Here is a 144,179-nt window from a genome sequence, read left to right on the forward strand (position 1 = left end):
AATTACCAAACAATGGCACATCTTAACTGAAAAAAGATTTTTTCTTGCTCGCTTGACAATTAATCATACGGCGATATATAAGAAACTGAAACTGTGCAATTTTTTAATTTTTTTTTAATAGCGATTCTAGTAGGTTCTTTGAGTCATTGAAGGATTTGAATAGCGCATGTTTAAACTATTCAAATGGTATCGAATATGTTAACAAGTTTTCAAATACTTATCAAATAATTATTACGATGCTCGGGAAACAGACACCGTAGTTTTCTTCGGCGAATGTTCCTAAAACGCGGCCCACTCTCATGCCGCACAGCATGTCGGTGCTAATATCGGAATACCTGAGTGGTCAGCGTAATTTTTTGTTTAACCCAATTTTGTGGCTTATCAGAATTTTTTTCCGGTAAAAGTGGCATTTGCTGTAACACGACGTTTAACTCCTAATGTGGCTTGATTAAGCAATCCACTCTAGTGTGAGGGTAAATTTTAACTGAAAGATAGAAATGATGTTCTAAGCTCACCATATATTTCCCATAGCCTCAGCACCATATCTGAAATAGTACTTCTTTAAGCACAATTTCGCATTCACATAATATTTAACTATTTCAGATGTAAATGGAGTTACCACTGCAAGCGCCAGCGAAGTTGTTCTATCGTTTTATTTCAATATTAAAACCTTATAAGCAATCTCAAAGGATTAGTTTTGTCCTGTTTCTGTAATGAGCGATAGCTGAAAGGCTCACACAGGTGGAATGGCAGACGTCGGTCCCTTAACACAAAACCGAAGCGCCTCACAGTGGTCGCAGAATGCAATTATTAGGAAAAAGATATGTGCTCGCAGCCGTGGGCGGAATTATTTTGAAAAGATACAGAAACTTCTTTTTAAGAAATTTATCCAGAAATGGCATAACCGTTATTTGTTTTCGTTGAATCACTGGTAAATTCGCTCCACCAATTCTGTATAACCCCAGTACTCCACCTGGCAACAATGTGTTTATCTGGAGGCGAACTTTGACAGGACTGTAAATCCTCTTGCACTTAGAAATTGACCGCAACTTGCGTGTTTTTTTTTTCAAAAGAACATGAAAACGAATGCGCTGACTAACGAAAGTACAGAAAATTGCCTGATGTTTCGCGTTGAAAGCAAGGGCTCTAAAGCATTCTTTCACAGGGCATCATATAGTACAACATCCCGTGACACCGGTAAACACGCCAAAATTCCTCAAAATTCTGATCTCCTGGACGAACCTGCTTTGCACGCTCATAGAGTTTGCGGAGTGGCCTCCAGATGTGGGTAGAAAATTCAGTGCGCAGTCGCGAACTCCCAGCGCACCATTTTTCTATTCTGCCGAAACAAATTGTACTCACTCTATGCTGCAGCATTTACAATGCCAGCAGTGAAAAGCTTGCAAACCATTCTGCCATGTCTCTCCTAGAATGAATGCCCATTGTATAGCTAACGAGAAGAAAATACATTTTGAAACCTCTCTCAGCAAGTGATTCACCTTTATCGAGCTCAGCAATAACAAGCTCTCCGAATTTACTTTGAGACGAGTGCCAAATGCAATGCGGTGTTAACCGTCTAGCAAATTTCACGCTGCAAATTATCAGTGATAGAGGGATGTCACGGAGGTTAATCAGAGGGGTGTTCCTTTTGGCTACTCTGCAAGGGGGCAAGTCATGTGGCAATATACAAAAAATAATGGGGGAAGTGGCGAGGAGCACAATCCTTATGTGACGGAGAGGAATGAGAACGTCGGCTATTTAAACTGCGTTCCGAGGTTATACTGCCGTACCCTGAGGTTGTTGCGTCAGTGCTTGCCTAGAGATTTCAACGTTTCCTTGTATGTAGGAGGTGCTGCATTTGGTCCGCAGTGCCCTAAGGTACCAGTTGATTTTCTAACGGGCGTAATCTTTCTTTCTTCCAGCTTGTTACTAGATTTTCTGTGCAGAGTTATTTGCAAAACCTTTTCTGATCAAACCGTTCTTTCCAGAATGTTCAGCAATGCACCATGCGAGCATTGAAGTGGTATGTTGCCATTCGGAGACCGAACATATCGGCTAGAGGCAGATGGCCACCTATTTTGTTATGTCTCCTATGTAGCCCTGTTGTTACGACCTACGTATCTAAACCTTTAAAGAAGCACCACTTGCAGGCCGAATTGACGCACATTTCCTAAAGCAAAATGAGCACGAAAGAACGCGTTTCCTAGAAAAAGGTACAAACGAAATACAGCACTAAAATACATCCGAATTTAGGTTCTTGAAAAACCTCTCAAACATGAGCAAACATGTGCATTGGTGGTGGCGCGTATATGCGGTCTGCTGTGTTCGAGAGTTTTTTTAAAGACATTAGAAAGTTGTGTTCAAGTCTCATGCACGTGCGCCTTGTTCTTATTGACATTTCTTCAAGACAGTAAAATCACTCGTGCCTTTGCTTCCTGGTTATCTGCACGCTCCCCTTGTGAAAATTCTCTTACCTTTTTTTGTGTGCGAAATTTCGACCTTTTCTCTGAATTTGCCAAAATCCAGTAAAGGCAAAGTCAGAACACCGAGGGGCGGATATCGGCACCGTGCATCATGAAACCTGTTATGTTCACAGAACGCCGCCGGAGCGCTCCTGTGCCTAAGTAAAGAATCTGGCCAATGCGCTAGCTTTTATGATCGTTGGATACACGCCTCGAACTGCGATTCGTTTTTACCTGTCGAACTTTTGACTTGTTCACATCCTTCTTTGCATGCGTTCGTTTCAAATGACTATAATGCAAGTTTTCTTTCTTTTTTGACGAGAGAAGTTTAATTTGGACATTCGGCCTGCAAAACTCTCCGGCTTAAAAACTTTGATCTCATCGAAAAACTACTCCTAGTCGTTTTTGCTTTGACGTGCAGAAAGTATGAAAAGTGTCTGCAGCCACTTTGATTTAAGAAGAAACAGTCATGTTAGAGTGCCATCGCCACCGGGTGCTTGTCCTACCCTTTTGGTACTTCTTCTGTTTCATGATGCCGTTCCTAAAGCAGCGCCGCCCGTAAAGCATTGCTTTACACTAGGCCTAGCGCTCTAACTTAGCAGCAGCCAGGTGAACACTTTCCTAGTGGACTCTGCGTGCTTGTTCTACGCAGCTTTCCCAACAAACATTGAACGCTCAACAGTCTCCAAGGTTTCATGCTTCTTTGTACAGCGCACAGCCCCCATTGCATTTCACGCGTATTGATTTTTAGAGCTTTTCAGGCCCCTCAGTCGATGCGGTTGAAGAAAATGCCTCACCCTTCGTTTAAATCACTGTACACTCCATTCTTGGATATAAAGCGATACCTAACAGTAGTACATCATTTCTTGATATCGCGGAGTCGATGATGCTGCCGGAACAATGAAGGAGTGAGACCATCAGAGATGAGAGGACAGACACAGCGCCAAGGCGACGCGACTGAAGTTGCTCGGCTCCAGTTTTCTTGATGTGCGGCAAGATAAACAAGCTGCTCCTGTGGCAGGTGCACAATCAGCATCGTTTGATGTGAGGTTGCATGCGATGGAAATGAAATTAACTGAGAGGAAGCACCTTGGGTCGCCGCAGTGCATTTACCGCCACTTGACTTGAGAAAAGCTCCCCAAACACTTCGTTTATTGTTAGACACCACAAGTAATGCTTTTTTGTCTATTCTGTCCTGCGGGAAAAGCCAAGCTAAAGCTTCTAATCTTGCGCTGATATTAACGCTTAGAAAAATGTTCACATTATATTCTTATGCCCACCGTTTGCACAGCGATTAATATTTGTGCGTGAATTCTTTTTTCTGCGTTATTCCCAAGAATTTGCGGTAGCGATAATTACAAACAAAACTCGTCAACAAAGGCCTTGCTCACTTCAGTTTCTTCTCACCATCGCTTTTTGAATCAATCTTAAATGCGCTTCTTCATTTTGCTAAAACTAAACTATAGGGCGTGAATCTTCTGTACACAGCTGAGAAGTTCATAAATGTTCTCTGCTTGCTTGTTTAGACACGAAAATTATATTTTTGTTCGAATTTCAATCTTGTATTTCCAATCCTGTAGCACGTAATTGATTTTCAATTCTTTAGCACGTACTCGTGCTTCATTTTGCCACTATTGTACAAGCTGACCGACGAATGCACTTCAATTGGCATAAAATATCATGACAGAGTTAATTGATCATCATTATATTTAGACTTTTTAAATAACATTTCTATTTCTAAAATCTTGTCCCTGCAATGACTAGTCCAGTAACACACTTTTTTTTGTAGTCGCAGTATGATTCTTCCTATGCAACCGCCATTTTTATTATTTGTCTGCTGTTGCCTGGCTTACAACCGTGGGAACTGACTGGTAGCTCAATTAGTCGGACGGAGAGTCCACCATCGCATATCTGAGCACAGAGTTGTCGCTGAGGAACGCGGTTTGTTTGCCTTCGTTTCACGGTTTTATAGATGATGGCGTGTCCCGAGCAGCCCACAGTACCTGCCGGACTTCTAGGGCTCAATAATGGCTGGGCCAAAGCCCGAAATCGAACAGTACATTCTTTTATACCTCCAGCCGTCTGGTAGCCGATGCAAACGCGAACTAACGAAAAACCACTGCTTCAGAGGTGAGGGCTGCGTACGAAACGTGATGTTCAATAAAATGTCCCCTATTTGTGAGGTTGGCGTTATCTGCAGTACATGCCTGCTATCGTTCATTGATGCCTATTAAATTTTGCACGCCGCAGTGCGCAAACCAACTGGAGATATCATCGAGATTTTCTCCTATGGCCAGGTTGGGTACTTGAAGTTTCATGGTATTGCCTGATTACGTATTTCTGCAAATTTTCTCTTGCAATATTTGATTTTAACATCATTAGGATATTTCCGCATATATTGGTGGTATTGTGCTATATTTCTGCGTAAAATCACGCCGCAGTCTAGCGTTGCATGAAGGGCGACCGCTGTGCAGTCGTCACGATATATGAACGTGCTGCATAGTATCTGCTTGTAGCTGTGGGAATTCAGTTTCCAGACCTTTATTGCAGGAATGCATGAAACGGACACATTTTTGCCTCGCGTATCCGCTATCGTTTTCCGCTATCCGCTATCGTATCCGCTAGCGTATCCGCTATCCTTTTCTTAAAAAATCAATTGCCTGCAAAGATAGCACGCAATGGCTTTGGTTCCTTAATTAAATTTCCCGGAACATTGCCTGTCTGAAAGGCTATGTAATAATATATTCGATCTCAAGTTATTTCATTCAAATAGCACACAAGTTTTGCGCTTTTTGTTTTTGTTTTGCGCTTGCATCCAAATGCGACTGCCGTGATCGGCATCGAACACGATTCCACCCAGCACTCGCCCGTTTGGCCTTGCTACTTGAAAAAGCGGAAAGAGCCAGGACGAAATCTAGGTGCCGCGGTGGCATCAAATCATTCTCTACGAATTAATAAATGTTTCATCATAGAGTGCGGAAGTACCTAATCTATGTACTTCGTAAATAAAGTTATTCCAGACAGTCTTGACATGCTTGTTAGCTTCCAGGGGCGGCCGTGATCGTCCAGCCGGCGAAAAGCTTTGATATATGCTTAACGTCGAAGACGGTGTCGGCAAGCGCTCTGGAACAGTCTCTTTATACTCTCAGAATTCCAGCCGTATGCAACAGAAGTCTTCGGCATCGTCAATTGTGTCGTACTCTAGCATCGGAACGACAACTGCAGCAGCCGAGACGGCGTTCGTAGCCAGTTTGTTTACACTTGCAGTATGATTCGCGCCACCGGCACGAGTGGATGGGCGCATGCGCAGTCCCATCGGGAAAAAGACTGATTGGAGTTTAAAGTGGCGTTTAGGTGTCAGAGCACAGTGATCACTGAGCAAGCTGGTAACCTTTAAAAATCGTATTTTCGTGACTAAAATCGTTGAAAGTAACTTCAAGTCTTCACGAAAATAAATTCATACCGTGCCATCACGCAGCTGTGTTTTTATGGAGGCAAAATGCCAAGGCGCTCTTGTGCTGTGCGATGTCAGTGCACGTTAAAGATCCCCAGGTGGTCGAAATTATTTAGGAGCCCTCCACTACTTTACCTCTTTCTTCCTTTCTTATTTCACTCCCTCCTTTATCTTCTCTCTTACGGCGCGGTTCAGGTGTTCAACGATAGATGAGACAGATACTGCGCCATTTCCTTTCCCCCCCCCCCCAAAAAAAAAAATTAATACCGTGCCACCATGTGGAAAAATTCAAGGTACAAGCATCCTCCTCCCTACACGCTGAACACAAATACGGCTATATGAGAGTGTGACATTCCGTGTGTGCTACGAGGATCCACGTTCGACGGCGCGGCGTAGACGGAGACCCGTGACAGCGGCATCATCAATTACCCAGCCATGCTCTTTGAGTGACGACCAGAACAACCGGACCCGCCGCCGCCCCGGGGAAACAGGCTTTATCCTCCCCAATTTCCGGGCACATTCCAGGACAAGGGAGCTGTCAGCGGGCCAGAGCGCGCCGTACCACAGCCGACGCTATGCGCTACCGCGAAGACAACATTCTTTCGCTCCTCCCCCTTTGTCGTGGGCTATCGCCGGGAAGGCACCCACAGCTTCCCAGAAGGGCCGTGACGGACACCTGTCAGACAGACAGGCAGTACTCGCCAAGAATGTGGAAAGACAGGCGCTAGTGAATTAGCTCCGAAGAGAGAGCCTGTGTATACTCTCACTTGAGAGAGAGTGGTGGCGTTTTTGTTGTTTATTTAGTTTGTATTGTTAACAGACTCTGGGTTCGAGGCTAAGCCCAACCCAAGGGGTGGTCCCCATCTCGCATGTTATTTTGGATTGGAGAATTGATGCTTTGGGCGGGTCACTGAAAATGACCGCCCTTATTCCTTTGTTAATCAAGTGCTTAAAAGCGCATGTAAACGGATGCAGGCCAGTCCAGTCTGAGCTGGGGCTCCATGCTTAGCATGTAATGTGATGCTACTTAGGCACTAACCTGCCCGGTCGATGAGTAAAGTAGTGCAAAGTTTGTTCTGTTGTAAAATTATGCTCTGCTGTCATCATCTACAAGCTCGCCTCCTGTTCATCTTCCAAGCCGAACGACACTAGAGGAAGGGTTTGTGAACCATCCTCGAAGAAACGGACGACTATTGAAATTCTACTGCATAGACGCTCAGGACGACATCGTTCGCCAAGAGGGCCTTCAGCGCCGAAGCCCGACGGCGTGCAGCTTCTGCCAGCAACCGCTCGAGCCCAACTCCGGAGCCACTCCATCGCCCCCATGAAGTCGTCGGCACGTAAGCTCGGACGCCCCAGCCTCTGATGTATAACCTTAATCATGTGTAATTATTGAATATACCTGTTTGTTTAAACTGAGCCATACGGTGTCTCTTTGCCTCTCCGTCCCGTGTGGACCTGCGCATTATGGGGGTCATCACAAGAGTATAAACGGAGTAAGCTTTCCTCAAGTCTTTTCTGTTTAGTGTGTAGTAAAAGTTTCACTTGGACCTTCCGCAGCAAAAAGGACAACAAAGCCGTTTCAACAGTAATAGCCTTTTGCGAACACAGGACTAAACGACAAGAAGTTTCAACGGGATATAGAGAGGTCTTTACTTACAGCAACTATCAAGACACGTGAAAAATAATGCAATATGCCACAAATCGTAAAACATTTTTTATTCGTTTAGCAACGGTGGTGAAGTAGGCTGGTGCAGTTTATATGCTGCTGCCGCTTGCAGTGAGTGGCCATCGAAAAACCAACATCACTTTTGCCAGGCAAGAATGTTCACTTGTGTTCGTTATCAGTACGCTGTGCAACGGATCCAAAACCACAGGAATATTGCTCATTTTTAGAAAAAAAAAACACTTGGAATTTTTTAGAAGGACCGCTTTAAAATTAATGTAGTAGGCTGCTCAGGGACACGTGCTGAGAAGTCGGGGTACTAGAAAAATAAAGTAAATGAAAGTTTGAGATTACATCAAGCAGGAATGGTGTAGTACTGGCTAATGACCTTTGACATCTGATATGCTATATATATATATATATATATATATCTCATATGACATCTCATTTTGAACTCTTACCAGCCAGAGGCTCCCTGAACTTTACCCGCACAGGAAATTAACCTTAAGAAACTAAACTAGAGCAGGACAGTGAAAATGTGAGCGTTACAGCAGGAATTATTCCTAACTAGGTTTGTTGCCCTTTCCTAATGAATGAAAACACTGGAAAATTTAGCGTGCGGACTTTCATACATTTCCGCCATATCATATATACTAGAGCACTCGCCTAACCTCTAGACACTTACTGTAGAAGAAAAAAATCAAGCTATGCTATCAACAGCTCTGGTCACTGTTCTATTAGTGTATGTTACGCGCGAAAGACCCATTTCTTCACATATGATGCACAATCCCACAGCTGTAATGTTACGGCATATGCCCATTTACTGGCTCAAAACAAGCTTGCATTATTGATTTCGAAGCTTTTAGCCAAGATTGAAAACGCTTCATTTGAACTATCACATCAAAAGAGCTAATTAATTTTTTTCGGCAAGCAGTTTCTTACAAAAGCTTTTCAACACTTTCTTTTGATAACGTTATTTATTACCTCCGGGAATAAAGGGAGTTGGGAAAGTAGAAGGAAGAAAAAAATTTTACCACCTGAGGAAAGTCTATGCTTGTTTTGCGTTTTCGCAGTTAAACTATTCGGCCCGCTCATCCTTAGTATTCTGTCCAATGCATAACGTTTTTAGCTAAGCCTTTTTGAACTTCTCCAATGCATTCATTCAGAGAATTCGATATCCTTCATTTACACAGAAATCTCCTAACTGGTAAGAGAATCACAATATTAAATTTTAAGCGAATTAGTAGTCCCTCTGGTTAGCAGATATGTTATATCCACCGCTCCGGTGTGGTGTTAGCATGAGATGCGACTCTAGGACAAGCCTGAAATTTCATTGAACTGCTATGGCTCCCAGAAAGTAGTGTAGGTTTTATTTATGCCCGTATGGCAGAACCAAGGTGGATGAGGACACAACACTTACCCATGGTCGCAAGAGATGCCAGCGTGGTAATCTACGCGGCAAGCTACTCAAATGAAGGAGAAAAAGATGAAGCAAACAACATGCACGTAGAACTCTCACGCACACAGATTACTCAGGGCTTTAACATTGTTCGCCGAGGAACACGGGTTTTTAAGCTTTTAGCGAGGAATTCGCCGTAGTAAGTAACGACCAAGACGTCTCAGATTCGATACCATCCACGTTCGCCTGGGTTATAATCAGAATACAGGTACCTACCCTATTACAAGAACCCCGCCTTCCAGCGTCCTCTAACTTAAACCCACAGCGCTTTTCGTGCTGGTTTTGGCTGAGGACATGGGCGGTCCGCAAAATTCACAGGAGCTGGGATGGTAAGACGCGCTTTGCGCTGGTAGGATAGTGAAGACGCTAGAATATGCTCTTCCACACTGGATATGTCACTGGTATATCTCTCATGGCACCGGAACCAGAGCTATGCGCGTTAGGACCGCGCTGGTCTCAGTATTATTTGGAAACATGGAAACAGCAGAGAGTCCATGAACTGTTAGCTGAGGTATCCGGCAAGGGCAAGTGGAAAATATGCCAGTAAGCGCTGTTTTCCTGAGTCTCATTTCACTACTGAATAGAAAAATGAAGGGAATTTCTTTTTATTTTGAACATTAGGTTGAGTGAATCAATCGTTTTTTACGCAGCGTGATCAACGGAGCGCTCACCCTCATATCACCCATTGGCGAACAACTTTCAACAGAAAATTGAATCGAAAAATGTAGGATATCGCCAAAAACGTGAAACGTATATGCTTGAAGATACTAAAATACAGTGGTTACTGCTTAAAAACACTCAGCTAGCTTCTTTACAGGCTAGAAACGATCCCTATGAAGTGGCTAGCATACGTCAGCTATCTTTCCGCACCTGTCAAGTGGCATCCGCAATGCTGAAAACTGAAACAAGACATAGAACAGCCAGTGAAGCGATGAATCAGTGTGTAAAACGAAAATGAGCGCACAGCGCCTGTGTCCACTATTTGATGCGTGTTTTTTTTTTTACTTTTGCTCTATTTCTTCAACTAAGTCTGAACTGCCGAGCCGTCGTCCGCTCAACGCTTGCTGGTGTGTTAACGCTTAAACATTTCACACATAGCAGGCAACGCTGTGGAGGCTACCGAAGTATAGTGCGTCCACGAAACTATATTACACCGCCACGTATCATTATTCTTTGTGAAACTACGGTGGGCATTTGAACGAAAACATATAGCTATACAAAACAACATGGCAGCTGTGAAAATCACGTAGAAGCTATGAGGCGCTCGGTGTCCGTTTCACAAAGCTTGTCAATGCACTGAGCATGGAAGAAGGTACAGACTACTGGCTACTGGTAAAGGCTATTCGCGACTTTTGTTTGGAGCTCTCAATAGAAGCCTACTCGTTGAAAAAATTTGATTCTTTCTGTCGAGTCTGGAGGAGTTGGCATTCTGCACTTGTTTATCTACAAGCTTATGTCATGGTTTTCTTTGGTCAAGGCGGCAAGCCACCTCTTTCTGCAATTGGTGCTGAGAAGGCGCTGAGTTGTGGTCTGTCTTATCAGTTTACTTCGATTGGTCATGGCAGTGAGGGAGCTTTGTGGGGCTTCCTGAAGGAAGTTGCTGATACCTTTGATTTCCTGAATGTTCGCTTCTCGTTGCAATATTTGTTCGACCGGTCAAAAACCAAGATGGCAAAAGTACAAATAGACTAATAATTTCCTGTGCCCGTGTAACGGCAGCCTTACCTTGGTTTTGTGACATCTAGTGCAATGAAGCGTGCTCAGTGAATGTATCACCTGCAAAAACCTCCGTTTTTTAAAAGCCCAATTCTACTCTCTTCGTCAAGGCCTGGCTTCGCGTCAAAGGGGCTTGTGTACCTTGGACGGTGAACTGTCGCCTGTGCGGCCAACCAGAGACGATCGATCATTGCTTTGTGTGGTGTCATGATTCAATGTTTTTTCTGTGACTAAGCTCAGCAGACGATCAAAAAGGGCATTACGATATCGCCTTACACTACAAGGTCCCACCGGGTTCCCGTACAATCTTTTAATTCTGATCGGACATTTTAGCCTGTGTAAGAGCCACATAATGGATCGACACGTAAAACCACCTCATTCACTTAGGTCTATGTTCAGTGAACAGTGGCCCTTGGAGCGGGGACTTTATGCTGCGCAGGACCGGCAGCCTCAATGGTTGCCGGTTCTCGACAGATATGTACGTCTTCCGTAATATTGATGTGCGCGTGTACTGCGGTGTACGAAGAAATGTTAATGTGTGTCTGCATTTCGGAATAGGTTGTGTGTACGTAAAACACTCGGTGGCTCAGCGGGTATGATTTCCATGCAGTAAGCAGCGCAAAACGACGCCTGCCGTCTCCCCAAGCACACATTTCGGCCAGTTGGCACACTATTTGAAATAAAATTACGAAGACAGTGACTACAAACCGGACTGGTTCCTGTGATTGGTGTCTTGTCCTTTCTTTCCACTGTGTTACTTAATTTCCGTTAAAACGTGTGTTTCAGCTGTGTGATGTGTTTCCATTTAACTTGCTCGGCTACTGATTGATTACTCTGCAAATAATCATACAGCACTTCCCTACATATAAACGCGTGTAATAAATTCCATGCTGGAAAAAAAGCGGCGATACTCTAGTGGCCTCGCGCAGAAGCCTTTGAAGCTGATCAGTTTGCGCCTCCCCGGGTTTCACTCCCCGTCATGGATAGGTATGTGATTTTTTTTTTATGCTGCTGAGGTACACGAGCATGCATTAGACGATTGTGCTAAGATGTGCGCCTCCGGGTTAATCTTGTCGCACTAATAAGTCCGCACATTTTGCGCCTGAGCTCTGTGTGTAGCAACAGTCTCGTGCGCGTTTCAAGAGCACGGCCAAAGTTCCAGCGCTGTGAAAATTGTCGTCGTAATAGATCAGTGGTAAATGCGGAGAAACGTTGAGTAGCTTTAGCACTCTTTCAGCGGTAATCGTATAGCGGCGACCGCAACTTCACTTGATGGCTTGAGGTTGCAGCGCTGAAGTATTCAGTCAGGCTGTACATAGAAAGCTTGCGCTAGTGGTCGCTGCGGTGCTGTGGACAGTGTGTCGGGCAGGTAGTCGGAAGGAACTTAACCTGAATTTTGCAGTTTTTTTTTTACTTTTTGAAGGGTTGCTTTGTTCTACGCCAGAAATGTTGTAGTTTGTAATTTTTTTTGTCTAGGCTTCTTTTTTGTAACTCCGCCAACAAGTGCCCCGCCCCGGCATGTATCACAGTATGTCGCGACCCAGACTACAGCGCCATAAAATCGGGGCTGACGTTGGGACGCTGGACCCTAGCGGCACTGGGCTTAGCAATAAAGTAATTCCGATTTAATCCTTTTGTACGGTGATTTAACGCGGCTGCAGCTTCACGCAAAGTGCTCAAGGTTGTTTTCGCTAGCCACATGCTGAAAATAGTTGATGCCGAGGTGTTTGTCATTGTGTAATTACTGCCAATTCCAGAATTTACCTTCAACTCATCCATAAATGTTTTATGCATGTCGTGTTCATTTACATGGCTGTTAAAAAATGCACAAAATGTTGAAAACAATGACCTCGTTAGATTACCTTGTGACTATCTCGCATGTTTTTGATTTTTTACAGAGAGGATGAGCGCAGAAACGAAGGCATAATAACGAAAGACGGGATGAGTTCTACTAGCCCTGTGTTTCCACGCTAAGCTTCCCCGTATAATTCAAGCACCTATTGTCACAAAGCTTCACTTTACCCTTACCCAAATTCTTCTCTCAAACTTCTTCGCTCCAGGTAGTGTTTGTGCCTCGGATTCACTGTTGCCTTCTCCTGTTTTCTTCCGTTCATACTCTCGACAGGTACAGATTTTTGCCTCATCAGTGCAACGACACGCTGCACTCTTTGTCATATCCGTCACACGAACCAAAAAACGGCGTCTTCTCTGACGGTAGGGTCCGTACACGGGAAGACTGCGCAAATCGCGAGTATCATCACCCTGCCCCATCAACCATATACACAATGATCTCGCTTCTAGTATATCAATATATTTAGAGCATTTAATGCGGCACGAAAGCAAAGGAGTTTGTCGTATTTGACCTCGGCATGGTAAGGACAGACGCAGAAAATAAGCAAAATTGGCGGAGGCATGGGAGACGACGAGTTATAACTCTTCTATCTGGCATCACCTCGTCACTAATTTTTGTGTGAGAGGAACTCTTAGTGTGGTTGGAAACTGATAACTACATATGCGGTGAACTGTAACGTGACGATATCCAGACGCTCCAGTTTTTCTAGTTTGGCACTGAGCGGCCTCTCTTTAACCATTCCTGTAAAACAAGAGAGTGAAACAAAGGATTAATTAGAATGACTGGAGCATAGAACGGGGACCATGAAATAGAAAAACACAAGACGAGCGTTGATGTTCTTTCTAATAGCTTGTCGCAGTTCTTAGCGCTAGTTTTTTATTTAGTGATTAACCACACACTAGGGCAACTTTCTCCCTTTAAACAAAGGAATCGCTCTTCTGTTCACGTGAATAGAATATATTTAGTGAGCCAGGCAATCAGAACTTCTTTCTGCAGTTGCAATGCTCTACAAACACACGCTTTAAAATGCCCATTAGTCTGGACATTCTATTCATCGGTAACCCTCTGGCAAAATGGACCCGAGCAGAAGGCGGCCGTCAAAAAAAAAAATGGAATCGGAAGGTGGGCGCTCTAGCGCCCCTACTGTACAAATCCGCTGCTATTGTTTTTTTATTCCACGTTACGGTTCAGTCATGCGAGTTTTCAATGGCCCCAGACATTCCTCCTACACAGACAGTGTGTATTTTTAGCAGCCGAGCATTCACATAAAAAATATTAAAGGGCGTACTGACATTCAGAATGAAATTGATTCAGAAAATTGCGCATAAATCAAGTGTATACTTGTTTTACTATATAAATGTCCATCCCGATCTTTTCTTTATACTTGGAATTTCATATATGTATTGTGAAATTCACTTCGCAATCTCCCTCAAATCCGCTTTGACGGCGGAAGCACGGCTATGTTTGCGCATGCCTACTGCTCAATAATAGAAAATACTTTTAGGTACAAAACACTTACACTCCGTACTTTCGGCCTTAATGTCAAATTCTTCGCACTGTATTATAAAAAACTCTCTAATATGCTCTTTGCGTTTCTGGTAGAAGCACTTGATTATATCTAGCGGCTAAGATTCCTCATTTTATAATATCTGAGGCAGGAATTAATGTATCCAAGAATCCTCTAAATCAGGGCTGACAATAATTACCTACTGTTGTACATTCATGATGGCCTCACTCTGGACCTAAAAAGAAGTGCCATTATGAAAGCGGTCTTCGTGGTCACCTCAACGACAGGTGCAGGTTCTGGAACATCGGTTGTAAGTTATACGATCTTACTTCAATGTCACTTGTCTCCATCAAGCTAATATACCAACATGCGTTAGCACAAGGACGAATTTTGGGTATTTTATCACGCCGGTGTATAGAAGTTTGCATTGTTATCAGGATATATGTTTGTGAAATATTCCTTAGTGGAATATTTGAATCAGCCGCAGATTGCAACATGACTGACAGTACTGCACGAAGTAATTCAGTTTCTTAGGCCAAATATAAAGCCTTCATGGTGACAACACTAAAGAATGTCCTCCATACGTTTTTTTGTAAATATTTTCCTGCTCCTGTCGAAGAAGAGGTGAAAAGAAACTCATTTAGCTGCAAAATAACATTGGTGGGGAAGGCAGAGCATAAATTGGATGTTAGTCTTCAGATCGCACTGCTCTATTGACTGGTCCTACACAGATTTTAAACATGCGTTCAGCAACTTCAGACTATTTCCAATCGTCGTAACACGTATTCTCCTAATATTCAAAGAAATAAACAAATTTACTGAAAAATAACGGGTATGTATTCATGGGCCATGAACTAATGCGAGTTTATGTTAACCATCTACATTTCGCTTTAACCTCGGGGATTCGAAATTTTTCTGCAACGCACCACTTGCTAGTCAGATGAGTATTTTTTCCAAGTGACACATATATATTTCTCTCTTCTTGGCATCTTTAATTTTATCACGCACGCCATCGTGAAATTGGTAGTCAAATAGTATCTGTATTAAGAAGGTTTTATTCAAACCTTCCCGTGCCTCGAAGCTGATCTCAGCACCACCAAAAAGTTTCAGCCGACAGCCTTCGAAAACTGACGGAGAAATTTTAGAGCATTGTTTAATGAGAGCGTACGACCTAGAACTTCTGTTGCTTATATATCGCACAACAGAATTTCTGATGGATTTCAGTGCACACTGCTTTCAGGTAATACTGCTGCAGTGGATGAAAACATGCGCATAAGACATAGTGCTTTACGATGCCTAACCGCGGCCCCTGCCAGCGCAGAAGATTTTTGCGAATAAACGCAACCCTCCCACATTAAGACGATACAGTGCCCAGTTTGAGGGGTTGAATCAAGCTTGTCTTTGGTGAAATTCTTTCGAATTTACGTAACGAGGTGCTCTATCCTATATACCAACAACGTGTTTACAAACAAAGCGGTGCCTTAGCAGATGGATGGCGGATCTGGCTGGTGGTTGAAAAGTACGCTTAGTGGACAAGAAGAGTGCATCAAAGCCGAACAAAATATAAAAAATGAATATGTTGAGATAAGGCAGCTAAACTCATGAACATCTAAACCTTTATAGTTGGTCGCATGAGGGGAAATATTATTTGGATGAAATTGGATGCGATGCCTCAATTAAAGTTTATATTTACACTACATTTTATCTTTTTTTTCATATCTGCATTCTGCTTCACTCCATGCAGAGAGGAAAATACCTCTTCAAGCATTGCAAGATGCGGTGTGGCTGGATGTCTGAAGACGGGTCGGAGGTGTGTAAGAAGGGAAAGGTGACCACCTATTATTAGAATAGTGTGAAGAAGAAGAAGGGCATCATCCTATATTTACTGAGGCAAAGAACAAGAAGTACCTGCACTGCCATCGTTCAGACCCAGCGCCTACTGACCTGAACAGACGAGAGATTTTCGCCGCCGTGGTTGCGCCGCCGCCTGAACGTTAACTTAAGCCCCCATTACATTTGGTGGAGGTGCTGGTACCGTCTTGGACCTGCGCAACCGCACGCTACCGGCCCCCACTGTGCCCGCTACGCCCGAAGCCGCCCACCACCAAGCCGTGCAGGTTGGCTCACCAGTATTCTGTTCCGGCTCCCTTCTGCAGCGGGATCCGGCACTCTTCAGCGGTACTGACAATCATGACGCCGAAGACTGGCTCACATCATACGAGCGGGTGAGCACATATAACAAGTGGGACGATACAATCAAGCTGAACAATGTCATATTTTATTTGACCGGTGATACAAACCCGTGGTTTCGAAACCACGAAGCAGACGTCTCTACGTGAACTGCTTTCAAGCAAACCTCACCGAAGTGTTCGAACGTCCTGCTGTGCGCAAGCTACGCGCCGAACACAGCTTGCGCGAGCGCTCTCAGCAGTCGGGTGAGCCGTCCACCAGCTACATTGAAGACGTGGTCAACCTGTGCTCGCGCGTCAACGCCCAGATGTCCGAGACGGACAAGGTCAAGCATATTCTGAAAGGCATCGGGGATGATGCCTTTGAGATGCTGCTGTCCCGAGATCTCCGCACCGTTGCCGAAGTCGTCAGTCTCTGCCAGAGCTACGACGATCTGCACAAGCAGAGGCTCATAACTCTACAGCACGCAGCAGCGCCTGTCTAGTCACTTTCCTTACTGTCGGCTGCACCCGACCGCTCGCAACTGTTGGCGCACACTAAAGATTTTGTGCGTGAGGAAGTTGCACGTCAGCTGTCGCTTCTGCCATTCCCCTCCATGCAATCTCCATACCTGGCGCCCGACCTTCGCACTGCCATCAGCGAACAAGTGGCTGAGGGCCTTCCACCGGTCCCTCCGGCCGCACCAGCACAGCCGCCCGCACCTGTTGCTGCACCCCTGACCTACGCTGCCGCCGTCGCACGGCCGCGGCCGCCTAACTGCCGCCCAACCTACGCTCCACCACAAGCGTCTGTGCCTCAAGCATCACGCTCCGACGCCTTTTTTGCGAACGCTTCGACAATTCGGCAATCCCTGGCGCACTAGAGACAATCGATCTATTCCTTACACTTGCGGACTGCCTGGTCATGAGGCCCGGCTTTGCCTTCTTTGTGCGCCAATCTCCGCAGTTGCTGGTTACTGGCCTCCTCCCAGTGACTACTCACCGCCAGCCGAGCCGCCACAGAGTCGCCCGCTTTCACCTGATCGCACCACTTTCTCCACCCGGCGCTCACCTTCTCCTCGTCGCCGCTCCCTTTCTCCCATGCGTCGGCGCCCGAATCTTTCGCAAGAAGAAAACTAGACGCCGCAATTCCTGAGGCAAGAACTGCGCCACCAGCGAAATGTCCAAGGCCTCAGTTATGTCCCGCCAATCTGATCGCAGTTTCCGTAGAGGGCGTTTCTGTTCTGGCGCTTGTCGACACCGGTGCTGCTGTTTCTGCCATGGCCGCCGCCTTTTGCTGCTCCTTGCGAAACGTGACGACCCCACTTTCTGGATTCTCGCTGTGCACCGCCAGCGCGCAGGCTATTGCGCCGTTAGCGACGTGTACGGCTCTCGTCGTTATTCAGAAAATCCTCTACGTGATTCAATTTGTCATTTTACCTACCTGTTCCCATGAGATCATCTTGGGTTGGGACTTCCTGTCGCGCCATTGTGCAGTCCTCGATTGTGCTCGTGCTGAACTCGAGCTCTTTGCGCTCAGCGATTCCTCGCCGCCCCATGACCCTTCTGCTGCTCCTGCCAAAGCGTCGTTACCGAAGACACTGAACTGCCTGCCTGTTCTTCTGTTCTTGTGCCCCTCACTTCTGACCTTGTTCCCGATGGCAACGTAGTTTTTACACCATCGCCCCTCTTTCGGTGCCGCAAGTACCTGTCCATACCTTACGCCGTCCTCACTCTGTCAGCCGGCCTTAGCGCGTTGTTCGTGACCATTCCGTTTATGTTTGCTTCCGCTGTGCGTCGCGGTGAGTGCCTCGGTACCGTGCAAATCATTGACTTCATTCTCTATCCTGATGAAAATGACAATTCGCCATCCATTGACGTCAATGCTCTTAGCCCGCTGGTTCCTGCGCTCTACAATTCGCCTCCAGGCGTTTTCTTTTCCTCCACCGACGCCTCTCTTCCTGCACCTCAACGCACTCGACATCTCACTCTGCTTCATCAATTTCCTTCCTCATTCGATGAACACCAACCCGTTTTGACCCGCACGAAGACTGTCGCCCACCATATTGACACAGGTGACCACGCTCCTCTGCGGCAGCGCCCATATCGTGCCTCAGCCAGTGAGCGCCAAGTTATTCAAGACCAAGTTGACACCATCCTCCAGAGCGTCGTGATCCAGGCCTCACAGTCCCTGGGCTCCGCCCGTGGTCCTCGTGAAGAAGAAAGATGGCTCTATTCGTTGCTGCGTTGATTACCGCCGCCTGAATAAGTTCACAAAAAGAATGTGTACCCTCTTCCGAGCTTTGATAATGCTCTGGACTGCCTTCAAGGAGCGGAACTTTTCTCTCGACTTACGCTCTGGGTACTGGCAGGTTCCCATGGCAGCCGACGATCCACATTTGTGACCCCGGATGGCCTGTATGGATTTACTGCAATGTTCCGGCTAGTTTTGAGGGCATGATAGACAGAATTCTGCGTGGCCTGAAATAGAACTCCTGCTTGTGTTATCTCGATGACATCGTGATTTTTTCGGCCGACTTTGCCACTCATCTGTCCCGCCTGAAGCACGTGTTAACTTTCCTTAGGGACTCCGGCCTTCAACTGAACTTAAAAAAAGTGTCGATTTGCTGCTCGGGAGCTGACAATTTTAGGCCACGTTGTGTCAAAAGAGGGCGTCCACCCCGACACCGCCAAACATCGTGCTGTGACTGTGTTTCCAAAACCTACTTGCGTTAATGAACTGCGCAGATTTTTAGGCCTCTGATCCATTTTCGACGTTTTATTCGCAACTTTGCGGGCATTGCTGCACCTGTAACTCAGCTTCTCGGCAGCAATGCAGATTTTTCGAGTTGGTGCCTACCTACGACGACGCCTACAACACCTTGCGCAGTCTCCTCACGGCACTACCTATTTTCCGTCACTTCGACCCGCAAGCCGCAACTGAAGTACACAAGGACGCCAGTGGCATTGACCTCGAGGCTATGCTCGCCCGCCGCAAGTGTGGATTCGAGGAATATGTGGTTGCTTACGCCAGCCGCACCCTCACGAAAGCTGAATCCAACTACTCTGTGACAAAAAAATAGTGCTTGGCCATTGTCTGGGCCCTTGGAAAGTTTCGACCTTATCTCTATGGCCGTCCGTTTGACGTGGTCACCGACCACCATGCCCTATGTTGGCTTTCTTCGCTAAACGATCCTTCCGGTCGCCTGGCTCGATGGGCTCCCCGTCTCCAAGAGTATAACATACGTGTCGTATATCGGTCCGGCCGCAAGCAACAGGACGCTGACGCCCTGTCCCACTCCCCAATACCGGCCGAGCTTGCCAGCCTCTCCGCCCTCGAATGCTCTCCGCCTTCGCTCACTGCCTGCGACATGCCTTCCGAGCAGCGTAAAGATGAATGGATTGCCTCTCTTCTAGACTTCCTCTCCGACTCATCTAAGTCTCCAGCATCCGGCGCCCTTCGTCGCCAAGCTTCACATTTTACAGTTCGCGATTTTCTACTCTACCCTGCGGAACTATTACTCTGACGGACGGAAATGGCTTCCTGTCATCCCCCGACGCCTCCGGTCCCAAATCTGCACCTCTTTCCACGCTGACCCGCACTGCGGCCACGCGGGAGCCTTCAAGACGTATACTCGCATCTGTCTCTGTTGCTACTGGCGAGGCATGTATAACTTCGTCCTGAACTCCGGCCAGTCCTGCCAACGCCGTAAGCAACTGCCTCATCACGCTGCTGGACTGTTGCAGCCACTGCATTGTCCTCCTCGCCCCTTCGACCGTGTTGGCATCGATATATAGGGCCGTCTGCCGTGCACCACTGCTGGGAACTGACAGGTCATTGTTGCCATTGACCACCTGACCCGGTATGCAGAAACTGCCGCGCTCCCGGCTGCTACAGCTCGTGAACTGGCGTCCTTCATTTTGCAGCGCTTTTTACTTCGCCACGGTGCTCCTCGTGAACTCCTCAGTGACAGAGGACGCGTATTCTTGTCTGATTTCGTTAAAGCTCTACTCGCCGAGTGCAATATCATTCATCGGACTTGTACAGCCTACTATCCGCAAACAAATGGCCTAACTGAACGATTTAATCGCACTCTGGGTGACAAGCTGGCGCTGTACGTTGCTGCCAACCACACGAACTGGGACCTCGTTCTACCCTGCATTACGTACGCCTACAACACTGCTGCACAGTCCACCACCGGTTTTTCCCCATTTTTTCTGCTCTACGGCCGACATCCTTCCGCTCCCATCGACACAGTTCTCCCGTACCGCCCTGCCTCATCTGAGCGCAGAACTGTTTCTGAAGCTGCCCAGCACGCAGAAGACTGCAGCCAGATTGCATGTTCGATCGCGGCAGACACTCAAGAGCGCCAAAAACATCGCCATGACGAAGGTAAGGTTGACTCCGATTTCCCACCCGCTTCACTCGTCTGGATGTGGATCCCTTCTACTACTCCCGGCCTATCAAATAAACTTCTTTCGAAACACCATGCCCCCTACTGCGTCCTGGAGCGCACATCATTCGTGGAATATCTTATAGAGCCCCTCACACCGTCTTCCAATCTCCGCCGACGTGGTCGCGAGACTGTGCATGTCCAACGACTCAAGCCATACTATGACCCAGTTTTGTTGTCGGCACCCCGAGTCGCCAGGATGGCTCTTTTTCTCCAGGGCCCATTGTGAAGAAGAAGGGCATCATTCTATATTTACATAGGCAAAGAAGAAGAAGTAGACGCACTGCCATTGCTCAGACCGAGCGCCTGCTGACCTGAACAGACGAGAGACTCGGTCGCCGCCGTGGTTTCGCCGCCGCCTGAGCGTTAACCTAAGCACCCGTTACAATAGTTCGTTTGTAGAACATAATGTACTCTCGTAAACAAGGTTATTTTCGCAGAAAAATTGATGCAGATAGCGCTTCATGTCCTTTTTTAACCTTACCAACAATAATCTTTGTTTCTGTAATAATTCCAGAGGCTGAAGAACCATTATACCGAAAGTACTTTTCAGAACCTATTTTCTTACTGAGGTCCAGTGAACAAAACAGAAGCAAAAGTTAATTCTAATATTTACCATATACGCAGGGTCCAAATAATGTAATGTTTAAAAGTTGCACAATCTAATAACTAGTATACACCACGAAATCGGCAGTTAATGGGTCAGCGCATACTGCTGCAACACATGAAGATTAACTTTTTAGCTGCTTATTTTGCTGTTCCCAACTGAGTGCCCCAAAATTTCTCCTTTAATGGCCAACCAGTGAGCCTAATTGTTTTTATAGAGCAGGTGCCTGCAATGGCTACCGCATAACCTCTTGAAATTGTTGCTTTCACCCAAAGAGCGCATACAAATGTATTTGGCATGTCTTTTTTTTCTTTGCGGACATGTATAGACGTGGAATATGCGGGACAAGTTCGCGCAAAAAGACGAGAACAACTCCTACTCCATCTACCACCGAGGAATGCATCCGATAGGACGCTAGCCTCGCCTAATTTGTTGTACATTTTATTCTGGCTGTAGCGAGCCTGACGTGTACAAATTGTCTCTTCATTTGATTCATCCCTAACTGAAAACTAAAGAATGTGTGGTGCCGTTTTCCTAGATATTCTGCGGTACTGAAATGTGATACAAACAAATACAGAACATGCATGGGAAAATTTGTTATCTGTATTAGCTATACGCTGTTTTTAACACCAGTGTTCTCCATGCTTTGTAGCCGTTTAAAAAAGAAAGTGGGTTTATTGAAGCACTGTACGCAATTTAAAATAATTCTTTCACCTATAACCTGAGAGCACATTACAAAAATAAATACAAGTACTGTCGAACCCCGCAATAACAGTACCGCCGGAGAAAGAAAACCTTTTCGTTCCGGCGAGCATTTCGCGGCCTCGAAAATGGAAAAATAAGCACGCCCATTACTTTCCAGAGTTAAAATTTTAATAGGTCGCTTATTTTGCTCTGCTTCACAATGCTGCGCAGGACCTTCAGAACTCGGGCTTCGAAGCTTGATAAGCTATGAATACTTTCGTCGTCGTGGTTGCCGAGGAAACCCCGGAAAACATCGAAAGCATCAAGCACATCACGCGAGCTTGCGTGCCTTCCTTGTGCTTGGATTTCGCCATCGTCGACGGAAATCTCCTCAATTCCTTTCCGCACACTGTCGATAAGGTGTCGTCGCTGAACTCCTCGTGCACTATCAAGTTGGCGTCCGCACACAAAAAGCCATCCAGTTTAACAGCGTCTGGCACTGATTATACACACTGCGAAGCGCGTCTCAATCTTTGGCTAATGGCTGTTGATCGCCACCGCTTGCAGGAACACTCGCTTCCGGCTTAGCCAAGCCGTGCTGACCAGCTGCGAAACATGCGTGGCTGAAACAGTTCTGGATAAGAACGGCCAAAGTTCCAAAGTGACGCCATAACGCTGTTTTTGGATTTCAGAATTGTAGAGCGTGAGCTACACAGGATACTGACTTCCTCCGCAATGACTGAGTTCTTCCTGCCTTTTGCAGCTTCGGCGACGATTGAAGACTTTTCCTGCAGTGGCAAACACTTGTGCTTCTTAATAGGAGGTGTCATCTTTGCGACAGGCCAAACAAAACAATGGAGGTAAGCATGTCATGGGTGATTTTGGCGTTTCAGGGTGCATGAGGCGGGTGGCTAGATAGCTTTTTAGCGAGCAGTGTCACCGCCAGCAAGGAGGAAAAAACGGCCGGATGACCGACGGTGTCGCCAGGTGAAACATCTCGTGCCTTCATAGTTGCCAACAGAGGGGCTAGCAAAATACCCCTTTCAGCGAGCAAAAAAAAAAAAACTATCTGCAATCATCACGATTATCCGACCAACAGAATGTAAACAGCAATATCCGCGCCGATGCTTGCCCACGCCGGTTGAGCCCACGGCTCATCCAAGCCCACAGTGACGGGATTTGAAGGCGCAGGCTCCTTTGCCAAGCCAGGCAAGCCTAGCAAGCCGAGCTCCACACCGGGGCATAGCTTGTACCCATTTCGAGGAAACCGGTGGGTAATCGGCCGGCAAAGGGAGTCGAACCCACCACCTCAAGAAGCCGAGGTAGATGCTCTACCACCAGGCCACGACTGTGGCGCGGAGTATTAATGGAATTATCCCAAAGTGAGACGGTCATCCGTGATGCAAGTTCTTACCGGCTAATTTATCAAGAAACAGCAGTTAGAGAATCAGGCGGCAGTTCGCTAGCTCCACACTAGGATTGTTTGCGCTCAAAAAGTTCTGAAATATTTAAATATGTGCCTATGCTTTTCCGATCCGCCCATAACCTTTAGTTCAAAAACAATTTTCTCGCTGCATTTACCTGATTTAAATAACAAATGGTACTTTATAGAACACTTAATTTATTTGTTCTTAGTGCAGCTTCAGAAGCAAGTGTATTTATTAGGGAGACGAAACATAAAAATTGGCAGTAAGCTTTCCGCTTCAGTCAAATTGATTGCCGTGTTGGTGCACGGCACAGGATACGTGAATATCGTCTTTTCGTTCCGATTATTGCTTTCTTGCTGACTAAGCCTAGCTATGGCGCTCACAATGCTCCGTCTTGTATGATGAGATGAAAATTTTTGCTCCTAAGCTATTCGCAGCATGGCCTGCTTCATTTCCAGGCATGTCTTGCACAAACGCCACGCCTGCATGTCTGCAAAGAAAAAAAAGACAATAAAGTTCACTGAAGGAATAAATTTCGCTGAATAAATAACGTTAGAGCACTAACATTGAATTGAAAGATCTCAATTACGCAATGTTCGCGCTCGCGTCTCTAGCGACGAGTAAGCGAACACGGCCCTACCATCGCACGTGAGTCAAGCAAAATACTGGGCGAGGAGAGAGAGGGGAGATCTAAGCATGTGCATAAAATTGTGGATCAACAGACCGAGATGTTACGGCAGATTACGTATGCAAACTGCAAGTCTCCAAGGTAAATCAGGTTTTCATTACCGGTGCAGAAAGCGGCGGGTGGCGCACAGAGGCGGATGATGTCAGAACGACGCGAAAAGATTAAGGTCGAGAGAGGCACAAGAACGCAACAGGGCAGGCACCAACTCGTGAATGGCAAATGGATACAACAAAAAGGTTGGAACATGGAATGACAGGGTCGGCACAGAAACTTGTATGTAGTAAAGATCCAATGTAGAAGAAATACGCTCAAGAAGTACTTTGGTTCGGGCTAGTTGGTTCATAGCCGCATATGATGTCCGGACGGCGCGAAAAGGGCAAGGACGAGAGAGGCACTGGACACAACAGGACAGGCGCCAACACGTGGCTGGCAAATGGATACGGCAATAAAGTTGGAACTTGCAATGACAGGGTCGGTACGGAAACTTGTATGTAGTAAATGCCTAATGCAGAAGAAATATGCTCAAGAAGTACTTTGGTTTGCGCTAGATGGTTCATAGCTGCAGATGACGTCAGGACGGCGCGAAAAGGGCAAGGACGAGAGAGGCACAAGGACACAACAGGACAGGCGCTGACTCGTGAGTGGCAAATGGATACAGTAACAAGGTTAGAACATGCAACGCCAGGGTCGGTACGGAAGCTTGTATGAAGGAAAGGGCCAAACGCATAAGAAATATGCTCAAGAAGTACTTTGGTTTGGGTTAGTTGGTTGATAGCTGTAGATGATGCCAGGACGGCGCAAAAAGAACATGGACGAGAGAGGCACAATAACACAACAGGACAGGCGCCAGGCTTGAGGCGCATAACGTGAAAAATAGCGGTGGGCGCCGTCCTGACATCACCTACAGCTATGAACTGACTAACCCAAACTAATGTAAGTAGTTCTTGAGCATATTTCTTCTGCATTGGGCCATTTTCTCTATACTAGTTTCCATACCGACCCTGTCATTGTATGTTCCAACCTTATTGCCGTATACGTTCGCCAGTTACGAGTTGGTGCCTGTCCTATCGAGTTCTTTTGCCTCTCTCGTCCTTGTTCTCGCGCCGTCCTTGCGTTATCTACAGCTGTGAACCAACTAGCTCAAACCAAAGTACTACTTGCGCTTAGAGAACGGCTGCTCCGCAGTACACTCACTAAGCGTGTCAGTTGAACACTATGGAATCATCCGATGCGGCGACGTGGAGAAATGATTCGCACTGAGAGCATTTTTAAGACGAGGTGAGTGACGTTTTGCAGAAACCTGCGCTTGGGACTCGACGCGTAGGCAGTACCCACAATAGGAAAAGCACTGTGCCTGCAGCTAAAGGGAAGAGCGTGCGCTCCCAGCCTTAGCGTTATCGAGATTCTGCCTTCCAGTTTTGGATACACGCAAGGCAAGAACGCAGTGTAAGCGAGTCTCGCCAGGACTTCAGAGTGGGTTCAAGCAAAGCGGAGCAAGGGGCGAACTGACCGTGTACCCCTTAGTGCGGGCGTGGGGCAGTGACTCAATATTTTATTACGGGGAAATACTATTTATATTTATATACAGACTTTATGGGTGAAGACTGAATAGTTCCGAGCAGGGAGCACCACAGCAAACAGGGAGCCACGAGAACCTTTTCTTCCTCGTTAGTCCTTTTCACACGATAGGCCACTTCGTCTTTCTTTTCTATAGTAATATGACCCCCGGCGGCACGAGCGCCGGCCCGACGTTTGGTAGGTGATAGAGGAGCGACGTGGTAGAGCTTGGGGCGCATATTGTGAACAATATCGGCGGGAGGTCTACACGATGAGGACGCGGGGGGCGTATGTGGAGCAACTTCATAAGTGACGTGGGTGACCTGACGTACCACACGATATGGGCCATGGTAGGCAGACAGAAGTTTCTCAGGGAGACCGACGTGGTGAAAAGGGGACCACAGAAGAACGAATTACCCCTGTTCGTAGGTGATGTAGCGATGGCGATTATCGTACATAGACTTGTGCTTGCTGGGACGGTTGGAGCGCACAACGGGCGATTTGGCGAGTGTCTGCAGCTTGAGCGATGGCGTCATATGTGCAGGCGGTGACGGGACGGTCAGTGCATGGGACTAGTGGGTCCAAAGGCAGGACAGCGTGCATTCCATATAACAGATGAAACGGGGAGTAACAATTTGTGTAATGCGGGGAGCCACTGCAAGCAATGTCGCATAGGACAAGGCGAGATCCCAGTCTTTGTGTTAGGGGGAGACGTACATAGACAGCATGTCTGTCAACGTCCGGTTCAAACGCTCGGTTAGCCCGTTTGTCTGCGGGTGTTATGCTGTGGCAATCTTGTGCTTGGTTGAACATGAACGCAGGATTCTGTCAACAACTGGAGACATGAATTAGCGTCCGCGGTCCGTGAGTAATTTACGAGGGGCACCATGTTGCAGAATAAGATTGTGCAAAAGGAAGTCAGCGACATCGGTCGCGCTGCTCGTAGGCAATGCACGAGTGGTAGCGTACCGAGTGGCATAGTCGGTGGCTACTGCGACCCAACAATTTCCGGATTCCGAGGTCGGGAATGGTCCAAGGAGGTCGAGCCCTACACGGTGGAACGGCTCCACGGGCACGTCTATAGGGTGCAGAAGACCAGTAGGTGGTCCCGAAGGCTTCTTCCTGCGCTGACAGTGCTCGCAAGTGGTTACGTAACGCCGGACTCTGCGGTATAATCCAGGCCAAAAGAAACGGTGCCATATCCGTTCGTAACTTCTTGCCACACCAAGGCGTCTACCTGCAGGCAGGGCATAGATTTCTGCAATTATAGAAGAGCGCAGCTGCTGGGGAATGACCAGAAGGAGGGAGGGCCCGACAGGACGAAAGTTGCGGCGACAGAGGAAGCCATTTTTGAAAGGAAGAGTTGCAGGGAGCGCTTCGAGCTTTCAGAGCCGAGGCCCTCGATGATAGCTTTCAAATTTGGTCTGTGCGCTTCCTCGGCGACGTTGTTTAGATCAAAAATACTAAACAGGGAAGGGATAGCGTCAGTGTCACTGAGATCAGGTTGCTCGACTGGGTACCGAGAGAGACATGCAGCGTCTTGATGAAGACGTCCAGACTTGTAGACGACGTGTACGAAAACTCCTGACGGCTAAGCGCCCAGCTGCCAAGACGCCCGGAGAGGTCTATCAGCGAGGATAGCCAGCAAAGAGCATTGCGGTCAGTGACAACAGAAGAAGCACGTCCAAACAAGTATGGCCGGAATTTAGCTACAGCTCATACCACGGCGAGGCGCGCACGTTCGTTAATCGGGTAATTTCGCTTGGCAGGTGAAAACAGGCCGCTGGCATACGCAACGACGCGGTCTGGTCCCCGTGAGCGTTGTGCCAACACTGCTCCGATCACGTAGGCGAGGCGTCTGCGCGAAGTTCAGTGGGGGCCGAGGGATCAAAATATGCCAGAGTTCGCGATGACGTCACTAGGCGGACACGCACGGAAAACGCATTTTGTTCATCAAGGCAGCAGGTAAATTCGGTGTCGGTCTTCAGTAGGTCAATGAGGGGGTGAGCGATTACGGAAAAATTTTGAATAAAGCGGCGAAAGTAGAAACACAACCGAAGAAATCGGCGCACATCTTTTTGGGACTGTGGACGAGGAAAGTGTTGCACCGCTTCGATTTTAGCTGGATCAAGACGTACATCGGAGACTTCTACGAGATGGCCAAGAATGGTGTGTTTCCATCGGCCGAATTGGCATTTGGCCGAGTTGAGCTGTATCCCAGCCGTACGAAACACAGTCAGGATACCTATGAGGTGTTCAAGGGGGGAGGTAAAAGACTACAACATCGCCGAGGTAGCACATACATGTAGCCCACTTAAATCCGCGAAGGAGCGAGTCCATCATCCGTTCGAATGTAGCTGGTGCATTGCAAAGTCGAAACGGCATGTCTTTGAACTGATATAAACCGTAAGGTGTGACAAACCTGCTTTTCGTGGTACTGCTTATAAACGGCAATTTTACAATAACCGGAAAGGAGATCAATGCAAGAAAGGTATTGAGATCTGTGGAGGCAGTCGAGATCGCCATCGATCCTAGGGAGTACGTACACGTCTCTTTTTGTGATGTGGTTCAGGTGGCAGTAATTGACGCAGAAATTCCAACTGCCCTCTTTCTTTTTAACAAGGACGACTGGAGAGACCCAAGGACTGGACGACGGTGCGATGTTTTCCATAGCAAGAATCTATTCGACTTCATTTTGTATCAATTGGTATTCGGTACTAGACAACCTGTATGGCCGGTGGTGCAGAGGAACGGAGTCGCCAGTGTTTACAGGATGCAGCACAATAGTCTTAAGAGCTAAAGGGCGGTCTCGAAATCAAATGTGTCCTTAAAGGATGCCAGAAGATGGGTAAGCGCCTGTGCTTGGTCTGCGGAGCGATCGGTCGCGATCATATTGGCATACTGGCCAGCTCTCGAAATAGCCGTGAAACGACCGTCCGAAGACGACGATACACATATTGTTACTGCGGAGATCACGTATTCTTCGTTCTGGGACAGCGTGGCGAAGCACATGCCTCCAGGAAGCGTCTGGGCGTGGTGACTCTGAAGTTGAAAACAGGCAGGCATGTGCTGTTTGCAGAGAGTGTGACAACTGTATTTGCAAGGGGAGCATTCGTTGTGATGGGCACATCAAGGGCAGGAGTGATGACATACTGGCCGTTAGGAAGAGGTGAAACAGATTTACACAAAACGTAAGTTGCGGCTTCTGGTGGCAAGAGGGCGAACTCGGCAGTTTATAGATGGTGCACTACTGGGGCAGGTGGTTCTGAGAGGACTGCTAGGTCCAACTCGACAACAATTCTAGCGCATTCAATAAGGGAGGCGTGCTCACTAAGTAAATAGAGCCCGAGTATGAGTTAATGAGGGCACTGGTTCAGAACGTTAAAGAGCACGGTGGTCTGGCGGTCAGAAATCTTCACACGAGCAGCACACAGGCCGAGGCTAGGGGAAGCTGTGCCAATCGGAAATTCGAAAAACGGCTGTAGGAGCAGGCATCAGTACTTTGCGCAGGCTGCGTCTTAGGTCGGAACTCATCACAGAAATGTGTGCGCCCGTGTCAACCAGAGCATAGACGGTAACTCTATCGACTTCTATGGTCAGTAAATTCCGCGGGGCACGAAAAACTAAACGAGGACTTCTGGGCCGGGCCGTCCCTGAGGCATCACCTCTAGACGCTGTAGAATCTAGTTTTCCACCGTTCATCAGCCGTAGGGGCTGGGAGAGGAAGGGCGTGGATGTTGCGGCGAACTGGACTGGCGGCGCTGTGGGGATGGTTAGCGGCTGAAGCGGGGCGGCCAGACGTTGGTGATGGGACTTGATGGGTCCAAGGGTTGTGAGAAAGCTTGGAGCCGACAGGGGAACAATTCAAACGGATCGGCCTGTCGTCAGGCGCACGCCACTAGGAGGGACAGCGCGGTCGAGGAGCGGCGTAAATAGGCCGGACAGAATATAGAGGGACTTCGGGTACTTGGGAGGGATGAATTGCGGCGACTGAGTTGAAACCCAAGTTAGCAATTTCCTGTCGCACGACGGCTTGATTAAGTGGAGGGTTGGTGGAATAAGGCTGGTCGGCCACAGGAGCTGCTAAGGGAGCCGGACTAATAGCTTCAAGCTCACGGCGTACAATACGGGTCGCATTCTCAGGTGAGGTCGGCCGGTTCCGAGAACAAAGATCTTGGCAGGAGGAAGACGCAGCCTCGTGCTGCACAGGTTTGCGATACGCAAGTGATCCGTCGGTTTTAGGCATCCTCGAAGCGGCGGCATTCTTTTATGATTTCGGCAATATTGTCATAGGTTTGTAGCGAGAGCTATACTGGGCTACCAGTCGAGCATATCGCGGCGGCCGAGAGAGGCCAGTTGCGGTCACGCGCCGTTACCATGGCAACCGGCGAGGAGTGGCAGTTGCAGAGTGCGCTTCGCCGCCGCCGCGGGCGCGCGCAAGCTCCACCGTCGGAGCCGCGCGTGAGGTCACCCGGATGAGAAGTTGTGCGAATGCGCCGATACCGTGGTATCCAGAGAGACCACACAGGTACGCCGCGCGCATTGTCGCCGCCTCGCCGTACGCCGTTCTATGGCCCGAACCACGCGTCGCATGCTCAGCATCGCGTTTAAAAGGTGGAGATGTAATGGGTGTCTTTTTCACAACGTTTGGATGCAAAAGAAGCAAAGAAGGAGAGTCCAGTCGCTGCTAAACGGCGGTATAGACAAGAGAAAATTAAGTCTTTTGATCCTGAGGTTGTCGCCTCGCACTTGGCTACTCAGCAAAGAGAGAATAAGTGTAAGAAGGCGAAGAGAGCAGCGTAGGCGCCCAAACAGAGAGAGGAACGGCTCGTCAAGTGGACATGCCATACTGCCTTGCGTAATAGACGGTGCATAGACCGCTGCCTGCTACTTCACAGATCATCGGGCAGTCGTCGTCTCTGTCAAGCAAAATGAATACAAGATGTGTATGCTCAATGTCTCTCGTAGCTAAACATACAGTGACCACAACAACTCAGCCATGGAGCCGTACTTCTTTCTACGCACATCCTCAGCTATGCCATTCCCAGTTTTTGTAAGCGAGCAGAATGAACGCGTCGTCTGCGATGCCCTTGAGCACATGCGCTTGAGGACATGATTTTGGCAGCCTCGCTCATCTCTGTATCCACCGTGTAGAACAGAGCCAACACATCCTGAATATAAGCGACTTAGGACTCCGTGGGAGACTGGACGCGACTTGCAAGATGTCTTTTAACGGCAGCTGCCTGCCGAGTGGTTTGCCGAAAAGGTCCATAAGTTTCTGCTTACAGTCATCCCAACTTGTCAGTGTCTCTTAGTTGGTATCACACCACTTGAACGTCGTGCGCTTAAGGTAAAAGATGATGTACGCAAGTATGAAAGTTTGGTCCCAGCGGTTATTAGCGCTACACCGTTCATACTTGCGAAGGCAAGTCTCGACGTCGGCGTCGTCGTGCCCAGAGAAGGATCCAGGATCACGAGGGTAAGTGAAGACGACGGAGGACACCTATGCTGCCGAATCTTTGGGTGATGCTTCCATCATTTTCGGCCGTGGAAAGTAGCGTCTGCCGCATAGTTCCGTCTTGTCGCACCTCCACCAAGGATGTTACGGGGAAATACTATTTACATTTAATTGCAGGCTTTAATGGTGAAGACTGAATAGTTTCGAGCAGGGAGCACCAACGCGAACAGGGAGCCATGACAACCTCTTCTTCCTTTTCTATGATAACGATATATGAAGCATTCCGCACGACTAACAAGCGCTGACATTAGCCCCATAAGTAATTTAGCGCTAGGTAGTTTGTTACTTCCAAGGCAGGACTAGAGGCCCGCAAACGTCAATCCCTTGGTGTTAAGCGTGTCAGTAAAACATTTTTGCCACCACTAGCAAGAAAATTTGCATTCGTTCCCAGGAGGAATTTTCCGCCTTACGATTGCGTTCCCCTCTTCTGTCTACTTCAGCCTCGGAACTGCACGTAGCACGCCATCGACGGAACGTAGTCTCCTTCCCACCCAGATAGTTCTCTGTTACGAAAGGGCGGGCGCGAATTTTCGGGCTGCTTTGAAATCTTTACAACAAAGCATGGATTTTGTATCGAATCAGACTCCAGTACAGTTTTCGTTGCAAATAGCCTTCAGGCAAAATTTGACATATTTTAGATCTTGACAGCTAACTTCTGAATAGTTTACTGTTTTATTCACTGTATCAGCTGCGCTAGAAAGTGAGACATGCTCAATAGGAAGAAGGCTGTTTTGTCTAGCGTAAATCCTTATTGTCAACAGATGCATCCTTGTTAAGCTAGTGCTTTTACCTTTTCTATTGGGTGAAGTGGAAATCTACCGCATACGCCACTCTGCAAATTACTCAAGTTTTACTTATGTCTCTGTGGATAAACAAAACCTTCAATTTTGGGAATAGCATCAGTGTCGAAACACCAATAGTATCTGTCGAACACTTGAAAGCGGGGTGTATTATAATGCTAATTTTCTACTGTCACAAGGATTTCCGAGTGGTGCACGTCAATCATATAAAAACACTGACATGTCCAACATTCTCGCTCAAAAAATTGTTAACATTAAAAATTGCACGACAATATTAAAGAAATAATAAACTCAATGGTCAATTTTTATTATGTGTAAAAAAATCTTTCATTTAACATGCTGCCTTTGGTCGCATCGAACAGTTATGGCTGCTTAGAAGCCCAATGGTGAACGCTTTTGACGATAGCAAAAACGTTAACCACAAAATGAAAATTCATGAATGCTGTCGAGTGGTAAGAGGATACATTGATTGTTATATTTAAACCTTACATTGTATCAACAATTGCATGCTTAAACTGTTTCCTCCTAAAAACGCATTTGTACCGAATTGTTCGGTATGTACGTGTGAGCGGAAAAAAATTGGAGCACAACAGTTTCTGGAAGCAGTCACGTTCTGTCTTCATTCCACATTCTGTCTACCACGAGACAAATGGCAACGAAGCTGCTCAAATGAAACGGAACAATTATCGCGTGTTAATTATCAGCAAAAACGGACTTGACCTTTCTATAGTATGTTTTTCTTCAGGAACTGCGTAAATGAATCCAATGTTTAAATTTATGGTTGTGCAACACTTCATTATCAATCAAGAGAAAAAATATTTTTGAGTATACACGAAACAAAAAGACCGGTTCTACCGCACAAAACAGTACAAGGTTACACAGCTACCAACCTTTCCAGGAGCACATTTGAGCCCTTCTGGCATATTGTGTTCTTCACACCAAAGCCAACCTTCTTCGCCTCTCCAGCAGCACTTTATTTTACAGTTCTTGTGGCGTTTGTGGTGCTTCTGTTAACAAATAAATGCAAATTACAACGAAATATGAGCACTGTTGTTTAACAGCCCAAGAATATAATGCCAAGTTCGTCCTGAAAGCCCGCCGCTAATCTTTAAAAATATAGTTTTTATTTAAATATCGGTTGGTTTGTGGGAAAGTAATTCCAGTGCTTAGGAGTGTCATGAAATAGCTGAATGATGTTAGCAAGTGAGCTAGGTTGTTAACTTGCAATATTTTACCTTTTAATTGCTACCATTAGGCGCCTGCTTGAAAATCGATATTTATTTGCTTGTTTCGTTTCGTTTCATTTGGTTTATCGTCCCAAAGCAACTGAGGCTATAAGCGACGCCGTAGTGAAGAGCTCCGGAACTTTCGACCACCTGGGGTTCTTTAACGTGCACTGACATTGCACAGCACACGCGCTTCTAGAATTTCGCCTCTCTCCAAATCTGACCACCGCGGCTGGGATCAAACCAGCGCCTTTCGAGTCACCAGCCGAGCGCCGTAGCCACTTAGCCACCGTGGCGTCTAAATAAATATTTGTAGCAAGCCGTTTAAAATTTATGGGAGAATATTGCGAGAACTTTATGCGCTTTCGTCGTCATCGCCTCTCTGGCTGCGACCTCATCCTCTTTTCATGCACTGTACATTCCCATCGTCATCGCTTGATGCTGTTCGCTGGGAGCACGTCTTTGCCAGCGGGCTGGAATAAACGTCTCCCTTGAAGTCTTCCCTTACACGTGCTGGAGGTGCTCCTTGGATCCCCCGTATCCTCTTTCCCCGCTTCTCGCTGGAGCTGCGTTCCGGTCGTCGCTTGTGTACTCTCGCCGTCATGCCTCAAGAGGAGAACGCTGACGGCCCGGGTTCCTCCCGCTCGCCCTCTGCTGCCCCCGCAACTTGGACCGTGAGCAGCCGTCAACGCGACCCCCAGATGTTTGCCGGCCTCCGCGGCGACGACGTGGATGACTGGCTTTACCACTACGAACGCGTGAGTTCGTTCAACCGCTGGGACGACTCCCTTAAACTCATGAATGTGTCCTTTTATTTAACTGACGTTGCACGGACATGGTTCTTAAATCATGAGACGGATATTCCCGACTGGACAAGTTTCAAGCAGCAGTTGCGACAGATTTTTGGCTCTCCGGCTGTTCGATCTGAAGTCGCTAAGAAGAAGCTTGCTGACCGCATCCAGCGCCCTGCCGAGTCGTACACTTTCTATATTGAGGATGTACTTGCTCTCTGCCGCCGTGTCAATGACACCATGCCGAGGCTGACCGTGTTCGCCACGTCCTGAAGGGTATCGGCTCTCTGGCGTTCAATGCCCTTCCCGTCCAAAACCCTACTACCGTCGATGATATCATTGCGACCTGTCAACGCCTCGATCAGCTGCAATTTATCCGTTTACAACCTGACCTGGCTGCCTCCTTTTTGCCGGCCGACTCCGACCTGCGTGCCCTTATTCGTGCGCTCATACGTGAGGAGCTTCTCGCTGACGGTTCTCCGTGCCTCACCGTACCTGCGCCTTCTGCTCCGTCCTCTACTGGTGCTGGCATTCGCAGCATCATCAAAGAATAGTTGGCCTCAGTTGCCTGCTCTCTGGCACCGGACACCCCTGCTATTCGCCCTACACCCACGTACGCTCAAGTCGCTGCCATGCCACCTGTCTTTGGTCCGCCTCCAACGCCAGCGCCGCCCCGCGACCATGTCAACGCTTTAGCACATCAAGCCTCAATGCCAGCGTTCTCCTCGCCCTGGCGCCCCATCCGCCCGATTTGTTATTATTGTGGCTTCCGGGGCCATATTTCCCGCTTCGGCCGCCGGCGCCTTCAAGACAAACGTCGCGGGTATGCGGCCTTCGAAAGCCGCTACTCTACTCGTGTGCCCTATCCTCAACGCCATGCCTTCCCTGACTCTTTGGGACGTTCTTCTTCACCTCCCCCCATCTCTGCTCGCCCTCGTCGTTATCGCCCACCAGAGATCGATCCCCTTCGCCGTTTCGCCGCTCTTCTTCGCCGCTTCGGCCGGCTTCTGCGGCGCCTGACCTGCGCTCGGAAAACTAGCTGCTGCAGTTTTTGGAGGGAAAGCTGCATGCTTCTGACACCGACAAATACCTCCGGAGCGCCCGTCAAATATGGTTTCAGTGTGGGTTGAAGGTTTACAGATAGAGGTGTTGATTGACACGGGTACTGCAGTTTCTGTTATTCACGTAGACTTGTGTTCTCGCTTAAGGAAGGTGAAAACGCCGTACGATGGGCCTTCCCTGCGTGGCGCTAACGACGTCATCATTCGACCATCCGCTAAGCGCACTGTTCGGGTTTATATTGACGGTGTCCGTCACCACGTACAATTTGCTGTGCTTTCTCCGTGCGCTTACCTGATGATTTTTGGTTGGGATTTCTTGCCTTCTGTCAGTGCTTTTATTTCATGACGTGACCGCATCGTGCACATGACCGAGAGCGACCCAACATCTTAAGCCCTCGATCCCTGCCATCGCCTCATTGCCGCTGCTGATACGGTTTTGCCCGCGGGGGTCAAGATCTTGTACGACTTACTTCTGATATAATCCTCCATGGGTATGTCTTCATGGCGCCTTCTGCTCGACAACTGATCAGGGGCCTTGCCTTGCCGCCTAGCCTGATTCGGTTTGAAAATGGGTCGGCCGTCGTCGCTGCCTTGAACACTTCTCGTGAACCTCTAGTATTACCCAAAGGCCCTTCTTTTTCCTGCACATTGGACATGCACCCGGTTTCCCTCGTCGTACTTACCGCACCCTCCTCCTCGTCGCCTCCCTCCGCGGATGTTTCTCTCTCCGTCCTCTCTGCCACCATCAATCTAGATTCCCAGCGTCGCAACGGCAAGAGTTACTATACTTGCTTCTCAAGCACCAGGGATCTTTTGATGTGGCTTCCTCTACCCTGGGCAAGACTTTTGTGGCAGAGCACCGCATCGTGACCGAGGGTACCTCGGTTGTTCGCCGCCGACCATACCGCGTTTCCTTATCTGAACGCAAAGTCATCGAGGACAATGTAAGTGATATGCTCCGCCGAGGCATCATTCGCCCTTCCTCCAGTCCCTGGTCTTCCCCAGTGGTTTTGGTGAAGAAGAAGGATGGGTCAGTGCGCTTTTGTGTTGATTACTGTGCCCTCAACAAAATCACTCGTAAAGACGTTTACCCTATTCCCCGGATTGATGACTCCCTCGACTCTCTCCAAGGAGCTGAATACTTTTCGACCCTAGATCTCCGTTCTGGTTATTGGCAGATCCCCATGCAGGAAGCCGACAAGGGAAAAACCGCGTTCGCGACTCCTGACGGCCTTTACGAATTTAATGTTATGCCTTTTAGACTGTGTAACGCTCCTGCTACTTTTGGACGCGTGATTGATACCGTCCCTCGCGGCCTGAAATGGAAAACCTGCTTATGCTATCTGGACGATAATGTTATCTTCTCTTCAACTTTTCGAGAACACTTAGGCCGCCCCGATGAAGTGCTCACTTGCCTCACTTCTGCTGGCCTTCAACTAAATTCGAAAAAGTGCCATTTCGCCAGGAAGGAAATCACAATTTTAGACCACCTCGTCAGCCGGGACGGCATTCGACCCGACCCTGACAAGCTTGCCGCTGTCCTGAACTTTGCCCGTCCCTAGCATACTAAAGAACTGCGTAGTTTTCTCGGTCTGTCCTCCTATTTTCGGCGCTTTATACGAAATTTTGCGACCATTGCCGCGCCATTGCATCAGCTCCTCGCTGCTCACAGTGCTTTCGTTTGGACTCAGCATTGCGAAAATGCTTTTCAAGCCTTAAAGCAAGCTCTCACCTCCGACCCTGTCCTTGGCCATTTCGACGATGCTGCTCCAACCATTCTACACACTGACGCTAGCGGCCACGGCCTTGGTGCTGTTCTTCTGCAGCGTGATGCTACTTCCCGCGAAAGAGTTATTGCGTTCCACAGCCGCACTCTAAAACCTGCCGAACGTAACTACACTATCACTGAGCAGGAATGTCTTGCCGTCGTTTGGGCAGTGCATAAATTTCGCCCCTACCTTTACGGTCGCCACTTCACGTTCCTCACAGACCATCACGCTTTATTCTGGTTGTCTAGCCTGAGAAACTTGACTGGCCGCCTTGGCCGCTGGGTTCTTCGTCTCCAAGCATACCGTTTTGACGTCACCTACAAGTCCGGTCGAACACATCTAAACGCCGATGCTCTTTCTCGTTGCCCTCTTCTGGACTCTTCGTGTCTGTCTTCCGCCCCACCTTCCACATCTCACAGCGCCTCCTCATCGTCGCAAGCTCTTCAGCACCTCGCCGCACTCCCATGCGTCGCATCTGACGATTTAAGCGACCTTGCGTCGAACCAACGCAACGATGCGTAGTGCCGCTCCCTAATCGACCGTCTCACGGGAGCTTCCTACCCTCCTACCGCTCGGTTTCGTCGGCAGCTTGGCCAGTTCAAACTCGAAAATGATGTGCTCTGCCGCTACATTTACTGCCCTGATGGCACCCGCTGGGTTCTCGTGGTGCCACGTACTTTTCTCTCCCGTATTTTGGAGGCCCTCCACGATCACGCGACAGCCGGTCACTTAGGTTTTCACATAACTTATGACCGCGTGAAGAGCCGTTTCTTCTGGCCTGGCCTTTCCTCCAGCGTCGCTAAATACGTCGCATCTTGCCCGCTCTGCCAGCGCCGAAAATGGGCGACTTCACCTGCCGCTGGACATCTGCAGCCTCTGCCATGCCCCGCCACGCCGTTCGCCGTCGTCGGCATCGACTTGTATGGCCCGCTTCCTCGCACTACACGAGGTAATCGATGGATAGTCACTGCCATCGACCATCTCACACGCTACGCCGAGACCGCAGCCTTGCCTGATGGTTCGGCGCCCGAAGTTGCCTCCTTCTTTCTTCAATCCATCGTGCTCCGCCATGGCGCCCCTCAGGTGCTTCTCAGTGGCCGCGGCCGGACGTTCCTTTCGACCGTTGTTGCCGAAGTTCTCCAAGCTTCTTCTACACTTCACAAGATGACGTCCAGCTACCATCCCCAGACCAATGGTCTTACAGAGCGGTTCCATCGCACCCTCTCCGATATGATTGCTATATCCGTCGAACCTGACCACCGGAATTGGAACACAGTCCTTCCTTTCGTCACTTTTGCCTACAATTCCGCGTTGCAACGAACCACTGGTTACTCCCCGTTTTTCCTCGTGTACGGCCGTTCTCCCACTACCCTTCTTGACGCCTCTTTCTTCTCGACGCCTGCGAGCTCCTCACCGTCTCTCCCCGAAAAATTTCTCTGCCGTGTGGCCCGATGCCGCCACCTTGCTCACCTGAACACTCACGCCTGCCAGGAGGATCGCAAGAGTCACTACGACATGACGCACCGCTTTGTGTCGTTCAAACCTGGAGACGAAGTCTTGCTTTCTACCCATCACCGGACGCCTAGTCTTTGTGACAAGTTGCAGCCTGGTTTCTTTGGTCCCTACTTGGTGCTCAACCAAACTTCACCAGTGAACTACCGCGTCACCCCTGTTGATCCTCCCCCGGACCGCCGTTACCGCGGGACTGAAATTGTCCACTTCTCCCGCCTGAAGCCTTTCATTCGGCGCTTTGCATCGGACTAATCGCGGCCAGGCTGGCCGCTTCTGACCGCGCGGGTAGTTAGTGTGAGCACTTTATGCGCTTTCGTCGTCGTCGTCGTCGTCTCTCTGGCTGCGACTTCCTCCTCTTTTCATGCATTGTACATTCCCATCGTCATCGCTTAGTGCTGTTGGCTGGGAGCACGTCTTTGCCAGTGGGCTGGAATAAACGTCTTCCTTGAAGTCTTCCCTTACAATATTTATAATTCATAACAGAGAGCCACCTTCGCCGCTACGTATCGTGGCCCTTTGGAGCGCATCTCACAGACTGCTCGTCTTTAACGTGAGCAGAGCAATGACCTATTGCGGAGTTCCCTTCACGGCGCGCGTATCAGGTCGTCATTTTTGTTCTGGAAATCCCTGACAGTAACGCATGGAGGCGGTTCACGTGATAGTTGCGAAACCATTCCGAAAAATATAAATGAAAAAATTTGGGCCCTACGATAGTCTCTGTGCGGCATGATATTTCCTGGGCTCGGTCTTGACCTTCACAGCAGAAGAAGTTTGGGGCGCCCAGATAGAGGACGAAGAAAGGTACTGGCTTCAAGAGGCATTGTCTGGAAATGGACGCCCACATGACGTGACACTCTCTTAAGCGTTTTTCTTTAAGAACAAAAACTGTTGGAATTCTTGATGTGTGCATATTAAACGACGAGAATAATACTAACACGAAGAAAGTGACCGGCACAAGATGCACACAGTTCGTGAATGTCTGTCTTGCTTCGTCTTCGGCTTTTCTCAAAGCTGTCTCAGTTTTTTACAGCGTCTGCTGTATCTTTTCTCGTGCATGAGGTGTCCCCTGAGACAAACGTCAGTGAAATCCAATCTGACGGAAGAGGGGGATGACTATTAGCGGCATTCGAGTCGTGTAGGCCAATTTCTTTGTTGTGTCCGCGCGGCACCAGTGAATGACTGTCTGGAGCGGTATCCCAACTTCCCATACGCATATCTTGCGAAGACATCGCGACGGGGTGTACGCAGCTTGCGTGTCCACAAAATCGTCTCAGTGCGCAACCCTTGCTCTCCGTCTCTGGGTTGTGGTGGCAGTCAGATAGCGAGAAAGTGCCGTCTGGTAAAAGGCGCATTGTTTTCTTATTGCCTTTTGTGGGTCGGGGAGAGATGGTAGTCGATCGCTCTGGAGGTTTTAAATCCGTCGACCGAGGCCTTTACGCGAGCAGCTTGTGCAGCCGTATGGTTCTAAGGACGCTTACGGCTTTGCGGAGAACGCTTCGCCGTTGATCTTAGGGCTTGTATGCTAAGACGGCATATGGGAAATAGTGCAAAGCTGCCGCTTTTTGTTTGCAGCCTCTCTGCGGACAACCATGACGCCACCGTACCAGTACCTTTAACCCCTCCAGACATCTCGGCCGCCAGTGCCAACCATCTGTCGCACAATAATGCACTAAACCATTTAGCTTAGCTCAATCAGTTATCTGCCTGCATGATCGCGCCGGAACTTAGGTGCTTAACGCTGCAGAGCAAACAGGACAGAGAAGTTGACGAAACACGGCCACCTCGATGTGATGTATATATAGAAGAATGCGTCTGAGCACGCCTAAGTGACGCTGTTTCGAAAACGCCTCTGACAGGGCCAAAATTTCTTGACCCACAGGACCAAAACTATTCACGTTTTGGAAATTATAAAACCTGATGCGGCCATTACTACGAATAAGCTACAAATTTCTAATTGCAGTCAGGCGTCTAACTCTGGGAGGCTATCAGAGTAACCAGCTCTGTAAAATATGAGATGTTTTCGCATGTCTGGCAAAAGTTATAACGCTATGCCTCTAAAGCTCGTATCTTTCCATGAAAAAAAGCGTACATTTAAATTACCTTAGCGTGCTTCTATGAGGCATAGTGAAAATTCTGAAAACACGCCAGACACTTTGTCAACTGCACAGCAAAAGTCCGATATGTACTTCATATTCTTTTGGGAAGTGCTATGTCCGCCACACATGCTATTGTTTGGATGATGGATTGCAAGTGCACAGTCAGGCAAGTATGGCTGGTGGCCTTTGGGTTGTTAAAGGCGGAAGGCGCAACAGACCCCGATATCAGGTAGAACCTAGGTGCTGAGGCAGCGATGCTTTTTTCGACATTCAAAGCAATGTTTTACCATAATTACCACTGTAGCACAATCTTCGCAAGGGTGGTGGTTTTCTAACTAATTGCCTTGAACCACAAATGTGTAGAAGGACTAAGAATTCCTAATATATGTATAGTTTTGATATTCTGGCATAGTACATCAAGTGAAAGAGCGTGTGAAAAAACTTTACCATAATTATCAGTACCATACCTGATATGGCTTTGCAGTAAAGTTTCCTGAGTGCATCGTTTGACAAAATTGTCTTCGTGTCATATTCTGTCCGGGGTACGACGTAGTTGTAAATAATGCTGCTGCACTCATTTCAACGCAAGAGCGCGGTAATGTTCTGTGCAAAGAAAGCAGTTCAAAAATCCGCTACATTGTCTGAGAAGTATTCTGAAAGGGTTAGGCATTCTCTGCAGAAACTTTCTTCATCTACAGGGGCACAAGAACGCGCTTCCTTCTGACGAAAAATTACAGTTCGCGGTCCAGAGTAATCTTATATTCGTTTCCGAGTGGATCTCATCTATGCAATATGTAACATTTCTGTGACACGCTATTTTTAACGCATTTATGATCATCCGGGGCCAGGTTTTTGCTTTAATGAGCAAAATAATATTTTAATATTTTATGGCCCTATATATATTTCAGTCAAAGGCAGATGGTTTGATTGATGACCTGTGAGCTAACGTAAAATATTTCTGCGATGATGGCGCCACATCAGCACTGCTGGACTTCACTGCAGGAACTTCGATACACATTTTGCATCTTTACCTAAGGTTCGCGAAAACGTTAATGAAAAGATACCGCTCGGGAGCTACATTGCTCATCAGCAGCTTGCCATGAGGTACCGTTCGTTATCAATTGTCTTTCTGACAGAATTGGCTCCGAGATATCGAACAAAAGATGTATGAGTGTGCGAGAAAAGGGAACTAATGTGTCTTCAGCGCTGCTTGAATGCCTGAGTACGTTAACAGCTGCTTTATAACGGCACGTAGTCCTGACGAAAGAATGACACGATGCTGAATAATACAACGATGCTTCACTCGAGGATATCAAGTAGACTTCCGAAGTATTTTAGCAATGGTAAGTAAAGGTTATCAGATAATTGTGGAGATAATAGACGAGCGCTATTCCCAAGATGCTGCCGAAATAGACCATTATGCCTTCTGGATGTCTGGACTCGGTAAATACAGCCGTTAGCGCTCTTGAGTCGCAGACACCACCTCACACCAGTACTAACATTCCATAGAGAAATCAGGAAAGCCTCTGAGATTATTTGATATACCCACCGACAAAATTCCCCTTGATGCATACATAGAACATTAAGTTTACTCAAATATTTTGTGATCCTTGTATTTGAGACTGGCACCTACCGAAGGGCAACCTGCTGTCAGACTCAGAGACGTTTGTCTCTCCAACGCACCATCAATACTGCCAAAATATTGTCTACATTCGACGGGAACTTTTGCTATGTGGTCCGGCAGGTTGCCCAGCAAGTTCGGCTCTTGTTCTAAATTGCCAAGGAACGAAGCTTGATTTTCGGTGGTATAGAGGATTACGTATGCCTTAATTATGGCTCCAGATCAGGTATAAGAGGGTTGTTAACAGCAGGAGACTGGACTTGGCTTTCACTGAATGGCGCCTTACCGGCAGCAAAGTATCCCTTTCAGATATCGAATTGCATTTAAGCGATCACGCCCTCATAATATGTTCACAATCCTCGTCGTTCCACAGACACAGTTTTGGCAAACATTCTGGAAGCACTGAAGTCAAGTGTTTAAAACATTTTAAAATTCCCAAGCAGATTATATTTCATGGGCCTGGAAGAAAAATAATTAAAGCCATGGAAAATTTCACATGCAAGTTTAGCCCGGTGTCCAAGCGCACAGAGTTCAATATGAGATCTTAATACCTGGAGTCACTTCTATGGTGGCTGTAACGTAGATAACCAAAAGCAGTAGCACAACTACCCCCACTGCTGCACAAAGGCCTCTCCCATATATTTCCACACCTGCGGCAACCTTATCTCCGTAGCTTTCAGATCTCTTTGCGCTACCTAACTATCTGACGTCATGCGCTAGGCCCGCCTTTTGTAATCCATACCGATACCGCTAATGACCAGTGGGAGCTCCTGTTTCCGTGGTATACGAACCACCCATGCACCTTTATTCTTCATTATTTTGGCTTGGATGTCATAAACTCGCGTATGTTCCCTGATTCATTGCACTCCATTGCTATCTATTATGGTACACCTATCATTTTTTGTTCCGTAGCTCGCTGCGTCGTCCTAAATTTAGGTTGAACCGGCTTCGTTAGCCCCCACGTTTCAGCCCCAAAGGTGAGTACCGATCAGACAAACATATTCTGTACTTTTCTTTTGAAGGATACTGCTATTCACTCTCTGAGAGTGGCGGGGGTGGTCCCAATTCTTTTTACCAACTTATAACGAGCAGCCGACCTTTGGCTATAGTTGCCGAGGCGCCAACAAACTGCTCCAGCCTGCAAAATTACTAGTGGTTGCGATTCGGATATGCTGTTGCGAGGACAAAAAATTATCGTTTCGAACATAGTGCTTCTGTTTCCTGATGGTCAAGACTGCAGGGAACGGTTAATAGATTACTAAAATATTTTGATATAAAATTTTGTTATACTGTCACTGATCAGAAAGGAAGCGTAATATTTTAGACATTTACGTAGCGTGTTTCATTTATCGTTGCATATTGCCTTCAGCTCTATACTTTGAAAGAATCCGCCACTGCTCTCGCGGATTGTGGAAAACAAGACCTTCACTTGAATATGCAGAAAAAATTTCTTCCAGGGGCACAAAAAATATATTTAACCAATTTTTTGCATGAAGTGAGAAATTCTGTTGTTTTGATGAAACGTCCTAGCTCTCTAACATCTTAGAAGTCATTTAGCTGCGACAAGAACGCGATTATTTGAGGTTTAATTGCTCATTACACCGAACCTGATGCATCCTTCACTAAAACATGTATCTATTGGGAATTTTTTTATACTTTCTTTACGGTAACACCTTTCCGTCTGTCATTTGCATCACCTTCCATTTCCTTACTGAAATGACAATGAGGTGCAGCTTCTCCGGGTGTCAGCATCAGCCCACGGGATTTTTTTATTCTGAACAAATCCTGTGAACGCTCTGCAGCCTTCCGCTGAGATTATATGGCTCCCCCCTTTGTCGATGTAAGTGAGCAATAATTGCATTACAAAAATCTGAGCGATTATCGGGATCAAAGCTGAATTCAGTAGAAAACACTGCGCATTTTTTGTAAAAAATTATGTTTTAAAATAACGTGAGCTCCCACCACACACTATTGCGCAAACATTAATCATGGCGCAAACTCTACTGTACAAGGGAGTGGGAACTCAGGCCAGATTGCTTCAACTACAATTGGGAGAATGGGTTTCCTTACTTAAAAACAAACCGAATTTGTTCCTTGGAGCAGTTGGATAGCCTGTGTTTGTTCCTGCCACTGCCCACATAACTCATTAAGTAGCCGTCCTCCCAAGGACAGCTCTGCGATCCAGGGTAGCCCGTCATGTTTGCATCCTCCCCGCTGGCGTTGTCGTGGTCCGCACCGAGTCTGAAAAACAGAAGAGCACCGGCTCGGGATCACGTATGCATATGCTTTGGTAACGGGCGTACATTTAGAACATCCAGTAGCAAGTTTTATCAGGGTTGGGAACAAGTAGGTGTGAAGTCTACTCTCACGATTTTATATCCTCAGATTTTTGGCAACTTGCTAACCGGCCCTAAATTTGCAATATTTTTGATCAGCACTTTTAAAATACACGCCACCTCAGCATTCAAGCCCCTCAGAAGGTGGCTCCCCGACACAACTCATATGGTCATCCTCGAAACAAATTAACAGCCACCGGTAATCTCAGATTCAAGTGCTTTAAATGTGGATGAAGAATCAGAAGCAGTGTTGTGTTCGTCTCTTGAGAAGCAGCGGACACGTTGCTCTTGTCATAATGGTGAGGTGCGCAAATGCTGCATGATATCTGGGCATAACTTTCGACGAACACGCCGCGCAGAACCAGCCCACACCTGACAGTAACAAGTGAACCTCTGAAGAAGGGGTTTTACGAAAACCAACTGGGATAAAGTGTGTGTTATTCACCCCTCGCGAGTACAAATTTGAGCAAAATAGAGAACGGAAGCCTTGCCCGTAGTGACAGAGGATCTGTAATACAGACCTCTCTAGCTGTGGTTCTTTTGATGCCACTGTGAGTTGCAGCATATTTTTCCAAGTCTTTCTATATTGAATGTTTGATGTAAGACAGAATCGCTGTCTGCTTTTTGTCAGTGACCAAAGAGACTATGGGTTTCTTAATTTGGTCCTCACTGTGATGCCTTTCAAAGGATCCGCACGAAGAGGACATTCTCGTAGCAGCATCTCTCCGCAATACATTAGTGTATGGCTGCCGAACGAATGTTAACAAAGCTGCAAGTTGTCAAATACAAAAAGGATTCCAAAGAAAAACCATACGCTACTTTTCTCAGCGTAATTTTTTGTACTGGACAACGATATGGTTGGCACTTTTGAAATTGGCAACCAACGAATACCCAAGCCCATATTTCAGGCTATTTCACAGATGTATTATTATGAAAGTTTGAAAAATGCTGCTGTAACTCGTACAGTCACAAAATCCAATTCTCTCTGTTTCCTAATGTCACCGCAGTTTTCCAATGCAAACTAGATATCCGGTGTTCACAATCGCAAATGAAACGTTCCTGAGTAATCGTGTAATAATCAGCAAGTGTTCTTCTTGAAAGCTTCGCTAACGGATATTATATTGCAGCCATCATATTCATGAAAAATTATCTGCATTTAACTGAATTAGTTGCCTTGTATTAGAGCATCCGTCTCGCTTTCAGGGAGTGCTGGGGTCAATAACCAGTGCTGCCGGGTACCCAGCGCTTTTAAAATGGGTAATAATAGGTTCAATAATCGGTAGTAATGAGACCATCGAGAGTATTTTTTGAAGTTGCATATGTTTGCGAATAATTGTAGATTCATCCACAAATCATAAAAAGGTTACGCATTATTTTCGATCTCATTCCCAATTACGCATTCGTTTCAGTAGAATAGGTGAGCACATGCCATTGTGAAGTAAGCTACATATGCATTACTGTAAATGTCCACCTACAAAACGCTTTAAGCGTGTCCCAATAGAATCTGCAGAGTGATCTGAATGCATTGCTATTTACATGATTGCCTCTGCGCTCTGGTCGTATAAAGCTCGAAATATTAATAGCAACAATTCATGTTCCATGGGATACTGTTTAACTTGCAAACAGTTTATTATACCACGTTAGGTAAGCTTCCAATTCGAAAGCTCTTACGGATTCCTAGCTTGTGCGCGCAGTGGTAGTTTACAAGGCGCAAAAGAAAAAATTATTTTAAAAATTCTGCGAAACGTTTATGTACGCACCGTTTCAGCGTTTTCAATAAAAATCGCAGAGGGAGCACTACATAAGTTAAAATCTAACGCTGATTCATTATCTTGCATTCAAGGCGACGATTACTCCTCTTTCTTTATTAAGTAGCCTTCCATCATTTTACGTATCATTAGACCAACAATTGCTTGAGTGAATTAGGTGCTACACTGCGTGAACCATCCCGTCTGTGTTGCAATAACGTCTGGCAAATTGAAATTTGGTTTCCTTACAGATATAACGAACAGCCCTACCCGAATCAACATATCTATCAGCAAATACCTGGAATTAGTGTATTTGCTCGCGTATTTCTTAATGTTCCTTAGATCGTGTATTTTACAAATTTAGATTCCTTGTTTATTGAAAGGAACCACTGCTCCTATGGTGGTTTACCTGTGACTATGAAGAACATATACTGTCTTTTCATTGATTCTGACCGAAAATATTGAGGTATAGGTGCTTTCGGGCAAAAGAAAAGGTAATTCCAATGTCTGGGGCCATCAGAAAGCAAGTCAGTACTGTAATCCAGAAACTTGAATGAAAATTGCTATATTTCAAATTTTAACTATCACACTTAGGCTTTTGACTCCAAGTCGAGGTGAGTAGCCAGAAGTCACTAAAAGTCATGTCACTTTGGAGAGTTTCGAAAACGCAATACCATTGGCGCTGCTTCTTAACAATATTAGACCGCAGTATGGCTTTTTGAAGGGCGCGCATTGTTGGCGCGGACCGTCTTCATCTTGAACCATATGCCTAATTGTAATAATAAGACTTTTGCAATTAAAATTCTATTTATGTATGAGAGAACTTTTTGGGGGAAAACTGTTGAAATTAGATTCAACGAGAGCATTAGTTGTGTATCTTAAAACATCGCAATCTCTTATTCCATAGATGTTAAAACGATACAATATTTTTTTTTTCATTTGTTTCTAAAGTTGGTGATTATGGCTTTTTATGGCGCAAGGGCATCTACTGCCAAAGAGGGTCATGGCACAAGGTATTTTTTCTTTTCTCAAGGTGGGGTGAAAGACCCATTACCCAAGCATTTCATTCTAAATAAAGCGAGCACCAGGCCAAGAGAAAACTTGTAAAACCGGTGGGTACCCGGCAGCACTGGGTATCGAACCCCGCATCTCCTGCATGCGAGGAGGATGCTCAACGACTTGGCCACCGCTGCGGTCAAAAGTAACTAAAGTTTCTAAAGTTTCTAATGTTGAGTGCATTAGGCTTAAGACACAAGCACACATGTTAAAATTAGTTTAACAGAAGGCGAAATGATTGCACAGGTATACATTGAGACTTGAGCAGTGCAGTGAACCTAAATAATTATGATACTATAATAACCATTGGTCATTGCTGCACTGACCAAAACCATAATTTTAATACAGGTATAATCTTTTGACCAAAAATGCAGCAATAACAAAAATGACGCAAAATTGCGCATATTTTGGCTTACTGAACATTTAATATAACAGGTCTTGTAGCTACGTAAGCCAAAAATCAAAAACATACAGAAGCAATGGGTGGAAGCAGCTTCAACCATGTTTTTGGTTATTGTATGCATTTGCTGAGAGTACTATTGCAGTTAGTTCACTTTAATATTTATTTAAGCTAAAAATTCCTGTTTAGCTATAGAGTTACGAGCTAAAATTTTGATTCCAACATGTAACGGTACCCAAAGTACCTGCAATTCATGAGTTTTTGTTTTGATGTATGCTGTAGAAGAATTTTATCTCGCAGAACAGAAAGCACGTGAAATGTGAAAAAGTTCCACGCGACCACCCGCTTGTGCTCTGCGCGCGATTACAGCGCTCTCAGACGGACAACTCGTGAACATATCCGTGTTCGGTGATGCTGCGAATGTGACAGGGAAAAACCAATGAAGTGGCCATTGGCGGCATTATTGCAAGTAAAACTTGTGACCTGGCCGCGTTCATTGCATAAAAACCGTCGTGCGCACTAACTGCCGGAGATTTTATGCAGGCAGAAACGCTAAGCACGGCTTCTCGGGAGGTAGGGGCGTGTGGTGGACAGCATTTCGCCTGTGCTGCCTCACAGGTGGCATCTTTTCATTATGACGCATTGCTTTGCTTCGAAAAGGACGGCTGTTAGTGTCGTCCTGCGTATAGCTACGGTGAACTGGCGCGCCTGCAGTTTTGTAGCGTAAGCTACACTGGCCGAGGTTGAGCAGTTTTGCGTGGCTCCTGGAGAACCGTGCTGCGCATGCGCGAGGAGCAGTGACTTCACACGGCGCACAACTGGCGCGCCGGAGCCGCCGCGCGGGCCTCGCCGGTCTGCGCATCTGCTGAAAACCGCCCCACGTGTGTGACTGGTCACGTGACCAACCACGTGACCAGCCACGGCGCCGCGCCGCCGTGTTCAACCACGTGCCCCCCCCCCCCCGCACATTCAATGAATAAAAAAAAACCTGTGTCGTGGCTGGGATTCGAACCAGCTCCTTTGGCGTTTAAGGTGGAGACGCTACCACTCCGCCACGACGGCTCAAGGTTTAACCGTGATTAAAGGCGCATGTAGTGAATGCGCTCCTTTCATATATTGACTCTTCTAAACCAGATGTTGCCGCGCTTACGCTACTTTATCCTTTCCTAATGGGGCTAGGCCACCATCAAATTTCTTGCACTGAACGCGGCCCGATAAGAGGTGGTACTTTAGATTTTTCCGCCAGCGTCCACTTCAATGTTTCATAGAACGCGGTATTACACATCTTTAGACTGCCGTGTACTGTGTAACCACTACAGGAATACAAGGAGCCGCCCCACCGCAAGTGTGCATGCCTTGACTGGCTGCGATGCGGGAGGCGTCCGCGCAACTGCCAGGCACGAATCGCAATCTGGCTCCCTTCTACGATCTGCGCATGCGCACTGAAGGCGACCAGGCTCCCGGTACTACGGTAACGGTGACGCTCTGTACGGTATGTTAGACGTGTCTGTTATTCGTGAATTTCGCTTGTAAGGGCGCTCCTCTTGCGGCACACAATAATCACGTCGGATATACACAAGTTACAGAAGTGCCATTCACCTCCTTGTGCTAAGATAAACTGGCTAGATGGACGAGTGGCTCACCTAAGCGTGCTGTGTAACCTCTAGAGTTATAGTATTCATTGTCGCTGATAAAAGGAAGCAGAACTGTTTCAATTTCTCCGTGTAAAGTGAACGTTTAGACCTTATTTCTGTCGCCAGGCGACACGGAGAAAGAAACTTGCGGAAGGAGCGTATAAAGATATTTGAAAAGGAGCATGGCACTCTGTGTGGAAAAATGGACATTTTCGATGCTATATAACCCTGTCTTTCAACTGCTCTACACGCAGTCACTGTTTCGTGCATCCACAGACTGCAAGCACTCACTTGCGCAGCGATACATTTAAAAGGCCTGTCCTGCTACGCACCTTCAAACCATAAAGTCTTTTTTCCTTCATATTTCATGTCATCCTGTAGGTATTCATTCGGGTGTCAATGGGTAGGTTTAAGCATTAATAACTCATTTTCGATACTCATGAGCTGCGTTTTACCCTCCCACTGTTTTCTTTACCTTCGGTTCATGATGGCGGAGTTGCGAGGAAAGTTCTGGATTAAGAAACATTTTTGTTCTGAACAAGAGGAATTAGGAAGTTTCAGTTACAACCAATCTCCAACTCCAAGCATATCATTGTGGGACGAGTGAGGCGTCCTTCATTACGAGTCGAATTCAAGAGTAGGTCCGTAAAACATAAATCTCCACCAATGTGCCAACACACCGCTCAATTATCATGCCGGTCAGAACCCCAGGGTAGACATAGAAAGAATTTTGGTTGAATGCAATTTTTAGAAAAAAATCACATGTACGGAATTCAAAGTAAATGGTGTGAAGAACTTACAAATGTGCCAACTCGTGAGCTAGTGTCAACACCCCTTCATATGTGTGCGGTTTGTCTTCTGCAACTGCAACTTTGTATTCCTTGCAAACGCCCCCTATATAAGTCATACCTGAAAAATACAAGCCAGCAACAAATAAGTGCACTCTAATATGATGTGTGGTTTTGTTAGATAGAATGAATTCCTGGGCCGCAGGTGTACTAGCGGTTTGCGCAAAGAAGCTCGATGAATGTTTGTCAAATCTCTCAGGTCGGAGAGAATAGAGGTCGGTAGATTTTAACGTTTGGAAACGCTGGGCGAATGCACGTAGCATTTGCTGAAAGGAACGTTTCTCGTATTAATTAAGGGTACAGGAAGCAGTGTACTCTGTGCGTAAATAATACTTTGTTACTGACAGCAGCTTTTCTGCTTTATTCGCAGATAACCAAGTGTACTGAGTTGGCGTGGCAAGTATGATGAACGGTACCGTGACTAATTAGTTTTATAGTATCCTCAAGAGCCGAAGGATTATAGAGGGGAGTGGGGTTAAAACAAAACTATTACAGTCAAACAAAACGAATTCTAATGCGTGGCAATATATGCTCACAGCGTGAAAATTTGCTTGTAATCCTTGCTAAATGACTACCTATTTGACGGCTCATACCTTCTAAATGCTGCATTAAAATACAAAGTGTAAAAATATTAATATTAATAATTGAACAGCTTCTACTATTAGAAAGCGGCATATATCAGCGATAAGCAGACAAACATGACAAAGTGCATAAAAAGGTAAGACATAAATCAGCAAGCTCAAATGGGATAAAATCAATACATTGTCAAAATTAACTTTAGATATTGAACGTCGACGCTTAACTGCACCGTTTACTTAGAATGAACGATAGGCCCGCAGCCAGAATAAAGGAACTTAAAATACGGATTGGGATCCGTATTCACTAGCAATAAATAGCCTTATTTAAGAAGCCTGGACTCTGGGGTGGAAAGAAAGAGCCGCGCAAATTTTTTTCCTGCTATGGCAAGGCTAGTTTTGGAAGCTATTTTCCGCATCCTATCTCATATCGTAGTTAAGATATATAGTTGAAAACAAATTGCAGCTTAAGGTAGTTTTTCTTTTATTCGAGAAGTGTGCCATGAGGCATAAGTTGAAAAAGGAAGTGGGCGGAAGGAATGCACTGGATTGAAAGTTAAAAGAAGGAGTGAAGAACCGTTGCGCTGAGGTATTCGCACAGGTTGCTAATAAAACGGTTGTCCATAGTTCACTGCACGTAGCCACTTTCGCCTTTCCACCGCAGGCCCACCTCTCTGAGGAGCCGTTTTCTGATAGTAGCCGTCGCTGGGCACGTTCATAACAAGTGCCGCACATCGCAAATGTCCGGTGCATCGCTACATTGAGGGCACCTGTCAGGTGCTGGCAGATCTTTGGCACGCCACCGATGACGGACAGATGGTGTCAGAGCGGCCCCTGCCCGAATCCGGCGCACGGATACCTCCCCCTGCCGAGTAAGACTACGGGGGAGAGGGTGCGAACACGGAGGAATTAGAGCGCGTGTTCGCTGGCGCAGAACTTCGGAATCGGAAACATGGGACAGGAACGGATCTGGGGGAAGAGGGGAAGGTGGCGGATCGTCTACTGTATGAAGATGAGTCATAGCATCCGCTTGAATGTTATGTGGATCCTGGGCATGGCCGCGAATCCAGTGTATGCGCACAGGACATGGATACTTCGCGCAGAGCCCATGAATTGATTGTGAAATCTGGAACGTTCGTCGAACAGCCTTAAGCTGTTTAAGGGCGGCGCGGGAGTTGGTGTAATTATGAACTGTATTGAATGTTGGAACGAGCGGAAGGGAAGCAATGGCATTATAAATGGCTTGAAGTTCCAATGCCAGGGGAGTGCACGTATCCGCAGTATACTTCGCGCGAGAGTTGAGATGCGGATGAGATGGACTATACACAGCAGTAACTCCCCTCTCTGCAGAATGTGATGCATCCGTGTATAATATGCACCCTTCAGGCAGATACACTGCTGATACCGACGGGGAAACAGTGGGGCGATTGTCAGTGAGCTGGCAATAGAACCACGGTGGAAGTGTCTTTAAACGATGAAGTTTGAGAGACTGTTTTCGAGCTCTATTTGCCACCCGTTGGTCGATGATTTCACTGAGTGTATTAAGTTGTGCGAACTCCTGTAGCACAGGTACGGGTGTTAAACGAGGCAGATATGTTATGACGCGCATAGCCTCATGATTGATAGCTTCAAGGGAGTCCCACTGTCTGCGGGTGAGACGTTGAAATTGTGCCTGATATACTATCCCTGGCTGAAGGTTAGAGCGCACAAGCTGGCGGGCCGTATGAGCACGTGCACCACCAGAGCGTATAGCTATGCGACGAATCAGACCTAGAGTAGCGTGGGCCAATTTACGGGTGGCTGCCAGCCACGGGGTGCCAGTCCCAGATGTATGGAGGAGAAGACCAAGAATACGAACAGTTTCTACTTGACGAATGAGAGAATTATGTACCGTAAAATTTAAAGGGGGAGCTTTCCGTAAGCCGGCTTTATTTCCAATTCGAATGAAACATGATTTAGTAGGAGAGAGTGTTAGACCCAGAGGTGGGAGGCGAGATGTCAATACATCCAGCGCGTGTTGAAGGACCGACTGATGAATAGACGCATCTGGATGACAGCACCACAAGGTTATATCATCGGCATACGCAAGCACGCGGATAGAAGGAATGGACTCTAGGGCTCGAACAAGAGGAATTAAAACCACATTAAATAATGTGGGGGCGAGAACGGAACCCTGCGGCACTCCTCTATTGGAAGTGAAATTACCAAAAGGCTTTCCGTGGACACGAACGCAGAAGGTTTGATTTGCTAAAAAGGCGTGAATAGAGAGGAGGAACCGGTGAGGGAGACCTAGAGTTTGAAGGGAGGCAAGAATGGCAGAGTGAAGGATGTTATCATATGCCTTTGTTATGTCTGTAGCGATTACGGTTCCTACAAGGTGACTCTGCGGAGAGTGGTCAAGAACATCAGCAGTCAAAGTAGCAAGGCCGTCCTCTGTTCCAATTTGTGGCGGAAACAAATTTGGAAATCTGAGTAACAATCATGGGATTCCAGCCACCACGACAAGCGTGCGGCTAGAATGTTTTCATAAAGCTTGCAGATGGTAGGCGTAAGGGAAATTGGGCGAAGGGCCGAGAGAGATACTGGAGGCTGACCTGACTTGGGTATTGGAACCACAATAGAATGCTTCCAGTATCCCGGCATGACGCCAGAAAGCCACACTTTGTAAAATGTGCCAAGTAGGGTTTGCAAAGCCCTGCCTTCCAAGTTACGGAATAAGGAGTTAGGTATGCCGTCGTGCCCGTGGGTAGTAGTAGTTTTTAAACGTTCAATGGAGGCCGGCAGCTCGCCCATGGTGAGGTCAGAAGTAATCCCATCGGAGCGCTCTGTAACCGATAAGTAAGGTGGAGACGTAGCGGTGCAGTCATGGTTTGTATAAAATTGACGGGCTGCTTGTGTGCAAATGTGTCCTCATCCACATTTAGCGCGAGGCGAATGCTCTCTGTGTAATCTGCAACCTGAGAAGGGCGCTCCATGGCGTGAAACACTCTCCAAAGATGTCGATTGCCCTGCTTAGAGGACAGGCGGGCACACCATGCAGCCCAGCGTTGCCTGCCTAGCCGCTTTGCATTGCGTTACACTCGTGCAGTTGCGCGGTGAAGAGTAGGAAGAGCCGACGGGTCATCGGGGTGACGAGTAGCGTAAAGATCCGCCTGGCGACGAAGAGCCCACAGATTCAAAAGATGTATGTCCGGGTTTGGGTCGTCTTCATTTACAGTAGTGGTAATAGTGTGAGTAGCGAGAACAGCAGAGAGAGTAGACAGTGTTGAAGAGGGGTTGAATGTAGATAAATGATTGTCTGCGCGTACAGATTCCCATGACGTTATTCGTACAGTGCGGCGTATTTTCCGTAGATGCGTAGGCGTGAGGGGGATAAAAATAGGGCTGTGATCGCTACCCCAAGTATCAGAATCAATAGCCCAACGAGGGTTACCGAGGCCTAACCACCAAGTCAAATCAGGGAATACGGGCCACCTCGTGGGCGGGTAGAAGTATTCGGGTGGTTTAAAAGTTGAAAAGAATGATCCGAGAAGCTCCCTTGGATGTGTGCACCCCTTGAGGAATCCGATGGGTAACCCCACGCAGTGTGTGCGCCGTTGAAGTCACCACCAACTAGAATAGGGATACCCGAGTTGGTAGAGCGTAGAAAACGAACCCATCCCAGATTGGGAGATGCGGAGCCAGGATGACTATAAAAATAAGCTAGGATAAGGGGTGTGCGTGCAGGTTTTACGAGAAGGGAGACAACCTATTTACGTGTGTTGCACCACCGTGAAAGGTCGAGCGGTGTGTGCGGAACTGAACTGTGAATAAAATTGCAGATTTACCTGGGCTGAGGGAGGAGGCGGTGCAACGGCGATGAGGGATAGAGGGTGAATGATATGCGCAGAAACCTGAAAGGCGTGGGAGTGCATTATGCTCTTGCAGTAGGAACGCCCATACCCTCAGCTTTCTGTCGCGAAGGCGGATGTTCACTTCAGAGGCCTTATTAGCGAATCCTCGACAGTTCCACTGCACCACCACCGATGATAATGCGCTATCCATGACGAGGCCGGAGAGCTTCCGCGATGAGGGACGTCACCTGCTTCATCAGCGCTAATATCTTATCAACTGTCGGGGTAGTCACGGCTAACAGGTAGTCGGCACCTGATTGTGGCCCAGTGCTTACCCTAGGTGATTCCTCTGATGATTGCTCCCGAGTTATTAGAATTCTTCGAGAGGATTGAGAACGACGCTGTTCCCGGCGTTCGGTGAGTTCTAGTCGGCGGCGAGCCTCCGCGATTGCATTGTCTAAAGCTGTGTCTTGATCTGTGGAATCCACATTTGATGGATGCACTGGACGTTTTGGCGTACCATTTGATCCGGGAAGGTGAGCCGCTTGTGCATATGTACGCTGGTGAGGAGACGTATGGTGAGCAGCGGGCTCAGATAAAGGAAGTTCAGGGAAGTCGTCGTCACATGCGAGAGCTGCAAAGCGATTACTTGTAGGAACAACCATTTTTGGAGGCGACTTGTTAAACTTCTTCGCTTGCTTCTTCTTTGGACAAGCAGGGGAGCGAATTTCATGGTCCGGCGATTTGCACAGGGCACAAAGAACTGTTGGTTCATGCATGTCGGCCACAGCTGCTGGATTAGGGCAGGTATTTCGCATATGTCCTTCTTTGTGTCAGTGATAACAAAAAATACGACGAGGTCGGAAGGGCTGTGGTTTGACGATCGCACCGTAGTATGTAAGGTACTTCGGGAGAGTCAACGGGCCTTGCAGGATGAGCAGGTATGAGCCCCGCAACCCACAGGCCGTGCTCGCTGAACAACGTGAGTTTAGCAGCGAATATTTGCGCGCACCTCCTCGGGAGGGCTCGTGCTGTCGACATGATAAACCATGCAGCGGAGTGTGTCAGGACCAGATGCAAAATATATTTACACCGGGACATGCTTGCTGTCATCCAGGGGGATCCGCGTAATTGCGCATAGTTTCTGGGCGTCCATCAAGGATGACAAGTTTACCGTGATGGTGTTCGATGGGCGATGGACGACAAACCCGCAGTAGTTCGAAGAGCCAAGGGCATGGTCAATTGTGGCCTGAACATTCCGGGCAGGGATGACAGTCATATCAAAGCGCAATGTAGGCTTGATGGTAACGCGGAACGAGTTTGCAGCAGGCTGAAGAGAGCCTTGAATCACGGGAGGCATCTGTGGAGGAGGCTCAGACGCTGGTGACGGCCCTTGGTGTTAATACTGAACTGGCGCGACGGGCACAGTTTCTTGAGCGAGTGCCACGGGCACGGAGGCGGTGGAGGAGTCCATGTCACAGGGAAAAGTCGTAGCATCGAAGGACGGCACAGGCTGGAGGCCCAGAGGCGCTGATGATTGCGTGGACGTGGAGGCTGCGTCAGGTGGCAACACAGCGGGCATCCGCGTAGCTGTCGTCGACAACGCAGAATCCATGCAGACGCGTAGCGCATCCTCGCTCGGCAGCGCCGGGCTAAGCCTAGCTTGCCCCTGAGGGTTCCTGTTGGGTTTTCTCACTTGAGAATGCGTCCACCTTGCCGGTAATTTCTCCGCAGGGGCATCATCAGCATTCGGTCTCACGGAAGGCATTGTCCGAACCACGCCACACGCGAGAAGACAGCGAAAAGCGAAAACACAGACCTAGAAGCAGACACGTAGCCACCCACTAGGTCTTCGTCTTCTCCCAGCTTAAGGTAGTTAAGCCAGCAGGGTGGTTTTAAAATGCATAGTTTTCAGTTTTAGGCAGTGCTTCGCGCTAACGCTCAATATTGTTTCAAACGCGAGAAAATGTTAGGATTACCTATCAAATTACTTCTCCAGGAACTGGATATAATAACACTCTGTAAACATTGTTACTTTAACTAGTCTTTGCTTATTTTTATTAGCCGACAGTGCAGCGGCAAAACCGTTCCTCTTTCATTCTTGCACACCTAACTGGCTGGGAGCCAACGTTCTAGTTTTCAAAAACGGCTCTTAGATCAGCATAACATAAGTAAGTTACTGCCCACTCTTATTTGCAATTTTTCTAGTTCAGGCTACTATGGCATCAATCCGTCTGAAGAGCAATGAGATATTCGATGTTCTTCCAGGTCGAGGTGAAGCCGCCGAATTGGAAATTCCGAATGGGTACGCGTGATTCCAGGCATACAGACAAAAACAGTTCATCACACGAAAACATATGCCACACTCCTACCGACAACCAGATGAGAGCCGCTATGCTCTCTCTTCACTGTGCTTGAAAAGAATGTGCTATCAGTGCGTTGGCGGGAATAAGTTTTCGCCTCTCTAGGGCACGCAATTTATAGTAGCACGACCATGAATTAATGCACTCTGCGGAAGTAAGCTGATGCTTTATCATTCAAAAATTATGGCACAAGTTTTGAGGCTTACAAACACAACATGTCAGTAAAAGAATAAGTGGCACAGAGAACATTACGTGTTCTAAGGTGATTGCAGACGATAAGGTTAGGCATTTTAGACGGTTATCAATAGTTATCATAAACATTGGTATGATTTTTGAAGCAAAACGAGACTTACCCATGACTCGTTTTTCAATATAGGTGCTGTCTATCACACGAAACATGTCTTCGCTGCGTGAAATGAAACAAAGGTCATGTCAGACAAAGAAAAATCAGTAAAGCAAAGCTCCTTTTGAAGAATGCACTGCTGATTTTGAAACACTCACTCCTACAGAAATGCAATATCATATTCTTTTTTGGATGGATGGAAGGATGGATGGATGGATGGATGGATGGATGGATGGATGGATGGATGGATGGATGGATGGATGGATGGATGGATGGATGGATGGATGGATGGATGGATGGATGGATGGATGGATGGACGGACGGACGGACGGACGGACGGACGGATGCATGGATGGATGGATGGATGGATGGATGGATGGATGGATGGATGGATGGATGGATGGATGGATGGATGGATGGATGGATGGATGGATGGATGGATGGATGGATGGACGGACGGACGGACGGACGGACGAACGGATGGACTGATGGACGGAAGGAAGGGTGGGTGGATGGATGAATCGATGAAATAAAGCTAAACCTTTCAAATCGGGCGGTGGATCAAGCCACCTCACCATGATTTGTAAAATGTTATCTTGTGTTGATTTTTGTCACCAATCAGATAAACCTTCGCTTGGTTACTTCCACCCGCTTAAAATGTACTTTCCCTTCACTGTCCTTAAACCCCAATGCCTTGGATAAATCAACCCCGCTGCTTTCCACTGTAGAGTGAAGCCCTTTACAGAAAAATATCAAGTGTTCAGCCGTTTCCTCTTCCTGATATGGCAGCTCAACGAATCGGCGATGCTAAGATTAAGATCGGCATGGTTTCACAACGAAGCAGGCGGCGCAGCATTATCAAGTTCGTGGTTTGAATTCCGTATCAGAAGTGAACGCTAAATACACTTGTGCGGTTTACCTTTTCTTTTACATTAGAGGCTATTTTGCGCATCTTACGAATTCAAGGGTTTTTGCTTTCATTGTCGGCTCGTGAAGATGTGGCCAGCATGGAAATTTTAGCAATAAATTCTATTCGTTTTTTACCATAGGTATAAAAACGTTTAGCGCACCCTCACATTTCCTGAAACATATTCTTCAGGAAGTTTCACACACTGGAGATTTTAGAACCAAGCTCTGTATAAATATCCCTGAATGTTACTTCTGTGCGCTTTCCCGCTTATAAATCTTCACTCATTTTGTTGTATTCAAATTAAATATAACACAGCCAGCATTGCTACCATGATGCTGAATTTATTCTTGCCATGATTGTCGATTTGAATGACCATGCTTAAAGTTCTGCCTTTATATTTTTCAGAACCATTTACTTGCAATCACATTGCTGCAGTCTTTATTGCGCCTGTCATCCGAAACGATTTCCAATAACCGTAAATATAAGTAAAGATTTTATCGCGAATGGCGGACGTAGAAGCCAATTGTGACAAGTTTCCCGCTGATAACTAATAAGGAGGCAATCCTACGAACGTCTGAAGGCAATTTGCAGCAACGAAAATTAAAGGGCAATACCTCGAGGGGTGCATCTCGGCAAAATTTGCATCAGACGGTGGTGCAAGAATGCAAAAATGCACGGGATGGCCTGCGAGGTTCATCCCCACACGAAAGGGCCAGTACATTCCGATAGGCTGTTGTTGTTGTTGTTGTTGTTGTTGTTGTTACCAGTAAGAAAGAAAAGGAAAGTGCACAGGCTTGCCCACTGGCTCAACCCGAGCCACAATCGCTACCACGTGCAGATAGTAGGAGAGTTCAAAGATGGCTGGGTGCGTTCAGGCTGTTTGCATTGCGTTCGCTCACTGAGCTGAGATAGTTGTCTACTTTGCAATAACAAGTAAGGGAAGCGGGGAGCTGCCAAATCCCTGGACCTCAACCATAAACTCTCAATAACAAGGCTCGTCCCATCTAATCTTTAGTCCTCCTGCTCTGGATTTCGCGGCATTCGGTTGTTTCGACGACGAAAACCTTAGAGGGAGGTTGGAGCAGCTTTCATGAGTTGTATCGTCGATGACTAAGTGTGAGTGCAACGTAGTTGTGTCTCTGCAAGTAGCACTCATTATCCTCACTTTCACTCATTTCTTTATTATGATTTTTCGCGAAATACAAAAAACTTGGGGCGGCGAGAAAAAAGCAATGTTCCATCACTGCTTGACAAGCCTCGCCGCCCGTGAATGTTGATAGCAGCACATGACGCACGAAAACATACATATACAACGACTGACGTAGTAGAAAATTGCAACGACACTGTGTACAAATTACCTCGGCTTGACAGCACCATAAATACGAACGCGTTAAATTCTGATATTAGCAGTTGATACTGTAGAAATAAAAAAAATTAGAAAGTACATACTTATACTGACAGAAACAAAATTTCGAGCATGGTGCTTTCCAGCACAAAGAATGCTTTAGTTCCGCATAGAGGTGGCGAATTAATGAAGAAAGCGAGGCAAGATAGATCACAGCATCATGAAACCGCCGTTCGTTCTGATTTGTGGGGTTTCATACGAGCCGCAGCTTCTAATGTCTTAAGAAAATTGGCGGGGTGTAAGTGTAACAAGATTAAAAAAAAAATAGATGTCTTCTTTTGATATTTTCGCTTATAAAAGACCGCAAACCTCTAATCAACCAAGTGTGTCACGGACACAGTCCTGTTCGCGCGAAAAATTGGCGGGATCGGTGAATCATAAGGTAAATTGGCAACAACAAGCAGCAGCATTTTTTATATAATAGAGATTGTTAATATTTGTCACAGTCGTATTTCCCCACACAAGAAAGCAGTAACTTAAAGCCGAATAAAAAACGCGGAATACAGACTGATCCTCACCTACAAGGGTAAAACTTTTTTAAGGCTACAGATAATTCCAATAGATCGAGAAAGTTTAAAACAGATAGCTTGTACATGGGCATCCCATGTCATTATCGATGTAAACAGAATGCCGAGAGATTTGAATCTATGTACGTATCTGATAGTATCATGACCTAAATAAATTGGAAATTGGAATCGATTGGAATCGAAAATTAACGCAGCAGATTTTTCTTTATTTTTAGAGCATTGTTGAGTGATCATGTTTCTAAGGTGGTTAAAGCTTGGTTTGCATTGTCAGTAATTGTTTGCATGTTATCGGAGCTACAGGAAAGGCTTGTGTGGTCCGCGTATATGATGTAATTCGCTTTGTCGTTCAAGTTTTGAATATCGTATGCATATAAGTTGAAGAGCAAGGGTCCAAGAATACTAACCTAAGGTACGCCTTTTGTAATAGTTGCGATGTCGAAGCAGTAGCAGTCAGTTTGTACGTACTGAGGTCTCGTGCTTAGATATGATATAATAAGGTTTAGCGGAGGAGCGCGAATGCCATAATATTCCAGTTTTTGGAAAGGGTACGGTGGTTAACGTTATCGAATGTTTTGGTGAAGTCGACAAAAATACCAAGCGTGAGTAACTTTTTTTACAAAACAGTTAAGCACGTATTCCTTCTGTGCAAGTAGGGCGTGTTCTGTCGATCTGTGGGGTGTGACTTCGTATTGATAATCGATTATTAATGAATACTTTTTAATAAATTTTCGCAGCTTCAGAAAAAATATTTTTTCAAACTTTTTGAAATATACGGGAGAACCGATATAGGTCTTTAATTGCCAAGAACATTCTTATCGCCTTTCTTATAAATTATTACCACCTTTACCAGTTGCATACCGACAGGATAGACCGCTGTCTGAGGTGCTAATGTATAAATGTGCGTGAAACACTGTACTATTTCGAGAAGGATGTATTTAACAGACCTGCCCTGGATGTCATTAGCATAGAGGCTATTTGTGTTCTTTAAGTTATTGTTAACGGAATACACCGTTGGTTGCACAGTTCGCTCAAAAAACACATATTCCGAGGGTTTTGCACACAAAAAACGATATGTACCTGCGGGAACACTGGAACTGTGACTAACGTCTCAATCAGCGTAGTAATCATTGAAGGCATTAGTGACATCTACTCCTGAGATAACATAACCGTCGATTTCGAGACTTGCTGGGGACAGGGTGCATAAATATTTGTCTAAGAGTGTGTTTAGTACCCTCCATTTTCCTCTGGGGTTTTTTAGCAAGGCGTTATGCAAAGAGATTTGCGTAGTATTCATTTCTCACAGTCCTGATTACTTTATTTACTTCATTACGGAAAGATTTACATCGTGTAAGTTGTTCAGTAGGTTTGGATCTTACAAAATCTGCGTGTAGTTTGTATTTCTTACTAACAAGGCGACTAAATGGACGCGTCATCCACGCTTTGAATGCCTTTGAACCCGGTGTTACCGCAATTATAAGAAAAAAGTAATTAAATTTTGGAGTACGATAGCCGAAAAATCTTGAATAGGCGATGCCGGGGGAATCCTCACTTTACACGGGAGTCCAATCTACGTGAGAAAATCGGTCTCTGAATTCTTCATGTCACCTCTGAGTGACTAGCTGCCGTCGAATGGCACAGGTAGGCTGCGGGCAAGAAACCTTTGCGATGCATGAATATAAAAGCAGATGATCACTAATGTCAGCCACGATACGGCCTATAAAAGCCTTGTTCAGTTCATTTGCAATGATCAGATCTAATACAGAGGAGGGAGAGACTGTGATACGCGTCGACTGGTTAATAAGGTTTCAAAAGTTGCAGCTTTCTGAGATAGTTGCCATTTGTGGCTGTGCAGGTCTACTGCTACCCATATCGACATTAAAATCATCTGCTCTGTAAGACCGGTACTTTTCAGATGAGAAAAAAAAGAAAGCTCAGGCTCGACGCTATCAAGAAAATTGGCTGTTTCCCTGCGGCGGGCGATGCACGACAGAGACCGTCAGGTGACCTGACCACAGAATAAGCATTTCTATATCACTGTTTGAAATGCTACGACTGGATAGTTCCTCACACATGTAGCTGGTTCTTATCAAAATAGCGACACCACCCCCACGTTTTTCGCTGCGATTTAGAAAATATCAATTATATGCTGGTTGATGCCCGATGTTACCATGTTCCTGTTAGGAAAACGACATCAAAGGTAGGTGACAGACTTTGCAAAAAGCAAATAGTTTGTCCGCTTTCTTCACTGCTACTTGCGTGTTGAAGTGCAATATTTTAAAAAAATTTGTTTCGTCAGGCCTTTGAAAACAGTTTAATTAAGCGGCAGTAAAAAGAGGGCATTCATCTATTTTGATGGGACAAAAAATGCATGTATGTCGAGATCATGGGAAAGTGGATGTCATTTTAGAAATGTTATCTCGAGAACGAATCATCTGCTTTCCATGAACGTGTCACTGGTCATCTTCAAAGCTAAATACTCGTCGCGGTTTGTTTTCCTATTCCAAGTGTAATCCAAACCCCTATGTACTGGAACCCTTGTGTGACAGCCTTTGAGGAAATAAAACTAATCTTAACGTAGGTCATTCCACCTTTCCATGCATATAAAAAATTAATAACTGCTTTCGTCAAATAGAAAAAGTTATAAAAGCTCCTTTCTCCAGAGACATGAAGTGATGAAAGTTGTAGTACTACATGAAACGAGTCATCATAATTGATCAGCAAGATGGCTTTATTAAGACCTAAGCACACAGACTCAACGACTGCCGCACCCTTCTTCTCATTGTTTGCTGTCAGGAATATAAAAACATGCCGCGGCCATATCAAAATACGAAAAGTGCTGCATCAGCTTCACATATTCGCATGCATCCTCTCCCCCCCAAAAAAGGTTAAATGCATAATCGCACCTGCGCAGAATCTTGGTGAAAATACGTGGACATATAACAATCGCATGGACGTGCATAAGGGGCTTGCCCAAGATCGTGGCATGTTGGAAGGATTCCTAAAAGACAGCAGAGCTTGCCTTATTGTTGAAATAATCAAGTAGTGATGAGGTGCGCTGCATGTCTAGGCGACGAACGGTGCCAAACTCAGATACCTCCGAAACTAAAACGTAGCCGTTACTTTATCTTTTCCTGCGAGTCAAGACTAGCCATACCGAATTTTGTCTTCTGTGTTTCTCATAGGTGTCCATCGGTGCAGTAACACATTGCCACTTAAATAGTTGATAGTATGTTTCACGGGCGGAATTACCAGTGGCAGTTCCGAGAAACGTACCGTCATAAAAAGTGGACAGATGTATCTCCCGGCAGTCCGTCTGAAATTTTCTACTTGACATTCTCGCGTGTTGCCCTAAACAAAGATACGGATATCTCAAGTGTGTACAAGAAGGTCTTACCTTGACAGTAGGAAAGCAACATCGCAGCGATTGAAGGCGCCTATTTGTGCTAGATCTTCCATCTTGTACAATGCCGTGTGTATGTCCACTCCGTTTTCAGTCTTGTTAATGACTTTATCACTCTAGATAAATAAAACCAAAACGATGCATCTTGTAAAGAAAATAATATAACCAGATTGTTTCCGAACATGTCATGCGGATTTAAAAAAGTAACTGCTATGGCCACGGAAGCTGGAAGTTCAAGAAGTAGTCCAGTTCGGCGATTGAAACTAAGAAACCTGGATATTAACTAGTTTTCATGGCAGTGACTGTAACCTTTAAACTGACCTAAGATATAATCTTCATCTCTTCATTTTTCATTACGCAATATATACTTTCACGACAACTCTCATTTTACAAGAGCTGTTCTGCCATTTTATTATTTGCTGCGGCACGCACTAGAAACCTAACTCCATGATTTCGTTCGGTACATGCCGTCAATTCAGTGCAGTTAACAACCGGAATTTTATTTGTCTCAATTTAAGCACATGATGTTTTGTGCTGTCTATCATTATGATAATTTTTGCTGGAAGTGCCCTGCTTATATCGCACAGATCATATACCTGTGAGCGTGGAAAGAGGGCCACTATATTTATTGAGCAATGGTGCTAGAATATAGTGCGCATGTGTTATTTAGCCACCGCTAAAATTCTTGTCACCAATGGTAGAAAAAAGTAGTTCGAAGCAAGACGCCAGACAAGAGAGTAAAACAATGAATTCCTGTCTCTTGTATACTTGTCCACTTTTTCTACATTAAATCTCGTCACCTACTAACCTAGATTTCTATCTCCTTTGAGCGAAATTTATGTTGCAGGGAGGAAAGGTGCTTACCACATTCGTCACAACTTGGTTTAGTTGCAGTCGTATCTTTGGGTGGGTCATGTCAAGGAACGCGAGAGCTGCCTTCAAGCGTACAAAAGTGAACTGCATAAGTCTTGTATAAATGTAACGCTGCTTAATAAACATAATTCTATGCATTCTTTTTATCTGTAGCGAGCATTTTTTCGAATACTCCAGTTATTTTATGTTTTTTTGTAACATTCGAGAGAAAAAGAGTTTCGAAGCAATTCAACAAAAACACTGGTTTTTGATTAAATTTCTCCCAAAAATCAAGTATAAAAGAGAAATGTCTTGCTCGAAATGAAAAACATTCGCAGTATATGAATTACTACCACTATGATCAGCCTGACTACGCTGACTTCAAGCCAAAGGCCTTTCCCATGTAACTCCAATTAACCCTATACTTTATGTCTGCGGCCACCGTATCCCTGCAAAACTTGTTAGTCTCATCCGCACACCTAACTTTCTGCCGCCTCCTTCTACGCTTGCCTTGCCTTCGAGTCTCCTCCGTTACCTTTAAAGGCCAGCGGTTATCTTGCCTTCGCATTACATGCCCTGCCCAAACCCATTTCTTCCTCTTGATTTCGACTAGGATGTCATTAACCCGCGTTTGTTGCCTCACCCAATATTCCCGCTTGCGGTCTCTTATGATTGCACGTATCATTTTTTTCTTTCCTTAGCTCGCTGCGTTGTCCTTAACTTAAGCTGAACCCTTTTCGTTAGCCTCCAGGTTTCTACCCCGTAGGTGAGCACCGGTAGGGTGCAGCTGTTGTATACTTTTCTCTTGAGCGATCTTGGTAAACTGCCATTCATGATCTGAGAGAACAAGCTATATGCGCTCTATGGCATTCTTATTGTTCTAGTTATTTCCCTCCCATGATCCAGATCACCGATCTCTACCTGTCCTAACTAGACGAATTTCCTTACCCCTTCCAGAAAATTGCTACCAATTGTGAACGTCAGCTTTAGGACGATAGTTTTACTAAAGCTGTCTGTTTTGTGCCTGCTACGCTTGTCTTCCCTTGGTACCCACTCCGTTTCCCTTAAGTACCAATGGTTATTTTGTCTTCGCATTGCATGCCCTGCCCAAGCACGTATCTTTCTCTTGATTCCGACTAGGATGTCATTAGCACGAGTTTGTTGTCCCAGCCAATCTGCCATTTGAATTCGCATGATTCTAAATTTTATTATTTGTGTCCTCGACAGCTGCTTTATGAAGCTGATCACTGTCAGTGACATGTATGACTACATAAGCAACGTAAATTTGGATCGTAACAAACGTGTCTGCTGCACATTCTCACGAGCAAAAAAAATTACTCTTATCAGTCTATTCTGAATGCCCATAGATAAAGTTTTTATTAAAGTTTTCAAGCTGATATATTTAAACATCAAGTGCAAAAATATACAACTCTTCTTAGTGCCACACACTTCAGGCCGCCGTAATGATATACTCGCTCTGCGAAAAGAACCGCACGGATGATATCCTCAAGTACAGATGCAAAAATCGATCTTTATTCATGCATTTTCCAAATGACACATATATTGAAGACAAGTGCTAGAAGTCAGTGTTGTTTGTGAGATGGCATGCTTTGTTAAGCCCAGAGCAAAAGAACAAATCAGCCCCTATTTAGTAAACTGAGCATCAAATTTCTATCGGCGCTGTTTATTTGGAGGGCGATTCCACGCTTTCCAGTCATATATATAGCCACAGCAAACTCGTACCCAGTTTAGGTTTTTCTCATAAAGTATTGTACTCATATCCACCTACATTACGCTGTTAAATGTGGTTGCTAAAGCTTCATCCACCTTCAGGTACTTATGCTTCTAGAGCCTGATTCAAAAGCTTTTATTCAGAGATGTCTGGTAGGATCCAACACAATTATGTAAAAGTGAGAAATAAATTTTTTCTTTATCGATACTGAAAATGGCTTCAACGCTCAAGCTTACCTTCAAGAAACACAGACAAATACTTGAAACAAGTTACTGCCCTACCATGCCGGCCTCATGGTAGAGAAGTTGTTATTGCAGGAGAGAAGAGAATGGTAGCGGAGTGCATTGCATGCTTTGGTATTAGCATTCCGGCCACCACTTGTAAAGTTTCTCAGCAATTCAAAATGTTAAGGACCTTTCTTTGATAATATAAATGAATCGTGCTGGAACACATGCTGCTGAAGCGTAATTTGCAGTTGCGTAAACCTGATGAATAGCGACGGCAGCAGATAAATTTTCACGCGCATAGCTACAACTAAACTGTCCTGGGCATATGACAGATCACTGAAACAATTAAAAGCCATCAAGTGCCTCATTTCACTATGATTTCAAGTATTGTGGGACGTATCTACGCAAAACTGAGCTATAACTATCAGCAGGCTACCTAACAGTGGAAAAAAATATTTGATTGCTGGTGCTTGCGGAAAAGAAGAGGAACAAGAATGCTGGTCTTTTGCCTGTGGATCAAAAGTATCACAGCCTTCGTTGTCTGAAAGCCATTTTTATGTACCGCTTGTTCCTTTTCAGTTCTGTTGGCTCTGTACGCCACCTGCACGTTGGCCTTATTTTTAAGCACCAAATGCTCTCAGCTACTTTGCTCAGCTTACAAGAGAGTATCATTCTGAAATCGCGGCGAATTGGACGTTGAACATGAGGCTTACCATTACGGATCCTTTCGTCCGAATGGTATCTAGTTGTGTGCACGCTGAACGAGCACTGATGTCGTGCAGGCCTTAAATGCTGTCGAATGACGACTGAGATTCTACACGTTGCCTGCGGCGGTGCGTTGTATTGCGTGTGCTGCGGCTATTCCCTCGCCAAATAGCTCGAAAGCTTTACTGCTGCGAGAGGGCACGGGTCAATACAAACTTTAAAATGGCGTTTCTGACCACCCCAACTTTGGGTGAAATACCCAACAGACGGGGATTGTTTATAGAATAACAAACAGTGTTTAGCTCCGCTAAACAGTAAGTGCCTCAGACCCATGGTTCTGAAAGTTCAGTGGACTTCTACAGCACTACTCTCAGGCCAACCACTCTGCATCTCAACGCGTGGAACTAGCGGAGGAGCGGGCGCAACTCTGGCAGTCAGAATCTTTTGGCGGCAGCCGTTCTAGATTTTGCACCATCATTACTTTGATGCACTTCCAGTTCATGTTTTGAATCATCAATGTTTTTCTTCGGTCTCTAATGAATGCAACAAAAATGTAGAATGTCTGTTTCATGTGCCTTCTGTATACCCTAATGCTGGAGATTTGCAGCACAACTAGCTTTGGAGTATATAAATGGGTGTTCAGGGTTATTAAAGATTTTCGCAGGCAGAGACAGCATAAAATAAAAAACTGCCTTTGCCGTAATTGAGATTAGTAATAAGCATGAATAATGAGTAATAAGCTCGTCTTCTCCAGTGGCCTTGTCCCGTTGTGAGCGGTGACATCTAACTGGCGCTGTTGACACAACTGAGCGGTCCTTTTCTCTTAATTTAACTCGCAGAACAAACCCTTTCCAAAACACAGTTCCCAGTTCTGTACACTGCCTCCATTGCTCAGCTTTGACACTTATGACGGCGACGGCAAAGTTTACGCGCACAGGCCTTGACGCAGAGCTGAAGCTGATCAGTTCAGGGTATCGATCTCGTCAGCGCGCACAGCTGGCGACCAAAATCACCGCCCAGCGCTGATAGGGAGATTATATTAAAGCTGGTTCTTGGCAGCGCTGATGGATGGCGTCAAGAGACCTGTGCTCTAGTTCTCAATTTGTACTTGGCATGCGCGCGCATTGCTTAAATACAATAAGTTCAGGCGCCATGAGGAGTGCTCGCACTCCCAGCGTACTGCAGGAGAGAACTTTGCATCCTTCGCGCCGCGTAGTCGCTTCACCTACCAGAGGGCAGGTGAAGCAAGTGACCCATGGGCCGCTCAGGTGGCAGCGCAGCGGGCACACCACAGGGCAGACAGAAAGTTTTGAAAAGTTTGTTTAGGTTCGGTGCCGTCTTCTCCCCGTCCTGGGGGAAAAGGTCACTCACTGGGTGCCAAGACGGCAAGGCCAATTCATGCTTAATGCAACGCCTGACAACCACTGGTAGAGGAGAGCATGTGTATATATTTCCCTTTCATGTTCTCCTGTGTTCTTTGTTGACTCGCCAAATAATGTGACCATTTTTTGATCACGTGGCGGAAAGTTCGGTGTTTCAGTGAAATCTTATAATTTTTTTTTGCATTGATCGCATTCACACATGTAGAGGCACCCCTACGCCTGCTTTTTGTTTCGTCATTTTTCTTTAGTAATACATATTTATCTTTATTTATCTTTAGGTAACATTGTTTTCTTACTTTCATTTTCCTCTTTTTGTCGCTCATAATCGCAGTTCCGGCATGTTATGTTTTATGCCTTCTAAGCCTTTTATTTTTTCAGTGAGAAAAATATCAAACGCCAAACTAGTCTATTTATTGCCTGAGTCCCCTAAATGAAAAAGCACAAGCTCTCTCTGTTATAGTTACCATGTGATGGGAATGTTGGATTAAGTTGAAAAACTCCTGCGGTGTAGCATTTTTGCACGTGCAGTCAGTAATGCATTGTGAGAAATGTAAAAAAGATAACGAATATACATACCGCATTCAGAAAGGTCGCAATGTAAATTATAAGATCGCTGGTTGTATTAAACGAACACGTGAATTCGATGCTTGTAACAGTGCAAACTTCTACGATGAACTGGTCAGGACGCTCCTTTCTTTTCTTCTTTAACGTTTCTAAAAAATGCAAAGTTATCGCAGAATGAAGGTTACTGGCTTTGTAACCGAATGAATTTGAAATTAACTTCAAATTTAGAGGAGTGTGGCCCAAGAAGAAGCATCACCACAAGCTGACACCATTCAGTACAAATGTGGTATGGCTCTATGTGCGATCTTACTGAGCCCGTATAGTATAAATGAATGTTAGCTTACAGTAAAATGAGCGCGTTTGTTAAACGAAAGCGGACATTTAAAGAACCCATGAAGCAGTCGATAGCGTAAATAGTTTAGAAACCATATAATGAGTGTACTCACAAGGATGATCAACCACTCACAAGTGGCCCGTTCCCTCTCAGCGTGTGGATTTATCAAGTGTCATCTGGAGAAGGTTACGTTCCCGGCCACATTATCGACGGTACTCTTCGACAACAGATTCATCATTAGATGTGACACTATAGACGCTTTACACTGCTGTACCATGGGGACTGCTATCTTTGATCACGTGATTGCTCCGCTCTTACATTCTTCCATGATTGCTTGGCACGCGTTGCGCCGCAACGGCTGCTACGTTTAATGATTCAGTTTCCACAGGCAGTGTTTCGGCTGATACGGTTGCAAAGGAGTTAGAATACGATACTACAGTTTGTCCAAAGCTTCGAAGGACATATGAGAACCCTAATTTGATCACCTCAGGCTTGAAAACGTGATAAGGCATCGTGTCGCAGAGAGTCGCTCAGCTCTCCTTCTTCGAGTCAAAGGATGGATCGCCTGAGTGCTTGTCTTTGCATCTTCATAAGGCTTTTCTGAATTTTTATTGTTATTATCTAAAACGGCAAGTATTAATGCCCGTGCGGCAGTGCAGGTCGGTGTCGTAATGTTTACATGCATGCAGACACCGCTCAAAAACGCCCACATGCATATTGTACGCATTTGTTTGAAAACGGTCAACGGTGCTTAGGAAACGTAAAATATTTGTACTTATTTCTTAAACACAAAAAGGCGACAAAAACGAATAGACACACAAATGTTAACTATCATGGTAGCAGAACCATACATCTAGCAGCCTTCACGAGCTGGCTGGATATCTTTTCTGATTCCACGATATAATTGCTATAGCGAGCGCATTGCAACGCGTTCATGCTACGCGAAGCTCACAATTATATCAGCCTCACACATAAATTGTGGTACGCTCCACGCTCGATATGCAGACATGAAAGTTCTCAAGGTCTCGTTGGGGGTAAGTAATCAGCTACACTGTGAGCGCTGGCCTGCGAGCTCACTTTTATTGACTTTATCGCATGGACTGCGAGGAAGGGATAACCATGCAGCACAGAATACGTAATGCAAAAAAATGATTTATTCTTGATATGACCCGCGAAAATCTCGCTTCTCAGGGAGATAGATGTTCAACAGCAGCCCCAAAACGGCATGCTATACATGGACTGATGGTAAGCGTTGTCCGCTCGCACGGCTGTGCACTACAAAATCTACAGCAGTGGTATGTAGCAGCTAATTCGTCCTTCTTTTCCGTTCCTGATTCGGCCTCGGGCGTTCCTGTTAGTAATGGCTGCAGTCCTTAACTTGTGAGCGATAGGGTCTCGCTACGCACTCCGACGCAACCGACAGCAACCGAAAGAACGCCGTCACGGTTTCGGCGTTAGAACAGCATGTTCATGCGGCTTTGTTGTGTTCATGCGGCTATGAGTTGAAACACTAAAATAAAATTAGCTTCTGTGGAAGTCCGAGGCTTCATCAAACGATGATTACCACTTCACTCTACTGCCTCACTGCTACCGCACAACTGAGAGTGCTTCGGTAGCTCACGGTTACAAAGACTCCGACGTACATGCCTCAGAAGAACATATGTACGGCTCCTGAAACACTCTCACTTTGACACAGCACGCTCACGGCTGTTTTTTTTAAATTGCTACATAAGATATTTTCATATTATTCATCAGCCGATACATAAGGACTAGTTTAGTCTTTCTCCAATCCGCTAACCAAGTGCAGCAGCTGTTTTATACTAACAATAGCCGCCATATCAGCAAGCGCGCATTTTAATGAAGAGATTTTACGGAGCAATTTGGAAACAATAAGGGTGCTTACCAGTACCTGACATTGTCTCGTTGAAATATGATTTTGGGCGGTCGTGACTGTTTGAAGCTAGAAAAAAAGAAAAAGAGAGAGAAAGAAACAGAAGGACGGAAAGGCAGGGACGTTATCCAGGCAATGCCCAGTAGGCTACCCTACACGTGTGGAGGGGAACATAGGAAAAAAAGAAAAGAAAGAGCGGCAACGAAATGAGTTTTTCACGTGTCCATCGAACAATATGACAAGTGGAGAGAGAGCGTACACTTAAAGCTTAAAGTTTAGAGTCGCGAACTCAAGCCCGTGTCCTTTGAGAACTTGAGGAGCGCCTTCACCGCTGTACTTTGCGACGAAGGTTTTGTCCAAGGCCCCAAAATCGTAGTTTCTTTAAGAGGACGAGCGTCCATCCGGCGGAGGGTAGCGGACAGGAAGGCATGCTCTCGATCGAAATGAGGGCAGTCATAGGAAAGGTGCCAGATCGTTTCATCGCAACCGAACTGCTCACACGCTGGAGAGTCTGCCATTGCGATGAGATGGCAATCGGCGTTGGGGAACGCCACTTCTAGCCGCAGACGGCACAACAACATAGTATCGCAGCGCGGAGGCTGAATGGTATAGAAGCTTAAGTAAGAGGTTGAAGTGCTGCCTCCTGGTGTAGGCCGCGGCTGTGCAGTCATGTTTCGGGCGAGCAGTTGGAGGTGCCTTGCTTGCATCACCTTTTGTCAGTGGCATGCGGTAAATGTTCGTTCTTTCGTGAGCTGATCGAGCAGCATCGAAAGACACAAGAAAAGACACGCAAAAGAGAAGTAATGCACCGAAACTGGTGAAAAGCGTTCCAAATACTTGTAGATGCTTACAGCTAGCCGAAGGATATAAATGTATGACATGGGGTGTAGCGCAAACCAAGAAGAGGGACAAAGAGCAGAACACACACCACTGTGCCCGTTCCCTGTGTTCTGTACTTTGCACGTCTTGGTTTGCGCTACCCCCTTGCGATGGATCCCCGACACCAACTTGCCCAAGTTTCTACCCTTGTAAACAATACAAATGTAGCAAATAAAATAAAAAATATTAACTACAAAGCCTAAGGATATCAAAACATACCTGAGTTGCTTGTGTGTCAGGAGGACAAAGTTATTCGATCACCAATAAATAACCGTTTTCTGGAGCTTGAAATCCTTCCCGTTTAGCTTTGCACACAATTATGTATTGGGAGACGGACACAGATTGAACACGCTATAATGTTACGCCATTTGCCTGAATTAATATTTCCTATATGCAAGATCCATTATGCTTAACATGCTTGGGCCGCTTTAAGTCTCTCGCACGTAGGCAAAATATTTCTGAATAAACAAGCCAGTGATTTGTTATTCTTACCTCTAGGGGACGGAGCTTTAACGTGCGATGATCTTTCCTTTCCGCTCATTGCGTACACTGAAAATGCAGAAATAAATGTTTGAGACTATTGTAGGGCTCGTCTCACTATGGAAGTAGTTATCATATAGTTGTAACATAGAGTACAATATACTACCATATGCCACGCCTAAGTGAGAACGGCACATCGGTATTACGCAGGAATGACTAGAGTATAATAAGAGATATTTCTGATGATGATGTTGAATGTTAATAACACAAGGACAAGTTTCGGCACAAAGCCGCATGGCAAAAGGTTTTTTGCTTCAAACAAGGTGGCCTCAAAGACACATTTTTCAGGAATTTAACTCAAGCCAAGATGAGCAACAGGCCAGAGGAAACTTTTACTCATTTTATCAGCATTTTATATCCGTCTGCCCTAGAGATTGAACCTTGTACCTTCGGTGTGAAAGGCGGATTCTTGAGCCTCTCCGCCCCTGCAGCGGTGAAATATTTGTGGAATAACGCATAAATGGACCAGATATGCGTAGTCCTTTTTGGCTAGCAGCGCTTCGAAATGGAACCGTGGCAAAAAAAAAATAATTCTTTCTTCTCCTTCGCAATACACAAGTTTTGTTACCGCGGCACTCCAAATAATACAAAGTAAATTTCTTCCCGTCGGACTATTTACATGTATGGCTGATGGAAGCCTACAATAACGGCTTGCCTAATTTCGAGCCTAACCTCATCGGGCACTGGGTGTGGACCTGTGTGTTTCCGAGATGACCATTTTTTTCTGATTCTCGTGAATTACTTTGCTGCCAGGCTAACAAAGTCTTTTGTGTCCTGTGTTGAACTCATAATAAGGGAGCTTTGGTAACAGTTAGTGGTATAGTTAGGAGCGTACTATGATGCAAAGAAGACAATGCTTCAGCTCGCTGTGCAATAAAATCCCATGCCCAGATTTTCTGGACGTCCATTTTAATTGTGAAGCAGCTGTGTAATATTCCAAGGTACTCTTAAGAAATGTTCAAAGTATTGACCCATTCTCCTGATGTGGAGCAGATAATCCAAGCTTTGCCCATAGCTCACATCGTATTGTTAAGACTGCCGTAGAAAACGAAGGGGGAGCAATTTAGATGACAGCACCAACGTTAAAAGCAAACAAATCGAAAAATCGAAGACTGCCAAAGAGAGATCAGCCGATATAACGACCGTTACAGTTAAATCTTATGATGAATAAAACAATCATATTCATAACCAATTTCCCGCTGGAAAATGCACTCCTCCAGGATATCTGAGCATGAGGAATCGAGTAAATGCTCAAAACTCAAGTATATATAGCTAGTTTATTTTGAACTTATAGACACAATGAGAACAAAAGAAAACACATCTATCGACACAACGCATTAAAAACAAAAGAAAACATGTCAGGGAAAAAAGAACAGCATCTACGAATACTCTGGAGAAGTATCTGCAAAGGAGCTTAATTGGTTAGATTAGTAATATTCTGAGGTAAAGCCACTGTATGGCAGAAGCACGCGCGCATTGTAGATAGGCGGGCAGTCATTCTTGCTAACATATACTAAGCACTGCTGTTTCCTGCACACTGACCGTTTATTGCTTGATTGTAGATGCATCTGCTTTTGAAAATTACGACAGTTTAACCACTATCGTTGATAAAGCGATACTGAAAAAACAAACGAGGCCACGGGATGTTGAAAATTACAGACATGTGCAAGGGCCGCACCAGTCACCTCCAAAAACACGAAACTGCACTTCCCGGTCGGCGCAGTGCAATCGTGCTGGGCCCATATTCCAGAGGTTCGTGTATCGAAACCACGCTCTCTTAAAACTTTTTTTCTCCATAAATTTCATGTCACCTACACATTTGTATGGTCCCCCAACTGATTCATACTGAAATACATGGAACATTGCTCTGCATCCCCGTCCAGCAGAGTGGCGCAGTGTACTCTGTCGAAGCCCGTCAGTAAAGAAGAAAAAAAGCTGAGTGGCGCAGTGGTCGCTTTCCGAATTGGTCCTGATTGCGTATTCACAAGTGATTTGCAGCCAGCATGTCACAATGTGCAGGAAAAATTTCTCTCAGTATCGTATTTAATTAATTTCGCAACCTTGATGCCTTTTTGTGATGTGCATTCGTGAAAATAAATTTCATGATTAAATTCTGTCACTCGCGTAAATTCAATGTGGCGTGTGTCTCGCTCACAAGTCTTTATTGTATTCAGTGAAATATCGACAGCCAGTGAAAGAGAAAATGATTTTAGCATTCTCTTCTCCGAATCTTCTCAGTAATCTTCCTACAACGCATTCGAGAGGTTATCTAATCCGGTAGTATAAATACGCTTAACAAAGTACGATCATACATCCTATAAAAGGGGACATCGGCGAGGAGCCATTTCAAACAGAGCGACTGGCTTACGTGCATCCAAAAGGCCGTCGTCTGCTCTCCCGTTGACTTTTACAACTTCATGTAGAGCTCCGAATCCATCGGAACGGCGGGAGGCTCCGACCGGAGAAATCCTTAATTCATGATTTATCATGCCGCGCTGCAAAAAATGGCGGTCATTCTGAGGCGTTAGCATTTGCAGGCATAGAAATACCACTGTGGCCGCACAGTTGTTAAACGATCTTCTAGTTGAGTGGCATATGTGCATTGTCACAGCGCACTGAAGTGCGCATTTCGTACTGGCTTGAGAAAAATCACGTGAACACATTCTTGAACATTAAGCGGGCGCTTAACCTTTGAACAACGTTTGCAAGAAGGCTCTGCTTTGAAGTGTGGGCAATCTCCATATTCCAAGAAGTAAACGAAAATTTGCATTTTAAAAGTTCAGTCTACATTTTAAATGCCGTTTACTTAACGAAATCTAACCTCTTTTCGGGTCCACTTATCTGCTGCAGCAAGGTGACTCCGAAGGAGCCTTAAAAAATCACACTTTAAGTTCGCAGATATATAAAAAAACAAAAGATAAAATTTAACACAACTCTAATATCAAGGATGACCTAATCACATTCAAATGTTATAAGCAAAGAAACAGAAAATTCGTACATCGGCATGTTCGTCACTTTGTCAAAGCTAGTCAAAGATGTGCCAAAGAACAACTGCAACGTCGGGTGACACTGAACAGTTTTTATCCAACTGAGGTATTTCTATTTTTCCAGGATTTTCTTCCGCATAATGAGGGAAGTCAAACTGTTTATGGAAAAAAATCGTGTTCGGGCCCCATTTTTGCCCACAGTTTCCTCATGCAGACCTCAGCCATTATGCTCGAAAAGCACTGGCCACTCATAATATAATGCGCTGAAACATTGTGCGGAAGGTCATTGTCGCAATGAGTAAACGATCCACTACAAATATTTTGAGAATTGACAATCCAAGTTAAGAAATTTTGCCAATCATCCCCGAACTTCATTAAAAAGTTTCAGTTTTAAATCTTTTCTTTCAAATGTCTTTACACTGAGCTGTACTTACAACCTCCACTCTGTCCTTCATTATATTCACAACAACGGAAGAATGATGGTGCGTGTCCACATACAGGTTCTTTTCAACTTCCAGTCCATTTAGCTGGTCGAGAGAAAGGAAGCAAAAAAATTAAGTCTCACCGGGCCTAAATTTTCAGGGATATATAAAACTTCGCAGTTAGGTATGAGATAAATGTTGGCAAAAGATGCCAGATTGCACTCATTGTTAGGACTTCACTTCACTGGGCCTTGGCTTTCTTTGCTTTACTGAGCGCTACAGGTGATGAAGAAAGCTGTATAGCTGTCCTTTCCACATAAAATGCTGCAGCTAATGCTACTTTGATTTCCTCGAGAGAGCGAAAATGCATTTTTTGTAATGAGTGCCTATTCCACTAAGGGGTAGTAACACTGAGGTACGCAAAGCATACTCAAAGTGACGAGAGCAAATAAACAAAAATTAGAAAAGTGCGCAAAACTTATAAACGCCTGACCGTTGAAAATGCTGAGCTATTTATGATAAAAAAAAACTTCAAGAGGGAAACTGTATTGTATCATGGTCATTTATGCACACAAAAAAAGTGAAACGCGTCAGAAACAAAGGGGTGCTCTAATTTTTGCTTTTGGAGTCCATACCTTAAAAATTAGGATACATGCAATTTTCACCATCTACAGCTGTACGTGAGTACATAGACAGAGCAGGGAAATAAATTTAGGAAAGAATTTCGTGGTGATCAATAAAATTCCTAGCCAAAGAAGTGTGTTTACTGCTGCATATGCTTATGCTTTTATCATAGTTACGAAATATTATTCCTAAATCTTCATTCGTTAGTTCCTAAGGCGCATGTATACGTTCTGCACTAGAAGTGACCTGGAACACAAAGCCATTTTCTGGCTATCGGCGGCTATGTGAAATATATATTCCAAATGAATGCGGCTTTGCTCTCAACATAATTATTTGGTTCTACTGTACTGAAAATCAGAGTGTGGACTATACGCAAATATTTATTAGCCTTGACAGTGTTTAAGGCAGCATTCTTTGCTGTGTACACATAGCTAATGGTTTTGTTTTCCATCAAATCGGATATATGCAGCTTTTCTCGAGAGAGGTCTTTCTTTTTTATTTAGTACGCCATGCTGATTTGTTGGTTAGGTTACTCTGCATATCAACAGCATCATGCACATTATTATGACTGTACACACAATAAAGTTATCGGCAAACATGCCAAACGATAAACGAATGCTTGATGCGAAGCCACTAAAATATAATACGGTACAATAGTGCGCTCAGTACTGAACCGTGACATGCCGCAGAAGTTAACAGACGCTGCTGGAAAGGAACAAGGTTAACATAAACAACGCTGCCTCCTTTATTGCTTTATTTAAGTCATACATTTTAAACGCAAGCCTGAATAAAAAATTATAATGCTGATGCAGGGTGTTTTGAAATGGCCAGAGAAAATATATTGACAGAGAGCCTGAAAAGTTTCTAATACTTTGCCATACGTGAGAAGAAAACTTCCACTTGCCAATATGCCGCAGAAGTTTTTGCTAAATTTTTATCACCATGTTCCTAGGAGTTTTCGTGGGTGGCACAGTATTAATTCTATCTATGCTATTAAATTTGCTGGATGTACTATTCACTTCACTAAAAAGGAAAGCAAGGAAAACTAAGAGTTCATTACTTTTCATTCTTCTGTTACTTACGAATATTAGAAGCGCATTCTAAAATGCATAGTAAATGACTTTTAAGAGCATACAATATAAACAAAATAACTTATATGGTGCTCGGGTATGCTGCACAGGGCAAGATAAAACTTATTTTCATTACTCGTAACGGAAAAAGAACGAATATTATTGATGAGTGGATACCCGCTTAAGGTATTAAAATTATAATAATTTGCTGGTCTTCCAGAGTAAGGCTACACGGATGGCATTTGAGATCGTGTTCATTTCTCATGTTGCATGTTTCATGATATGTTCATATTACCTTTTTGTTCAGGCTTGAACTCAACGACAGCAATAAGATTTTCTTCGTTTCGTTGTTACTATGTCAACTATTTCCCTAACTATCCTTCCTACATGTGGTGGTGCTAGCCAAGAAGATTTTGATGTGCATATGGTGCCCGCCATGAAGGTAAGGTCGGCTGAGCCTTTGGAGTGAAGTGGATGTGGCCGTTTCCGTCGGTCCATGATCCGCGTTCTCTACTCCGCTCCGTCGTTGGGCCGCAGCGATTCGACAGGCCCGATTCACCTCCCCGCAAGCCTCGAGTTTATCAAGCCCTGCATGCGGGTCCGCCACCTCACACTGTACAGGCGAACAGGACCCTCGGTGTGATGGTACCGCGAAACTTCAGAAACCGGGAAACGAAACCCAGCACCGAACTGTGAGTTTACCAGGCCACTTGCTAGGAAGGACGGGGTAACAGGATGAGACAACGCGCTTCCGCCACGTGATATTCAAGGACACTCGTGACGAGCTACAAGCTGATGAGCTATGTCAGCTTCCGCAGTGTTCCGCGAGTGTATGTGTATGTCTGTGTTTCGCAACGCGGGCCTCTTTATACCCTCTTTGCACTGTGTTCGCTATGTAAAGACTTTCTTTCGAGTTTCCATTATGGTCTCTTCCTCTACCGACGCGAAGAGGATCAGCCCGCGCTAAAGACTTCGAAAACATCTCTTTGTTTCAGTAATTTTGAGCTAAGGCAAAATTTACCGCCGCACTTGACAGAAACTCTCCCGTTCTAGGTATGTGATCCATTCATCATTTCAGTGGGAAACATCCAAACCTGAACAATAACCATTTGATTTAGGAAATTGTTGTTTTTAATAAAATGGTAACATGGATATAACATATGCGCTATTCTTTGCTGATTTCATTATAAAGTCGCCCTCATTCGTCTCGCCATTATTAAAAACAGAGTCAGTGGCTTACAACTGCTGTGTCAAAGTCGGTGCCTCTCGATGACACGATGGCAAGGTCCTTTGCAAGTATGGAGTTCTTTTTTAGACTCAGTATTAAACCTTTCCTAATATGCAGGGTTAAAGTCCCATCGTCTGCGCGGCTTTCCAGAATTCTAGGGTAAGCGAAAAAACCTGCAAAAGAAATGAAAAGCAGTCAGTGTTCTCAGCAGATGCCCAATAAAACTTCCGCAAAATCTTGAATGGTAACGCAGTGCACTTCCTTTTGTATCATGTCTGTAACGCGAAGAAAACTGCGCGCTTTATAGCTGCACTTTTATGTAGTACATCTTCTTTTGCTGCGGCGGCGGTGCGAGTGCCCGGAAGTTACCCGGTCTTACCTGTTTAGTTCGTTCCCATTGAGTTTATTTTTTGTTACCCAAGCGAACACTTGGCTGTAAAACATAAATGAAGATCGCGCATGCGCTTCACTTACGTTATGTCTAGTTGCAGCCGTCTTATTTGTCGGTGTGACACGGAACATTGACTAATGTGTTGCGTGCAAAATACGCAGGTTTCTGTTTCCAACGCAGCCACTAACTAGAAAAAACGGCCGATTTTAAGACACCAACTCTGTAGTATCGTCAAGCAGTTTTGTTGCGTCAGGAAATCTTTCTGTTAGACGGCCTTAATCTGTATGCCCTTTAAAATGATGCACCATGCTGAGCAGCAAACCACACTGTTTATCGCTCTTAGAGCGCAAGCCGGCGCTGCAGCAAGGCTGGCTGCTGGAAAAAGAAATCGACGTATTACCACAAAAAAATATTTAAGCTAGCTTCATTAACGGCGATGATATCAGTGATTGGAACTGACTATCCTCTACCCTCTCAACTCAGGGATGGCATCTCACCGGAATAAAAAGGCAATTGTAACAGGTCGGTACTGCACTGCTCCGCGCCCCAACATCCTCATCCTACCCACGCATCCTGGGCGTGCCCAGTCAGAAGGCTCGCACAGATTGCCCACTGAGGCTATCTGGGTATGGGCGGCCAAGAATGCACAATGAGAAATCCCCCCCCCCCCCCCCATCGGTCGCGGGTTGCTCAGAGGAGAAATTTAAAAGAAATTCTTGTAATTTATAGGGTCCACACAGAGCTTTTAAATTTGACTGGACTGCCCACAGAAACCACTTCTGCAGATGTGTTGCGCTAGAATATGGCAATCAAAGTTATTTAGGGGTCCACTTATTGCTTTCGCGTTGGAGTGTTTGTTAAGTACCTGGCAGGGCGGCCCTTCACAGTTTTGACGTATCACATGACTCTTCTGTGAGTGCCTATAATCAGACGCTCAGAGTAGTTGTACTTTTTCCTTAAGGCTTTTCTCGATTTCGCTGTTGGCCGCATAGTATTGACGGATACAACACAAGAATGAAGAGGTTCATGTCCACACCAAGGTTTAAATTAATCCCGAGCTCCACATACTGCGTTCTCAGCCCATTTGTCGCTTCGGGACGTTATACCCCGTAGTTTACAACATGTTTCTGAAGATTTCGGCAGTGCTGACTGTACTCCAAAGCTATTTAGCACGCAGACTGTTTCCGATATTATCGTCTCTGATAATGAAGCAGCGTTTACAAGTGAAGAAATGAAAACTTTTCTATAGTTGACCGGGCTTAGATCAGTGCATACCGTAGCTTATGATCCTTATATTAGTGGTAGAGCCGAGCGAATGGCCAGGAATCAAGAGTTCAGAAAACTAAGGGAATAGACTCACAGCTCAAGATACCGCTTTGATTGCGGCAACAGGGGTTAGCACTGCATTCAGCGAAAGGTAAAAAACCTGCCGAATGCATTATCCGCTACAGAAGTTATACCCTGACAGCCTGCAAGAGTCTTTGCTTCCTCTACCAGTTGTAACTGGATACGCGATCCGCGATTTGGCGTAAGGCAGGAGTTTTATTTTAGCACTTTCCTCGAAGGCTGCCAGGGCCGTCGCAGTTAAAAGCCCGGTGTCATATCTGGCACACGTAGGCGACGGCGTGGCACATCTTCGGCACTAAAATTACTTGAGACGTGTACGTATACCCGACTAACGAAAGCTTCACCCGACTACCGTATCCGACTAACGCCGATGTCAACTTTTTGAAATGCTTTTTTTCGGGAACCAAGACCAGGTGGAGGATACATTCGTTGTCGAAATACGGCCGATAATTATACCCCAAAACGTCTAAGCTAATAAAGTAAAGCGATAGATAACGTATGAAGGCTTTGAACCTAGCCCATACAAATAATTTCTTTCTTTGTTTTGTAACTCAACTTGAAAGGTAGGAATCCAGCCATGCTGAAACGTCTGCTCTCTAATTCTCATGAAAGTGTCACGTTGACGTCATCATCATTTCTGTAAACGCGGAAGCAAAATAAAGGATCTCCAGTTGTTTTGCAACTACGGCTTCCCCTTCAATACATTGTAATTAGACGCTTCATTAGTAGAGAAATTCATCAAAAAATAAATATACATGCATTTCAACAAACACACGACCCTGTCGTTAGCGATCAGAACGCTTGGTTTCACGAAGGTTCATTCATAAGTTTTTGCATTCTTTTAACATGCACAGCAGCAGGCATTTTAACTTCACGCAAGTACAAGCATGCTTAGATTCTAGATAATAGTTGAACTTGCCTGCGGATGATTGAATTTGTAATAGTTTCAGGAGGAACAGAATCCTGACTGCTGAGTTCAATCTCCGCATGGCCTAGCTTGCTCGCTGTTGATTTACGCAAAGTCCTTCAGTGCCTTTTATACCGCATGACATATCACTGCTTTCTACCCCGAGAACATATGGATTCAAAAATAAAAAAAGACGTAGTTTTTACATCTGCATGCAGTCAATCATATGCATTGCTGACGTGAAATAACTGAGAAGTAAAACGAAAACACGATACTTTGGGGTCAGCGTTTAAGCGGATGTGTCAAGTCATTGTCCACCAGCAGCCGGTTTATAGCTAAACGGAATCTGTTAGGGGATCTTTTTTTCGCAAGCAGTTTGGCAAAGCAGGATCGTTGGAAAAAGCTGCGCTAAGAATGCCATTTCAGTAGCGTTAATTGTTTCAACAATGAATCTAAGCATCTCAGACCTTTCCTCAAGATAAAGAGCCTTGACGCGGGTGAAGTTGCAAATGCGAATCGCATCCTTCAATCAAAATGTTTGCCTAAAAAGTATGTTGTACTGTCAAGACCATTACTGCTTAAGGTTACATCACTGATTAAGAGTAGACGTGGTGGACGGCATATTCCACGGCCTTTTTCTTCCTTGCAAACGATAACCTTTCAACATCTAATATTGAATAAGCTGCAGTTTATCAAAATGAAATTCTGGGTTTCATTCTTTCCTTTCTGCCTCCTTGTACTGTGAATCAGCGCATCGCACTCAGAGTTTTCCAAGCGCATGCTAACTCTTTCTTTTCTAAGCATCCTTCAAGCGATATTCACAGTGTTGCACATTTCCCGCTTGCGCGGAGTCGGTTTTGGATTAACGTCGCGCCGCTCTGATTAGTCAAGAAGCAGGGACCTCAATAGGATGTCACCATGAGGCAGGTAGCAGCACGCCACGCAGAGGGGTGTGAAGAGTGAGACCATGAAGACATTACCGACCCTCTGCGGGAGTAAATGAAAAATAATAAATAAAGAGTGGCATTTCTACTTCTATTACCACCTCTCGGTGAATTCGGGTTAAAAAGCAGCAGCACCTGTGAACGTTTTGTTCGCTGCAAAGCTCAGTAAACTATTCGTTACGGCGTAAGCAATACCGCTTAACCTCCTCCTCCGTGCCCCAGGAATCGGGGTTCACGCGGCGTTGAAGCGTACTGGCAACAGAATTAACATTTTAAGAACCAGCATGACGGGCCACCTTCCCACCACTGCTCCCCATCTAGGGAGCTCCCCACCCACCGAGTGCCTCGGTCCACATTCCCACCACATTCCCCCCACCCTCAGAAATCCAGAAAGCCTTCCGCCACCCACCAACACAACTCTGCTCTCCTGAAACACCACCCCCTCAAACCCTCCTGTTTGAACTCGGCATCAGGCCTCCACCCAATATAAGTCCTTACAACGGCAGCGAATTCCAGTTTAATGACTCATAGAGAAAGAAAAGTTGCCCTCCATAAGAACCATATGAATTTTATGAAAGGCAACATAGCTTTTCTAAATGATATCATTTAGAAAAGCTTTAATATGAAAAGCAATAAATCATAATAGCCAGCGCTTCCGCCGAATTGTCGCATCAAATTATCTGAATTATATACGGACATTTTTTTGTTAAACACAACATGCCCCTGTTGCTCGTAAAAGCACTACAAGTTCAATGGAATTTTCAGCCGCTGACAGTTTAGCTCAGAACTTATTCCACGTGTGTATGGCTACTTCTGGTACCCGTTTTTTTCTTTGGACATCAATATAGCGGGTGTCTTTTGTACAAAAGATATCCGGGACGTGACTACATTTCATCTATAGTCAATCCTGGAACGCATCAGGAAGCCTCACGACCACTGTGTCTCTATCCGAATGTCCATTATTACCCTCACACTATGTCAGCGCAGATTTTCTGCCGACAAGGTAATAATACTTCGGTTACGCAAACACTTTCCAAGGCCATTGAGTTGAGAGCCATCGAGATTCTGAATATCTATCAAACTCGATGATATGTTCCCGATACTGCACTGCAAACTCGATCGCCATTTGAGAGATTTTATTAACTCAGAGCAAGGTGTTGTGGCGTCACCATCACCTCAAATAATTTGGCAGGTGTGCTAGCAATCAGAATAAAAGTTCAACCTGACAAGCTTAAAACAGGTAATGCTTTTTCGCTATACCTACACGGGTAACAGCGTTCGATTTGCTTTAAGGAGATAGAATTTAAATGACCGAGTGACCGATTTAAAATACCGCTTAGGTGCATTTTGTAACTTATTACGCGCACCCTCTGTGGCTTGGTAGAATCAAGACGCCCCTTTCTTCACCTTCGCAGCCTGAAGTTCTCACATTTGGCTATTCTTTATGCGGGTCTAAACTTTTTTTATATACTTTCGGGCAGCGCCTTACGTCGTGCTGCTTGTGCGGAATTCTCCGCATGTTTGCGAGTTGTTCCCTTCCGGTTCAGTGCAGGGTCCGAGAAGCATTTCGAAGTGTGTGGCGGCGCGTTTCTGACGCGCGTCCAGCCCCGCTTACCACTCAGCCAAGCAGACATAAAACCATTCTAGCATTAAAAATAATATTGCAGACACAGTTTTTGCCGAGAAGAGGTGCTACATAAGTTCTAATACAAATTCCCTGTCCTGCTTACACAGGCTGTTTAATCAAAACAGTGAAACTGACAGATCATGTTGAAGTAAAATTAAAACGCTAGAAAAATGCCATACCTGCTGAACGTTTAGCAGCACTCTGCCATTAGAAGCGCAAAAGCGCAAAATTTGCCGCTCAATAAAACAGGTCGATATCATTTGAAAAGGGAAATCCGAAACTCATTTTTCAGGAAATAATGAAGTCATGAACTACGCGACAAGCATTTTTCACATTTTATTGACTTGAGCTGGGAGATCATTGAACCCACGTGCCGTGTGCAAAAAATATTGTACCGGCTGTTCTCAGCGTAACGTAAGACACTGAAAACGAGCACTGCGTTGTTTGTAATAATGGGCTATCCTAATATCGTAGAGCATCAAATTTAGGTAATTGTTGATGGTCCGCTAAGCAGCATTTTGCAAGGAAAGTTCTTTTTCAAAACAGATAGCTTTACCCGGCTTCCTGCGGAAACACTAAACAAGAAGAAAAAAAATTGACTCCTGCCTAGCGCTCAAAGTTAAATCTTGTAGCATTATAAGGTGATTCGCGCCGGCCTATTAGCTGTGAGGCGGCGAAGCCGCTCATTCTCTACTAGCTTGCATTGCTTAGCCTCAGTATTTTTTATTAATTAAATGCCCGGCAGAGATAAAGTACGCGGGACCAGTAGCTTCAAATGGTCAATACCAGTGCTGAAAGTGGATTTTATATCGCGCTTAAAAGTTTGTATCAGCACACAAAGTCGTTGTTCGTGAAGCGAATCAGGTAAAACACAAAAGCTGATGTCCTCACTTAGCGGCTTGCTTGAACACAGCTGGTGCAAAATACTCTTTAAAGCAGCAGGCTTTCAAGCCAGCTGTACAGATCGACATGTACGAATCATTCTGGGCACCAGATACGTAAGATACCAGGTAATGCGTTAACAATATCTCACTAGTTGTATTTTCAGCCGAGGCAAGATTTCGTCGATTGCTGCTTCTGACTTGCCAAGTTTGGAATGGGCTTTAAATTACATTTTTCTCATAGTTCTTGTGAGCATCTGCGTTGCGAAAGATATGTTTATGTTCTCATCACGGCATGAACTCTTGCTGACAAACCTTGTTTTTTCTTGCCTTTTAATTTTCTCATTTTCTTTTGCTGGAACTGATTTTGTTAAAAAAATAAGGGACATGAACTAGCCTGAACTGAAGTTATGTGGCGCTCTTTGACCTTAGTCGCCCTTGGGCAAATAAACTCCCGACTAACTAACTAATTAACTAACTAAATAACTTAAGTTTTGCTGCTGTTAGTCATGCTGTTATTATGAAGGTATGCATGGGCCAGCCCCGGGACCAAACTACTATCTTTCCTAGACTTCTCTTATTCAGTCGCGTGCGTAGCATGCAAAGAGCTATGTAGCACAAATAATTATGATAACTCTGCCTTTGAGCAATTGTTTTGTTTTCTGGAATAAGCATGTAGAGCACTGGAAACAAACATATTTTCGAAAATAATCAGGCACAGAGATAAGTTTTTAGACGCGTACGCACGGAGTACCTAAGAGCTTAAATTTCACAATTTGGAGTTTTATTTAGGGACTTGTCGTAATTGCTCATGTTATCAATATTTCTCAATTCATTATCACCAACTGTCTTCATTTGCAAATTCTCCAAGAAAGAAGTTTTCGGGGCGTTCTTTGCACTTTTTATGAAGTGATTACTTGTCAACAACTTTCAGATGTCTCTACACGATCAGTATTAGAAAAACGCTCAACCAGCGGCTACATTCCATGTCTTCACGTAATAAATATCATCACCGGCAATCGTTTGCCAGATCTTTAAATTATAGTCGACTGCAACTTCTAACTTCTAGGCACCTTTCACGACGAGTAAGGCTAACGAGTCCGCGGGATTAGTCGGTGCGAATTCTTAGATTGCGGAGAGCGATCTCACATGTTTTAGCCAAAGCAAATTGCCATCAGGTGTAGTGCTGGGAACTTCGAGCTCAAATCGACTACTTGATGCATCGCACGATGTGCGGGCAATAAGTGGAAGTTCCCGGCATGACGCTGCCTGATTAGCAATGGTGAAGGCCTCCGGCATGCAACAGTCGTCGCCCTCTTTCGAAAATTCTAAATCAAGCTTATACTTCCGTGTAAAACGTTTGAAAGTCAAATATTGCTCAGAGTGGAGGAAGCAGATACAGTTAGCGGGAAGCGCCAACATAGGCAGTGTCAGCAACTCGACTGTCATGAAGTATCCGAGACAAGCTACTAAGGCGAAAGCCTTCAATGGCTCATACTCGCGACCATGTATCTGTCAGGCGTCCGTTACATCCAGCACCTCGATAAGAAAAAGAAACCTTTGTGAGCGGTGGGACTCAAACCACCATCCTTCCACTCCGCAGCTGAGCGTGCAGACGACTGTGCTGCTTCCTACAAACGCATATGTACTCCTCCTTGACTAGGGCGCTAGAGAGTGTTTGCGGAAAGTCGTTGAATCAGACGGATGCCACCCAAACTCCCTCCAGTGTCTCCAGCATTTAAGATTCGCAAACAATTATATACTTAGTCAATATCATAACCACGCATCAGTGACACACGCAGCAACACCGCGCTATTGGCTTTCGCCTCACCGCACTTTAGGTCAACAAAGTACTCCCCTGGATGTTTTGCTTCATTGGTGCCCTTTTCATAATTATTGTAACGCGTGAAATATAGTCATCACTCTTGAAGGTAAGAAGTGAATACTTGAGGTAAGGCGAGCGCAGATAGCATTTCATGCGTCACTTAGCTGTTGCTGCTCAGCAGTGTAATCAACAGCAGATTGCAACGCAGTCGTAGTAATCGGCACATTCATGTGGAATGTCGTGCTTGAGCTCTGAACTTTAAATGCAACTTTTTATTTATCTATATATCGAATACACGAGTTTTTGTTTTACCACGAGGATAAAAAGTAACGAGCAGCAAATAACTCCAAGCGGGAGCTGGGGCTAATACACGGCGCCGCTGTGTATGGACTGAAAGGAACCTGAATGGACTGAATGACATCCTTGTACGGGGTGGCCAGTGAAGCATTCTAGTAATATTGGACATTGCTAAAGGATGTAACACGTCGAAAATTGTATGCACGGCCAATACGCACCCATACAGACCTTCTAAAGCATGCTTTAAGCAAAAAAAAAGACATCTCATTCACCAGTTTTCATAGCAGCTTTTATGCCGCCGGATTTCCTTTAGTGCCATCAGGTGCTAATTGAGTTTTTAATTATATAACGAATAGATTATTGGCCATGAAATTTGTAGTCGACAATGCAACAGCGGCGCCGTGCCCGCTGCTTACATATAGGCTTGGGCACGTTCGGAACATGCCGCTTTTCACCCATGAGGGGACATTTCTCTGCTAAAAGGAGACCTATACCATAATGTTTGGATAATATACTATTACTTGTATGTTGTAATAATGCATCATGCGCCCATCAAATCCAGCTTCCTTACAATTCCAAAGGGGGAGGGGCGGGCGCAAACAAGCCATTTCTCACAAGATAACTAAACTCACGTACTATGCTGAAGGCTTTCGAAAAGTGATAAATGGAAAGTGAGTTTTATTCGGTTGAACAAAAATAAAACTTGTCGTGTGACAGCCGTCCATGGCGCCAATACAACCATACTAATAAAGCAGACAGCATGCCGCAGAAGACGTGAGATGCGTATGCCCTTCTGACACCAGCGATCAAATGTGGTCATGCCAGCAATTTTTTTACAAAAGATACAAACTTCAATAAAAAATATCTAGCACATCCAACCTACTAAAGGTTTCCGGAGCACTAGTTTGACACTTGGCGGATAAAGTGAGAAACGCTTATGTTCACAATTTTGGCGGCACTCCCCATTCAAGGCCTACATAACCCACAGAGCTGTTGACTCTGTGGAAACTTGGGTTGCCACAATGATCGCAATAGATGTTCGAAGAGGTCGGCGACCCTGGCCACACGATTGCATATGACCGTGAAGTGAACGCCAACGTGACCGTTAACACCCGCCAGGGAGTGCTACAGTTTTAAAATTTCTGTGCCGTGGAAATCGTGTGAATTGCGAAATCGTACGCGCAATGGTGGGCGGCAGCAAACGAAGCAATTCACATTCCCTGTGTTTGAGGTAGGGGATGATAAATCGATGTGGAGCGCATTATCGACTGTAGAAAAACTAAAGAAGCCATAAAAGCAGCTGTACTTTCATTTAGTGGAACGATGCATATTTTCAGGCTCGGAACAGCAAAGTGTACTGCCCACCACATGATCACGTGAACACGTTTCATATAGTGCACAAACTTGACCTTTTGGAATGCATGTGTTAAGGCCGGGACTGCAATCCTTTGCTGAAGAATTCTTGTAAAACCTTAAAGCTGCCAGCATTGTCTCCAACAGCTCGCTCACTTGCAGGCTTATAAAATGTCAGAAACTTTGACATTATCAGAACAACCTCTACAAAGATAGATCAAGCTTTCTTCCCCCGTTGTTGGTAACAGGCTGATGAAACTTACGGGTAAAAATTTTTGAGTAGCTTTTCTCTTTTGCAGAAAACAGTCTCTACAAATCCCAGGGCACGGGTTATTGACCGTGTAACAGAGAAACAGGTACACGGAGGGGAGCTGTCACTATATGCACCTCGCGGAGCCGTGGTGGCAGGTGCAAGCACACTCAGTACGGGAACCGCCTACATGCTGAAGAATCCAGATTAGGTTTAGCACGTGCTGCATTTTGCAAAACAATGGTCTAAAGAGGTCCGGTAGTAAAATAGATGATGTAGCGTGAAGCACACGGATGGTAGCTTCCGTGCTAACGCCATCTTCTTACACATTCTTGCACTTCGCCCATAACCTCCTCTTTGAACGGTTACCACCCGGAGGCAGGTTCTCGTGAGAACCGCCCTCAGGGTGCGAACTCCTCGCATTCGCCATACCGAAATGGTTCAGGAATAAACCTCCTCCTTTTTCATGGTAACCCCTCTCCGGATGGGCCCGCTTTTGCATTCCTCCGCTATCGTCATGCCCTCTTTTCACGGTAACCATCCTCCCAGTGGTTCCCATTGCTACAGCCACCTGTTATACAGACTTCTTTTTGCAGCGACGCTGAAGGAATGGGCGCTTAACAGTTCCCATGCAAAAGATGTACTGCTAATGTAAAAAATGGCGGTTTTTTACTGCGTTACCACAACAGAGCTTCCTCAGCCGCTTATGCGTTGTCTGTGATATCCCTGTGTGTGCCCACCGGGTTGTGAGCAACTGCCCTTTGAGGCCTCCTAATTGGCAGGTGGGTGAAATGAACCTGAGATGTCACTCACAACCTGCCTACCCAATTGTTAGCAACCTGCACACCGTTGCAAGTGGCAGTTTAATCAATGATTGGTCGCTACAGTTCGCTCGTGCAACTCAATATTTGTCTCACAAGCCCCACCGATCGCGGCACCTTCCATCGCCGGGCAGTGGTATATTGTTTAACCGCTGCACAACTACGCCAGGAATGCTATACGGACTCCGAGCGATGTGTAAATGTAGAGAATAACCAATTCTACATTTATGGGAATTAACCCACTAACGCTTCCACGGCATACCCTCAAGGCGCAGCTTGATCCAATTTCACCTATCTTTGTCCCGAAGCCTGCTTGACCTTGTAAACTGAGGCACGAACCGAAATAGAGCAACAAGCATAAGTTCTAGAAAACCACATTCGCATTTAGCCTAACCATGCTAAAATGTATGCAATTTTCTTTTAATTTGACGTACCAGACAGTGCTTAAAATTTTCTACTTTGAAACCCTGCATCTGACCTTTCAAGTGATACCTACGGCCAGCAGTCCACTCATTATGAACGCAAAAAGTAGCAGGCGAGATCTAGTCAAGTGAAAATAACATTAACATAGCGAAATACCCACGAACCTTCCTGGGCTTTTAAAGTCGTATATTTTCCGCTGGCCATAGAGAAACGTTTATACAAAGCAAGCCGCTGTGCAGTCACAACGCATTAAAAAAGATGAAGGCAAGTGAAAGAAAAGATGAAGTGGTAAACACGCAAGATACACTGAACTTGTCAAATGACTCAAGTTTGAAAATGTAGTTGATGCCGTGTTTCCTTTTCCTTGCAGCAATAAAACTAGCTTTAAAAATTTATTATTTTGGTTTACACGAAAACGAAAACTGCAGGACGAAACTTTTTCGGGAAACAAGCATTTTGTTTCGGCATTCACTGAGATCAACTGCTCCCCGCAACAAATGCAAATTTTAACTTGGGCATTACCTAAACCAACCATAGTTGCTGGTTGGGGTGCATAGAGACACAAACGTAACAAAAGCACTTCGCCTCTAGCACTCATTGTTCTTTTAGCAACCACATAAGGTATTAACATATCTTCTTTGGTGTGAGCTGTGCTTTTGTGTGCGTGCACGAGCTTTTCCTCTCTATCACGGTGGTGATTAGAAGCCGCAACTTTTCACCGACATCATCAGTGAAGAGGAGTGAAAGACTGTTTCCTAGGTCGCTGCACCTACTCTCATCTGTTTTGGGAGCGCTCCGGCTGCGCTTCCCTAGGATCTTCAGCCTCGGTGACAACCATGACGTCGACGACTTATTGTTGTCTTATGAACGAGTGAGCAAGTACAAAATTTGAGGCGTTGGCAAGAAGCTCGGTAACGTCTTCTTCTCTCATAGTGACGCTGCCAGCTTGCAGTTGCGCAACCTCCTCGCTGACCTTTCTTATCGGGCTTCTTTTGAGACCTGTTTTAAAGACATTTTCAGCTCAGCTACCGCCCGCAAACTGCGCGCGGTACAAAGCAGCTCCGCGTTCCTCTTCAGCATCTTGATAAGCCCTTTAGAAGCTACATTAAAGGCGTTTTTGAACTTTGTAAACGCATCAGTTCATATAGTCTGGAGGCCGACAGCATAAGTAATCTCCTGTAAGTCATAACTGACGTCGCCTTCCAGATGTTTCTTCACAACAATCTCCAAACCATATACGCAGTCATTAAGCTCAGTCAAAGCTGGCAAGTCTTGAAAAAACAGCGAGTTCCTACTCGCCGTTCAAGGCTTCTGAGAAGTCTCCGCACGGGTTGGCCTTTGGCCGTCCCGGTGGCAATCAGCCCCCGATGCACATCGCCATGAAGATCTTCACACGTGTTGCGGTGGCGGGCATCGATAGCTCCTTCCTTTTCCCACGAGTCTGCGCCATTTTTTTCTCCTCCCTGGCTCGAGCTCGTCAAACAGGAGCAGGTTGGTGAAGTTCACCCGCTCTCACAGCGTCCCTTACATACAGTGAGCACGTTTCAAGACCGTAGGGCGCCTACGGGTCCGGCGCCAAAACTTCACTCTTCACACCCCAGCCTCTCCCCTTAACCATTGTCAACCATTTTCGACCTTTCGGCGACCGGCTTCGAGCGAGTGGTGAACTCGGGACAAACGTTTCATATGCTAGTGTTTGTCATTTGTTCTTGAAAATGTGAAATGCTGGGGGTGCCTATTCACACATTTTTATTGGCCACGATTCAGATGCAAATCTTTAAGAAAGTTTAAATTGCTCAAACTAACGCCTCATTTACCTAAGAATGGCCTCATCTGTCATGTGTGTCATGGGCAAGTCGCTATTGCACGTCAGCCCATATCATGGAATGAAGATGTTCGGAGTTTATTGTCGTTCAATTCAGAACTTCCGAGGGCAAAAATACACGACGATTGTAGAAATATGTATATACTTTGCGAAAGTTTTTTAAGCTCGATGATTCGATGAATGAGATTTCCTGATATTCTTCAGAGATGGTCAAAATTTCAAATATTGGAAAGGAAACATCTTCCAGAAAGTTCCAATCTATCTTCGCGCACTTTTTGTTTCGTCCTCTCTCCGTCCGTCAAAGACGGACACAACAAATATCTAATAATGCAAAAAGGGGGTTTTTACTTTCCCGGCGAACATTTAGTTTTGTTTTTGTGAGATGCGCGAGTGGTTTTATGCCTAGGTGTAGTTTTGTAATGGTGTTAAATACAAAAGGAATTTTGTTGTAGTTCATTCAATAATCAATTGCATATTGATAGAAAAAATTTGAAGGACTGAAGGTCATAAAAATATTCCGTTTAAGAAGTGGTCTCATAGCTTAAGCTCCACTAAAGAAAGTAAGTAGGGAGCATATTTTAAGCTCGTTGCCGCCGATCTAAAGGTTACTTAACCCCTTTGGGCGCTGCGTCCATCTATGTAAATACGACCTAAGCCTCCTCATATATTCGCACGCAAGGCGAATTTCCTTCTTTGAATAACGCGCTCTTATCATTTTGACCCTCCCTGTCAAGTTTCTGGCAACATGTTTTGCAGCTGCTGCGAAATACGTTTGTATAAAAAAGAAAACATGTGTATTAGGTCGTTTTCCGGAAAGACGAGTAAATACCTTCCTTTTTGCATTTGATCTCAACAAACGATCGCGAATGATGCACTTAAGCGCTCAGGATGTGTGGATAGGTTAATGTAGGAGCGGCACACCAATTTTCATCCTCATAGGCGATGAAAAAGAGCTGCAGTGAACGTCCAAAGTGCCGCGTCCACAAATGTGGACATGGCGCTTTAATTCAGAAAATATTAAAGTGGCCTTTTCTCCCCACCACGTGGCGCCATTTTTTTTGTGCACGTATTGTATGAAATCGGCTTACTGCTACGGGGGGGTTGAAAACTATGCTTGTACAAAGAGAACGTTGGATTACTCCAGCGCTGAAGCGTTTTTCATGAAAAAAGGCGATGGAGAAGCACCTCCAAAGAAGTTCGATCGATCGAGCAATGAAGACCCGCAGATGGTCGCAAAGAACCACCAATTAGCTGAGCCGGTGCCGACAAACAAAGCGCGCTATGACCAAAGCTTATAGTCAGGGAGGTCTAGGAGGGTCTTAGGTTCTCTGCCAGTATTAAAAAAGGGGCCCGAGGCCACCTGTGCTTGACAGTAGATTGCAAGAATCTGAAGGAAGCACCCATTTTCAGTGACGACCAGAACATTTATTCTCTATGGTTTTAAAAATTTTGCTGCAGTTTTTAGCAAGAATCATTACATTTTGTATGAAACCCAAGACGGAGACAAATACAAAATGGCAGGACTACACAAGAGGGGACGAAAATGGGGAACCCGTGCCCTCATACCATGGTCAGTTCAGAGCTGGCTGCTCATCTCTAAGGCTACAAAAAAAAAACAATCAGCACATTGCTGGAGTGAGGGGACAGCTTGTTTCAGGTCTCTGACATTAAAGAGCAAACAATGACCTTTAAAAATTATTATTCATTTTTGCAAAAACCGTGCGGAAAACAGGCTGCAAGATTCTATCTCTCTCCCTTTCGATTTGTGCTTGGATAACTCTAGACCCCTTCGATGCAGCCGGACTTGAAGCATTACTAATGATGAAAGCAACCATTGGCCCCACCTTCAGAACACGTTAATTACGCAGCGGTGCCGACGTGAAGCCTGCACATCTAAGGCCACATTCGGTGCACGAAATCCCGAATATTCCTCTGCCTGTAGTCACAGAATGACTGCTTTTATATGTTCTATAAGTCATGACCTACCAAATAATTCCCTGAAGCGCATAATCCCACATTCAAACATTTATTCATGCATAACGACCAGTTAGAAAAGGCAAGCAAACGTAGCAGTGTTTACGTTCATGACCAGGTTTAAGGCGCAATGTCCACAAATGTGGGCGCGAATAAAATATGCCTAAATATGAATATTTTGCATATTTTTTGTACATAACTTCTGCTTAGTCTACTGATCTTCATTTATGCAAAAGAAAAATTCTACTTTCGGCAGATTAAATTGGCGCCTGAAGGGGTTATTCTAACGTGATAATGAAAGCGGTCAGATATTACGCGGAATGTAGGAAACGAATTTGGCAGCAACTAATTTTTGTCCACACCTGCATCCAGAGAGGGAAAAAAATGCGATCGGTGATTTTGAATTTCAGCTGATGTCAACTTCAGCAAACACAGCACGCTCAAACTGAAAGTTTGAGCTTGTTGTTAAGGTATGATTTGGAGGGATGCTTAGGGCGAGAGAAACAATGACATGAGAGTGATGGAGGAGGTGCGCTAACAAGCAACTGAAAGAATTGGAAGAGAAATGATGAGTTTGAGGAATCAAACGCGCGTGCCCAGCATTTCGCAGACCAGTTAATAGCTGGGCGTGCGCTTTTGATTCTTGAAGCCCGTGATTTCGCTTCCAATTTTTTCAGTTGCAAGTTGGCGCTCGTCCTCAGTCCCTCTGATGTCGTTGTTTTTCTCGCGCTAAGCCCCTCACCGAATAATAACCCATGCACGGGGCCTTCTTTAAACTCCAAAATAAAACTGTTATTGACTTTCTACAGCACTCTGTATTTTTCAAGCATTAACCAGGAGCCTGCATATGACCCGCATACATACTCTGAAGAAATGCGAAACGTCGTTGATGTGCGCTCACGACCGTTCGGGAACGACACAGTCTCCTCTAGCGTATCTGCCTAAAATAAATCTCCAGGCATTGGAAACTGAGAAAGACAAGGGGATTACCGACGGCTGTAACCAAAGTGCACGGCGAAAGTCAGGCGCAGGAAACGTTGCATGGGAAATTGAGACATTAGTTGTTAGTTGGCCTTTTCTCAAATATCTGAGCAAGACTTACTCTAGAATTAAGTTACTCAGGAGTGTCGGTCATCCTTTTCGAATAAAATGACTCAGTCCGCAGGAAAGCCACCTTAGCACAAATTACCCACCTTATCTTTATGTACCTATTTCCTTCCCGGGGCTCTTACGCCGTTATTTTGCGTGCAAAGTAGTGGCACGTACTTTAGAAGAACCATGCAGGCAAGAAACTTTGCAGCTAATTGAGGTTGTTAATGGCAAAACTTGTGTGTAAATAGCTTTTTTTTATTTGCTGGTTTGTTTTCTGCTGTGCGAGCATTTACCTGTTTGCTCATTATCTTCTCTGGACAGAGCTATCTACAGGCCACCTCGTCTACCGAGCAAGAATGAGAATCCAGTTTACAGATTTGTTTTGTCGCCCTGCTTCGCTCGTAGCGCAGGTAGCAGAGCATGTGGCAACACGACAGATAACGTGTTCTCCTGCGCAGATACCGGCACTCGCTGCGAATTCTGTTCTCGGAGAGAAGCATAACGAACAGGTTCGCCTAAGATCGATTGTCTCCGAGAATCCAACCAAGACTCGTTTCCCTCAGACATGATTCATATACGTCGTGCTCAGATCCCAAAGCGTCTCCCGGCAACGTGGCTAAATATGCCCAGTACAGAGTGTTTTTCGCTCCGCTAAGGCACTGATAAGTGCCGTCGGATGCTGCTGTGCCCGTTTATCAGTGCTCGACTTTGGCACCGAACCTTCATATCAGGTAATGCTCTTCTGAGCTTTTCAAAGCGCTTCTGTTGTCTTTGCAGAACACTAAGAGCTGTTCTAAAATGCGGATGTTTTCCACTCTATGCCACTGTATTTACACGAAAACAACGACGTAGGTTTTTGCGTCGCGTCAACAAGCTGCATTCGGGAAAGCTGTCAGCACTCTTTTATCCGCAACTTTTCTGTTTATACAGAGAAAATAAAGAGCCAAAGTAAAATCTCCGTAAGTTTTGAGAGAAGCTTAAGCAGAAGCATATGACATAAAGAGGACTAGACGAGATTAGTGCTAAATCGCAACTGGAGCTTTAGTTAAGCAACGGACTTCAGGAAGGAGTTCAGCATGCTAATCCACTTCCCTGCAAAGAGCTTAGTCGTAATACTGAGTACAAGAGGGAACGTTGTAGGATAGGTTAAGCAGGGAGATTCTTGAGGTATCACTAATTAACGTCGTTTTTTGCCCTTCGTGAAAAAGAAGTTTCTTTGGTCAATTCTAAAAAAAGTTGCTTGTTTTATTTTGTATTTCAAATTTAGACATCTTAGTTTTGTTTCTTCCTGAGAGCAGATAATTTTTAATTTTTTTCTCCTTTTATAATTGTTTATTGTGGTATGCACCTTTACTGTGGCAGTCTGAAGGCATATACCGCTAACGGTTTATATGAAGATGGCTCGGCATTCATGACAATTTCTTGACAACTTTATTAGAGTGAACAATGACTAGCCCGTCGTCACGTGTGCCGTTCACAGACCAAATTCTGTCATGAACGGCGTTTACGCAATAGCATCGACACGAATGCGCAGCTGTACGCTTGATTTTCGTGTTTACCGTGCTACTAGGGGAATTATTTTAAAAATTTTGACCACTTTGTTTAATACGACTGATGATCTGCCCAGCTTAGCACATGCTAATCCACTTCCCTGCAAAGAGCTTAGTCGTAACACTTCTGAGTACAAGAGGGAACGTAGTAGGGTAGGTTAAGCAGGGAGATTCTAGAGGTATCACTAATTAGCGTAGTTTTTTGCCCTTGATGAAAAAGAAGTTTCTTTGGTGAATTCTAGAAAAAGTTGCTTGTTTTATTTTGCATTTAAAATTTAGAGATCTTAGTTTTGTTTTTTCCTGAGGGCAGATATTTTTTTAATTTTTTCTCCTTTTATAATTGTTTATTGTGGTATGCACGTTTACTGTGGCAGTCTGAAGGCATATACCGCTAACGGTTTATATGAAGATGGCTCGGCATTCATGACAATTTCTTGACAACTTTATTAGAGTGAACAATGACTAGCCCGTCGTCACGTGTGCCGTTCACGGACCAAATTCTGTCGTGAACGGCGTTTACGCAATAGCATCGACACGAATGCGCAGCTGTACGCTTGATTTTCGTGTTTACCGTGCTACTAGGGGAATTATTTTAAAAGTTTTGACCACTTTGTTTCATACGACTGATGATCTGCCCAGCTTAGCACATAGTGGCAACAGACAGTTCGGTACAGAAACTTGCCGTTACTGCTTGAAATTATCTATATTTGGTACTGTAACGATACAGAGCAACCTTAGTGTTTAAATGGCAGACACTTAACCTCACATAAATAGTTGTTTTCGATCCATCCTCTTTGCTGTCCAAGGAAGCCAAGGACTTGTGAGAAGCCACTATGTTGCAAAAACGAATGCAACATGACCGTTCTCAATCTTGTTACCCAGATTATCTAAATAATGAATACGAACAAAAACCAAGTAGAGATTCCTCTTTTCCGCGACAACCGGTTTTAACTTGTCGGGCATCGTTTTGTCAATAACGTTTGTTGCTGGGCTGTCTTGTCTCATGTGCTACAAAGCACACGAGACAAGACAGGACGACGATACAGGCGCGAACTTCCAACTGTTTGTTCGGCGAACGAGGTAAATTCATTTACACAACACCGAACGGCCCACATTCACTTCTTTCGGTGCTTCTGATAAGCAGCGAAAGTAGTGAATGTGGGTGGTTTTGTGTAGTATAAATGAATGTACCTCGTTCGCCGAACAAACAGTTGGAAGTTCGTGCCTGTATCGTCGTCCTGTCTTCTCTCGTATGGCTTGTAGCGCCTTTTCTTGAATCGTGTAGTCAAAGAGACTGCATTGCACTTAAAATAGCGGCAGTCAAGCAGAATGATACTGCCCGAAGGAAAACAAGTATGTACTGCATTTTTCCAGTTCAACAGCAAAATTGGAGTGGCCACGCCACTGCACAGAGACCTCAGGGCACGATGAGCATGTAATAGGTTAGCAACGACAGCTGAACCAGCATGGCGCCGCGAGGAAAGAAGGTGCGTCAAGGGATATCTCCACCCTCCAAGCGGAGGTGCGGGCAACGAGGAGCCCTATAGGAGAGGCGGCTCGCGCTGGTTTTCGAGGCTTTTAGCGGCTGCTTGAGTCCGTCCAGTTTTCGGCTTGCGGCGCCACCCAAGCAGCCCTCTGCCCAAGAGCCGCAAACCAGGCGTGAATGCTAGCCAACGGGGAAGAGTACGAAAGAAGGATAGCAGGAGGGTCAGTTTCGTGTTATCTAGCTGAATTGAAAACATAAAGGATGTGCTATTTGGGACGACTGAAGCTATGATGTTGTGTTCGAGTTGAGCGGCAATCAGTGTTTCAGCAGCTCACCTCTGGCTAGTCGGTGGAACTGACTGGAGCAAGAAAGTGATAGAATTGTTTGCAAAGCCAGCATAGATAGTGCCCTTTCGGTTCCTGCTTCGAATGCTTTTATTGGCAGGTTCTTCTGTGATAAACGGTAGGGTGAGTGCTGACCGCTTCGCCGCGCCGGTTCCTATCACTGCCTGGCAGCAACACTCTGGCAGCGACAGTAAGGTGTGCCGTTCCCGCTGGTGGAAGTTACCAAGAAACTGAATCGCACTACACTGACGATGCTTCAGAGCGACGACTCACAAGTTCTCTTCGGATTCTCTGAGGAAATTGACTGGGTACCCCTTCGTTTCGTAAAGCCCCTTCCTGAAAATATTGTGTGCAGCGCTTGCAAGTGCGTGCCGAAAAGGAACTGCTTTCTGCCATGTCGTTGTGTGCTCTGCGAGCCGTGCTACGAACAGTGCAAAGCTAGGGGAGGAATCTGTGCGCTCGACGGACAAGTTTGCTTGGCAGGTCAAGAGGACTGGCGAGAGGTTTCAGCCGAGAAAATCATGAAGAAAGAGGTAAAGCGTGCGCTACGTTTTAGAGGGTTGGGACAATTTTTAGACGGAGTTTACTTTCCAGTAGATATGACTTACTTAGAGAATTTTTTGAAAAATTTGAACTGCTGCTCCTTCAAAAGGTGATTACAATTATTACACAGAAATACTGTGCGTACGTGACTCCGATAGTACAAGAGATGGTTTTATATCGCTTGACTATCAGCTGCTAGAAACGCACTGCGCAAGAGAGGTCTACTTGGCCGCACTGGAAGATTTCTCGCTATGTGCCGGCGTAGCTCTCCTAATCTTCTTAGATAACAAGGGTACCTACGCTCTTGACTCTAGGTTTGGGCCGCCTAGTTCACTTTGCTGTGCTATTCTTGTTATTTTTTACGCTAGACACCCTGCGTGTACACACTAAAAACAATGACCAGGCAAGAATATGGAGGGGCCATTTTTGCTCAGCCTTAAGTGCGCCATAGCGTTAATTGGTCAATGGCGATATCTGCGAAATGAGTCGGTCTCTAATTTACATGCATTTAATCGGTGGTAATGGTGTAAATCTTCCGGCGGGAATAGCCTGGCAGTGGTCTATCGGCAATTGTTCCGCTTGAGCCATTGATTTAAATCATTGCGTCTCTAACATTCTACCAAATGACCAGTGTTCGATAAAAAGTGGTAAGAGGACTCCCAGTGGTCTATGAACGTAAAGTCGAGAATGACCAATTTCGTATATATGGGCATTAAATCTTTATTGCGTCATACCCTTAAGGCGGAGCTTAAAGGCCAAATGCACCATTTTTTGAGAATTCCGTAATATTGAAGGATTCAAATCTTATCGGCTGTATGTAAAGCATGGCAAGTTTTTTTGCCCTAGCATTTAAAATCCTGGCGTAATCAACGATTAAACTTTAAGCTTCTTCTCAGAGCATAAGGTGAGTGCGGCCAAGTTCGGTGTGACGTAATGGAAGCTAAGATTTCAAATTACTGCTGTAGTCAAACATCTCCTGCCGTGCCTCGTTTGATGCTATCATACAACTCTCAGTGTTTTACGCTTTTAGTGGCTTTGGTTGATTTCCTTCAAAGGAAGCGTTTATGCGTTGGAAATGTACCGGTACCTTTCTTAACGTCGACATGCACCCCCACTTGGCGCTGTGTGCTGCACAGAACCTTGAAGGCCATCACGTTTTTAATCGGCGGTTATGCAACATTTTAAATCTTACCCCAAAAGGATTTCGCATGCTTTACCTGCATGTTTCACACATGAACTCCTTTAATTCTGTTGATTTTTATAACCAAAGCAATTGCCCTTTAAGTGTCGCATTCAATTTATATTTATTTATGTATTTATTCATTAATTCGTCGGCATGTGCCCACCATCAGCCACAGGCGTTTTTCAGTGTAAAAATCAGAGCAAGGAAAGAGAAAAAAACAATACCAATAATAACAAAACCATAAAAAAACAGCCATAAGAGCTACAGATACGATGAGGAAGGCGGAGACATGAGCATTCTGAGGGCCGTTCCAGGGCAGATTGCAGGGCTTCATGGCTAAACCAAAGTTATAACATATTTCCCTGATGCATGATCTAAGCCGGTAATCCTGGCTCTAAAAGAATTTAATGCGATACCATGAAGGATCTCGTTTGACGGAAACTCCGGTGTTTGTCGGCGTTGGGACATGAAACTGCTGATTTGGCTGACAGAGTCTTTCCGTCAGAGCCAGAGAGTTTTTCTTAAAATAAAAGTTGGGTTGTGAAGCGCTGTAATAGAACCTGTGTTTCTTGGCTTGATAGCAGAGCTTGCTAACTCCCCGCTAATGTAAACTGCAAAGTAAGTAATGTGTCCCAAATTTTTCGCCTCACTGACGGCAGGGTCTAGGTGGTCTTCGCACCACACATTTGACAAAGCTTTCGGGTGCTAGCATGAGTAGTACCCGATATAGTAATGCCACTAAAGTTGTCACTTTGCTATAAAAACTCCTGTAATGTTTAAAGAACTTAAACATAATTTAAGGGTGGTAACAAACTAGGCGGTGCATATTGCTTCATAAAAAAAGCAAGTATTTACACCGAGATCATCCCGAGTTAGCAACCAGTGTTCTAACTGAACACATATATTCTAAGACACATGGTGTGCTTTTTCGTTCTTCGCAGGTATACTGCTGGAATAGGGAGAATGGCTGCGAAGTGGTCGGCGACGTCTCTACAATGATCAACCACTTTCATACAACCTGTGCTCGCCATTCAACGCGCTGCCCCAAGTGTGCTGCCTCAGTGCTTCGAAGAGACATGATTGCCCACTTACAGTCAGGCTGCAGTGAGCTCGTTTTGAGTCGAGTTTTGCCAGATCATGGTAGTGCCATCCCGAGAAGTGAGCTGGAAGTTATCAAAAGTGCTCTGCGAGACGTCAAGGACGCCTTGCGGAATGCATCGAGAGAGCAGGACGCCTTGAGGGGAACAGTCGCCGAGCTGGCTGCAGTCCATCAGGAGAGTCTGCGTACTGCCTCTACCGAAGAAAATGACCTGGAGGAAATCAAGGAAGGGTTATGCCGCGCTGAGGAGATAATAACTGAAAACGCCAGAATAAACGAAAAACGACTAGCTGAGCTCGCTGCGCTGAAGGAGACTACGGAGCAAGGTATTGGGAAGCTTGCATTAGCGGTAGAAGAATTGAATCTTTGCAGAAGGGAGGAAATAGACAAGGAAAAGTCATTTCAAGACGATATGGCTGAAAAAATGACTAACCTAGAAGAAGAATTACGAACACTAAAGGAACATCTGCAGGGCGATAAAAAGTGAAGTTCAAAACTGCAGCCAGCTGAAACAAATTGCAATCGATCTTTCTGGCCTATGGAAGATAGATGAAATACGCAGAACTAACACCGAAAAAAATCGGAAAACAACTTAGTGGTAGATAGTTTCCTTTCTCTCTTCTGCTTATGTTTAACTCACATGCTGCATAAACAACGAAGCCGTAATAAATCGTGCACATAACAGCAGAAGTTTGAGTTCTGGCCATTGTAAAGGCATCATCACCAACAGCATCAGCCTGATTACGCCCACTGCAGAGCAAAGGCCTCTCCCATGTCTCTCCAATTAACCCTGTCTTTTGCCAGTTACGCCCACTGTATGTCTGCAAATTTCTTAATTTTACCCGCCCACCTAGCTTTCCGCCGCCCCCAGATACGCTTGCATTCTCTTGGAATCCACTTCGTTACCGTTAAGGACCAACGGTTGTCTTACGTTTGCATTACAAGGCCTGCCCAAGCCCAATGATTCTTTGTGATTTCGGCTAGGATTTCACTAACACGATTTTGTTCCCCTCACCCACTCTGCCCACTTTCGGTCTCTTAACGTTACACCTTCACCCGCCTCGGTGGCTCAGTGGTTAGGGCGCTCGGCTACTGATCTGAAGTTCCCGGGTTCGAACCTGACCGCGGCGGCTGCGTTTCGATGGAGGCGAAACACTAAGGCGCTCGTGTGCTGTGCAATGTCAGTGCACGTTAAACATCCCCAGGTGGTCGAAATTATTCCGGAGCCCTTGGCTACGGCACCTCTTTCTTCTTTCAGTCTCCCCTTTTTCCCTCCTCTTACGGCACGGTTCAGGTGTCCGCCGATGTGTGAGACAGACACCGCGCCATTTCTTTTCCCTAAAAAACAATTTCTATCTTAAAGTTACACCTTTCAATTTTCTTTCGAAAGCTCGCTACGTAGTCACATTGGGAATGCTTTTAAGAACTGAAGAAAGTATTTCTTTATCTAATACAAATAAACACTGGAGATACCAGGCCGCATTTCTAGATTTTCTCATGTCCTTCGAAACTTCAAACTCCGGTCAGCAGTCGCATATTAAGGGTTTTTGCAAAATGTACATGGCTCTCAAGTTGAGCGACCTTAGAGAAATTCAGTGAGCCTCTGCTGTAGCTTCTCTCTTTTTAAGTTGCAATAACAACGATACAAAGGTAAGCCATCCCTAGAGTAGACCTTGAGGAGTTGTAAAGTACTGCAAAATGGATGTGGTTCAGGCATTTTTTGTGACAAGCATTTCTTTTACTCGTTTTGCGCACATTTCTGGTAATGCCTCTTGAGCGATACGTAGTTTTACTAGGAAGACACCCTCTTTTACTAAAATATGTATAGTTACATAGCTCAAACCTCCATAGACAAGTTAACGAGGTTGAAAGGTATTTTGCGGTTATCACTGTTTCTGAAACAGCTTCCAAATCAGGAGAAGAAATTAAATCGTATAATTCCCTGCCCTAAATGTAGCAGACGATAGTTTATACTTAGTCCCTTAATATATCTTTTTTATCAACTACGTTAAATGACAAAAATAAAGGTAATTTGCGGACAGTGTAAGGATTCAAATGTGCATAACGCTTAGGAAACTCAGAGACCAAAGGAATTAGCGTTCCTTTTTGTAATAGCTATGGGACGCATTGTAAACCCAACTTTTATCTGTTAAAGGTGCCCTAAAGAGGTTGCTGAGCTCATCTTTTTGCCATGCAAACTCCACCTGTACTCTCCGAGCATTCTTAGAAGCTCCAAAAGATTGTCCTGTGCGGCCGATTTTCCTATTAAATCCAATTAAACGTCCCGGCTCCCACTTTTTTTTTAACTCACCGCCGAAAAGAGGAGGAGCCTGCCAGCGCATCGAATGCCTTTCAGCGAGCCGTGTGGCGGCTTACCGCTCTGCCATCGGCGTAGTGATACGTGCCAATCGCCGAAAGCAAATAACCCACGCGTATTTTTATTTGCCGGGCCTGATTTGCAGCTATGTAATCTGTGACCACAGCGGTGGCCGAGTGGCTGAGCATCCGCCTCACATGCGAGGGGTGCGGCGTTCTATCCCCAGTGCCTCTGAGTGCCCGCAGGTGATAAAATCGGTCCAAGCTTTCCCCTTGTCTGGTGCTCGGCTCATTTGGGGTGAAATGCTTGGGAAATGGGTCTTTGACCCCACCCTGAGAACTCGAAAATACCTTGTGCCATGGCGCTCTTTGGCCATAGATGCTCTTGCGCCATAACAACCCATATTCACCATCATCTGTGACTGAAACTATTCATTCAAAAAAACCTAAAAAGAAAACGAAAGTGAATCCGCCACGCGACTGGCTGAAATGAACCTCACGCATTGGCTGAATCTTCCTCTTTTCGGAGATGAGCTAACAAAATTGGCGGTGGTTTAGCTCTGGCTGAACCTGGAGTGACGCGATAGCTACAGCTAGCCGGCTGGAACTTGCTCAGTTGAATTGCAAAGTCAGTATTTCGCCGTTCTGTTTCGTTGGGCGCTCAGTTATTCATCTTCGTCCCACTTGACACGGCACTTGCGCACAGCTGTTGCAGCTGGGTTTCGCCGGCGCGCCGCGCCGCCAGCAGCAGCAGCTGCTCCGGACCACGTGGCTGTTCACGTGATCAGCGACGGCGCCGCGCCTCCGGCAGCTGCTCCGCACCACGTGACCAACCAATTGACAGCGTTTCGGGGCTGCATGGAGGAAGGAAAAAGTAGAGGAGAGGCCGCCACGTGACATTTTTTGAAGCCGGAAACGAGCTCGGCGCGTTATTGTCCGGGCGCGCTTTTGTTTACTTTTATCCGCGCTCTTGTTTACGTTTCTCCGCGCGCGCGTTTCAAACCACGCGAAGGAGCCGGCCTAAAGTGACCCCAGCGCGAGTGGCGCTTGGTTTCTGGCCGTTGTTCATGTACTGGAGAAGTCCGAAGCGTTCGTGCGAGACATTCGGCTCCTTCCAGTTATTGCTCTTTGCCGCGTCGTGTCCGCGCCATCTCCGCTCTCTCCTTCGAACGAAACAGTCCGGCCTTGCATGGTCATAATCAAGTAGCATTGGGTGAAGGCACTTATCGCAACAGCGGTAAGCGAGGGAAGGAACTTTCACTTATTACGGTGGTCCATCATGGTACGCAGTGTCTTTCGCCGCTTTTGTCTGCGTCGTTTTGCGACGGTGGAAGCATGTGTCCCTGGGTTGCTTACAGGCTGCACTTGGCGAAATATACTGGTATGCTTGCATTTGGTTCACGCTAGTCTCGTGTTAATCGTAAGGATAGAAGGTTAATGTCACTACATGAAGTCAAAGGCACAAAATATTAGTTCATTGAAATTGTGTAAATATGTAGCTGCTGCCAAAATATAGCAGAAGAAAACCAAATCTAGAATACACTTTGAAGAGCATGCTTGTTAGTGTTCTCTATATTTCTCTGATATAAACTGTTACCCATGGTGCCACAGAAATAGAACTTGTTACTTTGTGCCATGTATGATCTTTCATTCGTTTTTATGCAGTGTGTCTTGGATCGCGCTGCGTATTTCATAAAGCTTCCGAACCAACTACTCCACCTTAATGCAATGCAAAGTATAGTTTTGTGTTTTATGGCACATATTCAACTCAGCCTATCATGTGCCGAACTCAAGGTAAGGAAAATTGCTTTCTGCAGACTTTTTTAAGAATATTAATTATCGGTGGTGTAAAGGGCGTAGAACATTGTTTTGTATTACCTAATGATGAAGGAAGAAAGAAATTTAATGAATGGTTGATATTAAGAGCTTTGAAGAAGGTCGGGTAGTCTCAGCAGGCATCCTTGGCTGGCCAAGGATGTTGAGCCTTCAAGCCAGTAAAAAAAAACCGCGGCATTCTCAGAAATGACAAGGTGGCTCAGGTGTATCAAAAAATGAAGCGAATCAGTGGGCAAAAATTTAGAGTTTGCTGAGAAAACCTGCTTCTCTTAAAAAGCTAAAAACACAAGTGTCAACAGCTGCACCTTCACTCAAAAGAAACGTTGGGTGTGAAGGAATATTTTCATTACAAAACTAAGTAAAATGTTTTTCCTAAGTTTTTCAAGTTTTGTGCATGATTATGAAATATGATTAACTGTTATGTCATCTCCACATTTTTACCGATGGGGTTGTCTTCACGTTTCAATAGAAAACTGTGTGTGATGTGCATGCGGCCTATACGGAGACGACATAAAATAACTTCAGTGAAACGCTCCTGGTGCAAACATGACTTCCATTCACCTAGAACTGACTTTACTAAGTGCAGTTTGTCGTTTACTTCATTGTTCCAAGCTGTCTGCCATTTTTTCCCTAATTTCCTTTGTACTAATTTAATGCAATCCTTGCCACGAGATTAAACAGCGCACAAATCTGCTCTCGTGTTGCATTTTATTCCGATATGACTAGGGACCCAGCACAGTTTTATGTTTTGTCCTAGAGCTGTGTCTGTTACAATGTTGTGTGTGATGTCACCAATCATAGGAGTGATTGTATTTCTGGAGTGGAGAGCAGCAAGTAAACTTAAGTAGTCCGTGTAAATAATACTATTTGTGAGGTCCTCGTATACTATTTTTTCAAAGCCCACACAGATGGCGTAACATTGTGCAGTGTAAACTGATGCGCACTGTGGAAGCCTATTTCATTCCAATTCCCTTTTATCACTACGCTTCCAAAGTAAATATCTATTTTATGGCCATCTATATGAAAAGGTGTGAAAGTACAGTATTTTTCCTCAAGTGCAAGAAATCCTTGTGTTATATGTTGCTATGGAGTTTGTTTTTTTACGGAACTGTGTAAGAGTGAAATGAAAGATTGAAAGAAAATGATACTATGGAGGCTGTGAATCTTGTCTTCGAGCAATGTCAGGTAATGTCAGTGTAAAGTACTGCCTTTTAATTGAAGCTCCCTGAAAATGCTTAGTATATGGCTCTCTCTGGAAGCTTTCTGTGTCCAGCTTGCTGGCACGAGGTTTATATTTAAATGGCCCTCTGCAACACTTTGTATTTGGGAGCATAATGATTTCAGAGTGGACTGCTGTCATATGTGCTCATGAGGTTGTAAAAAAAAATATTTGCTAGAATGAATTTAGAGCCTCATGCATGACATCCCTGAGCAAGGTTTTTGATGTCGGGTTGTTTCCATGCTATGCTCGCACAACAGTTGCCCACATACTGGCCACACTTTAATCAGGCTCTGTGGTAGATAGCACAATCCACTCAGTTTTATGCTGAATGAGTGTGCACGTGTCTGCTTTTGGCTGAGTCATGAACATTGCTGCCATGCAGGGTCACACCCCAGCTTATTGTTCAGCCTGCCTTTTAATGGTGCTCTTGTTTTTGAATGTTGCAACCTGTCTCCATTGCGTATATTTGGACAGCTGTGTCAACAGGACCTTCTGCTACAGCAGTGCGGACGAGAAAAATCCTGCAGTATTTTGTTTTCGATCTTGGATACTGTATTTATCTTCATAACATGTTTTTGTGCGGCTGGCCATGCTAGGAATGCTTTCTCATGCAGCAACGATGATGGGCAAATATGCTAAAAAGTTAGAGTTCTTGACCCTGAATGCAAAATGTAGTATCAGAGCATGTTCATAAAGGTGGCCGTGCTAAGAACGCGTTTTGATTCGCAACTCCAAGAGCCACTCATAGAGTTGACAGAACCTGAGAGGGCCGAAGTGCCTGTAGTAGCACGGCAGGGGAGGATATATGGCGGTGGGGGTGTCGCCCCCCCCCCCCCCCTCCGAAAGCCAGAAAATTTACTTGGGAAGACCATGCTGAACCCCTTTTTCTTAACTAAAACAGTCCAAGAAATACATGTTTCAAATAGGACATGACTTCTTTAAGAATGATCCCTAAATCCACCCAATAGAGCACTGCAACACAGCATGTTTCACATCCAAAGATCTAGTTTGGTGCACAATATATATGACCGCAGCTTCTCAGACTGTTTCTAGCAGTTTAGAAGTACCCTGCGGCTGTAGTAGTTTCACAGTGCTGTGCATTATTTCAGTGCTGCATTTCATATTTAACGTGCAGAGCTGCAGCTGTACGCACCAATTTTCACTACTTGATGAAATATTAGCTTGTAATGTTACTGCATAGTAGTACACTTTACTTCTGATCAACAATACAGGCAATGAAAGTTAATCGTACGTTGTGAACTCATGGAATTATTTTTCTTCAACATAACCACAGGCATAGTTGAAATTCAATGCACATGAGGATCGTCATTTCACTAATTGCTTTTTGCAACAAACAACACTACCACAAAACATGCCACAATAAACAACTGTGAGAAAAGGCCTCCAAATTCAGTTAAAGCTTTTCCGTTTTCGCATTTCATGATGATGGCCTCAGCCAGAAAAGCAATTGCAATACCTGCTACAGGAAACCGGTCTAAAAATAGCCCGCTATTAAAAAAACCGACTTCACCTCGACATGAACGAATACACTTGAGCTCGGCAAGCCACAGAGGCAAATAGCTCCCAGACGCTACAGACGTTATACGCTTCAGTCGGGCATGCAACAAAGTTTCTGTATACTAAGAACAAAGCGAGCGCAGCTGCTTCCTTTACTATAGAACTCTTCGCCCATGTTATGGCCCCCGCCGCTAACACAAGCGCGATTTCCGAAAAACAAAATTGGCAGTTGTAATATAATCAACACCAGTACATAGCTGGAGCGTTGCAAGAACACGCATAAGTACAAACGAGGTCTCACTGTTGTGGAAACGGGAGCGCAAATGGCACACGCACATTGCATGCACAAAACACAAAAAATTCGCACTACATGCCGACGAACACTCTGCAGCGCACGCTGTATTGAGCCAATGCTGAACTAACGGCGCGAATGCTCCTCAGTGAACAGCGGCGGTCTCCCGACGGCTCCGAGCAGTGTCGCAGTAGACGAAATGCTCATGCTATCGTTGTCGCCGAGCGTTTTTTAAATCCGGGCACGCAAAAAGGATTATGCGCTTAATTCCACAGTTAGATATGGGCGAACGCCGTCAACGTCAGCCTGTGAGCCCCACCAAAAACAGAAACTCGAGCAGTTACGCTTACCCCGCAACTCAAATGGCACGCCGTTGCCCGCTGCTGCCAGCCGATTTATAGACAAGCTACCCGGACAAGATGGCCTCCCGATCGAGAAAAACCACGTCACTTCCGCCACAATTTTCTCTCATATTGTTGTATGGGAAGGGCCTCTCCTGAGTTTTCCTTCCTCCATGCGGCGCTGCCGCGGTGTGGCGGAACAGCCACAGGGTTGCGGCGCCGCCACGCTTAAGGCTCGAAATTCTGCCGTAATGTAGCTATCGCTACAAAAAATGTATATCAGCTCAGATAAACCGGGATATACAAAGTGAAAGCTGTCGGCGTTCATTGTGTTCATTGGCGTTGGCGTTGACGACGTTCTGGACGCCGATGATTTTGAATTAAGTAAATGAGCATTACTGGCTCTCTGGCTCAGTGGACGCTTGAGAGAGAGATGTGAGAGAAAGAGAGTAGGAGAGAGATGTGGGCTGCATGCATTAGAGCTGACAACGTTGTGGCAGACACGCGGCACTGCAGCAATAAGCCGCCGCGTTCTTTAAGTGACCAACCTAGTACTGTGAGGGGAAAGGGCCAATAGGGTCCTACCCCAATCACCTTTCTGTAAAAAATTTATTGCTTATAAATGTTTTTCACCACCACCACCACCATCTCGCGATCAACCATTAACTGCCACATGTCAGGGTCGCAGGGTGGGCGTGCTGCCTATCCAGTTTTAGGAACGCAATCACGTACATGAAAGCGATATTGAGGTGTCCACCGGCCGAGGGAGTCAGTTGTGCGCCTTTTCTTTCCTGAAAATGAATGGCTTCTACAACGTTGTCAACGCCAATGAACGCAATAAGCGCCGGCGGCTCACTTGTTTTGTGGCCCGCCGCGATCGCTCAGTGGTAACGGCGCTAGACTGCTGACCAGAAAGACGCGGGTGCGATCGCGGCCGTCGCGGTCTCATTTCCTTTGAGGCGAAATGCTAGAGTCCCGTGTACTGTGCGATGTCAGTGCGCGTTCAAGTACCTCAGATGGTCGAAATTTCCGAAGCCGTTCACTACGGTGTCTTTCATAGCCTGAGTCGCTTTGTGACGATAAACCCCCATAAACCATAAACCATCACTTCTTTTGTTCGGTTTTTGAGGAAAGGAAATGGCGCAGTAACTGTCTCACATATCTCGGTGGACACCTGAACTGCGCCGTACGTGAAGAGATAAAGGAGGAAGGGAAAGAAGGAAAGAGAAGCGAGGCCATTGGAAGTTTGATTTTGAGGAAAGGCGCGGCCCAGCGACAGAACACTTGTGGCTTGGTGCAACTAGTGGCGCATGCGCAGTAGTTACTATCGACGCTTAATCGAAATGCACCCCTGACTACCCTAGTGCAGCTTTCGCTTCAAAATAACAGGCGGGAGCAGGGACGTTTAATTGATTTAATAAGGAAATCGGCCGCAGGTAAGAATAGTTCCCAGTTTCTAAGAATGCTCGGAGAGCGTAGATCGAGCTCCCGCGCTAAAAAGACGAGTTAAGATTACTCCTAAGTGCACCTTCAATAAGCAATTTTGTCGTATTATTTTCGCCGTTCCAGATAGACTATTCCATTAGGAATGAATGAATAAATTAAGTACCATCTTTGTATCACGGCTGCTGCAGGCAAAGAACATAAATTGCTCAGTGGCCATCCGGCTAGATCAATCAAACTGACTGATCGCTGTTGCTGCGGAATGTCATACGTAGAGCGCTAAGGTTTAAGAAAATGCTGATAACGAGAGTTCCAAGCCGTTTCCTCTCCTCACTCTAAGGCAACTTCAGGAGACAGCCATCGCCTGCTAAGAAATAATTTGTTTGTTGTTGTTTTTTTACGGGAGCGCTTGTCCATGCTGAAACGCTTATAAAAATCAGCATATTGCTGACACGATGACTGTGCTATTTAATCCATGTGCACAATCACGCAAGGCGGGTCACTACTTCACCCGGCGCAGTGGCACGCCGACGATTCGGAAGCCTTGAAAAACAAAGCAGCTAAAAGACGAGGATTGAGAAGAGACGAGGCACGCACACCATGTGGACTAACAACTATGCTTTATTGAAAAGAGCACGTCTCCCATGAAAACTAGTAGAGCATGCGCAGATCGACCCTACTCAGAACGAAAAAAGTTGAGGTGATGATGAATTGTATGCATGGGGTTCCCCGTAACGAGAAAAAAAGTTGCTGCCAGGCGGGGCGCGAACGTTGTTTTTTCGCCTCCGTGCACACTTTGAAGCCTTTCACGTGTTGCACGTGTCAGAACTAGGCTCCCTGTGTGTCCGACGCGACATGAAAACTGCTCTGTTTTTTGTGCAACACATGTGGTCTATGAGTCCCCTGATATGCCAAAAAGTTTATATCGGTCAAACAGGCCGGTGTATGAGAGAGTACCACAGTCGCTGCGAGAACACCACAGCTTTCTGACACTCGCTAACGCAGCAAAGTTGCATTGCCATTGCCGGAATGCGGCTGCTACCCGCTGTTTTCAAATGTCACTTTTCTTGATAGAGTCAAGGGTAATGTGGAACGCGAAGTTCCCGAAGCCTATCACATAAGTATGAAAGGAGATAACTGTATTAGCATCATATTGATACAGAAGGAAACAAGTTTCCTTTCCCACCGGCAATAGCGCCTTGGTTACCTCGCAAACATATTTTGTGCTTTGCGCGTCGAGCTGCGCATGCTCTACTAGTATTTCCTGAGAGCCGTGCTCTTTTCAGTAAACCTCAGTTGTTAGTCCAGCTGGTGTGTGTGCCTCTTCTCTTCTGACTGCTCGTCTTTTGGCTGGTTTATTTTTCAAGACTATGTACGAACAAACTCAGATTTCAACTCTCCTGCAATGCTCCGGAAGCGGTGCACCTGAAAATCATTCCTACTTGCCGGCCAAGAAAATATACTCTTAGTGTAGCGATATTTTGGGCCTTTGAAGTAAGTGTAAATAACATGTTTTGAATACACTAATTTTATGTAGGTTGTATAGACGACGACGCTGTACTGAAATGCTCAGTAACAGTACACGGATAATTTGCACTGCCATGTGATGTGAATGGTGACATCATTGCTTGTTTTTGCGATAAAAATTTCTGCATGCTTTTTTTATGTGCCGTGCGTTTTATTTTACTTGTATTTAAACTGCCTACAAGGTCTAAATAATATTTCTGTTCTAGTATTTTTTCTTCTCTGTGGGAGATGCACGTCTGTAGTATAAGCATGTCTACTGATTGTACCTGCCATGGTCCCAAATGGCAGCAAGAGCCTTGTAAACAAAGAAAACGTAGAGCCCTCAGTTTTTTGTTCTTTCTGGTCCTAATTTTTTTGCTGCAAAACTACATGCATAAACAACCTTTATAAAGATCTTGCAACATTGTTGTAAGCCAACAAATTCTTTCTGATGCATGGGTGGGCAAGCCTGCTTCAAGCAAAGCACCCTTGTGATGCCTTGAGCAAACAATGAAAGCGCAGGAATGGCACGAAGCAGATGAAGTATTAAGAAAGCAGTTGTAAATGGAGTTCAATTAAGACATGTTCACCTCTCAACTATAGTCATAAACATAAGAGATATGTGCATCCCATTCCGCATTAGGTCTGCGTTCAATGACCCCGCATACAGCGTCGGTCCCATGCTTTTTTATGTTTATTATAGTATACCCTTCAACTTCAGGACGCATTGATAACCTCATATCACCTGTCAAACAAGAAATAAGTTTCCGTTTTCACCTAAGGATATCCAATAACTATAGCGAGGTAGTTAAGGCAATCAAGGGCGAAGTCCCAATATTCACGTGGGAACGAGAAAACAGTGTATTTACGGAGCCTAAATGGAAATGTGGAGCTGAACTCTTCCTATGTGTCCTCGTGGTCGGACAGGTGGTGAACTGGCGACCCCAGAGCGATTCCAGAAAATAACCATTGGACAATTAGGTGGTCTCTTACTATGTTAACAAGAGCCCCCAAGCTTGGTGTTGATTTAAATTTTACAGATACACCTGTACCCACCTGAATGCCTATAGTGCCTCGCTCTGCATTCGTGCTTTTTGGGGTAGAGCGCATGCGCGCATAATTAAGTGAATACCCAGTGTAACCGGGCTGTACCTCTAGTCTCGCACTTACTCGTCATCAGATGGGCGTGCAGACCCAATAGGGCGCCCTGGAATGCCTTGAAACTCCTCTCAAAGGAAATGATGATGAAGATCGAATTTTATGGCGCAAGGCCAGCTTTGGCCAAAGAGCGCCATGGCACAAGGTAGGTTTCATTTCACAAGGTGGGGTCAGAGGCCCATTTCCCAAGCATTTCATCCTAAGAAACCGAGCACCAGGCAGGGAAAAGCTTCTACCCACTGTATCACCGGTGGGTACCCGGCAACACTTGTGATTGAATCTCGCACTTCCCAAATGCGCGGTGTCACACGATGAGGTTTAGTGACACCCGATGTGGAACGCACTTCTCCGTAGTCAGTTTGGAGAACTCACTACACTTGGACCGGCAAGGCGAGTGTGTAGTCTCTACAGCAGCACTCCCATGTAAATAAAATTTGTTTTCAGAATCAAAAGATCCTAAAATCTCTTTCTCAATTTTTGATCATGTTTTTTAGTGATAACTTGTTTTAATTTAGCAGAAACCGAAAAAAAGCGTACTTGGACAACTACTCTCATTCTCAGTGCTGGCGCGGTAAAGTTTTGTTGATTTTGTTAGTTGTCGCCATTTTGGTCCACAACTGAGATGATGGCAGCAGGAAGCTACGCCGATTTCAGCTGCGCTGGGGATGCCGAAGCCGCCGCAGAGAAAAACAACAGGGCCTCCTGGTCGGATTCCGACATTCTCACTTTAATTGGTACATAGGAGGGCCATCTTGGTGATCTCCGCCGAGCGAAGTGAAAAACTAACTGAAAAACTGCAAGAAGCCGGCGTCGTAAAGACGGTTAAAGAAGTGAAGAAAAGGATTGAAAACCTTGGCAATAAGTACAGGTGTGTACTGCTTTCGCGATATTGCCGCGAACATTTGAAGTGTTCGTTCATTTTTCAAATCTGCCGCCACACAACTTTATCGCTTTGTTTGCGACGCAAGACGTGACTAGATTTATCTCGATTGATCGCAGCCTGGCAGCGCTGATTCTACGTTGTTGCGGAATGTTCAAGTAACATTTCACGCTTTTTCTCGAAAGGTCGCTATCAGCTTTAAAATGAGTACGGCCGACAGCGGCGGGCATTCTGTTCGACTACCGCCGAGCACTCTTGTCGCTTCGCCGCCGCAGAGTGATTCAGTCCATTTTGGGTGCAAGCGAGCTCAATAAAGTTTTCTTTTAGAAGACCTTTTGTCCGTCTTTATCGCTGCTTCGACGGCCGTCACCACTACGTGACAATATGAGCTCGTTTGAGCTTAAGCATGGAAACGTTATTGAGGTAGCAATGTCAACCGCTTGTGCTATTATAGATGTACGCAGGCTTGCCTACATTAGAGCGCCGGAGTGGTGTGCTTTGAAACGAAGTAAAATATTACCGTACCTCCCCTCTTAGGGGCCTGATGCTCAGGTTTTTATCGCTCTAAATCAATGCAGCTTCGATAAAGTTCGAGCATTGACTCTGGAAACCAGTACCAGCTCCAGAAAATTTCATTCGTTTTCTTCGCAACGGTCTGCACGAGCGCTCTGGGAAGTTGCTCACCACTGTACTGCGTTGACGTGCGTGAACACCGCATCTATGTTTTTTTTTTCTATGGAGTTTTTGCGGGCATGTGCGTACGAAAGAAATGCGTGATCACAACTGCGCTAGGCAACAGAAATTACATCATGTGTGGCTTCTCCGAACAGAACGTAGTTCTCGGCGTGGTTGCACAAGGAGCTGCGAAATTGGCAGCATTGCTGCAGATTGCTCGTATATTAATTTTAGCAGGAAACAGCGTATAATGAAATTTTCATGAAAGGCTGCCACCACATTAGCACGTTTTTTTTTCAATTGCCCAGCAATCATCAGCAGAAGGATTTTGTAGTGTGTTCCAACAATTTTGTATTAATCATTATTATAAACTACCGGTAAACAACAGGCAAGAGATGGTAGTAACTGAAAGGTACGGCTGCAATTTATGTCACGCATGCTACAGAGATTTTTCGTGAGGTGATAGCGGTTGTTAACGAAAAGTTTTAAAAAATCTCACAAAATATGAAGGCAACACCACAGTTTCTGTGCGCACTGAGTCAAACTGTTGAGGGACATTCTTCCAACATGAAAATAAATTCTTTATTGCAAGCTGTCATTTCAGTGTTTCACTGGAAGTGCAATTTTCAGCACCCCAGAAACTGGCTGGCGATAGATTTAAGCTTCTTGCTCCTTGGAGACAGTGTTATGTATTCAGACAGGATAGCAATATTTATATTGCAGACAACATAACGTCCAAAGCTGCCTTTCAGAAACAATGGACAGAACAAAAAATTTTCCAGTATTTTGGCTCCACTGACATCATTATCGAACAGCACAATCAAGACAGCAGAGAAAGACGACGACAATACAAGTGCTGACTTCTCGTTTTCCTCTGTCGTCTTGATTGCGTTACGGTGCCTACCAACTCGTTAAGTAAGTTCACCAACACGTATGTGGTACATATTATGTGGCAGTATGCCCATATTATGGAAAGTCAATGTGTAGTATTGCATGCAATCTGTGCGTCACGTCCTAATTAATGTGCATACTTCCCAGGTTTCTCAGGCAGAAAAAAACTACTGGTTCCGGCGCAGTAACCTGGACTTTCTTTAGGGATAAAAAACAGATTCCTGGTTCATTGCCAATTAACGATAGTACCTTGAGGGAAGAAATCTTGTGCACCGAAGATGCTTCTCCCGAGGTGTTTTGTTCTTTGCACATCTTTGACAGCAGTAAATAGAGTTTTGACGGTATCTTTGGCAAAATTCATTTTGCAAGCGTTACTTTGTTTACTCATTGGTTCCAGGCAAGTGTTCATTCATCATCATCCTAAATACGCCCACTGCAGGACAAGTGCCTCTTCCACCTCCAATTAATCCTCTTCTGTGCCAGCTGCGCCTACCTTACCTCTGAAAACTTGCTATCCTCATCCGCCCACCTCACTTTTTGCTGCCCCTTGCTATAATTGCAGTCTTTTGTAATGCGTTATCACCGCAAGGGCTCATCATGTGCTTGGGCAGGGCATGCAATGCATTCACATTGCATGCCTTGCTCATTTTTTCTTCATTTCATCTATCCTGGAATTAGTCTGCTCTCTTTCTATCTCTTGACATTAGATCCATTATTTCCCTTTCCGTTGCTTGCAGAGCTGCTCTGAACATAGTTTCAAGCCCTTTCGTTAGCATCCAAGCTTCTGCCTAGGTGAGTACGGGCAAGGTTTTGACTTGTACGCTTTTTTCTTGAGGGATACCAGTAAGCTGCTATTTATGACCTGCTATTTATGAAGCAGACACTAGTTTACGTGAATATTGTGCCCAGGTTTTTTGCTCTGCTCCGACACCAATTTGTTTTCTTTTATATCTTCAACAGCACAGTCAGTGGGAGAGACTTGCAAGATGAATCGGCATGCCAGGATACCATGCAAGGTGCCGAAGTTGTCGTGCCGCCAGCGCCACAGCCTCCACCACCAGCAGCCGCCTGTGCTTTTCCGAGCTGCAGCACAGAGCAGCGAGCAGTAAACAAGCGATCAGCTACACAGAGGCGCCAGACATGCCACCTGTCTGTTCTTTAATGTTTGCTTGCAGAACAGCAGCAATGCCGCTTAGAATTAGAAAATTCCAGAAAGAAAGAAATGGAGATGCGAGAGCGACATCTAGACATCCTTGTGGAAGCAGGGCGAAGAGAAAAGGAGCTACTTTCAATCTTAGGCCAACTTGTGAAAAAATAAAATCTTTGGAATGGCAGCTAATTCTGTGGTGATATTAGAAGCACATGAAGGGCGGATGTGGAACTAACGATTTAAAATTTTCTTTACTAATATGTATTGACAAGAATTATACACCATACCTGAACTGCTGAATAGAAGAGAGCCTACAGAAGACAAATTACACCCCAGAACACAAAAAATCACAGCAGAAGTGTGAGTGCAGGTGATGCACACCTGCCAATCGATAGCTACAGCACATGTTCATCACCTTTAGGTTCTGTCTCAGAAGGGATTAGCCAAGGCATCTCTCACTTCTTGGCCTTGTTCATTGAACACGGTGGTGGTGTAAACTGGGTGTGCGTAAATGGCATCAAGTACACGTGTTTCTTGGTCCCACTGCTGGTCCACGCTATCCTTCGATGCTTCACAAATATAGTGAAGGGTGCACGGAGCCCTTACTCGTCTTTTTGCACTTTGCAGTTTGCACTCAGTTCTTTTTAGAATGAAACGGAAGCGGGCCTTCAGCCGCCCAAAAGCATTCTGGACAATTATCCTGCTTCTGGACGAGTTATAGTTAAATGGCCCTTCCAGAATCCCAGTTGCTGCATTTGGATAAGGCTTGATTAGGTTGAGAGTTAAAGGAAAGGCCTGGCCGCACAAAATGGCTGGACACACATGTGTTTCCAATGTGTGGTATGTGAGTCTGGAAGAGGTCGCCGTACACCACACCACTCAGCTTTGGCCGTCCATCTACATCAGCATCGTGGCACTTTCCGGGGTTTCCCTTGTTGATGTAGCGGAAGCGGTATTCGTGGTCCACCAAGGAAAAAAGGATAATATTGTGCCTTTATAGACAAAAACGGACGGACACAAATAAACATTCACCTATACTGTGGTCCAAATGGCTGAACTGTAATGATTTACTAGTTGTCAAGGTAGCCATAGAAATGACCCTTCTTTACACTTCTATTCCTCTTAGTAGTAGTAACAGTGAGAAACAAAGGGCAGTTTGATATTTCCGAACCTCACAATGCAGCAGCATTACCACATCGCTTACCAATTCATTGCTAACAGTTCTTGGTTATTTAAAGAAAGAATTAACTACAGCCTCAACTCGTTCTTCCACGTGTCAACTATTACAGCATATTTATTCGCGACCACCGAATTGTGAGACTGCAAAATGGCAGCCATGCAGGGCGCTGACGGCATGAGGGAACCCATGAACAGCGTAAAACTCTTGTATGTGCTGTTCCATTTCAATGCGACGCAAGATACGGAGCCATTCACCCTCCAGGTTGTTAATCACAGCTGCGATAAACTCCCTCACCCCACATTCACGGAGGAGCGGCATACAGCGAAAAGATACGCGACACTTCTGCCCTTCGCTGTTGAGCAGAGGCGGTACGATCCAACAGCGACGCATTTTTCAACAGATCTCACATTTCTGATGTCGTGTCCACACGTTCGAGGTCGGCCGTGCATGACTCTATCAGGTATCTGAACGTCGTAGAGGATACCCGGAAGCACTGCCTGAAGTGGTTTTCTCCCAGATTGAGCAAAGTGTCCTCGAACTGCGTTTCTGTTTGGTCCAGGACCCAACGTTCTCAAATAATCTTGGGCACACTACTTTCGGCCACAGCAACGATGATGGCAAGACATTCGCCTGCAGCTGTTCTTCGAGGGTTCGCGACTCGCGTGCTTGTGACTCAATATCAAGCTTAAGGCGCATCAATGCATTGCGAGCCTGAGCACGTATGCAGCATACTTCTGCTGCGAAGCACATGAATTCTTCCACCTGCCTTGTCGCCCTGTTGGCCGGTTCCGCCAATTTCGCCTATATTGGATTCATCTCTTACTTGTTTCGGATCGTGGTGCATTTTCTACTGAACAGCATGTAATGAGGTATTGAGATAGCTTTGAAATTAGCTTGTAGTAATTATATTGGCAATAAAAATGTACTAACTAAACAATTACGCGAAAATAAATTGATTTTGACAAAGTGTTGCGACATCTATGGTAACTGATATCATTTTCAACTGACACTTCTTTTTGCCATGTGACAGCGCTCACCGAAAGTGTCCTTCGCTCAAAGAAAGTGCACTTCGTGAAAGTGTCACTAAATTTGCCCGTGTGACAAAGGTATTACTCTTATCGTGAACAATCTAGTGCAGCTCACTCGTTCCAGCGTTCGCGTAAGCAGTCGTTACTATTTTTTTTAATCGAAGTTCTAACCAGCATGGCGCAAGAGACATCAGAAAAAAGAAGTAAATTTTTGCCAATCTCTTTTCCGCTTCTTATGTCTGACGTTGTGTGATGTGTCGAAAATGCTGGTAGGGTGATGCTTGGAATGCTCTGTGGAAAGCCGCGCTAAAGCTGGTTAAAACGCGTTCGTGTTCGGAACAAGTGCGAGTATGTTTTTTCTTATTGATTCTAACCAATAATATCGATGCTTGTTCTAAAATATTTCACCTAAGTGGTCTTTTTGAATCCTGACATTATTACTGGGTGCATCAGTCACTGTATTCTCAAAAGGAAAACCACTTACGAGCTGATAAGGTGTTCGACATAATTTTGACCAGATCAATCTCAAATTAACGTCTTTCTGGGCAGTTGTCAGTTGAATATTCTTTCCGACCATTGAGGAAAACTAGACATGGTTTCAAACTACCCTAATTAACCACATTATACGATTAAAACCGGTTGTCACAATTAGGTACAGCAAAAGTGCGCTTTCCTTCACTGAGTATGAAAACCTAATATAACAACAAGTAGTAGACAATGGCATAACCTCAGATCTAGTATCTGTTACGTCGGGAGTGCCTCAAGGTCCTGTTTTAGGGTCACTTTTCTTTTAAATATATATATTAGTGACACATATTTAGTTAATGATCTGAAGCGTGTTGAAATACAACGCGTTAAAAAGCAGATGACATTGAACGTGAAAAAATATATACATGTATTCTTCTACAAAAAAAATGCAATTCAACTAATCAATATTGACACCACGGTGGGTCCTAAAAAGTCAATCTACTTAAAAATATTTTGTAGTGCATTTTTTTAAGCAGAAGGCACATGATCAGTCTAGGTTAACAGTGCAATTAGTACAGCTGAACCATGCATCAGACTCTTCGAACGTAATCTAAAGAACATAAGTAAGACTCTAAACTAAAAGAGGCCCCGTATCATCCTCCCATGTTAGGCCCATTCTTCAGTACCCCTGTCCTGTGCAGGACTCGGTTCACCGTGTTCATATTGCCGCGAATCTTTGTAGTATTTCTTTGCTCATTCTTTAGAGCTGCCTGCACACCGCTTTATCGCTTTATTTGTGATGCGAGAAGCGACCATATTTATCGCGAAAAACCAATAAAGCGGCGTGCCGGCCGCTTCGAAGAATGAACAAAAAACTTTACAGAAATTCGCGGCAAGCGTGACTCGCTGCGCCGAAGCAAAAGCCCTAACGAACGGAACAGCGGCTGAAGCCGCCAAGATTTTCGTGGATTGCATTCTTCTAATCTTCTGCGACACGGCGCCCCTGAAGGTGGTCACCACGGACAGAGAAAGAGCGTTCACGGTGGAACTGATACAAGCCACCCTGCGTTACAGCTAAACAAGCAACCGGACAACAACTGCATACCCTCCGCAGAACAACGGACTGACGGAACGTCTGAACAAAAGCATCACTGATATGGTCACCATGCATGTCGATATCGAACAGAGGACCTGGGATGTCATCCTGCCTGACGTCGTCTTCGTCTAAAACACCGCAGGGCAGGAGACCACCCAGATAACGCCTTTTAAGCTAGCCCATGGCAGGGAGGCCATGACCACGCTAGACGCCATGCAGCTCAACGTTACCGAAGATGACAACGTCGGCGTCACCGCCCACCTTCAGCGCGCAGAAGAAGCCCGAAGACTTGCCCGACTACGAACTGAAGACCAGCAGCGAGGAGAACCGTCAACCTGCGAAGATTCGACGCGGAATACAAGCCAAGAGACCAAGTCTGGGTTGGGATGCCGGTATCGCCGCCGCGGATTGGGTAAAAAGATTTTGCGCCGCTATTTCGGCCCGTACGAGGCTCTTCGTCAGCTAAGTCAACTGGACTGTGAAGTTATCCCTGAGGCAATAACAGCATCTCAGCGACGCCGCGTACGACCAGAACTTGTACCTGTCGTCTGTCTAAAACCCTATTATGCGCGCTAAACGACGCTGTTTCCACACTCGGTGTTTATTTCTGCGCATTCCGCTTTATTTGTTTCTAGCCGTATTATTTGTTTTAAAGTATCGGGTCGATACTTCTTTGAGAGGGAAGTAGTGCCGCGAACAATTGTAGTGTTTGTTTGTTCATTATCCAAAGCTGCCGGCACGCCACTTTATCGCTTTGTTTGCGATGCAAGTCGCGATTAGATTTATCTCGATTGATCGCAGCCAGGCGGAGCCGATTCTACGTTGTTCCAGAATGTTTTATTTACTTTGCACGAAGCATCTCGAAAGTTCGCTATCAGCTTTAATTTCAGAACGGCCGACAGCGGCGGGCATTCTGTTAGACGACGACCGAGCACGCTTGTTGCTACGCCGGCGCTGAGCGATTCAGTCCAGTGTGGGCGAAAGTCAGTACAAACAAAGAGTTTTGTTTAGACGCCATTTTCGCCGTCTTTCTGCTTTCCGGATTGCAACCACGACTTCGTGACAATATTGATGCACTTGAGTGAGTCCAGTCTCTTGCTGCGTGCTGGTTCGTCCTGGGAAAGTACGATCGCTTTCTCAGTTTCACTGTACTAAAGAAACACCTAGGCTGGACGGCGCTTTGAGAACATGTAAAAAATCTAAGGCTGAAACTTTTTTACTCTATTTACCACAATGAAACAGGAAGCTGTGCGTCTTCTTATCTTCATGCGCCCCATTCGAGAAGATCACAAATGTAGAGTTCGACTTTACACCGCCCGGACTAATCTTCTGAATTTTTTTTTTGTTCGGACCACTACTGACTGAAACAGTTTACATCCGGATGTGGTGCGCCGTAGCTCTGTGAAAGGAGTTTACAGATCTCTTTGCCCCCTGCAGTAATGCATGTGGCGCTGCCAGTTCTTTCTGAATGAAGAACAAATAACTATTTTGCGAGTTTCCGTAGGAGACTCTGAATTTTTTCTAATCTGGTATTCTTTTTCTTAGTGGGTGATAGAGAGCCTGACTTTCTTTGGCATCAATAAAAGAGTTATTTCAGCTGCACGGTGCTTATCTGCGCTCAATCAAAATTATTTTGTGGGTGAATTAAATTGTTGCGGACACCACCATGAAGTTGCCTGTTTTCCCGGGGCAAGAAGAGTAAACGCGTGTTTACGTGACCAGCTCGAGGCACTTGACCACTCACTCGTACCGATGGTTATGCTAGCCCGGGATGCCACAAAATGCCTCAGATCTTATAGTTTACTTTTTGTCTCAGGTATTAACAAGAGCTAGGCAGCAGTACGTGGACAAATTTTGTTGCGCTTAGCGCGTTATCAACCAGGAAGTAAAAAATTTGGATTTTTTTCTATTTTTGAAACAGTTCCAAGTCCTGGTAGCATTTCACGTTCTCTTCTTGCAGTTCCTGGCACCTAGTGAGGCTTAAAATGTGTTTGTATGCAAAATGTTGGTAATGTGTAAAACAAAACTTTTTGCCTTCTAGTCTGCAATGATTAAAAAAAACGCACTCCAATGAAGACAACGCTCCGAAAACTTCTGCATGGAACGCACGCATTCCGTCAGATTTGTCACTTGGATCTTTTTGCAGTCAGGCTGCGCAGCACACAATTGCGCACAAAAAAAGGCTTGAGGATCACATTATGCCGCCTGAATAATATTGAAATCCTAGTGCTCCGTTTTTAACTTGCCGTCAAATCTTGTTTGATCGCGTGTCACCTGTATACTGATGTCGCATACGACCACCCATGGGCGACATCTGCACAGGCGCTGTCCCGCCCGTGTTGAGTTGCGCCCCTGTTCTCCCCATTTCGCTGCTCGAGAGCGGACGTGGCAAAGAATGTCACGTGGTACGCGAGTCAGGAAGTGTCGCGATTTGAATGACGTCGCTTTGCTCTCCAAGCAGGCGCCCAGTTTTCGAATGCCGTGTTTGATGGCCCAAGTTAGTTGAGTCTCAGCGGCGAGGGCAGTCGCGTTTTCGAAACTTTCAGAAGTGTTATTGCTACTACTAAGTGCCGACTATAAATCTCGAAATATTATCACACGCATATCGTTACTAGTTAACCATGGGATTTTAGAGTATCTCTTTCCACTTTTATATGATTAGCCGGTTTTTCGACGCCCTCCAACACTGGTATTGCCGTAAAAAGCTTCTGTTCACCTCAAAAACCATATATTTTAAAACCAGTGGTGGACTACCCCGAAACACCTGCTTGTATATGATATTCAATTTCTTCTACGCATTTACCACACACTAGACATAAGTCAGCTTCACGGTTAAATTTATTCTTGCAGCTAGCTACGCTATTCGAGGCATCCTGATCTAGTTTCAAAGAATACTGTCCTGCCTCTTAAGTTTTCGCAGAACGCTTCCTTCCTGATTTGGCTTTTCGAATTTCTATGCAGTTTTACAGATTGTTTCTTTTCGTTGAATTTAAGCAGTTCTCAACTTTAGCTTTTTTCACCGGTCCCTTAAGAGTCTTCATTTTACCGTTCTTGTTTATGGAATACATAATGGTTAGTTTTTTTTCTGCCACTGGGAGTACTCTCTATCTTTGTAAAGATTTAATACATTACCGGCTGCTGACGTGTTATCGTCCTATTTCCTGATGCGTTCTTCACATAGTGTTTTACTTTGAGCTTACCGTGTGGCGAGCGATGTCTAGCCCACATCCAAATGCTTGCTTGTGGTTTCGCTGTGGGCATTTAGCACTAATCTTTTAACAGTTCTGTCATTTTTTTCTCTTCCAGACCGAACTTCTGCCCTTACACACAAAACCGAATTACAAACAGTAAGCCCTGGCACAAAAATTACTTATCAAATGCCTGTCAGCACTTGCGGGGCCACATAGTGTCCTATCTTCATAATTGCAGCATCTGCCCGCCCTTTTTCACTTACAGTGTCTTCATGTCTCTTCCGTGTATACCTGTCCTCCGTTAACCCATGCCCCAATGTATCTGTAATCTGCCACTTTTTATATTCCATGGCATTATAGTATAGGCAATTTATCTGCTGTATCTTTTAAAATCACTCGGCATTACTTAATTGCACTTAAAGTGAAACCTAAAGAGTCTCCTTCTTCTCCACAATGATTAACAAGTAAATGCGAAGCTTTCTAATAGAACAATATCGTCCACTTATAGTAAAGAAGAGAGCCGCTGCTCTGCAAACTTTCCGCCTAGTCTGTGCGTTAGAATATACCCAAGCTTATTGTCTTGTAGCCTTTTTTTTCATATCTATCACATAAAGCATGAAGAGCAGCGTTGATATAGCTGAAGCCTGCCTTAGTACTTTGCTTACCTCGGCAGTTGTAACATTTTATCTCATCCGAAGCGATTTCAATTTTATTGCTTCGGTATAGTTCATTCAGGGAATCAATTACCTCATTACCGATAGCTCCATCCTTTAATATGTTCTGCTGGAATTCTCTATTGACGTTGCCGTACGCACTGCTTATCTATAAGAAGGCTAAATACAGACGTTTTCTACAGAGCTATTTCTATGCGTTGAGCAAGCATTAACTGATTATCATCTAAGCGTCTACCGCTTCATAACCGTTCTCAAGTTCTCCGAGCCTCTTAATAGTGCGAAAGCACTTATACGCACACCAACACCGGCCAAGAACCTTGGCGCCGTACGTTGGATCACCGTTCGAACACGTATGTACGTACGATCTTGCGCCGTTGGTACGCAACCCAAGCACCACTTAACCTTACCCGAGCTACACGGGCAAGGTCAGGTAGTAACTTAGGTAAGCTGTGATCAGTTGGGAGGAGCGTCGCGCGCGCTGCGGCAGAGGTTCCTTGGGGAGAAAAACATGGGTCGTGCACGCCCTGCCGGTGGCTGCGATGGTAACAGCCAGTTGCCAGTGCACAGGCGCGCCTCTAAGCCGCTGCGCCACTGCGCTTGTAGAGGCATGAGGACTAGCCGACATGTATGAATAATAAGTAGAGAATGACCAAGTTTGAATACATGAGCATCAACCCGCCAAAGATATTATGTCATGTCCCTACGGCGGAGTTTAAGTGGTCCCTCCAATTCAAGAATGAACCCGCGCTTTCGCGAGTCTACTCGGTTTAACTACGTTAAACTCCTAACAGTTTTTACTTTGTATCCGTACCTGCCTTTATAACTGCGTTGCCTGCATTGGCAGCCTGTATATAATAATGTTTTTAATCGGTCTGACGGATTTTGTGTTCGTCCTATCTCCTTTTCTTTTATAAGCCAAATTTATTCTTCTCTGTCGTCAGCTGTCCGGAACTTTTTCCTTTTTTATTATTGTTTCGAACTTTTTATCAACATTTGCTTGCTTCTTGGACCAAGTGCATCTTTAAAGTAGTATGGAATTTCTTGTATCATTAACGCTGTTCATTCAGAAATATGTTCCTCCGCCTTTTTCTAGATCTGAGCTGCTTTCTGCTATAATGTCCTGTGTTGCTGCTTTTTTGGGGGAGAATACCCTATCGTCGCTCCTAAGTGTCTCACATAAAAAACTGAAGTAATTTAATATAAACATTTTTCTTGGCATTTTTCATCCATTCTAGCTTTCCGTAAGTCTTTTTACCCAGACAGCTTTTATGGCGCCGCGACTTTCTTGGGCCACCTGTAGTGGCAACGCGAACTTCAACCACCCAGCGATGAGTGGGCTGCTTTAAGCCACCTTTGACGCGGATCTTTAGTTCCAGTTTCCTTTGACTATAAAGTTCTAATTTTTGGCTTATTTCATCTTCTCAAAGCTGCGTCTTCTGCTACAAAATTCACGTTATATTCTGTGCGTCCAGCGAGATCTTAGTTGTGGCCAATCATGCTTATTATAAAATAATATCGGCGTCGTCGACAAACTATTTTGCACCGTCAGTGAGACATTTAACAATATTCTCCTTTCCTTGCCTGCTTTTGTACCCCGTGTAAAATTTAACTACTCTAGCAATGGATAATGAAATGGGTAGACGTGCTCGTTATGACGCACGTGACGAAAGCCAACAGCCATTGAAATCAAGGACCATAGGGGATGTCTTCGTTATTTGGTGCTTTTCATCAATGAGAGATTAATAAAAGCCGAAGAAGAAACAATAACACGCCACCGGTGCAATTCGAACCCATAACCTCCGAATTTCGCATCCGGTGCACTACCAACTCAGCTAAGTTCACAACTCTCCAATCTTCCGGTTTCGGGGATATTTATGTGTAGTGCAACTGAAACTTGAGGGCGTTTACCATTGCCACCCTCGTGCATGGCTGCGGAAGTAGCACGTTATGTAATATCGCTGTAAACCTATTCTCCTGGCTCAACTTTCCTTATTTCACGAAGAACAGTTCTCACGTTACCGCGTTAACAGTTACCACAATCTGCGCCCGCGGTACTGTAGCCTTTATGGTGTCAACTCCAAGAGCTAATCTTTTCGATAACTCCACCCATCTTTCCACCAAAGCTTCCGGTTGAACAGCGAGCTTGGCGGAACATGGGAAAAGCTTTTATTAAAAAAAAATCAAAAATTAACATTAATTATTATTCGGTTCTCTGGTACAATGCATTAGCGTTGCGTTTCGTAAGAGACAAAAAGTCAAGACATCCGGTTGATTCTTCTTGAGCAAGTGAACATTTTTTTCGTATTTTTTTACACCAAAACTTCCAGCCAGGAAATCAGCTGCCTCTCCACAATCTTCTACCTTCTTTTTAATTTTTTACAATTTTGAGCCAAAATCAATGTTTAGCAGGATACGAAACGTAAGTTGCGTATGATAAAGTTGAGTGAACAGAATTATCCGAAAATAAGTCACGGGAATAAGAAATGACTAGTTCTTTCGTGGAGGCGTTTGCAATAGCAGTTTCTTTTTATTTCATTGCATTTGTGCAGCTCTTTGGCCCTTTTTCACTGCTTGAAGAAGCAAGCGTGGCCGCGAGTCCAAAGCGCGGGTCAAATTTCTTATGTCTATCGGGGGCCATCTGCCTTTGTAAGTTGTTAGCTTCCAGTTCGTCGAAAAATGCCTATTTATTGGCACCTAAAGCAAACTAGAGGATGAAGAGTTGATATAAGCACGAAGATATTGCTTTTATTTTATCAACTGCGGCAGTTCTATATTCCTGATGACCTTCTATCGGTCTTAAGGAAGAGTCAATAATAGAACATTCTAATTTACAGCATTCTTCTAGCAAAAGTTTTGGAAGTAAACGTCCAAAAAAAGTGAATAACATTTACAAAATAACACTTCTTTATTGGGTACATTTCAGACTAGGATTTCTCCGGTGACCAGGATAACATTGCATTTCTCATTCAGACGATGAGTCCATTGCAGTGGCGAGCAAAATTTCTAAATTAGAACGCAGCACTGACAAGAGCGAAAAAGGGCTGCCATAGCAAGATATCCTTCTAAGGCGTCAAAAAGGACATTTTTTGTATCTGCTCCCAATCGGTCAAAGCTTTCTATATCTGTGACGTGAAGAGTCGCCATAGCCACAAATGTCATTCTTAACTCTTTGATGGTTTCTTCAAGAATATCTCTCAGCTTTTCTGTTTCATCCTCTTGGTGATCGTGGATTTCGTTGATTCCTTCAAGAGCATTCAATACTTTTTCGACGCCTTTTCTTATTTCTTCTAGTGCAGCTGCATCATGGGAGATTAGCATGAGACTTCGCCGATGTGCTGTGCTAACCTGAGTTACACTTGCCCTTTGGAAGACGCACTCTTCTGACACCTTCTGCAATCCGTCCTTGATGCCCCGCAGTGAAACCTTGATGAGGTATTGTTCCCTCGCCAGAGTTGCATTGCAAGCTGCTGAATAATTTTTAAGCAAAACTTGTTCACTGCACTGTGATTTCAGGTGTGCAATTAGGTCTCTTCGAAGAATATGGGCCGCGCACTTCGGGCAGCGCGCAGAGTGGAACCCGCAGTTCGTATGGAAGTGCTTCAGTATCGTCGAAACGTCGTTGACTGCTTCACAGCCGTTCCGTCTGTTCCAGCAACTCACCTGAAAAATTAAACAACACTGCTTAATAAAGCTTCTGTAGATTATCTGCGGCACTGACAAGAAGATGTGGTGTGTGTGCCTTCAATTGCGTGAAATGTACGGCTCTAATTGGTACGTGGATCGCCCACCTGGAAAACATCATCATATGTGTTATATTTCAGAGCATACAAGCTGCTTTGGTGTATCCGCCCCCACACATTCAAAACATTCACTGAAAACCACGATTCGCCCAAACACTTTTTTGACGAAAAAATTTACACAGGCACAAATCGCACCACTTTAAGTCCATATTACCGTGCCCATGTCGACGCCATTGAAAAAAGTCACACTATCGAAAGCTCAGCAATTACTCTGATCTCCTTGTTGACTACACATTCAGTGCAGCAATTGAGGAAAACGCAGACCCAACTAAAAAAAGCTGAGCAGGAATTATATGACAATAAAAGCGAGATACGTAACACACTTTTATGAAGTGTGATCAGTCGATTGGTGTCAACCAATCAGTCAAATTGTTTGGCTCTAAGTATTGCTTTTCACGTTACATTCTGTGATATATTCTGCTCCCATGACTTAAATAGACCGCCATGTCTCGTGGCAGGGCTCTGGTGGCGTAGGATAACGACTGTCATAATAAATAAGACTACCTAGAACACCACTGTTCATCTAGTGGTCTCTGCCAGTCTCCTCTAACCGCAGGCACTGTGTATCTTGAGATATTACAGGAAGGACAGGAAGGAAGAGGACCAAAATACAGCAAGTGTAGCCCGTGGCATTCGACATCGCCACAGGCCTTGGCATCCAGCTTGTGCCAACTGCTAAGGGTGAAAGCACACGGAATCAGGAGCATTTCAGTAATCTAGGTTGGCTTATTTATCCTTTTGTTTTCTTCCCTCACATTTCATGCCCATAGTACCGTTACGTATGCTGCCACTCTTTATCAGCCGTGAGGATAGCGGCTACCCGGAGCGGATGCGTGAACGCGATTGTGGTGAAGGTGTCGCGGAACACGCTAATCATCGTGCCGGCTTTTAAGCGATGCATATTTTGCCACCTACTCACCTGTAGTTTTAAATGCCAGGAGCAAAAAATACATAACATACGTTTCTTAAATGCAAAAGGGACCATTACAGCATACAACCTGCAAATATGTAAGGTTTAAAAATTCAACAGAAGTCGCTTATTTTAAAGCAGTCAATTCTCTCTCTCTTAAATCAGAATTTCTATACTGAAACCCAACTCGCTGAGCATAAAAAGCAAGCATTGGCAAGCTTAAGTTCGCGTGGTAATAACACGCTTTCGGAAAGCTGCCGCCTGTCTTTCGATGCGGCTACACCTAAATTTTCACGAACTATTGGGGACACAACTGCCCAGCATGCCCATTATGCCGACTTACTCGACTAGATTTATGCCGACCTACTCGATTAGAGCGCGGGGAGGCACCACAGGCTGAAGCAGGCCATGTTAAGCGGTCATAGTGCATTGGTGGGGCTTACATTTCGCACATCTGGCCACGTACCTTTCATGCCGTGGCCCATTTCACCGTCTTTTAAGCTCAACGTGTTCATTTTATTCAGTAACACTGCAGGTAGGTACACTGGCATAAGAAAAGAGGTGTTTTTCAGGAAACAAAATGAAACAGGCATGGTACACTTAAAGAAGCACTGATCACACTTCGAAGTAGCTAAAGTTTACAAAGCTAGTTTTTAACGCAGCTATGAAACAGTTTGACTCATTCGCAATAATTAACTAGATATAAAAAGCGACCAGTAAATCCTAGTCGTCTCGTCACAGTAAATAGCTGAAAATGAGCCAAGCGTCATTCGCACAGAAGCGGCATTTGTATTTATATGCTTCCACACCTCCTTGCTTTTCACACCTTACGACTTCTGGAAGTGCTTGTGCGCAGGTGCCTTCGGGGACGTGACAAATGCCGGCCTTAAAGGGACCGTGAGGAGAAATTGAAGTTGGCTTGTATCGATAGAATACCAGCTCCTGATCACAAAAACGCCGCTCTTACTGAAAACAAAGCTCTTGTAAGGTAGAAAATAGCAAGAACCAAAATACAGGTATCGCCGCCACAGGCCAAACTCGCAAGTACAAGCGTAGTGACGTCTTAGGACAAGAGACGCCACCTTGTAGGAATTTTTCTTCCTACATGGGGCGCGAATCTCTCAGGCTGACAAAGGAAGATGGGGCGGTTTAATATTGAAGTAAGTTTTGTTTTAAAACCGATTGTGTACTTTTATCACACAAAAAAGGCAGACAAAAGGCAACCTGAATGTTGGAAGCAAAGAAAACCGATGCTTGGTGGCGCCACAGGCGGTCAGGAGAGTTTCGATTTTTTAAAGCGCTTCGCGTCTATGAGGTTTGCGTGCCCCGTGGTTTTGTTTTTGACGCGCCTTGATTTACAAGCGCCGAACAGCAGAGGAACTCCAAGTGCCGGTTCAAGTGCTAGTTAACCTTTGAAGGAGCTTGTTAAGGTTTGTCAGATGATCGCCACGGTCGATGAAAAACTATGATGGCACGATGGTCGGTAATCGTACAAGGCAGCACTTGTGTCTTCGCACTCTCGCCCGGCGAAACATTCCCGGCTGTGCCAGTCCACTTTAAACTACTTAACGGAAATCGTTTATTAGGGACGGGAGACAAGGTACAAGGCAGTTCAGAAAAATTGCTGATGGCCTAGCTCTGTTAGGCCAGGATATACGTAGCGAAAGCGCGGAGATTTCTGCATCGGAATAGTGCATTCACTAGATGCGCCTTTATTGACAATTGCTACTTGAGCCGTCGTGGTGGAGTGGTAGCGTCTCGGCCTCAAGCGCCAAAAGCCCTGGTTCAATTCCGAACTTCGGCACAGTTTTTTTTTTTTTATTCAGTGAGTGGGCGGGGTTTTTCAGTGGCTCCTATAGATGTTGTCAACGAATACATTGGTTAGCGATTAAGCGCAGGCTCTGTTATGGCGCGTTTATGCTCCGGCGTAACACACGCGCACGCGCTGCACGGCGACGTTAGTCGGCCAAAGCGAGACCCTCTATACTCCAACTGCGCTTGACCGCCGACGCGTTCGGCGGCTTCGCCGCACTCTGACCGCACTGGCGGGGACACTTGGAGCATGTTTCTATATCGCACCGAGTGCGCCAGCCGCCGTCGGCCCTGCCAGACTGATTCGGCTCTGCGGCGAGGTGCACGTTGTGACGTAGTTCAATAACTTCGGCAGTTGGGCGGAGCTGTTCTTTTCGAGCTCTCGGCTAATTTGATCCATTCATGGTACACATACGAAGGTACATGCAAGTGGGCGAGAGAGCCCGATCCAGTGGACCCGTTGGATCTAGCGGAAGCCGTTGAAGCGTCGTGCGTCGGCTTTAGTTTCAAGGCGCCCACTTTAAACGCAACCTATTTGAGCACCTATCCGTTTTTTCTGGCAATAAAATAAATAAATAACTTGGCCCCTGCAACCGTGGGAGACCTCGACGCCGCCTGCTGGCCCGTGCAACCGCGCCGTTCAAGGAATCCCAATCCGTTGGCCTCAAAGCCCCGGCCAGCCTCCGATGGGCGCAACGCGCCGACCTTGTCCTGGCGCCTCGCGACTCCCCGCACTGGGGTTATGATATTTAGTTTGCAACGGCTGCTCACTGAGGAAGGTGGAAACGACCCGCCGGCGCCTAACCTAACCGTTCTCCCTCAAAAGCATCGCACGCTCTTTGGGGTTGAGGTCGCTGAAATGCAGGCCGGAGATTTTGCGAGAACTACGTCGTCGGGTTCGGGAACGGGATCCATCGCAACGCTGGCAAGACGCCGGTGCAAACGTAAACAGAGCGACGGTAGCGACCCCCGATAGATGCCGTCAACGTGCGGCGGCGGTAGCTTTCATTTCGGCAGCTGCTAGACCGCACCGCTAGCCGCCAGAAATCACGGAGTCTCCGTTTACGTCACGTTCACGTCAATCTGTCCTGTGACGTCATAAGAGTTCTCCGTGTCGTCATAAGAGTTGTCGAGTTTGAATCAGAGCAGCGGGAAAAACTTTTTCAACGTCGAATCCAAATTTCTTTGAAATAAATGCATCTTTCCCTGCCGGACAAGCGGCAACAAAGCCATGAAATGCCGAACTATCAGATTTTGCTAACAAAAAAAATTTGATAGGGTTCTCCTCAGTGTCCCCTTTAACACAGTCCTCCATGGCCGTACGGCGCTTGCCCTAATCTTTCTACCCTAATCCCAATCACTTTATTCCGCAAGTGCCCTTGCCTTCTCGAAAATGATGACCGCTGACGTTTTAGTGAGTTTTTTAACGTGTCCACCTCTGTTAGAGTTGCGCCTGTGCTCCCGCCTTCTGGAGTTTTCACCAATATCTATCTACGTGTAATCGATACATCACCTCAAAGCAGCAGGATTTGCCCTTCTCTTGAATGCCTCAATGGAAATGAAACACCTGAGTGTTCCTCTCCTTTCCTGATGTTATTTCGTTTGTAACGCGAGTATTTTGAAACTGGTATCTCAACAACAACGTTTGTTCCTTCTTCGCTGTTTGAGATTTCAACATTTTCAATATACTTCATTAGTTTTACCTGTTATTTTTGTGCTGTTCATTTGCACTACTGTCAAATGACAAGCTTTAAAAACAAATTAACAAATCTGACGCCGATTTCACAAAAGCTGTATGTTCTTGACAAGCAGCTTAATGATGATGTAAAAGCGAAGCTTCATGAAGCCAATATCGATATGAGAGAGTTGAAATAAAAATTTCAAGGATCGATAGCGGCCAGCAGCGCTCAATGACATTACCGTGTTCCTCATTAAATTTCCAAAATGAAAAAGTGCTGAAGCGCCTAGCTTACGTAGAGCAGTACTCAACGCTAAAAACAGTACAAGGAAAGTGTGCACGCTCTATTAATGGGATGATTCAAAGCCCTAGGGACCTCATTTGGCTTCAAGTTTGAATGCTTTGTCTCAGCTAGTTACTTAACGAGCGAAATCTGGTGGCCTAAATACGCAAAAAACACCGTGTTCTAATGCGCTCTTTGGAGACAGATGCCTTTGCACCGTAAAGAAATAATCACCATTTTCTTCATCTAAATATAATCACAACATTTAAGCTCGCAAGAACAGATTGGCTGTTAGAAGACGCGTAATGTACGGCCAAATCAGAGTATTGGCTTCTAACAAGAATTAGGGTAGGCTGTTTGCGTGAACAACCTCTGGATTGCAAGCAACAAGGTGCATTTGTGCCTCAAGGTATGTCCTTGACGCACAAAACCAACTTATCACTGAGATGCAGTCGCGACTTGACTCGATGGAGACAGCGACAACGCAAATGTGCGCTCAGATAAAGAACCTTCAAGCTCATGTTGATGACGCTGAGGACCGGTCACGTCGGAACAATGTAATATTTTATGGCATCCTTGACACTGATTCTGCAGAAACTTACACACAATCTGAGGAAGCTGGAATCAGTCTTTGTTCCGATACCCTACATATAACAGTTGATCCAATGAATATTGAACGCGCGCATCGCCTCGGCCGTCACACACTTGGCAAAATAAGACCAATAATCGTCAAATTTCACTCCGACAAAACGAAGCTGAATATTCTGTCCAATAGAAAAAAAAATCAAAGATACTGGATACAGCGCCGGTGAGGACTTCTCGCCTGCTGTTAGGAAGGCTCGAAACCAACTTATCACCTTTGCAAAAAGGAAATCTACGGCTTATATACTGAGTTACAAGACCTTGTTTATCGGCCGCGCACGTTAAGTGTTTGACGACACCTCGGAAAATATCAAAGAAATATTATAGCACCCACCTAGAAAAAGCGCCCCACAGCATCACTCCAGGTCTGCGTCCCGACTAACACCTCAGTTCACACTTTATTTTCCGTAGTTTTCACGAACACCCGCAGTTTTATTCCTAAGAGGGAAGAAATCTCCAGTCTTTTTCGCTCATCCAATAGCAATATCCTCGTACTAACCGAAACCTGGCTGACTCAAGAAATAGACGACAGTGAAATCCCGGCAGATTTATCGAACGTTAAGCTTTTCCGTAAGGATCGTCAGGGGTCTCGTAGCGGGTCAGTGCTCATTGGGTTTTCTAATAATTTACCATTTTAAATCGTTTTCATTTCGTCTGATCTCGAATAATGTGTCCTTTCTGCCGTTGTTCTCGTCAGTCAGTACTTCTTGGTGTTTGTTGCAGCCCCCCCCCCCCCCCCACCCGCACCGTAACCCCGGACTTTTCAGAGAAACTTAACTTGTTGTGTGAAATTACTGCTAAATATCAAAAGCCACGCATAATTCTCATTGGTGATTTTAATTTCCCGGATATTGACTGGAATACTAACACTATTACAGCATCAGGTACGGTGGAAGCCAAGAAATTCATAGAAGTCTGCCTGAACTTTGGCCTTACAAAAGTTATCCCAGTTAAAACAAGAATAACGCAAACGAACGCTACCGTTTTAGACTTACTACTCGTCCGCCATCCCGAAAGTGTTAAGACGGTTACGATTCTTCCTGGAATAAGCGATCACGAAGTAATTCATGCCAATAAAGCATTACCTCTTCGGAGCCATATTTTCAAAAAGACGATCCGTTTGTACAAGAGTGACTATACAGAGATCAATCGTGAACTGGATGCCTTCTTTGAATCTTTCCACACTTATTTCCATAGTCGGTCTATCGAAGAAAATTGGGCTGAATTTAAGAACAAAATTATTGTGACTAACTGATCTGTCATTCCTAAGTTCACCTTCCGAGAGAATTCTCAGAAGCCATGGTTCACTAAAACCCTTAAACGTCTGGAGAATCGAGAGAAGCGTCTTCTTCGCGCAGCCAAAGCACAAACTAACCAGATGGCCTTGGATAAGTATGACGCTGCTGAAAAGGCATATAACTCATCTGCCCTGAACGCTAAACGTTCCTTTTTTAACAAGGACTTGCCTAAAATTCTGCACATTAATCCTCGGAAATTATGGGACATTATCAACTCAAAACACAAACGCGATGTCAGTATAACAAATGAAGCGGGTGACGTACTTATTCATGCCGATTGTGCTCACATGTTCAATATTGGATTTCAGTCAGTGTTCACAAATGAATCTGATGTGCCATTTCCAATGCCAAACACTTTTCTTGATGATTCCATGTTGCCTATTGAATTTAACACTTCTGGAATCCTGCCACTAATCGATAAAATGAAATTTTATTCTTCAGCTGGTTTAGATAATATCAACGCCAAATTTCTTAAGAATACTAAACCCACCAGTGCTAGATATTTATACTTCTTATTTCAGCAGTCCCTCTCTTCTGACCAACTTCCTCAAGACTGCAAAAATGGGAAGGTCATTCCAGTCTTCAAATCCGGTAACACAAATTCTTCATTAAATTATCGCCCCATTTCTTTAACAAGTGTACGTTGCAAGCTCATGGAACACGTCATATTCTCCCATATCATTGCCGACTTGGATGCGAACAATTTCTTTCATTCTGCGCAGCACGGGTTCCGGAAAGGCTTTTCTTGTGATACTCATCTAGCCCTCTTTATCCATGACTTGCATGCCAACCTAAATCTTAACCTACAAACTGACGCTATAGTTCTTGGTTTGAAAAAAGCTTTCAACGAAATTGCTCACAAACACCTGTTACACAAGTTACCTCACCTTAATATCGATCCTAATGTTGTTGAATGGATTAAAGAATTCCTAACTAACTGCACTCAGTCCGTCTTTGTAAAGGAACGCACTTCCAGCTTCCTTCATGTAACATCTGGCGTCCCTCAAGGTTCCGTACTACGTCCCCTTCTGTTTTTAATTTACATAAATAATGTGCCCTCGCATGTTTCCTGTAAAATTCGCATGTTTGCTGACCATTGTGTTCTTTATCTAACAGTTAACAACATCTCTGATCAATTATCTCTCAAAAACAACCTTAACAAGATTCAGGATTGGTGTAAAATCTGGGAATGGAACTTAACCCTCAAAAATGCAACGTACTCTCGTTTCATCGTCGCCGTAACCCGCTCGTGCCCTTCTATCATATCGACTCCGTTCCCGTGCTGCCAGTAGAATGATACAAATATTCAGGCGTAACCTTGTGCGCTGACCTCTCCTGGAAAAAGCTTATAAATAACATCATTTCGTCAGCTAACAAATCCCTTGGTTTTCTAAAACGTCTTCTTCGTGATGCGCCCGTGGATGTTAAGTTATTAGCTTACGAATCACTTGTGAAATCGAAATCAGAATATGCTTCACCCATTTGGCACCCACATCAAGCTTATCTGACCAACGCATTACAACTTTTGCAAAACCGCGCCGTTAGATTTATTCATTCTTCATACCATCATAGCACGAGTGTTACATATCGGAAATCTCTTTTAGGCATTCAGCCACTTGAGCTGCACCGCCGCACAGCCAGTATTTTATTATTCCACAAGTTTTTTTTACAGCCATCTACGAACTGCGCCCTACATGGTCCCTCCGGCACGCATATCTCACTGCACTTTCCGTCAACTGCAATAGCCGTCCACGTGCACGCACCATCACCTTCAAGCTTCATTTTTTTTCTCACCGCCGCGGGCTGGAAAGGCCTTCCCGCTGGCATTGCAGTGATAACCTGTCCCGCGAACTTCGCGCGTAGAGACTACAGCTATTTGTCATCATCATAACGCATGATTACTTGCTATCACATAAAACGTACCCACCCCTTATGTAATACCCCTAAAAAGGGGTCTTTAAGGAAATAAAATTCATTGATTGATTGATTCCTGAAATTCACAAGGTGTAAAAAAATAAAAAGGAATGGCTCTATGTATGAGCCAAGAACTACTGGACCAATTTACAGAAAAACCAAAGACAGCCAGATTTTCTTCATTCGTTTGAAGTTCGGTCACAGGGTTTTAATACGGATATGCATTTGTTATAGTTGTCACGTTTGAGGTTTTAATTGTAATACCAGGTCTAAAAAAACCACGTACCCTCCACTAGACAATCCTTCATAGCCAATGCGTCGCTATGGCGCATAAAAGCCTCAATATCCCCAATAAAATCAACAAGATTTGTTACAACGGTCCAAAAGAAAAGTTAATCTGCGCAAAGGTTTTAAAAAGCACCACTCAAGGGCTTTTCACATCATCTACACAAGATATAATACAGAAAGGTATGTTCATCTCTAAAAACACTGAGCAAGCCTAAAATGAAATTGAAATTGCACGTGCTACAAGAGATCTCAAGAAACAATAGAAAATAATAAAGACTTTATCAAGTGCCATAGCGAATAATGGAAGAAAAAAATTGAGCTTAGTGACCAGTCTACAGAAGCCAACTGTCAGTGATAATTCAGTCAAGAATATTTTTGGGGTGTCGATTATGACACTTCCAATCCTCACAGAAATTTCAGTAACACGAAAGTATTTGAGTTTTAATTTTCGTACGTCGTCCGCTTAGCAGACGTTCCGTTCAGTAAATACCCTCAAAAATACGAGTTTCTGTGTAATTCCGTCAATTCACATACGAGAATAGTAGCTAATAATAATCAATGAGCACCATGCTTTTAATACCACTGCCATATTAAAAAGATATACATTTACACAGCCGTGAAAAACAGCTCCTTTTAAAGCAGTGTGCTAAAGGTGTTACAAATGCCTTGAATCTTTCGGTATTCTTTACTGAAGTGATTCATAAACTTTTTTTTGCATATAGATTAGTAGTGCCGATCAAAAATTTACAAAACTAGTTCCGTTCAATTAGCCTCCTTGGCATGTTATTCTAAACAGATAGCATTAGTTTGTCAACCGACAATGTTTGAGTCAGTTCAGAAAAATGATTTATTATCCGTCCCTCTAAATACAAACTGGTAATATTTTACTTATTCGCACTAGGGCAACACGTACGCACAGTCGGTTTTCATCAACACTAAAATAATTCTTTACGTTGATGACCCAACTTTCTCTGCAGTTGAACATTTCTCTGCAGTCTGCATAATTTAATATTAATACTATTCTACAAGAGAAGGCGCAATACCCTATTATAAATTCAATCAAAGCTAGTTATTTTGTTATCCTAGACTCTCATCTTTGCAGTGCATTCTTAAGTACTCATATAAAAACGTCTAGTTACTTCGGGAAACAAACACCCAACGCATTTACACCAGCAATACGCGTTTCAAAACAATTAGGTTTTCAGGAATATGAATTTAAGGAACAACATATCAGTCCTCCTTCGCTGCTTCGAAAATCATAATATCGAACATTAGGTAGGCATGTTTAAAATTCACAATTAATTTTCTCTTTGAAATAAATCCATGAAAACTTTACATAGTTGCCAATTATTAGTAATGAACCACCTCGATTTGATTAAACACATTCACATTTCATGCAATTACGTTGTGGGTAAACCAAGAAGTATGTATTTGCAAACTATCAACTGCAGCGAAACTTCTTTTTCGAATTCAGTACCACGCAACATCAAGGAAATGCACAATATTTCTATTTGGAATATAAGATATCGTGATTTCGTTCATCTATGGTAGTTTTTTTCTTCCTGACTGAAAATGTGCATTTGTATGATTGTCACACTTTTTGAAAAATAAGTTTCCATTATATTGTTCACCTTTATTCTTAAACGTGTAACTTCTCATTATACTTTTATACTCATACAGGAAGAAAGCAAAGAGCCGAGTGATTGATGGAAGTGTGTTAAGACGCACAGAAGTATTCGAGAAATATTCCTGACATCTGCGTTGAGGAATCAAGCGCTGGCTTCCAATGGGCTAGTAAGTGGTTTTAAGGTGTGCCGAAGGGCGATTCCTTAAGTGGAGAGGGCCACTCTAACTAGTGTCAAGTGTAGCTCGACGAAGCCCAAAAGCGGCAGCAAGTACTTGAATTTAAAAAAAACCGCTCTCAAACTATTTTAAATGGCTTGAGTCAGCCTTTCTTTATGTTTGTATTTACAATATCTCGCGGAATGTCTCCTCTCGTCTTTAGCCAGCATAGATAACTTCCCCGCGGCAGCAGCAAGCAAGCAATCACGGCGTCAGTGGACCGCCATAAAAAAAGGTTCTTTGAATGTGATACGAAAAAAATTCCGCTGGAAATAACCACACGAGTTACATACTCGCAACATCCTTGATTATATGAGCCAGGTTAAAAGGACGCTAGTGCCGGGTATGACCATCTTAATCTTTAAAAAAATAAAATATTCACTACGCATCGTTGCTATTACGATTAGCGACATTTTCTTCACACCAAAATGTAGCCAGTGTTTCTGCGACGTCACATGTGCAATGATTTTTGGTGAACTGTGCACTCGTATTCATCAGAGAAAAGCAGGCTAAATACGTTGGACGTTTTTCCACTTGCTGCGCCTTAGAGCTTTCCTCCTTTCCTGTCCGAATGCGAGTTTCAACCACAGCGACTGTGTACCTGTTTTCCGAGGATCTTCTCCGGGGACAGTGTTCTGCACTCCACTTCCTCCTCCGGGCAACCTTGAGCGTCCAACGCACAAGCTTCTCCTCTGGCCTTGCATTTCTCGTAGCACGGCTCGCAGAGGACGTGGCAACACGGCAGGAAGAACGTCGTCTTGGGCACGTACCTGCACACGCTGCAGATCCTGTTCTCAGGAAGAGGCTTCACAAATCTGAGCGGCCTAAAGTCGATTTCCTTCGAGAATCCGACGAGCACGTACGATGCACCGCGCTCCGACATCGTCCGTGTATGGGGTATGCCGAACTTTGAGCCTCTACTGATAACACGTTAAAGCAGCTCTTTACACGCCCAAACCTCGTCCCGGGCAGTGATAACAGCTGCCAGCAACCGGTGTACCGGCGTATCGGTGGTTGGGTTTGACACTGGCACCTTCGTTTCAGGAACGGCTCTGTTTTTGCTTTGAAAAAAGACACAAATCCGTGACAGTTTAGATTTATGATGAGTCTAGACAGATGTGTAGACGCCTGATTTTGAAGAAAATATTTTTACCCTACCTATCATTGCTCAGTCTAAACAATTGTCATAAGGCGGGTATTTTTGTGAAATATTCTACAGGAACCTTTCCTTGCCGCAAAAATTTATCTCGCAACGTAGACAAGTATTGAGATGCCTTGTCATGCCATTAAAGATAAACCGTAGTTGACATCGTTCTGGTTCAGAACAGAAGCACTTATCAGCAGAAAATTTTGAAGAATTTTAGCAGTGTTCTTAAAAATTTCTAACAGCACTGTTCGCTTTAAATTTGAAAACTGCCTTTGCATTGTGCATGTTTAGTGAACAGCGAAAGTGGACGAAATTTAGCTGGCACTGCACCTTCACCTACTTTATATGATACTTATATATGAATCTTTACTAACTCGCCCAATTGTCCATCCTACTATATTTCGTTGTTTTTTTCTTTTTGCGAATGTCCATGATTTCTGCGAGAACAGCCATAATGAACGGCAAAAAAATGCCTTGTTGGTAACGGCAATTCACAAAACTAATAGAGCTAAATGGTGAAGCCACTTAATTTTTTCCACGCATGAAAAATTTTGAAAACTACATTTTCTATTGGCGAGAGGTAATTTTTAAAAAGAAGCCGCATTGGTGTAGCGACTCACCACCTACGCTTCTGAGGGCGCGTAAAGGCTTCTGCTACAGCCGAGTGAAAGGCGCGACTTCGATGACATTTAGTTATCAGGCAATGTGTGCTAATTTATTGGTATTTATAAGAGGCATCGGCTTATGCGAGAGTTTCAAAAGGCATATGCTGCTCTAGCAACCTGAATCCTCCAAGCATCTATACTGTAATCAAAATGGCCCCATTAAGCAGTCGGGATCTTAATGTTCATCAAATCTGCAACGCTCTTCAGGTCATAAATGAAACTTCGTCTGCTTGAATGCACTTCAGTGGCATCTACAAGTTTACAAAGATATGGTGGCCACGGCTGGCGCGAGACAGGGTTAATTGGAGGGACATGGAAGAAGCCTTTGCTCTGCAGTGGGCGTAGTCAGGCTGATGGTGATGATGAGCAGAAGCGGCGGCACACAGATGTGTCCTGTTTGAAAAATATACATATTTCTCACCTACAGCATAAATGAATAACTCAATACCTTGATGATATGGCTATTTTGTTTTGCGTGCCATTACTTAGATGGGGTTTTTCGGCCCTCAGTGTGTCCATTTTAACAGAAATTGAGATATTTGCAATTAAATAGAGACTAACACCAGGGCAGTTTACGACTTTAATGAAAAAGGCGTTGTTACAAGATTTCAGAAACCATTGTAAAAAAGTGCTCATCATGAATTTGTATTCCACATATGCATCAATTCTCTACAAAAGCATTTTTGACCGGGAACCATTTATGAATGCATTTTTTTTCATATTTTCGAGAATCTTTGTATTGTTTGTTCATTCTTCAAAACAGCCGGAACGTAGCTTTATCGCTATGTTCGTGATGCAAGACGCGACCAGATTTATCTCGATTGATCGCACGCAGGCACAGCCGATTCTAGGTTATTCCAGAATGTTTTAGTAGCTTTGCACGCTGTATCTAGGTAGTTCGCTGCCAACTTTAAGTTGAGCACAGCTGAGAGCGGCGGGCATTTCTGTTCGACGACTGCCGAGCACGCTTGTCGCTAGGCCGCCACTGAGTCATTAAGTCCAATGTGGGCGCAAGTCAGCCCGAATAAAGAGTCTCGTTTAGATGCCATTTTCGGTGTTGTTCTGCTCCCGGGATTGCAGTGTCCACTTCGTGGCATTTGGTGGAGGTGCGGGGTTTCGATCCCGTACCTCTCGTAGATAAGAGAGCTGTGCGCAGATTCCTCGGACTGCGCGCGTATTACTGACGATTTGTCAAAAACCTTTCGCACATCGCTCAAACTCTGATCCAAATGACAAACGCAGAGATGCCATTTAAATGCGAAGAAGCCTTCAAGGAACTTCAGCGTCGTTTACAGTCCCCACCGATCCTCGCTCATGTTGATGAAAACGCTGAGACTGAAGTTCATACCGTATAAAGCAGCGTGGGCCTAGGCACCGTCCTCGTTCAGAAAACTGACGGACTAGAAAAAGTCATCGAATACGCTAGCCGTTCCCTGTCTAAGGCCGAGGCTAACTATTCGACAACTGAGAAGGAGTGCCTTGCCATCATCTGGGCTACGTTGAAATTCCGCCCCTACCTGTACGGACGGCCGTTCAAGGTGACCAGCGATCAGCACGCACTGTGCTGGCTCGCGAATTTAAAGGACCCCTCTGGCCGACTCGCTCGATGGAGTCTGCGTCTCCAGGAGTTTGACGCTGCCGACTGGTACAAGTCCGGACGCAAGACTCCGAAGCCGACTGCCTGCCACGAGCCCCTGTAGATGCACCGCCGCCAAACAATGAAGAGGACGCCTTCCTATCAGCTCCAGCTCTTTTGCACAGCAGCAACGCTCGGACCCCGACCTAAAACGCCTCATCGAGTACTTAGAAGGTAAGGTTTCTTCACCCCCCGCCTCGTTCAAACGAGGATTGTCTCCGTTCTGTGTACAGAATGATGTCCTCGTGAAGAACTTCGCAGCGAACAAAACAGCCTACCTTCTTGTTCCACCGGCACGTCTGCGCGAAGAAATTCTTCACGCTCCACACGACGAGCCGACAGCCGGGCATATCAGGTTTTCTCGCACCCTCCTTCGAATTCATTAATTACTGGCCCCGACTGTCTGCCGATGTCACACATTATGTGGAAACCTGCCGAGATTGTAAGCGACGAAATACCCCCTCCCACCAGACCAGCCAGATTTCTGAACCTCATTCTGAACCCTCAAGGCGGTTTCAGCAGATTTGCAAGGACTTTCCCAAAGTCAACGTCTGGAAATAAGTGGATCATCATCGTGATCTACTACCTGACCCGCTACGCCGAGGCAAAAGCACTACCGAACAGAAAAGCAGCAGATGTGGCCAAATCCTGGGTGGAGTGCATTCTTCTGCGACACAGCGCCCCCGATGTGCTCATCACGGACAGCGGAACAGCATTCACGGCGGATCTGACGCAAGCCATCCTGCGTTACTGCCAAACCAGCCACCGGAGGACAACTGCATATCATCCTCAGACCAACGGGCTTACCAAGCGCCATAACAAAGCCATCGCCGTTATGCTCGCCGTGTATGTCGATGCCGAACACAAGACCTAGTCGGGACGTACGTCATCCTGGCTTACATCGTCTTCGACTACAATACCGCAGTGCAGGAGACCCCCCAGATGACGCCTTTTAGGCTCGTCCACGGCGGGGAGTCCATGACCACGCTAGTCGCCATGCTGCCCAGCGTTTCCGAAGAAGAGAACGTCGACGTCGCCGCCTACCTTCAACACGCAGAAGCCCAAAGACTTGTCCGATTACGGGTCAAAGACCAGCAGCGGACCGACGCCAGACGTAACAACTTACGAAGGCGCAACGCGGAGTACAAGCCCGGAGACAAAGTCTGGGTTTGGATGCCCATTCACCAGCACGGATTGAGTGAAAAGCTTTTGGGTCGCTATTTCGGCCTGTTCAACTACTAAGTCGTCTGTGATAAAATAGCTGCATTTTAGCGACGCCGCGTACGACCAGAAGTTGTTCATATCGCCCGTCTAAAGCCCTATTATGTGCGCTAAACGATGCAGGTTCCACAATCGGTGGTTATTTTTGCACAATCCGTTTTATTTGTTTCTAACTTCCTTATTTCTCTTAAAGCATCGGGTCGATGTCTCTGTGAGAGGAGAGTAATGGCGCGAATCTTTGCCATGTCTATTCATTGTTCAAAGGTGCCGGCACGTCACTTTATCGCTTTGTTTGCATTGCAAGACGCGACCAGAGTTATCTCGATTGTTCGCACCCAGGCGGTGCCTATTCCAGGTTGTTCCAGAATGTTGTGGTAGCTTTGCACGCCGTACCTAGAAAGTCCGCTATCAGCTTTAAATTGAGCACTGCCGACAGCGGCGAGCATTCTGTTCGACGGCCGCCGAGCACCCTTGTTGCTACCCCTCCGCCGAGTGATCCAGTCCTTTGTGGGCGCAATTCAGCCCAAATAAAGAGTTTTGTTCAGACGCCATTCTCGCGGTCGTTCTGCTCCCCGGATTGCAGTCACCACTTCCTGACAGTATAATGCAATATTTCACAACAATCAGCATATCTGCAGATCCGCCAATGGCAGTCTTGATTTCTTTTTATTAACATTTTTGCTATCGTCAAATGCGTTCCCAATTGGTTTTCTATCTGAGTCTTAACTGGTCTTCGCCACCGATGAAAACACTTTAACACAAAGCTTTTGCTACATATCAGAAGAGTGGACCATTACTTGCAAAATCGTCGTAGAAGAATCTTACATTTTTTTACAAATTTCAAAATTTTTGTCCGCAACTGCTGGACATGAACAGTTCAAAAAGGGCACTAGCTTTTAATTTTTTTGCGGTTAAGCGCTTCTGTTTTGAACTAATATCGCCTGTTTTACGTTTTGTCTTCCGATGCACGACATCTCAATACCTGCCCACGTTCTGAGGCAACCTTTTATTGAATGGAACAATTCCCAACCAATATCTATGTCGAAGTACCAAGATTAATGCAATTTCTTGCACTTTAGTTGATGATATGCATGCGGAAAAATACT

At 45.2% G+C, this 144,179-nt stretch overlaps 4 protein-coding genes across 4 annotated transcripts; 1 reads left to right on the forward strand and 3 right to left on the reverse strand.

The window, feature by feature from the left end:
• Positions 1 to 23,632: 23,632 nt before the first annotated feature.
• LOC144104180 (venom metalloproteinase antarease-like TfasMP_A) lies at positions 23,633 to 69,080 on the reverse strand. The gene is made up of 9 exons (XM_077637042.1): positions 68,948 to 69,080; positions 64,338 to 64,409; positions 63,468 to 63,589; positions 57,242 to 57,294; positions 50,070 to 50,178; positions 44,166 to 44,336; positions 40,942 to 41,077; positions 32,910 to 33,026; positions 23,633 to 23,946 (listed from the first exon to the last, which is right to left on the reverse strand). Exons 2-9 carry the CDS (start codon positions 64,386 to 64,388, stop codon positions 23,905 to 23,907), a joined length of 801 nt encoding a protein of 266 aa, XP_077493168.1. The 5' UTR covers positions 64,389 to 64,409; positions 68,948 to 69,080; the 3' UTR covers positions 23,633 to 23,904.
• Positions 69,081 to 71,226: 2,146 nt separating this feature from the next.
• LOC144103400 (uncharacterized) lies at positions 71,227 to 87,588 on the reverse strand. The gene is made up of 6 exons (XM_077636127.1): positions 87,546 to 87,588; positions 78,923 to 79,083; positions 76,001 to 76,093; positions 74,948 to 75,074; positions 72,532 to 72,588; positions 71,227 to 71,312 (listed from the first exon to the last, which is right to left on the reverse strand). Exons 1-6 carry the CDS (start codon positions 87,586 to 87,588, stop codon positions 71,308 to 71,310), a joined length of 486 nt encoding a protein of 161 aa, XP_077492253.1. The 3' UTR covers positions 71,227 to 71,307.
• A 10,766-nt stretch (positions 87,589 to 98,354) lies between these two features.
• LOC144104999 (uncharacterized) lies at positions 98,355 to 109,141 on the forward strand. Its single transcript, XM_077638223.1, has 2 exons — positions 98,355 to 98,780; positions 100,915 to 109,141. Exons 1-2 carry the CDS (start codon positions 98,499 to 98,501, stop codon positions 101,557 to 101,559), a joined length of 927 nt encoding a protein of 308 aa, XP_077494349.1. The 5' UTR covers positions 98,355 to 98,498; the 3' UTR covers positions 101,560 to 109,141.
• A 17,551-nt stretch (positions 109,142 to 126,692) lies between these two features.
• On the reverse strand, positions 126,693 to 139,302 carry LOC144104058 (uncharacterized). Its single transcript, XM_077636843.1, has 2 exons — positions 139,006 to 139,302; positions 126,693 to 127,597 (listed from the first exon to the last, which is right to left on the reverse strand). The coding sequence occupies exons 1-2, from the start codon at positions 139,285 to 139,287 to the stop codon at positions 126,941 to 126,943; spliced, it is 939 nt and encodes a 312-aa protein (XP_077492969.1). The 5' UTR covers positions 139,288 to 139,302; the 3' UTR covers positions 126,693 to 126,940.
• Between the last annotated feature and the right edge of the window lie 4,877 nt (positions 139,303 to 144,179).

This window comes from Amblyomma americanum, chromosome 9 (genome assembly GCF_052857255.1).
Source record: "Amblyomma americanum isolate KBUSLIRL-KWMA chromosome 9, ASM5285725v1, whole genome shotgun sequence".
In the NCBI taxonomy this organism is placed as follows: domain Eukaryota; kingdom Metazoa; phylum Arthropoda; class Arachnida; order Ixodida; family Ixodidae; genus Amblyomma; species Amblyomma americanum.

What these genes read in the sequence shown, in the direction of transcription:
- LOC144104180 (XM_077637042.1), bottom strand. Translation starts at nt 64,388, where the DNA reads ATGACCCACCCAAAGATACGACTGCAACTAAACCAAGTTGTGACGAAT. An exon ending in ACCAAGTTGTGACGAATGTG is followed by an intron (nt 63,590 to 64,337) that starts GTAAGCACCTTT and finishes TTATTTATCTAG; the next exon opens with AGTGATAAAGTCATTAACAA. An exon ending in CAAATTCGGTTTGTTTTTAA is followed by an intron (nt 41,078 to 44,165) that starts GTAAGGAAACCC and finishes TTCTTTGCACAG; the next exon opens with AACATTACCGCGCTCTTGCG.
- LOC144103400 (XM_077636127.1), bottom strand. Translation starts at nt 87,588, where the DNA reads ATGGGTGAAAAGCGGCATGTTCCGAACGTGCCCAAGCCTATAT. An exon ending in CCGACTTTGACACAGCAGTT is followed by an intron (nt 76,094 to 78,922) that starts GTAAGCCACTGA and finishes TCTCTCGACCAG; the next exon opens with CTAAATGGACTGGAAGTTGA. An exon ending in CGACGGCCTTTTGGATGCAC is followed by an intron (nt 72,589 to 74,947) that starts GTAAGCCAGTCG and finishes CTGCATTTTCAG; the next exon opens with TGTACGCAATGAGCGGAAAG.
- LOC144104999 (XM_077638223.1), top strand. Translation starts at nt 98,499, where the DNA reads ATGCTTCAGAGCGACGACTCACAAGTTCTCTTCGGATTCTCTGAGGAA. An exon ending in AGAAAATCATGAAGAAAGAG is followed by an intron (nt 98,781 to 100,914) that starts GTAAAGCGTGCG and finishes CGTTCTTCGCAG; the next exon opens with GTATACTGCTGGAATAGGGA.
- LOC144104058 (XM_077636843.1), bottom strand. Translation starts at nt 139,287, where the DNA reads ATGTCGGAGCGCGGTGCATCGTACGTGCTCGTCGGATTCTCGAAGGAA. An exon ending in AGAAGATCCTCGGAAAACAG is followed by an intron (nt 127,598 to 139,005) that starts GTACACAGTCGC and finishes TTAATTTTTCAG; the next exon opens with GTGAGTTGCTGGAACAGACG.